The following is a 115,882-nucleotide window of genomic DNA, read 5'->3' on the forward strand; positions in this document are numbered from 1 at the left end:
TTGATATTATCAATCGAGATGTTACCAATACATGGCGGAGATATATGGTAGGGGAGCAATCTTGTGGGAGGCTGATTCGATCTCCCAATAAAATACGTGCACGCCAGTGATGGGAATTAAAAAGCAGTTGAAATGATGTTGTGAACTCAGCACATGTGTTCTTGATCTTTGGCACATGTTTATAATACGACCTTTGAAGTTTTAAGTTAGGTAACACTTGTTAAAAACCCTGAATAAGGCTTACATCACCAAGGAAAAGGTCGGGATGACATAGTTCAAAACATTTCATAGTCGCAAGCTTGGAGGTTGATAGCAAATCCAAATTCACTTTGGAGCAGAATGATGAAACAGAAATATTTTCCAAATAAAAGCCTATTTGAAACCAAAGCCATGTAAAAATTCATGTTACCGGTGGAAACAAGCTCATAAAACCCTCGAAGAACTTAGGCCAAATCTAGTTACTATGGCAAATACATATTGGAACGTATTGCTTTTGCAGACCCCTAGATCCCTACCCCACCAACTAATGCATTAGGAAACTAAGGCCCTGTTTCTTTTTTGGTAAGTTATTTATTTGGGTAATTGTAGTTATTTGGGTAAGTTTTTTTTTTGAGAAATACTTATTGGGATAAGTGCATTTATTCATGTTCTTTTATTTCTATTGTAAATAAGGCAATGACCATTTTATTCATAAAAATCTATTATTAAAAGAGACATTTTTGTCCCATTCAAATGTTGGCAACTTTCCTCTAAGAATGGAAAAGTTATTTACCCACCTAGAAAATGGGAGGAAAATGAGCATTCCTTGATCCCCACATAAATGTGAAAAAAGAATAAAGGATTCTTGATCAATAGGAACCGAAATCTCATTGATCAACTTCTCCCCTCTCAAAAGTTTCACATTTCATCAACCGGGATGGGAGCTGGAATCAACCCCTAGTGCACCAATTTTTTGAGCCCTCAGCATCAGCACACTCGCATATCGTTCAAATAACCACAACTGCTGACACAGGACAAGATACAGTGATCCGAAGTGCAGCACATCATCAGGCAATTACACAGTAAAAACGGCCTACCATTCCCTAATAAACTCCAATCCATCTTCATCTGAACCTCACCTCAATTGGAGTACTATTATGGAAACTTAAAATACCATACAGATGTGCAGGTTTTCTGTGGAAACTAGCATGGGATGGTGTTACGTTCCTACTCGAGTTAAGTATAGACAGTGGATGCAAAGAGATGAGCTCCAGTGTCCCTTTGCAACTCGACCGCAGAAACACCACAGCATCTATTCTTCACTTGTGCCTTCTCCAGGGGCCAGGGCGGTATGGTGTCGATCAGTTACAAGTAGTCGGGCTCAACCCAGAAAAAAGGTACAGGACAGTGTTAGTTTACATCAGATTCTCAAAACTTTTGAAAAACTGTGTTTTGTACATATCAACAGATCCTTAAATCAGCTGCGCATACTCTAGCATATTTACCCTGTAAAGGCAAAATATCCATCTACTATAACACACTCCACCAATCTCATGTACAGTTCGCTCTTTAACCATTATTGGAAGCTGCTTTTTTTGCCAAAAGGAAAAAAAAAAAAAAAAACCATTTCATACTGGTCTGTTGGGGTGTAGGGGCAGAGCCCTTATTAGGTTTTTTGGACTCAGTAATAATTTAGGGCACGTTTGGGTTGTGGGGGGGTTTGGAATTGAAATCGAAATGTCCAATTATTTGGTTGGGGTTGGGCGAAATTGGAATCCCATTCCCAATCTTGACGGAATGGCATTCTCCAACTTGAGGAAATAGTCATTCCCTCCCCCTCCCCTACAAATGAAATCTCATTCCAGTTTGTTTCAATTTTCATTCCAATTCCTATCTGAACCTAACAGATAAGGAATAGATCATTCCAATTTAAATTTCGGCAGATTTGAATTCTGATTCAAACCGTAAACTATAAATTAAATCAACATTTAGGCTTCATTTATTTATCAATAAATTATTTATCGGATAAATGCACTTAACCCAAAAATTCTCGTAATTGAGACTTGCTGATCTCGAAATCATTGATCACATGGGGAAGGATTATCCTTACGCACTCAAAACAAAAGAAAAGAAATAAAAAAACCCAGTGCTTTGGTTAATTTTCTGCTAACGTTGAAGCCAATCAAAGGCTCGGAACGGTTGAACTGATGGCAAACCCAGTTACCATCACGGGTCCTGGTTGAAAAACAGTGTAACCCGGTGAGCATTTCAGTTTTGGTCCGGACAATATCAATTCCATGATGGTGGAATGGTATATATAGATTTTTAATTATTTTATATATATTTTGTAATTTCTACATTAATTATCACGTACTTATACATCAAATAATGCCTAATTATTACGTGTTGGTTGATTTATGGTTTCTTTGTCAATGTGTATGATTTTGCTTTTTAAAAACAAAAATAATTAAGCAAAATTATATTATTTTTGTTGATGTGGCAGTTTTTTCTTTTCTAGATGTGAGTAGTTGTTTCAATTTTTTGGAGTATGAAAGAAGAAAACAATATATTTTAGGATAGTGAAGGCCTTTAATTTGAAATGTTCCAAGATATATCCAACTCTCTTGTCTTTCTTTCTTTTTTTCTCAAAATTTTCTATTTTTTAATAAATATTTTTTTGGTAATCTATTTGTTAATAAATTAAGAATGCATTTGCATCCAGTTAGAGACCTTACCAACTGAATTGATGTTTGCTCCTTTTTATAAAAAGAGGAAATAGTGCTATACTATTCAAGTTTGATATATGTTAAGGGCCTCAAGGCCACCTGACTACCTGAGAACAAAGTTAAAGAAAAAAAAAAAAAAAACAAAATTATAGGTGTGGCCTTGTCATTAATTTCGTGAATAGGACCATTTTCTCTTTTTTTTTAAGGCCACTTACAAGAACACCCCCTATAGTTTCACAGATTTATTTAAATCTATCCTATTGTTTGTATTTCACTAATAAATCTCTTATAGTTTGCAACCTATTTACTTAACCAACCTTTTATTAAGAATTATTATTTTTTTCATATGAAAATAGTAACATAATTACCTAAACTGAGTGGAAGATGTTCAAGGGTATGGCCTATAGTTGTTTATTCCAAAAGCATCCCTAAACCAAGTGGAATATGTTCAAGGGTATGGATCCAGGGTTGTTTATTCCAAAAGTACTCCTTACATTTTTTTGTATAGAAAACAAAATTGACCAAATAGAAAAAAAATAGAGTGGTTATCTATGTTTTATTAGGGGCAAAAATGAAATTTTTATTTTTATTTTTAGTTTCTTTTGATTAAATATATTTGAATGGATGTTAAGGTTAAAATTGTCATTCCCACTGTCATCTAATAGAAGGTCGATTAAGTAAATTGATTGCAAATTATAAGATAGGTTTTAGTAAATTCATGAAACTATAGGGAATGTTTTAGTAAATGACCCTTTTTTTTTTAAATCAGGAGCAAAATCTAGCCAGTTGGCAGTAAATATGTCAAATGACTTGCTGCAAAATCTATATCTTTACTATCTCGGAGGGCTGAGAACAATAGTTGTTTTTCAGAACTCAAATTGGGCCTCTAAGTAAGGATGATTGAATTTGAATTGTTTACAATTAGATCAAATATGGATCTACCACTGCCTGTTTGAATCGATTCAAACTGATTTAGATACTGACATGCTCAACATTTATACTATACTAGTGGAGTCCCATGCAATGCATGGAGAAATCTAAAAGATTGAATAATTTAATTTACTATTAATTAATTGATAAATTAATAATCAAAAGTTGTTGTTAATTAACTAAAGGTATTCAAATTTATTGTTAATATTTAAAACTTAATAATTGTATTTTTCATTTAATGTCGATTTACAGAAAATAATTATTGTTAATTTAATATGAATAAACATTTTTTAATAAATTTAATTTTATTAATTATTTGTAGTAATTTTAATAATTGTTATTATTTTCATTATTTTTAATTGAAATTTTGATTGACTAAATAAATAAAAATGATTACAAAAGCTAACATTTTTATTAATTTCACTAAAAATTAACAATTATATAGGAATGGCAACGAGGCGGGGCACCCCATCCCTATCTCCGCCCTGTAGTCAAGACACTCTACCCCATCCCCGCTACGTCCCTAGTGTTAGGCAAATTGAAGGCACCCACTCCTCATCCTCGTTAGGGATGGAGAATCCTCGAATTTCCCTGTCTCGTCCTAAGTGTTAGGCAAATTGAAGGCAAGGCACCCACTCCTCATCAAAGATGGGGAATTTTCAAAATTCTCCCACCCATCCCCTGGTATCGGATGGGTTTCAAGGCAAGACACCCACTCCTTGTCAACCCAATATTCAATTTGATGACAAAAATGATCAAAATGATATACTAAGTGTCAGTCCCATCGTAAATTTCTGAACGTACACTAAATTGTCTTTAATTTTCAAAAATGTAATTTTATGAAAATTTTGGAAAATTTATTACATTTGTGTAATTTTGAAAATTTATTTTTAAATTGTTATTAAATAATTTATTTTTAAATTGTTATTAAATAATTTATTTTCTTTTTAAATTGTTTGCTTACAAAGTTATACTAATTTATCTTATATTTTCTAATATAATTAAACTAATCAATAATTTCATTTTTCCAATATTATACTAATTTATCTTAATAATTTGTGTAATTATTTGTTCAAATTATAGTTTTCCCTTTCCCATACTCATTTATCTTTAATAGTTTTCAATAACTTACAATGAAAATTACATAAATTTTCAATAGTTTTCCAAAATCTATCAAATGTAATACATTTTCCTAAAATTTCCAAAATATTCCAATAATTTTCAATAATTATTTAATACATTTTAAATAACCTTTCAAAAATTTTATATCTTTTAATTTCCAAAATTTTATTTTGCGAAAATTAGTTTTATGAAAAATTTTGAAAAAATTATTACATTTTTGTAATTATAGAGATTTATTAAAAATTATTTTAAAATTTTATTAAATATTTATTTTTATTATGAGTTTACTAAAAAATTACACTAATTTATCTTTTATTTTCCTAAATTAATTAATTAATAATTTTATTTTCTAACATTATAATATTTTATTCCCCCACTTTCATTCAATTATTAATCATAATAATAGCAATAACTAAAATTTTATACTTTTTGATAACTGGTAAATATAATCTCAATTTTATAGAAATTAGTTAAAGAGTTTTCAATTTCTATAAATGTTGTTAATTAACATGAATATAACAGTATTTACTTGAAATATACTTAAAAATTCATGATGAGTTAATTAATAACAATATTTATTAATTTTTGCTAATTTACTAATTGTACTAATAAGAATATTTAATTTTTGGTGATTTACTAACCATATTTATTAATTTTTAGTAATAAAACTATTTAATACTCATTGAATATGGGTTGGATTAAATATTAACCATATTTAACTATTTATTAATTAATATGAATATTTTAAATGAGAGAGAGTAGATATTGATTGGGGGAGAGATTTTAGGAATTAATTGGGGAGTGGGGTGGGAAGGGGAGATGAGAGAATAAATTGATTGTGTGTGTGTGTGTGTGTGTGTTTAAAAGCCTAATTAGGCAAATTCAATCAAGCACTTAGGTAATCTAGTTAAAGTAAGAGAGAATAAAGGATTGATAAAACCGGTCATCCTCTTCAAAATCTGAATCATTGAAATTGGGGAGGTTGGATATTCCATGCCACTTTCAATCAAAATAAATACATCTTCTTATGAATGATATCATTAAGAAAAGTAGAGTTTGACCCACATCTTGGTCACAATAAATGGAATTCACTCCCATCCTTGTCCTTGTCTCCATCCCCAATCGAGTATCATTATCAATCCCTATCCTGGCAAGACAATCTCCAACCTTGACTCGATGGGGTCAGGGAAACAGGGTACTCAGCACTCGGTAGGGATAAGGAAAATTTCCATTCCTGTCCAAAATCCAATGATATTTTTAAAATATTCACAAGTCATATTCAATTCCTAAAATACCTTTAAATTCTCATAATCCTATTTTTAAATTACCCCCAAAATTAGATGTAATTTTAGGTTGTTGCCTCAAGACAAGAAAATTTTGGGGATTCCCCATCCCTAATATAGAGTGGATGCTTTGCCCCAAACCTGCCTTATCAACGGGAATGGGGCAAGGATAGGGTATTTTAGCTGTAGGGTGGAGATGGGGAGGGGGGCGCCCTACCCAGTTGGCAATCATACCTTAGATGACTATTAAAGATATTTAATAATCACTATTAATTATGAACAAAAATTATTACTATTAAAAATTAATTAATATAAATTATTAAGGAAATAACATTGAATAGAAATTATTGTTAATTGAAAGAATTAAATTAGATTAATGGGTAAACTACTTAAACCTCCCATATAATACGACCTCTACAAAACCTCCCTTGACATTTGGTGTAAAATTATTATAATGTCCATATAATTATCATGCCTCTCCTTGCTCCAAACCCCCTTCCTAATTTCTTTTTTTCTGGATTTTTTATTTTTTTAATTTCACATAATTATCCATCAAATCAAGGAAATAACATAGGCTTAACTATTTCTAACAACCATAAATAATGAGAGGTTTGCTTTTCTAATGTTTAGCCAAGTGTTACCACTTTCTCCTAAATTGTCTCTAATTCATATTTATCTCCTAAATTATCTCTTTTTTGTCTCTGAAATTATCTCTAATTTAGTAGAGAGATTCCCTCCTAAAACCATCGCTAATTCCTATTTATCCTCTCCCCCACTTTTCATCTACATTTATCTAAAAGAAAGTTTCAATTAAAAATTTTCAAAATTATTTAAATATTATAACGAAATTATATACTAAGTTTAAATATTTAGGGAAATTGTCCAAAACTCACCATGAGTTTTCAGCATTTCTCTAAAACTCACCACAACTTTTCAAAATGTCTAAAACTCACCATGTCACTAACTTGACGTTAAACAGACTAACGGGTGTTAATATATTACCATTTTTTATCTTAACTATAAAATATATACAAAATAAATTAATGGGTGTTAATATATTATCATTTTAATATTTAGACATGAAAAAAAAGGAAAAAGATTCAAAAATTATTTTCAAATTGCAGAAACTATAGAAATTGAAAAAAGAAATCAGAAAATAAAAATTGTAGAAAACACTAAAAATTATAGAAAAACACAGAAATTACAAATAAATAACAAAAAATACAGGAGTATCTATAGATTGTAGAAAATAGAAAATGTAAAAAAATAGAAATTATAAAAAAAAAACATTGGAAATTATAACAAAATACTAAAAATGCAAAAATAAACAAGAAAATTGAAAACTGAAAAGACCATTTTGACTCTAACTTGCCATTCAAGGGTAATTTGGTCATAAAAATTATTATTTATGCTGACATGGACATCTCTGTTAAGAAATATTAATGGTGCACTAATGGAAGCTGAGTTTTGGAGAGCAAAAACTTACTCACATGGTGAGTTTTAAACATTTTGAAAAGTTGTGGTGAGTTTAAGGTAAATGCTGAAAACTTGTGGTGAGTTTTATACAATTTCCCAAATATTTATTCAAAACACAAAAATTAATTATAATAGATTTAATAATATTCATATTATTAATAGTTCTATATTTTTTACAAAATTTACCATGAAATTATGTAGTAACAATATAAATTATAATTTCACGAATTATTCAATTTAAATGTTATTCAAATAATAAAAATTTAACATTAAAAAATAAAACATTATTCAAATATCTCAATTACTAAATATCTTAAATAAAAAACATTAAAACATCTAAATAATTATATAAAAAAATATTTTACAAATTATTTAAATATTTAAATAACGAAATATTTAGCATGACTAAATTTCAAATAGTTAAAATAACGAAATTATGTAATAAATTTAAAAAAAATATATTAAAAGTATAAAATAATCATAATATATTTCATAATATTCATATTAACAATAATTTAATGTTTTACAAAATTAATGATGAATTATGTAATAATAGTACTAATTATAATTTTATGGATTATTAAATTCAATATATAATTAATATTTTAAAATTTAAATAGCAATATTACTTAACTAACTAAATAATATTGTAAATAATTAATTTCACTTTTATCAATTAATGATTATAGAAAATAACTTTCAAAAAAAATATTTTTTAGTAATATTTTTACAATTATAGTGTATATTCATTATATATTTATATATAGTTAATATTTATTTTATTTTCAGTAATTACTCATTGCATTTTTTGATAAATATGTTTTCAGTAATTATTTATAAATCTAGTTTTGTTTTGTTATTTAGCAGTAAATTGTCAATAATTATTGGAGATTAAACAATTACTGTTTAACTTTTGAAATTTAATTTATCATATTTATTGTAATTTTGTTATAAATTTATTTTTAGTAATTATGTATCTTTTATTAATATTTATTAGAGAATAACATGTTTTTCGGGATTACACTATTTATTTACTAATTTAATATATTTTTAGTATTTATTGTAATTTTGTAATTATTGTATTTTTATTAGATATCTTTTGTATTTTCATTATAAATTTATTTTCAATAATTGTGTATTATTGCTATAAATTTTCAATAATTATTGGAGATTAAACTATTGTTATTTATTAGGAATTAGACTATTAATTTAACTGTTTAGTTCGGTTGCAACCTTTTTCACCAACCAAATTGACCTGGTTATCTCAGGAGTTTGTCGCCTGAAATCGATTAACCATTACTAAAAACATGCCAACTCTATTTGTATCAGTTTGGGTCTATTTTTGGTTTTCTTTGTTTGTTCAAAAGATTTACACTTAAAAATTAAATTTAAATTTAATAAATTATAGTGGTATTATTAAAAAAATAAATTAAAATTTTAAATTTATGATATAAAATATTTTAGACTAAGAAATATGAGAATTTTTCCACTTTTTGTATTAAAAAATTATATTTAAAATATAAAATAATAATATATATCTATGGTCAAGTCAGTTCAGTTTTGGTCGGTTTACAAATGGCCAAATCGAAACTGACTTAACTTGGTTGAATTGGAAAATTGCTAAATTAAAGCTGATCAGAAATATTAGAAAACCAATTGACTTGAGTCGAGTTCGATTGGACTGGTTATTAAAAATTTAAAATATAAGACAATTATATACTCTTATTTATTTCTATTGTTTAACTTTCGCTTAACAAAGTTTGTGCATCACACGGGTCCCCACTAGCTATATATTATATCTATACTATATTATAAAGCGATTAGGTCCCATGTTAGCAACCTCTCCTTCTCCCATTCCCCCTCTCTCTTCTCTCCTTAAACCTCTCTCCTTTCTCCCTTACCCCTTTTTGGCTCTCTCATTCACTCTCTTTCTTTCATCTTCTTCGTTTATTAAAAGTGGCTAAAAATTATATAACATAATATTGAACATTACCTAATAAATTTAAAATAAAGAAAATTTAAATAAAATGATTTAAATATTTTACATATCATTTAAACATTTAAATAACTAAATATTTTAAATAATGAAATATTTAACATAACTAAATTTTAAATAGTTAAACTAATGAAATTGTTTAATAAATTTAAAAAATTCCATACAAGTAGAAAAGTAATTAGAATAGATTTCATAATATTTGAAATAATAATATAATGAAATTATATAATAATAATATCCTAAATTATAATTTTATAGATTAGTAAATTCAATAAATAATTAATATTTTAAAAATATAAATAATGAAATTATTTAAATAACTAAATAATAGTGTAAATAACTAATTTTTAATTGTTTTAAATATAAAAATTAATAAATAAATCATATTTTCAATATTAATTAAAAAATAGATTAAATTTGGAAATAATGTAATAAATTTCAAAAAATAATATTTATCAATAATAATAATTTTAAAATATTTATCTCTATTTATTATATGTTTGTGTATACTAAAATTAACATTTAGTGTATTTTCAGTAATTATTTATTGTATTTGTGATAAATATATTTTTTAAAATTATGTATAAATCTATTTTTGTATTGTTATCTAACAAAGAATTTTCAATAATTATAGGAGATTAAAATATTATTATTTAACTTTTAAATTTAATTTATTGTACTTATTGGATTTATTATAATTTTTTATAATTTATTGATTAATATTTGTTAAAGATTAAACTATTATTGGATATTACACTATTTATTGACTAATTTAATATGCTTTTAGTTTTTATTGTATTTTATAATTATTGTATTCATTATACATTTATTAGTTATTTGTTGTATTTTTATTATAACTTTATTTTCTATAATTGTGTATTCGCTTGGTTTGGCACATTCTAAATCCGGCTTGGATAACATTTTAATTCCACCAGCTTAGGCTTGGGTTTTTCCGAATAAGCCCATCCCAAGATCAACCCAATAATATTTTATATAGTAAAAATATAATATATATTAGTAATACATAAAATATATATCATATAATATTAAAATTAATAGTGAAAATAATATATAGAATATTATAAAATATAAAATATATTATTAATAATGTATACTTAATATAATATAAAATATTTGTCTAGATCAGGCTTTGGCTTGGGCTCAAGATCTAGGCCTAATGGTCGGACCAGGCTTGGGCTCAGGCCTGGTCATTTTCTGTTTATAAAGAGAAAAAGCCTAACCTAGGCCTACTCATGTACAAGTCTACCCAAAATCGATGGACCATTAGTAAAACCTGCCAACTTGGGTTGTATCATTTTAGTTAATCGACTCAAAAGATTTAAATTTAAATTTTAAAATTTATAATAATATTATAAAAATAAATAAATAATCTAAATTCATAATATAAAATATTTTAGACTAAGAAATATGAGAATTTTCCCACTTCTCTATTGAAAACTATATTTAAAATATAAAATATATATATATTTATGGTCATGTTGGTTCAATTTTGGTCATTTACAAATGGCCAAACCAAAACCGACCCGACCTAGTTGGGTTGGGAAATTGCCAAACCGAAGCTGACCGAAAAATACTAGAAAACCGACCAACTCAAGTCAAGTTAGGTCGGATTGGTTGGTTTCATTAGTTTCATTAGTTTGATGAACCATCATAGCTGAAATTAATCATTGTTATTTTTATATAACAAAAAAATATTAAAAATAGTATAAAAATATAAATAATTATTAATTATTTAAAATTAAAATATAAAACAATTATATATTCTTATATATTTATATTATTTAAATTTCACTAAACAAAATCGGTACATCGCACCGATTTTGTTTAGTGATTAATACTTATTATATATGATTAATATTTATTACATGTGCGCATCAGACATGCTCTTATGCTAATAATTGAAACTTGGTTGGATCCCAGTTATGATCGATGGATCAGCATGCGGGCTCTAGTATGATGTGTCTGACAACATATGTATCATCCAAACAAACCTTTGGTAGTACTTTACGAGAGTCACCGTCGATAATGAATTTCGCAATATCAGTCTCACGGAAAAAGGCTTCCCTTGAATTTCAGGGGCAGAAAGACATTCAATCTTTTAGCTCTCCACCATTTGCGATACGATTGCACCATCGACATTTCATCTTGAGCCATTCTGAAGAAGGTTGAAGGGTTTCAACCAATGTTGTACTTGTACAGGTGTGTCTATCTCCCATGGACGCAAAGACAGCTGAAACCTGTTATATGTCATAAATTCACCGATCCCAAGTTACCTCGTCGGCAATCACCATCTATCTTGCTTGATTAAGAAGAAAATCAATCCATCGATCTATACCTCATAATGCCTCTGCAAATTAAAAATCTCCAAAGAAATGATATTTTGTTTATGGGCCGGGAATAGGTCACGAAATCCCAATCCACGTTGATCCAGTGGCGCAAGGAACCGATGGAGGAAGTGCTGCTTCCAATAAGCCTTTCAAATAGATGTGATGGCCTATATCAACACCATCGTTTCCACTATTTATGAAATGCAACAATACATATATCAACACACAGTCATTGAAAAATCCCAATAGCTGAAATTAATGTCAACTTGGATAATAAATTTCAATCCTTGTTTGTCATATGTCTATTTTAACAATGAATTCAAGCGACCAATTAATGCGGCAACATTTGATTTGTTGAAGCATGAATCATTAGACCACCACAGTACTGTTAGCTAATTATCTCCTACCTATTTGCCCCTCCAAGTAGGAGAGATATGATCTACTTTAATTTGGCAACCTCCAATCGATTTGCAATGATAATTTTAGTGATCACTTTATAAGAGATGTTAGTTAAGCTAGCTGTTTGGCTGAAAATCTTCAATACTTTCAACACCATTAATTCTTTTTGGAATTAACGCAACAAAAATATCATTCACTGCTTCAATAGAGCTCGGTCGGGTTCGACATGACTCCATGTACAAAAGTGGCTAATTCAGCACCAGCTTTGTCACTGGTAGACAGGGTTGAGACTTGGGAGACAACATCCGAACCTAAAGCTTTTAGGCTTGGCATATTGAGAATTACCTGCTTAATTTTGTCATAAGTAGGACAACTACACAGCCATATATATCACGCAACAAAGAATTATTCAAAATAATAACGTCGTTAGTTGTGGATTTAAACAATTCAATAAAGGAGTTCAGATTGGTGTCCCACACCATCGTTTTCAAAATCGGACCGGAAATAGAACTGTTTTTGCCATCGGTTCTCAGGTCAAATGGTTCAACCATCCAGTCCAACCCTGGGTTGAATGGTTTTAAGATCCACCTGGTCATCCGGTTTGATCCCATTTTAAAACCATATCCCACACAATGCATTCCACATGTAGTTTACATTCACATCTCAACATGCATTAGAAACATCTTCAATTCCCATCATACTTATTATCGGGAGATAGATGTTTTCAATACATGGTTGAAATGTGAAAATACACGCTCGATCTCCTTTTTAACCCAATATATTGCAATTCTTCTTGGTTTGGTGGTGATGGTGTGAAAATACCCAGTGTTTTTGAACCACCGTTGGCCCGGATGGTCGGACCATTCGGCCCAGAAACCTTTCAGGCAACCGGTTTCATTTTACCCAAAACCCGAAATCTGGTAAAAAATCATTGGAAAAGTCAATAAATTATTGACCCGGGTGGTTGAACTGTCGATTCGTTCAACGGTTTTTGACCATTTTCTTTTATTTTTTTAATTTTGCTGTCAGAAAGAACCATCTATTCGAATTGGACGATCGGACCGTTGACCCAAAAACCAGTGCCCAGAACGGTTCTGTTTCTGCATCGTTTTTCAAAACGTTGAAAAGTCTACATAAGCTTAAGCACATGAGACCCAGTAATTATGGAAAGTTCTTTCACATTTTCCCCAACTTTGTCACAACTGTGGGGGCGGTTTCCTTTTCTTTTCTAATTTTGTAAAGAAAGAGGGGCGAGGGCTTCTAGTAAGCAGTAGCAATAGCAAACCCACGAGCTGTAAGCAAGAAAAGGAGCCCAGTCTTGTTGGACCCCATTGGCCCATTCGTTTTCCTTGTCTTAAATCCCTTCAAAAGAGTTGGCCGGGCATACCCAATTCAAGCTGTTTCTATCAGGGGTATTGTATAGCATGGAATAGAAAATGGGTGGTATACACCATCTCTTAATAATGTAGTTGTTCTGTACCTTGGATAAAGATGCACGAATTAAACCACACCACATCTTTATATATATTCTATAAGGTTTGTTGCATTTTAATCTACACCTTGTGGTATGATTCTATCTATCTCAGTTGCAACATGGGTTTATACAAGATATGACACTAATGACAAATTGGGAATGTTTCTCTGAAAATCCAGCTAATTTTACAATAGCAAGTGCATAAACTCTTACCAGTGGTGACGATAGTTGTTGCAGTAGCAAATAACGAGGGTAGGGGTGCAAATGGATTGGACCATGATTCGTTCCAATCTGAGATCTGATCATATTTGGTCAAATTCAGATTACCCTATTTGGATAGTTAGATAACCACTAATTTCCATAAAATACTATATTTACCAAGAATTATCAAAAATTATTATATAATAGAAATCACCAGAAATTAGTAGAACTTAGGGAAAAATAACCACTAATTTCTATAAAATCTGATAAAATAGATGAAATTAGTATAACTTTCTAAAAATAATCATTAAATTCCAAAAATTAGTAGAATATAAGATGATAATTATTTCAAATTATCAGATAATATGAATTTAAATAATTTGTCAAAAATTGCATTTCGTTAATGCACGAGCAATCAAGCTATGGTCCACATGAGGTTAGTGTTGTGGGATAACCCAATTTATCTCTGATGGGACAGTTCCAAATATGAGCTACTATGAAAGAAAAAGAGAAGTATCTTCATTTCTGTTCCTCTTCTTTTGACGCATAGCACTCATTCAATACTTGCTAAATCTTACAAAATTCCTTTTCTGCAAACACAATTCCTTTTCTGATTATTAAGTAATTTTGTGTTGTATAAAAACCTTGCTTTCCAAAAGATGGTTTTTCTTGAATTATCAAAAAGCATTTTTGTTGTATTTGAATTTTCTGAAAAAGAGAAGCACAAATTCTTTCTTTTTTCCTGGTAGTGAGATTTTCAGACAGAAAAAGAAGGCATATATTACATGGTTAGTATTAGACGCAAATATAAATTTTGAACTTTGGCTGTGGGTAAAAAATCGAACCAAAAAGTGTTTCGAATGATTCTAATCTAAGGGCAAACACCTTTAAGCCCCAAGCACAAAGCCTAAGGACCTGTTTCAAAGACTGAAGCTTTGATCAATGAGAAGTGAGAATTGCTTTGTAGAAACTACTAAAAGATGTTTCAAGGGAAAGCTGCTTTTTTGGTTGAAGAACAATGAAATTGCGCATTTGGGTTTTTCATCAAACATTGCTTAGATTGTATGGGTGAGGCCGACTTAGGCTGTGTTTGTTATCAAGGAAAAGGTAGGGAAAAGTAGGGAAATGTAAGGAAACCTTTAGGCTCAGTTTGGAAGGAGTACAAATACAAATTTGTAGAGTACAAAACCTTGTATTTTGTATTATTTTGTATATATTTATATTATATACATTTGTATTTGTACTCCTTCCAAATTAAGCTTTACAAATCTTGTATAAGTTTCCCTATATTTTCCTTTCTTTTCCCACCTTTTCCTTTAAACCAAACATAGGCTTAGTGAAGCCTCAAAATGCCATGGAAAATTCCTCCCAAATGAGCATTAAAGTTGGGCTTGTGTGTTTTTGGACTTTGAAAGCATGAATCCTCCCAAAGGCAACCTAGGTTAAGATCAAACTGGTCAAATGAATTAATCCATAGTTAGTTTATAAATAAATATATAAAAAAATTAAAAAAAATGTATAAAAATTTATAACTTCTCTATTAAATACAATCTAGGAGTGTGAATAGTTGTTTGACCAGTGAAAAGGAGAGAGAGAGAGAGCGTCATCATATTTTAGAAGGCCCCTCAAAGAAAACAGCTGCCGTGCTGCTTTTCAAATTATTCGATTTATCACATTTGTAGAAGAGCTAACATGGCTGCCCATAAATTGACTAAATTCGCAACTATTTGAGTTAAAACTTGGTCTCAATTGCCTGATTTCCTCCGCAATACTATTATACAAGAGATATAAACGGAGTTTGTTGAAAAAAGCCTTGACCGGTTGTCCCTACTGCATGGATCGGCTACATGAATCAGGTTTTTCCATTCCATTTCGTTCAGCTCCATATCCCAGCGTTAAATTATGCGCAATTAAATCATTTCTTATTTATTTTACCAAATACAAAGCTGTTAATTACAAAATAATGATTATTGACGAACTTTGTTGTCAAACTTAGATTGTGTCATATGGTTGAACAGTTTCAACATGACAACAAACGTTACCTTTTTTACTATATAATGATACTTGCATTGGCCTTACAATTATATGTTTATTACAGGGGGATTAAAGTGTAGGGGCAGAGCAGGGTACGTAGTACTGAAGTCCATTGATCTTGACTTTAACCATGCAGAGATTTCAGTCATACATGTTTGATCACGTACCTGAGATTGCATCAGCACCCCACAAGGTATATGCCCCACGTGCATAGGAATATTTCTTATACTTATCATTAAAAAATATTTTTAATACACGGTTAAAATATACTGTGAGGCGCTGATATGAATTCTCTGTGCCTCTCCATTTTAGGAGGGACCTGCCTGAGTGACTATATCAGCTAGGTCATCAACAGATGGGCATCTATATTTGATCATCTCAAAAGTTCTGTCCATTTATTTTATTTTTGGGTTATACTAGTATGTTATGTTGGAGCACTGTTCATTCTATATGGTATAGAAACACCTTATAGCCCTTCATTTCATGGTAGTTAAAGTTTTAAAATGGGACCTGAGGTGGGGCCACAAAGTTGGATGTATGTCAATATAAAGGAGGGTTGTGTGGTTATAATTCATTCTAGTATCGTATAGAATAAACAGTGTTTCCACATAGTAGCATTTGCTCCACACTATTCGTCTTTCTGTCTCACTTGTGGTATACGTAATTTTAAGGTTATTTTGATCTAAATAACTTCAGACCTGCCTTAGAAAAATAACTTCAGAATATAATTTAGACTACTTATTATATTTTATTTATATACTTTTCATTAAATCAATTAGAGTGGTTGAATTGAATTGTCACATTATTATTTACCCATGACCCACTAACCTAAATGATTTAGTCTGGTCTGACCTTGATAACACTATATATATCTAGGGTTTCCAATGGGATTGTCCGCTTTGAAGAATTTCAATTATATTAGGTTCGGGTATTTTTTTTTCCGACTCCATGGGTCTGGACAACGAGACTCAATCTGTTCCTCACACTTAGCGCCTCAAAAGAGAGAGAGAGAGAGGGAGAGAGAGAGGCGTTATTTCGAAACGTTCCTCTTGATTCAAGAAAGCGTTAGTTCTAAATTTACTTCGGTCAAAAAGTTTGAAAAGTACTTCAATGCCCTCTATTTGTGAATTTCCATTTCAAATTGAATCTGCTCTATCAAACTGGTAGGGAGCTGCTCACCAAACACTCCCTGAATGTTTAGGTTTCATAGTGTTTAGCGTTCGGATTTTATCATTTTATGTGAAGGAACCAGGGATTATTTGTACGTAGCAGCCAGACATGTGGGTGTGGCCCTTAGAATGTTTTTGAGCAATTCATGGTTTGATCGTTCAGGCCCACGAGTAGTTGGTCAAATGAACGGGTTAATTTCTGCTTTTATGTAGATTTGAGATTAGGCCGAGCAGTACTACTTTTGAATGGGAGATGGGTTGAATGGTCCGACCATCTGGATTAATGATTGGTTCAAACCACGTCCAACTAGCAATTAAAATATTATTAAAAGAATTATAAATTATTATTTCATAAGCTGTTACTGCCTGTAATTTACCAACTATAGAGAGAATAAAGGTTTCCCATAAGGCAGAAAACTTATTACACGTAGCGAATGAGCAGCGGTGGTTTCTTAAGACGTTCAACTTTACAACGGTAACCTCATTACCAACTCTGTGTCTCTGTCTATATATATCAAACCAGCCAGGCTTCCTCTAGCTGTTACAGAACTTTGCGTAAGAGGGCATTCTAGAAGCTCCCTCTTCCCTCCCTCTCTCTCTCTCTCTCTCTCTATAATCTGAAATCCGTTTTTCTCCAGGTGGGTTTCTCTGGTTCTTCAGCGTTCTTCTCTGCAGAGCACAGAATGGAGCCCTGGAGATTTCTCCGGTTTTTGTTTCTAATGGTAGCCGTCTGTAATCTGTGTTTATCCCAAGCTCATGATTTCTATGTTGGTGGGAGATTTGGATGGGTGTTAAACCCTTCTGAGAAGTACAATGACTGGGCTGAAAGAAACAGGTTTCAAGTCAATGATACCCTTGGTAATCTCTCTCTCTCTCTCTCTACCAATTGTCTTCTTCATCTGTTCTTTGCTCTTTTTTCTGGGTAATGTGATTTGATTTATGGGCATTTTTTGTTTTGCAGTTTTTAGATACAAGAAGGGAGAGGACTCGGTGTTGGTTACAAGCCCAGAGCACTACTATTCCTGCAATACATCGGAACCGATTATGACTATGGTAGATGGGTTTTCCAAGTTCAAGTTTGACCGATCGGGCCCCTTCTACTTCATAAGTGGAAATCCCGGAAGTTGTGCCAAGGGTCAGAGGCTGATCATCGTTGTTTTGGCTGTGAGAAGCAACACCAACAGTACACCTCCTCCTCCTCCACCTCAGATTTCTCCTTCCATTCCATCTCCACCTCCCACAGCCTCTCCACCCAAAGCACCGTCGCCCGTGTCTCCTGCTCCTAGCTCCAAAACACCAGTTCCATCTCCTTCCCCAGCCAATTCACCCGTATCGCCTTCTCCTTCATTGTCTCCACCGGTGTCTCCACCGGTGTCGCCCACACCTCCTTCGTCTTCTACAACTTTCACACCCTCTCTGGTTTGGGTTTGGGTTGTTTCGCTGGTAGTGAATTTGGTTTTGGCTAGCTTTAATGTCTCCCTCTAGATTGATAAAAATGATCATAAACAAGTATTGATTTTTCGGAATAATTTTATCCGCATATTTCATTAGGAAGAGGGGGTGGCTTTATTTTGATTTTTTCACTGTGTTAAATAGTTCTTTGATGTAAGGTTTATTCAAATTGATATAAATATATTGGTTCATACATGTCCAAACCTCTTATCTGCTTCGATCAATTTTTGAGTCGTAATTCTCTCATTCTCTCTTAGAAGCAAATAGACGTGGCCTGAAAGAGAGAGAGAGAGAGAGAGAGAGAGATGGTCGGTCATCTGAATCTGACTTGTCTCAGATGACACTCGGATTGAAACGGATCAGACGTAAAAAGTATCATCTTGTGAATGAAGAGGACAAATACTGCTACGTTTTCTACTCGTTTTCATAGACGACCGACTTTCATTTGCAGACATGCAGAACTGCCCAACCATGAATATGCTTCGGTTTTAGATCCAATTGCTTTGTCCAGTTCTATAATAAAAAATAAATTATAAAGAAATGCCACGAGTATAGAATTTTGTTTACAAGAGCATGCAAAAGAATAAAAAATAAGTAGCACATCTACATCAATGTATTTATTGAGTCCGGAGCTCATGCCCACCAGAATTCTGCCCACCAGAATTCTGCCCACATTTATCGCAGCCATATATGGAGAACATCTTATATTTCATGTGCAGAATTCTGCCCACCAGAATTTTGAATAGGCGTGGGCAGAATTTTCGTGGGCAAAACATTGGGGGTGGTATTAAATAGTCCTCCAGGTGGATGTGGATCCCCACTATAATATTTCATGTGCAGCCCCCGCATTCAAAATTTGACAAAATCTGAACCGGCCTGGCAATTGGATCGAATCGAGTTAATTTTGGGTCGGGTCAGCAAAGGTTAAGACCTAACCTTAAATATCAGGTTACAGTTGGCCCACAGGTTAGATGGGTCAATGTTTCATAACCATCTGGTTCGAGAATATTGGTTTTGAAAAGAGGTGACTTGGCGACAACCCGTGACCCGACCCGACACAACATACCAGTGTTGTAAGACTCAAATTGGACCAGATGATAGGAACGGTGGTTTTTTAGGTCCGATCCGACTATAATCCAGTCCGAGTCCTACAACATTGTTATATACAATTGAATGGATCTTATATTGCTACTCTTGCCTGGTTGAGTGGAATCTTGTGGTCCGAAATGAAAACCAGGTGGTGCATTATTTTGGCTAGTAATTAAGGAATATAAGGATATCATCTTAATTATAACTGATTGAATTACGTACTGTAACTTTGTAATAAAAAGAAAAGCAATTGGCTTTGTTGTAGTGGGGCATCTAGTCCTTAGAAATGAATTCTATCTTTCATAAAAGTAGAAGAAGATGGATGGTACGTGTATTGATGGATATGCTCTGTCTATTATTAGTATAGGAAAAAGAAAGAATTAACAGTGACTACTCCTCCAAAGAATCTTTCTATAGCAGGCACTATGAAGACTTGTATGGATGAACTTGACATTGACAACGAATGAGCCCATCAGGTTTGACATAAGCATTAGGCATGATCATTTCTGTCCACGCCCGCATTACCTGGCCTGGCCCGGCTTACGCTTACATTAAACCCTACACATAATGCGGCCAAGTTTGATACTTGAAATCTTAGGCTTGGGCCCCAATTCACGGGTGGGTTCTCCACGTTCTGTGCTAATGGGCCCTGTGTACATTGTCATCAACCCATTGACTAGGCCTAACTTGCATGTCTTAAGATTTAAGAGTCCACTATGACCAAAAAGACATGATACCTTAAAAAAAGCTGGTAACCAATGAATTTGTATCATTACAGTGGTAAATGATGAGGGGTAATTTGGCCCGATCTAACAATAATAAGACACGTGGAAGCGACCTGCTGATTGGATGATGACTCGGCATTCTCTGTCATCTCAGTTCGGGTACTTCGGGCACCTCGGCCAAGACCGAGGTCCGAGAAGCTCGTGATGACCTAACCTATCGAGTTGACATGTAGCCAACTGTCTCTGACCTCTCTGAGATCACAATGCACGTCTACAAGCTCTATCCTTATCCCCCTCGGATTGGACAGACTCGATAAGCCTTATTAGCTAGCATGAAGTCCACCTCCTGGTGCAGAATGGATTCCTAGTAGCACGAGCCGGGGATCTCGGAGGTGTTTCGTATGACTTACAGTAGCTCACCTATATAAGGGCATCAACCCCAATGTCACAAAGTATGCATGATTACTTGCTCACTAACCTTCTAGAATACAATATTTTAGCTTGCAGTTTAGATTACTAAGGGCCCGTTTGGCAAGTCTTTTTGAGAAGATCTTCTCGTAGCTCTGATAGTCAATAGACACAGTGAGCTTTTGACATAAGATTTGAGCAACCCGAGTGTTTGGCAGATGCACGTCTTTTTGTGCATCATTTTCGGGTCTTTTCGCGTGAGGTTAAAACATGAAAGACGTGGAAAGCTTCATTTGGAGCTTCTCGAAATCAGCCCAAAATGGGCTTCGTGTGTCTTTTCGACGTCACATCTTTTGGTGGCTAGATCTTCTGCATGCCAAATGGGAATAGACCGATTTTTTGTCTTCCTGACTTGTAAACAGCTGAAAGACTGCGCAAAAAGATGTGCCAAATGATGCCTAACTTAAACATCAGAGCACCCACACCGGGTAAGCCACCCGGGTCTTTTGAGTATTCCTTTCTTGCAGCCGGCCAAGAAAGTGGATTGACATCCGAACTGCCCTCCAGCTAAGAGGATCCAGATCTCGCACTATCAGTTAGGTTTGACAAGCAAATTTGGATCTCCTATACATTTGGAATATCTCCCTATGAACGGTAAATGACAGCATGGAAGATGTTGCCCATGAATGGCAACATGAGGAGATGTTTTCAATGTACAGCTGTAGTGTGCTATGGATAATGTGGATAGGAGATTCTAATGATCATCTAATGATCATGAGGCTTCTCAACCCATCTTGGAAGGAATTTTGATTTCTTAGAGGGTATTTGATATCAATGCGTTTCACTGGCGTTGAGTTTCATAAGTTTTCTAGATTTATAAGTGTTTCAAGGCAATGCAAAAAATGTCAATTTGCCGATTCAAGAAACGCCTCTATTTGCGAATCTAGAAGCTCGTCATTGCAACAATTAATGTTGTTTTAGAAAAAAAAAAAAAAAAAAGAAAAAAGAAAAAAAACCGGCTTGCCAATGCCAAACGCATTTAAATACATTTATGTATGTATTCTTTTCTAATGTGGCAAACTTGCCAAACACCCACTTAGTTACATATATACTTGCACTCTGTGCTTCTATTTGCATGGAAATGCATTCATGGTTTAGCCCCCACTAGAGTTTCTCTTGCTATGATGTTTTTGGTGGGGATTATTGATAGTGTATGCCATTTCTATGAGCAATCAATCACGGTTCACGGAGACCATTTCTCACATCTTCTTCCTTTCTCCCATGTCAACAATGATACAGTTTGGTTTAGGAGCTCCGTTTCTCTTCACAGTTTAAGTGAGATTAAGAATTGGATGACTTGGTAGTGGTGGTGCATGGATAGCCATGGCAGGATAGTTTTGGCCTTCTCGTATTTCAGCTGCATAGACTCAGTTCATCGAGATAATAAGACTTTGTTTGGGAATGATGCAAATAAAGTGTGAATGTAAATATGCAGCGTATGTAAATTGGTTCATGTAAATGTAAAGTTGGGTTATGATGAAAGGAAATTTGGCCCGACCTCGTAACAGGGAGACACGTGGACGTGACTCGACGCAAGTGATAGCTCAGCATGATCAGTTCGCTACAAAGCGACCTCGGGTACCCTGATACCCTGAACTGAAGTTATCCCGAACTAAGTTCACTCCGGTATCAGATCGTGACTAGGATAACGATATCAAGTTCGCTATAGATCAAACCCGGACAGATGGACCACCTCGGAAAGAATCCACCTCGAAACAAGCCTACCTCAGTGCAAGATCACCTCAGTACTAAGGCACTTCGGCATTCAGAGCATGTTGGGCGCTCGCCACCAAGCGGCCCGACACTTCACAAGCAGCTCGCTACCTAGTCAGGTCGACCTTCACATGACAACCCTGAGGATCTCATCACCGTACCCCGCATCTTATGGGACCGTACTTTGTAACGGCTACATTAACTTATCCACTCCCCGATTCAGGCAGAGGTGGGCAACCTTACCGGTTGGTGGCATTATCCCCACCTAACACGGAAACGGATCCCCACACAGCAAGGATTCAAGAACCACTCCACCAAATGCGCGAGGACTCTAGTATATAAAGACATCACCCCCCACGGGCGAAAGGTATGCATAATCTTTGCCCTCTAGCTCTCTAACTCTCTGATATCATCTTCAAGCTCTCTACTACTAAGTGCTAACTTAGCCATCGGAGTGTCCCCGCCGGGTAAACCACCTGGGATCTCTGACTCCTTTCTTGCAGGAACCTCAGTTCTCGTCATTGCTGACAGCTAGATCGTCTCCAGTAGGGAGTAGCCGGATTACGCCACATCAAGTTAGTTTTGCATTGACAAATTTACTTTCTTACTAAATAGACTTCTAGTTGTAATGGATGTAAACATGAATCCCAATAAAATATATCTTTTTTAACAAAAGCCCACATTGAATGCAAATTTACTTCTTTTTTATCAATGTACATTTACATCTCATTTTGAATGTAAATATGTATTGAAAAATGTATTTTCTGTAATTTATCGATGCATAATTGTATTCTTGTCAAACACTAGCAAAACTGAATGAGAGTACATATTTACCCTGAGCTAGGGTTTATACTCCATTTGCATTGTTCCCAAATGGAACCTAAAGAACTCCATTACCACTGAATGTTCACTGCATTATATATTATATTAATATATAATAAAAAAACTAGATATATATATATATATATTATGTTTTAAATAATAAATAATATATTACGTATTATAAATAAATATATATATATATATATGTATATATAATGCATATTTATTAATTTATAATATATAGAAAATATAAAATATATAAAATATATATAAAGTATATAAAAATATATGTATAGCGGCTGATTTGATTAACTTTCAATTTTTTATATTGGCAACCGAAACCGAACTGATACCTTTGCTTTTTTTAAAATACTAAACCGATTGGTTTAATTAATCAAATTATCGGTTTGGTTTCGATTGAATTTTTGGTTTAATTCGATTTTTCTTGTTCACCCGAGTCTCCACGAGTCACTATGAGGGAGGTCCTAAGTTGGAAATGTCCTCCTCTGTGCTTTGTAAAAATGAAGTGAGCAGGCTGGTGCCTGGTATTATTGTAAGAGACGATGTTGAAAATTTCCTCTTTGCATGTACTGTACTCTCACCACTTTGCACACCGGAAACTGCTGAAGCCAAAGCTAAAGCGTATCTTGATGGCACAAAGGATGGTAAGAGATTTGGGTTTTTCACACATTCTTATTGAAGGTGATTAAATTCTTGAAACTTGATTGTGGACTGCAGAAGACTTAACAAATATATACATTACAAAACCTTGTATGTTGTATTTATTCATACTGCATGTACATATATATTTGTATTTGTTACAGTCTAATTAGGAGTCCTAGGCCAAATTTTCCTCGTCCTTCCCCTTCATTGTAAATCTTTTTGAGGTGAGGTTTGATGAATGGAATCAGCATTAGAGGGATTTAAAAAGATGGTATTCATCAAAATTCACCCAAAGAGGGGTGGGAGTTTGATTGATCAAAGTTCTGGTTTCATACCTTTCTCCATCTTATATATTGCACATATATTAAAATACGAAAAAGTATGGAGAGACCCAATGTCAAAAACCCCCACTCTATATACTTATGCCTGCCCGTGAATTGGCATCAATTCCGAGTTGGTTATCCACCCCAACTGTATTTTGGGCCTAAAAATTCTGACCCTGGGCTGAATCGTCATTCTCCCATTAAAATATATGTGCAATAAAATTTAGATAAAAGGGTTAAACATACCCTAAAATTTAAAAAATGAACTTAAAAATACCTAAAGTTTTAAAATGGACTTAAACATACCTTATAACTTTTTTACCCTTTATTAGTTAGGCCTTAGGTATATTAGCACTGAGTGCAAAATTTGACTCCCATTAACATATGCAAGTCCAAAACCAAACTACAGCAGATCAATATATCCAGATTGGCAAATAAATTACGGTGCTTGTTGAGTTAACCCTTCACAGATTTGGGAAAATTAAATAAATGGGGGATCTGAGATTTTGTGGGCCAAATCTTTTAGATTTGAAATGTTTCTTCAGGAGCATGGATTGAAGCAGCTCAATGCTGCTCTGCATCCATCTAAATTCGCATTTAAAAATCGACGTAAACTCAGATTTCTCTTTTCATGTTCATTTACCTGGAGAAGAGGCTTGGAACCAAAATAAATGAATAGAACATAAATGCTAACGGTAAGAGTTTTGTAGATTCCCATATAATGCCTTCACCACCAATTATCCTATTCGATCTCAGTACGCTTAAAGACGTGCATGGCCAACAAACCTCCTGAAATATCAAAAATTAAGAGTTTGAACTTCAATTACCATAAAGAGTCAAAAGGAACTACAGAGGTTCTACAAAATGCCGGGAATCTCACACAACTATAGTTTCAGGTTTTCAATATATACAAGTTTCATCTGTTAAGGGTAAAATAGGGTTTTAAAAATTTAAAATTAATTCACATGTTAGGTTTAAGCCCATTAGGTTACGGCATAAGGTATATTTAAGTCTATTATAAAATTTCAGAGTATGTTCAAGTAAATTTTTAAAACTTCGGGTATGTTTAAGTCTTTTACCCATAAAATTATTTATAAAATTTTAAATATAAACTTAAATTATTTAAAAAATAATTTCATTAACTTGTGTGGGCAAATCTAGATGCTCTGCGGACTGAACATATTCTATCAGACCTGGGGTGCAGACTGGGCCAGCCCCGGGAAGATCAAGGTGCTCCACATTAAATCAGGCCTGGGTCCGGCTTGGCTCAACCCATTATCATCCCTTATCCTATTTCTGGCAGAAGAAGCAAATGACATGGCCAATCAAAAGCATGTCCATGGTGTATAGCGTATGGGGACTTCTATGGATCAGTCATATCTTCAATCTACATGTCCAAATCAACACTGGACATTTGGCAATTAGGATTTATTAAGTCATCCAAGTTTTTTTTTTTCATGAGGGTGTGTGTTTTATAGTGTGGATGAGAAATTTGTGGGTGTGGACTGGTCCACACCATACCCTGTGACAGGGACCAATTCACATTACACCACAGTTCACAACTTCTCTAAACTATGCAAAAATTATGTGGACTGAACCGGTCTACACCCACAGTGGCGTTTTGTAGGCGTAGTGCGAATTCTATGTATCTCATATATATTTTATGAATGATCTACATACTTGATCATAAATGTCTAATTTTTGCATTTTATATGATAAATAGATAGAAAAAAAGCATCGATAAATTAATATTAACTAATAAACATTAATTCTAATAAAAAAAATAATAAAATAATTAAAAAATAAAAATATATTATATTAAATACTTAAAAAACTTATTTTATTGATAAAAATATTAAAAATTAATATTTAAATAAATCAAAAAAGAGTGGAGAAGGAGAACCACTAGGCTTATGTTAGAATTAACATTAAAAATTATTATTTTAAATTCTAAAAATTAAAAAGAAAGAAAAGTATGCAAAAAAGTTGTATTGTATTAAAATAAAGTGTGAAAATGTTGTGGACCGGTCACATCCATGAGATATATGTGTGGATGAGATTTTAGGCCGTGGACGGGGATGGTCCACGATATATTGTGGACTAGTCCCATCCATAGCCAATCCAATGCCGTGGCCATCCTATGGCATGGACTAGAACAAGCCATCCACTAGATGACCATAGTTCTGAGCACCTCCGAAATTGTTGAAACCACCTCTAAAGTTTGGTAATTGCAATTACCTTTTGAACTTTTTGACACAATTGCTGAAATTGTTGAAACCCCATCTATTAGAATTCTCTAACAAGAGGGCCAAGCACCAAAATGTCCAAAATATTCATACAATTACTTTTGACCAAAATGTTTATTTTCCAATATCTTTTCAAAATTGATTTATTTTCCAAAATTTCCCTTCATGTTAATCACTCAAAGGTAAAACTACAACTTTAAAATCTTTTTTTTTTTCATAAGGTTTGTGTTGTTTTTTTTTTTTATAGAAACCAACCCGAATATATAATAATGGCATGGGTATTTTGGACAGTTTTATGCCTCTTATTAGAAGATTTTAACAAATAAGGTCTACTTGTAACCATTTTAAAAAGTTTAGAGGAGGTGATTGCAGCAATGGTAAAAAACTTTAGGGGAGGTTTCAACAATTTACCCTTATTCATTTATTTATTTACATTTTTTATATTGATCAAACACTTTATGAATGGGGATGTTCAAATTAGAATGATAAACCAAAAACCGAACCGATAATCAAATAAGCTAGTTTGGTTCAGTTAATTCGGGTATCAATTTGGTTCAGTTTTTATTTTAATAAAAAAATTAGTTATCAGTTTCATTTCGATTTTGCTGAAGCTTTCAATTGATGACTAATATTAAATATATTAATATTTAATTGTGTATTAAATATTTAATTTTTTATTTAATACTTTACTAGCAGGGACCTTGCGATGCAAGGGATTTTTTAAGTGAAAGCTAAATAATAGAAACATACAATAGTATACAATTGTTTCATATTTTTATCTTTTTGAATAATTAATAATTATTTATATTTTGGGCTCGACTATGATATGGGAAAGATATGATATCTGAAATTTTTTTTGACCAATCAACTAATATCATAACGTGGTAGCCAATTAGGTGTTATTTATCAAAATTCATAGGTGGATTTTGATTGGTCAAAATTATTTTCATACCATATCTTTTCCATATCATAGATTTTTCCTTATATTTTATATACTATTTGAAGGGTTGAGAGATCCATCACATGGACGCCCAAAGATTGCGGTATAAGGGACGAATTTCAAAAATTTTTCTCTCCCTTCAACTGGGAATCACATTCCCTATTTAGAAAATCATATTTTCAAGGATAAATCTTGAACCTTAAACTGAACTAGATCTGAACCAAAAGGAATGAGAGAGAATGATACCTGATACGGAGAAGCAATATCTCCCAACGAAGGTGTTCACGCCCAAGGAAGGATCCAAAGACTGCTCCCACTAAAGATGGCGCAGTGCAGGATGGAGCAGAATCAGCAGTGTTCTTCCCCAAGAACTCTGTCCTTCGCAAGAAACAGCAGGATGGAACGTGAGCACAGCTTCCTTTTCAATCATTTCTCAAAGAATTGATGTCAAGATCCAATCTTGACTTCTCCCATAGCTGGAAATCGAACTGGCAAACAGGGCGGCAAGAGCAGGGAAGCGGCAAGAGAGTATTCGCAGGGTGCAGAATTCTCTCTTCTTGATTTCAGCACTAAAGAGGATTTGATGTGTTTCTTGGTCTCTCTCAAGGCTGCCGCCCCCTCCTTCCTTTTGTTAACTTGAAAAGATCAGCTCCTAATCCCATTAGGAGGTGCTTATCCAAATCATATTTGGATCAGCCTTCTCTTTTAATGATAAGGATAAACCCTTATCTTATCTGCAGATTAGATTAGCTTTATCCTAATCTTATTAGGAGGTTTCTAGATCTGAATCACATTAAGATCTGGACTCTCTGAGTGGATAGGATTAAGACCCTATCCTAACTGCTAATCCATCTCAGAATTCGCCCCTTTAAATAACTAAATTAATAGCCCAGTTCGAAATGGGCTTTAGGCCCATTAAGCTTATGTGCTCACTTAACCTTCCTAACTGCTGCCTAGTTGGGCTTCCTTGTATGGCGTGGGACCCAAGCATTGATCTACACATCATCCACATGGGTTCGGCCCAGCCTTTGTTACAAGGTCTGGTCGAATGCACTGTTAAAGACAATGCACCCCCTGAAACCCATCAAATGGGCTCTATGGGCCCAACACTTACCCTAAGTGGTCCCTGGGCCAAGCCACCTTGTAACACCCAGGGACTGTGGGCAAATGCAAGATTAGCCCATCAGGTATTATCCTCAATGGTCTTACACTTAACCTCTCAGCCCATAATGATCATACACTGCCCGACAAGAGAGGACCTCTCCCTCGGCTGCAAGGAACAATGTTGCACTCTCCACTTATATGGATCCCGGGAATTAAAACCCTTTTGCAAACATTTTAGAAACCATAATATATATACTTTTATATCTCATATAAAATATATTTTGCAAAATAAATTTCAACCGTTGAAATCGGCTACCGGTAGTCTTGGTTTCCAATAGTGAGAGTGCATCCCCGATCATTACCTTTGTCCGACAAAGGGGCTGATCCTGTCACTATGATCACCCACTCAGATGAATTCTCGAATTGTCCCAACATACCCAGGTTTTGACCCCCGCTAAGGATCTCATTGATTGGTACATCAAAGACAGCCCGATCCGACACCTAGTGCAGTATCATAATCGAGTCTAGGGGTCGGGTGTAACTTTCCAGTTTTACCCATCAATCTCCAAGGTCCAGGGCAATACTGGAAATCTGGTCCAGTTCAAAGATTCAATTAATCCCACACTGTATGTGCCTAGGGTCTCACCCCGGTAGCTGAGACAAGCCACCCCAACCGACTTGGTGGCACCACAGTGTCAGCCTTGTCAGGATAGGTCTCCCCAGACCGACCCACTAGCTGTGAACATTCAAAACTAACACAAGTCTCAATAAGTGTCCAGTTTAAGGGTAATACACAGAAACATACCAAGGGAACATGAATCAAATATGTACTTTTAATCATTTACAATAAACTCATAAAGTATATCAATTTTGATTGAAGCTAAGGGCATACAAAACTGTCTAACAGCTCCCACTTGCACTTAGGTCCAATCAGGTACTAGCCGGAGTCCCATGCTTTCCAAGTGTTTCTCAAACACTTTCTGTGTCAGTGGCTTAGTCAATGGGTCTACCACATTCTCCGCTGATGCTACCTCTTGCTATCATCCTCCCGTAGGTCCAGTGTTATCATACAACAATGGAATGGGTGATGTGCTGAATTCCAAATTCATGAATGAACACCTTCATTCATAGGGCAGCATCACTTACGGCAATGCGCTCGGCTTGAGTTGTGGACTATTAATTTGCAACTTAGGACCCCTGTTTGCTGACACTCAGGAAACAACACACGATCCTATCGTGAAAATATATCCAGATGTAGACTTTCTATCATCTGGGTCTGACTAGAAATCGGCATCTGTATACCCTTGGATCTGTAGTGAGCTACCGTCGAATACTAGACAAAACTCTTTTGTCCTTCGAAAGTACTTAAGTATGTTTTTCACAGCAGTCCAATGCTCCTGCCCTGGGTTGGCCTGAAATCTGCTTACTACACTCACTGCCTGAGCTATGTCAGGACGAGTGCACAGCATGGCATACATGATGCTCCCTACGGCAGAGGCATAGGGAACGTCTTTCATGCCATCAATCTCCTCAGAAGTCTTGGGAGACATCTTCTTGGAGAGAGTGACTCCGTGCCTGAAAGGAACATTTCCTTTCTTGGAGTTTTCCATGCTGTATCTTTTGACTATTTTGTTAATGTAGGCAGATTGGGATAATCCTATTATCCGCTTCGATTTATCTCTATAGAGTCGAAGACCCAGTATATAGGAGGCTTCTCCAAGATCTTTCATGGAGAATTACTGTGATAACCATACTTTCACCGTAGTTAACATACCTACATCATTCCCAATGAGTAGAATGTCATCTACATACAGAACCAAGAAGGTAACCTTATCTCCACTGTACTTCCTGTAGACACAGGGTTCATCCGGATTCTGCTCGAAGTCAAACGTTTTGATGGCAGAGTCAAAACGGATGTTCCAACTTCTAGAAACTTGCTTAAGTCCATAAATGGATCAATTAAGTTTACATACCATGTTTTCCTGACCTGCAGCAGTGAAGCCTTGCGGCTGCTGCATATAGATATCTTCAGTAAGATCTTCATTCAGGAATGTAGTTTTGACATCCATTTGCCAAATCTCATAATCATGGTATGCTGCTACAGCTAGCAGGATCCTAATGGATTTAAGCATGGCCACAGGCGAAAAGGTTTCCTCATAATCGATGCCCTCTTTCTGAGTGTACCCTTTTGCCACCAGACGAGCCTTGAAGGTCTCAACCTTACCATCGGGGCCCTTCTTCCTCTTGTAAATCCATTTGCAACCGATTGCTTTTACCCCGGAGGGCGGATCTACTAGAGTCCAGACTCCATTGGTCTCCATTGAGTCCATCTCTGCTCTCATGGCCTCCACCCACTCTTGGGAATCTATGTCCAACATAGCTTCCGTGTAAGTCACGGGATCCTCCTCACTAGTCAAGGTTTCCACCAGGTAACTATTCTGGTCATAACCATAACGGACTGGTGGCCTGGATACCCGAGTGGATCTTCTAGGTTGGTCACTACCTAGAACTTGTGGGACATCTCCCACTGCTCCTGAGCTCTCCTCATCAAGAACAACTTCCTGACGATGGGTGTCTAGGATATAGTCAGTTTCCAAGAATTGCGCATTACGACTGCAGAACACTTTCTGCTCACTTGGGTCATAGAATAGGTAACCTACATAGCCTTTTGGGTAGCCTACAAATAGGCAACGACTGGTCTTGGATTCCAACTTGTCTGCACTCGTTCTCTTAACGTGTGCTAGACAACCCCAAATCTTCAAGTGTCTGACACTTGGTTTCTTTCCGGTCCAAAGTTCATATGGAGTATTCGGAACCGATTTGGTTGGAACCCGATTCAGCACATAAATCGCAGTCTCTAATGCGCAACCCCAAAAGGATGTGGGTAACTCTGAGTGTATGAGAAGTGACTGGAACATGTCCAACAAGGTCCTATTCCTCCTCTCCGAAACACCGTTAAGTTGTGGTGTAACAGGAGGAGCTAATTGTGATACTATCCCATTGTACTTTAAGTAGTCCCTGAATTCGTCAGAGAGATACTCGCCACCTCGATCTGATCGAAGGGCCTTAATTTCTCTCCCTAACTGTTTCTCGACCTCTTGTCTAAATTCTTTGAACTTTTCAAAGGATTCAGACTTGTGTCTCATTAGGTACCCGTAACCGTATCGTGAAAAATCATCTGTGAAGGTGATGAAATACACGTGTTGATTTCGTGTCCTAACACTCAGGGGACCAGATACATCAGTATGTATTAGGTCAAGTGTGCCCGTACATCTTTCAGGCTTACCGTTAAATGGCCGTTTCGTCATCTTGCCTTGTAGGCAAGGCTCACAAGTGGGAAGATCTTCTACAGTTAGAAAATCCAAAGGACCATCCTTTACCAACCTTGTGATTCGGTCAACACCGATGTGGCCAAGTCGATAATGCCACAGACACGTGGGATTAACTGTATCACGAGCTCTCTTCTTAGGGATTTCAGCCAACGTAGTTTCGGTTATGTTAGTTTCTAGAGAATGATGTAGAACATAGAGACCGTTCTCCAATTCCCCGTATGCGATGGATCTATTGTTTCTTTTAACAGTAATCGTATTACTAAAGAAGACAGAATAACCATCTGCACACAGTTTTGAGACAGAAATCAAATTTCTCCTTAAATTTTGTACATAAAGACAGTCTTTCAGTACAATTATTCATTCTCTAAAAATTAATTCCATAGTTCCTATGGCCGCGGTTGCAACAGTTGCAGTAGTCCCCAAGAAGAGTGTGGCTTCTCCTTCACTCAGCCTTCTGCTTACCTTGAACCCCTGCAGTGAGTTACAAGCATGAGTCGAAGCCCCGGAGTCAATACACCAGGAAGCAGAAGCTACCGAGAAATTGGTTTCTATAACACAAGTTTCGAAGTTACCTTTCTTGGATTCCAGGTAGGCCCTTTTCCAGTGGCCGATCTTCTTGCAGAAGTGACAGGCATCCGATGCTTTGTCTTTCTTCTGCTTCTTGCTCTTAGTGGCTTTCTTCTGAGGCTTCTTTGCCTTCCTCTTTCTCTTGCCTGTCTTGCCAGCTTCAACAAGCATGGCTACAGGCTCATCCTTTCTAATCAGTTCCTCAGCTCTTTGCAACATATTGCTGAGCTCTTGTAAGTTGACATTCAGCTTGTTCATGTTATAGTTCATGATGAACGGATTAAAGGAATGAGGCAAAGAGTTAAGGATAGCATCTATCTAGGTAGCAAGGTCCAGCCCTGATCCAAGAGCCTCCAGTTCGTTGATGTATCCCATCATCCGAAGACAATGGTCGTGAACTTGTTGACCCTTGGACATTTGTGCGGTCATGAACTGTTTCAAGACCTTTTGTCGAGTAGAACGATTCTGCTCTTCATACATTGTCCTGAGACTATCCAATATGTCTTTAGCAAGTTCGATTTGATCGAACTACCTCTGTATCGGGTTGTCTAAAGAGGCAATGATGTAACACCGGGCAAGGGAGTTTTTCTCCTCCCATTCTTGATAGTCTCTCCTTCGGGCCTCAGAAGCCCTATCACCCGGACGCTCCGGGGCAGGATTCTTTGCCACTTTGTCCAGCTTTTCAGAAGCTAGGACCAGTATAAGGTTCTTGTACCAATCAGCATAGTTTGGGCCCTTCAACTTGTTGTCATCAAGTAGTTTTGCAAAAGATCTGTTTGCCATTTTCTGATAAAAGAGCAAACATCAGTCCACAACCTAATTTGATTCATGTTCATTTCATAGATATGGATTTTAATCTATGATCCATTTCTATTTATTCGTGTCTGAGATTTCCCTCCTCTCTCAGTGACGGAGACTATGTGTTGTCTCTGGAAATGTGGGAAATCACATAGGGTGCATGGAGCCAACTGTTACAGCTGCATAACCCCACCACCTTTCTGTGAAGGATCACATCCACTCATCATATGAGTTTTTCCATTGGCCTCTGTCAGACAAGGTTCAGAGCCGTTTTCAGGTAAACCTTTCTATCCAGTGAGTGCTTACCCATCATATTCGTGAACGCCAAGGTACCGTGAGAGATTTCCCATTTTTTGGTGAAGCCCCTCCCACATCGGTCTATGACGCCCCTATCATCTTATGAAACACTCAGACAAGCCCAACAGCAAATGGATAGCCCATTTTCTGGTGTGTTTCCTCATTACTGAAGGACCCATCCTCATGCTAATGATGGAAGGCTTTAGAGAGTTCATCATATGAATCTCCTTATCACATGCACTCATATTAGCTGGAGGGAACAAAATTACGCCCTAGTTTGATTTAGGTCAAACCAAAGTGGCTCCCACTGACTTTCATAAAGCCAGATTTCGGTGGGCCTTAAATTGGCTAGAATTCCGTACGCAACCTCTTGATGAGGTGTGGGGCCCACCACTGAGGGAAGTCATCCAATGACCAAAAGGGACACCATGGCAATGATGTGCATTCAGCCATGGTGTGCGCAAGAGCCACTGTCGAATGAGCATGGGCCAAGTACTTATGGCCCATGTACGCAGCACATCACACATCCATACATCACATGCAGGAATAAATTGATCCAATCAATTAATTATCTGTAAGGCCCATTGGAAGCCCGTTAAAATTCCATAATATTAACCATTAATATCATCTAGGTATATGGGCTGAATTAGGGTTACCCAGTTCGGCCCATATAGCTTTATCCTTTGAAATGGGCTTTTGCAGTTTTAACTATTTGAAACTGGGCCTTTACAGGCTGGGCCGAATTAACCATTTAATTAAATATCAATCCTTAGGCCCATTAGTGGGAAATTAGGGCTGACATTCAGCCTTGATTAAACCTTAGAATTGGTCCAAATAGTTTTGAACCAATCTTGGTTCGAATGGGTCTAGTGTTTGATTTTTAATTAAATCCTTAATTCAAGAAAATAATCTGAAATTAAATACTGATAAAAGGAAAAACAAGAATCAGTCAAATAGGGCTGTTCGCACAATCCTTCCTGCAAAACAGAGGTTAGATCACAGAATGCAGTTTCACAAACTGCAAATTGCAGATAACATTTCTCTTATCTGCGAAATCTCCTTCTCTACGCCGCCATCTTCGATCCAAAATAAAATAAATAGAAATCCTATTTCAATTAATAATTACATCAGATCAAATACCTATACATTGAGTCTAGAAAATAAAAAAAATTATTTACAGACCCAAAATAAGTCAAGAACTGCAAAATCGCAGATTCCCTGAGCAAACCAAGAATTCGATCTCCTCTTGTACGAACAGCCCATCAATCAAGAAAATTATAAAGAATAATTCTAAATAATAATCAGATTTATTTAAAATTAATTTCAGATTATTTGCCCAACTGTTTTGGGAACAAATTTCCCAAAACCAAATTTGCGCAAATTGGGTAGAACGCCTTCTCCCTAATTGCGCAGGTTCAGATCTGAAACAGAATGGTTCAAGATTTGAACATGTGGCTCTGATACCACTGAAGGGTTGAGAGATCCATCACATGGACGCCCAAAGATTGCGGAATAAGGGGCGAATTTCAACAATTTTTCTCTCCCTTCAACTGGGAATCACATTCCCCTATTTAGAAAATCATATTTTCAAGGATAAATCTTGAACCTTAAACTGAACCAGATCTGAACCAAAAGGAATGGGAGAGAATGATACCTGATACGGAAGAGCAATATCTCCCAACGAAGGTGTTCACGCCCAAGGAAGGATCCAAAGACTGCTCCCACTAAAGATGGCGCAGTGCAGGATGGAGCAGAATCAGTAGTGTTCTTCCCCAAGAACTCTGTCCTTCGCAAGAAACAACAGGATGGAACGTGAGCACAGCTTCCTTTTCAATCATTTCTCAAAGAATTGATGTCAAGATCCAATCTTGACTTCTCCCACAGCTGAAAATCGAACTGGCAAACAGGGCGGCAAGAGCAGGGAGGCGACAAGAGAGTATTCGCAGGGTGCAGAATTCTCTCTTCTTAATTTCAGCACTAAAGAGGATCTGATGTGTTTCTTGGTCTCTCTCAAGGCTGCCGCCCCCTCCTTCCTTTTGTTAACTTGAAAATATCAGCTCCTAATCCCATTAGGAGGTGCTTATCCAAATCATATTTGGATCAGCCTTCTCTTCTAGTGATAAGGATAAACCCTTATCTTATCTGCAGATTAGATTAGCTTTATCCTAATCTTATTAGGAGGTTTCTAGATCTGAATCACATTAAGATCTGGACTCTCTAAGTGGATAGGATTAAGACCCTATCCTAACTGCTAATCCATCTCAGAATTCGCCCCTTTAATTAACTAAATTAATAGCCCAGTTCGAAATGGGCTTTAGGCCCATTAAGCTTATGTGCTCACTTAACCTTTCTAACTGCTGCCCAGTTGGGCTTCCTTGTATGGCGTGGGATCCAAGCATTGATCTACACATCAGCCACATGTGTTCGGCCCAGCCTTGTCACGATAGGTCTCCCCAGACCGACCCACTGGCTGTGAACATTCAAAACTAACACGAGTCTCAATAAGTGTCCAGTTTAAGGGTAATACATAGAAACATACCAAGGGAACATGAATCAAATATGTACTTTTAATCATTTACAATAAACTCATAAAGTACATCAATTTTGATTGAATCTAAGGGCATACAAAACTGTCTAACACTATTTTTAATAAATTTTTTACAATACAAAACAACAATAATTAATTTTAGATAGAGTTGTTCATCAAATTAATGAAACCAACCAACCTGATTTGGTTAGTTTTCTAGTATTTTTAGTTGGCTTTAGTTCAAAAATTTTCTAATCCATCTAGGTTGGATTATCTTCGCTTTGGCCATTTGTAAATTGACCAAAATTGAACGACTTGACCATATATATATATATATATATATATATATATATATATATATATATATATATATATCTTATATATTTTTAATATGTTTTTAATATGGGAAAGTGGGAAAATTCCCATATTTCTCAGTCTAAAATATTCTATATTATAAAGTTAATTTTTTAATTTTTTAATGCCATTCTATTTTTTTAAATTTACATTTTTAGGTTTAAATCTTTTGAACTGATCGACCAAACCAAAAATCTACCCAAACCGATACAACCCTAGTTGGTCAGTTTTCACTAATAAGTCAGTTTTGGGTGACAAGCTCTCCAACCTAACCAAGCCAATTTGGTTGGCCAAACAACCTATAACTGAACCGAATCAACTCGTGAACACTTATAATTTTAGCTAAATTAATAGCCTAATTAATCTCTAATAAATAATAATAGTTTAATCTTCAACAATTATTGAAAATTTATAGCGAAAATACATAATTATTGAAAATATATTGATAATGAAAATACAATAATTACAAAAGTACAATAAATACTAAAAATATATTAAATTAGTCAATAAATAGTGTAATCTCAAATGATAGTTTAATCTCTAATAAATATTAATCAATAAATTATAACAAAAATACAATAAGTACAATAAATTAAATTTAAAAAGTTAAATAATAGTAATTTAAACTTGAATAATTATTGAAGATTTTTTGTTAAATAAAAAAACAAAAATAGATTTATAAAAAATTATTGAAAATATATTTATCACAAAAAACAATAAATGATTACTGAAAATGCACTAAATATTAATTTTAGTATATATAAATATATAATAAATATAGATTAATATTTTAAAATTATTATTAATAAATATTAATTTTTTGAAATTTAACTTCTAGAATTATTTTGATATAAGTGATATTAGTTATTTACAATATTATTTAGTTATTTAAATAATATCATTATATAAACTTTAAAATATTGATTATTTATTGAATTTCATTATACATAAAATTATAATTTATACTATTATTATATAATTTATTTATTAATTTTGTAAAATATTCAATTATTTTTTAATTAATATTATGTTATAATTATTTTTCTAGTTTTAGGAAATGTTTTAAATTTATTACATAATTTAATTATTTTAACCTAATATTAAATATTTTTGTCATTTAATTATCTAGATATTTTTAATATTTTCTTATTTAAGATATTTAGTTATTAAAAATTTAAATAATATTTTATTTTTTTAATGTTAAATTTTTATTATTTGAATAACATTTAAGTTGAATAGTCCAGAAATCCATAATTTATATTGTTAGTACATAATTTTGTGATGAATTTTATAAAAATATAAATGCTTAGTACTATGAAGAATGTGAAAATTATTATAATTAATTTTTGTATTTTTTACTAAATATTTTAAAGTTATTATATAATTTTGTGAAAATAATTAAATAATTTTTAAATTTAAACTTTCTTTAGATAAATATAGATGGAAAGTGGGAGAGAGGATAAATAGGAATTAGTGAGAATTTGGGAAAAAACTCTCAACAAAATTAGAGATAATTTAGGTGATAAATTGGAATTAGAGATAATTTAGGAGAAAGTGGGGGAGTGAATAAGTAGGAATTAGTGATAATTTAGGAGATAAACTCTACTAAATTAAAGATAATTTAGGAGATAAATAGGAATTAGAGATAGTTTAAGAGATAAATAGCAATTAGAGATAATTTAGGAGAAAGTGGGGGAGGTAGTTTAGGAGAAATTTTAGGAGAGAATATTATTTAGGTTATTGGGAATGTGTGGAGAGAGAGAGGAGGGAGATTTTAGATAATTTTTTATGGGGAAGGAGAGCCTCTCATTGATTGTTTAAAAAATGACATGGAATAAAAAAATTAAAATTTAAAAAAAGGAGAAATTTTTAGGCTACTTGTTAATTGTTTGTGAATGATGGCCAATTTGGAAATTCCCATGGGCATTGGGCTTTGGGCCTATTCTCACTCTTAATTAATAATAGTTAATTAATTAAAATTATTGGGCTTTGGGTCCATTCTAACTTTTAATTAATAACACTTATTAACTATTCATTAATCATTATTAATGAATGTTTACCATTTATGTGGAATCAAGGCCCAATCGAACCAAACTGAACTAAATTAGGTTAAGAAAACTTTAGTTTAGTTCTCAATTTTAACCGAACCAAGCCGAATTGACCAATTGTACACCCCTATGAGAAGACACCTATGGAAAATGGGGAATGATCAAATTTGAAATTTCTCTTTCTTTTCTCATAAAAAACAAAATCAAATATCACAATAGAATTTTAGATTTACAAACAAAAGGACCAACCATATCGATAAACCCAATTGATTTAGGCACATACGTGTTAGACAGTTCTGTATGCCCTTAGCTTCAATCCGATTTGATGTACTTTTGTTATTTAGTGGAACTAAATTAAAGTGCATGTTTTATTCATGTTGTTTGGTATAATTCTGTGTAAAACCCTAAAACTGGACACTTATAGAAACTTGTGCTAGTTTTAAATGTTCATAGCCATCGGATAAGTCTAGGGAGATTTATCCTGCCAAGGCTGTACTGATGTGCCACCAAGTGTTGGGATGGCTTGTTTCGGCCATCAGGGTAAGACCCAAGGCACATACAGTATGAGATTGCTTGAACCCTTGAACTAGACCAGATTTCCAGTATTGCCCTAGACCTTGGAGACAGATGGGCAAAACTGGAAAGTTACACCTGACCCCTGGACTCGATTATGACACATCACTAGGTGTTGGATCGGGCTGCCTTTGATATGTCAATCAGAGAGATCCTTAGTGGGGGTCAAACCAGGACATGTTGGGGCAATCTGAGAGTGATCATACTGACAGGATCAACCCCTTTGTCGGACAATGGTAATGATCGGGAATGCACTCTCTCTGATGGAAACCATATTATGTCAGCAGTTGATTTCAATCATCTTCAGCAGGAGCGGATCTTGGTTTCTTCTTTGGGCGTGAACACCAACTTTGGGAGATATTGTTTCTCCAGATCAGGTATAATCCTTCATGTTTCCTTTTGGTTTAGATCTGGTTTGATTATGGTTCAAGTAGAACCATTGAATATTGTATTCTAAATTTAGGGAATATGACTCCCAGTTGGAAGAAGGTAGGAAAATTTTTGAAATTCGCCCACCCATTCCGCACCCTTCATTGCGTCCATTAGATGGATCCTACCATTCTTTCAGTGGTATCAGAGCCACATGTTCAAATCTTGAACCAAAAGAAAATAAGATTTGGCCCTGCGCAGATGGACAGAAGATGTTCAGCCAAGATTTGCACATATTGCTTTCTTTTTTTTTTTTTTCAAGAAATGGTTTCTTGTTAAGGGCAATTGATCTGAAATTAATTTTTGTTAAATCCAAAATTTATTTAGAATTGTTCTTTATTTATTTTTGAATTAATAGACTGTTCGAACCTGGAGATCGCAATGCAGTTTTGGCGCAGATGGTCTGTGCACTCTTTTTCATTTATTTTATTCAATTCAGTCTGTAAATAATTCTTTTTTCTAGACTGGATGTATAGGATTTGATCAAGAATGTAATTATTTAATAGAAATAGGATTTCTGTTCGTTATTTTCTTGATTAAAGAAGAAGGAAAAAGATGGCGGCACTGGAGATTTGCAGATGGAGACATCGCTTCCTACGATTTTCAGTTTATGAAACTGTAACATTTGTGATTAACCTCTATTTTGCAGGTGGCGCAAATAGTCCATAGTTGATTTGTGTTTGTTTAAAATCAAGATTATTAATTTTAGATCTTTCATGAATTAATTCTTGAATTGAAAATCATTTTTGGACAATTTCGGACTAGATTGGATCAAAACTGTTTGGACCAAATCAGGGGTTCGAAAGGGGTTGTTTTTCAGTCCATATTTCTCACACTTGTTGTTCCAAATCTGATGTTCAATTATAGGGATTAATTCGGCCCACCTGTAAAGCCCAGTTTTAAAGGGTTAAAACTGCAAAAGCCCATTATTGTGAGAAAAGCTGTATGGGCCGAACTGCTAACTGCAATTCAGCCCATACACCTAGTAGACATTAATTGTTAATGCTTTGGGATTTTAAATGAGCTATTCGATGGGCTTTACAGCAGTTAATTGATTGGATCAATTCCTCCTTTACATGTGATGTTTGGACGTTTGATGTGCTACGACCATGGGGCCATAAGCACTTGGCCCATGTTGAATCATTAGTGGCTCTTGCGCACACCATGACTGAATGCACATCATTGCCATGGTGTCCCTTAAGGTCATTGGATGACCCCTCTTTGCTTGGTGGGCCCCACAACCCTGAAAAGGGATGCGTACGGAACCCCTAGCCGATTAAGGCCCACCGGAAATCTGACTTTATGATAGTTAGTGGGAGCCACTTTGGTTTGACCTAAATCAGAACTAGGGCGTAATTTTGTTCTTTCCAGCAAATATGAATGCATGTGATAGGGAGATCCATATGATGGACTCTCTAAAGGCCTTCCGTCATTAGCACAATGATGGGTCCATCAGTAATGATGAAACACACCATAAAATTGGGCTATCCATTTGCTGTTGGATCTGTTAGAGTGTTTCATAAGATGATAAGGGCATCATAGACCGATGTGGGAGGGGCTTCACTAGAAAATGGGAACTCTCTCACGGTACCTTGGCATAACCTGAATATGGTGGGTGTGCACTCACTGGACAGAAAGGTTTACCTGAAAATGGCTCTGAACCTTATTTGACAGAGGCCAAAGGGATACTCATTTGATGAGTGGATATGATCAGTCACAGAAAGGTGGTGGGGTTTTGCAGCTGAAACAGTTGGCTTCACGCACCCTATGTGATTTCCCACATTGCCAGAGACATTTCGTCGTCTCCGTCACTGAGAAATGAGGGAAATCTCAGAGATGAACAAATGGGAATGGAACATAGATTAAAAATCATATCTATGTAGGTAACATGAATCAAACTAAGGTTGTGGACTAACGTCTTTGCTGTTTTATCAGAAAATGGCAAACGGACAATTTGCAAAGCTTCTAGATGATAACAAGCTTAAGGGCCCAAACTATGCCGACTGGTACATAAATCTCATACTAGTCCTAACTTCGGAAAAGTTAGACAAGGTGGTGAAAAATCCTGCCCCGGAATGTCCAGGTGATAGGGCTTCTGAGGCCTGTAGGAGGGACTACCAAGATTGGGAGGATAAGAACTCCCTAGCCCGCTGCTTTGTCATTGCCTCATTAGACAACTCAATATAGAGGCAGTTCGATCATATCAAACTAGCCAAGGACATATTGGACAATCTAAGAACAATGTATGAAGAGCAGAACCGTTCTACTCGACAGAAGGTCCTGAAATTGTTCATGACCGCGCAGATGACCAAAGGGCAAAAAGTTCATGACCATTGTATTCAGATGATGAGATACATTAATGAACTCGAAGCTCTTGGATCCGGGCTAGATCTTGGCACGCAAGTGGATGCCATCCTGAATTCTTTGCCATCTTCCTTCAATGCATTCACAATGAACTACAATATGAATAAGCTGAATGTCAGTGTCTAGGAACTCAACAATATGTTGCAGAGGGCCAAGGATCTACTCAAGAAGGATGAGCCTGTGGTTATGTTTGCTGAAACTAACAAATCGGGCAAGAAAAAGAGAAAGGCAAAGAAGCTCCAAAAGAAAGCTGCCAAACCCAAGAAGTAGAAGAAGAACAAGGCATCTGATGCATGTCACTTCTACAAGCAGACCGGACACTGGAAGAGGAACTGTCCTACCTACCTGGAATCTAAGAAAGGTAACATCGAAACTTGTGTCATAGAAACTAATATGTTAGTTGCTTCTGTGTCCTAGTGTGTTGACTCGGGGGCTTCAACTCATGCGTGTAACTCACTACAGGGGTTCAAAGTTAGCAGAAGATTGAGTGAAGGCGAAGTGACACTATTTTTGGGAACGACTGCAAGTGTTGTAGCTGTGGCAATAGGAACCGTAGAATTAGTTTTTAGAGAAGGAGTCATTGTACTTAAAGATTGTCTTTATGTACAGAACTTGAGAAGAAATTTAATTTCTGCTTCTAAACTATGTGCTGATGGATATACTGTTTATTTTAGTAATATGATTACTGCTAAACGGAATAACAAATTCATCGCATGCGGGGAACTGGAGAACGGTCTCTATGTTCTACATCCTTCTCTAGAAACTAACCTGACCGAAACTACGTCGATCGAAAATCCCAAGAAAATGAATTGTGATACAGTAAATCCCACGTGCCTCTGGCATTACCGACATGGCCATGTCGGTGTTGACCGAATCACAAGGCTGGTAAAGGATGGTCTTTTGGATTTTCTAACCGTAGAAAATTTTTCCACTTGTGAGCCTTGCCTTCAAGGTAAGATGACTAAGTGGCCATTTGACCGTAAGCCTGAAAGATCTGGAGGCACACTTGACATGATACATACTGATGTATGTGGTCCCCTGAGTATTAGGACACGGAATCAACACGTGTATTTGATCACCTTTACAGATGATTTTTCACGATATGGTTACGTGTACCTAATGAGACACAAGTCTGAATCCTTTGAAAAGTTCAAAGAGTTCAGACAGGAAGTCGAGAAATAGTTAGAGAGAGAAGTTAAGGCCCTTCGATCAAACCGAGGTGGCAAGTATCTTTCTGACGAATTCAGGGACTACTTAAAGGACAATGGGGTAGTGTCACAACTAGCTCCTCCTGCTACACCTCAATTCAACTTTGTTTAAGAGAGGAGGAAAAGGACCTTGTTGGACATGTTCCAGTCACTTCTCGTACGCTCAGAATTACCCACATCCTTTTGGGGATATGCATTAGAGACTGCTATCTACGTGCTGAATCGGGTTCCAACCAAATCAGTTCCGAAAACTCCATATGAACTATGGACCGGAAGGAAGCCAAGTGTGAGACACTTGAAGATTTGGTGTTGTCCTGCACACGTTAAAAGAACAAGTGCGAACAAGTTGGAATCCAAAACCAACCGTTGCCTATTTATACCTACCCAAATGATTCAGTGGGTTATCTATTCTATGACCCAAGTGAGCAAAAAGTGTTCTATAGTCGAAATGCCCAGTTCTTAGAATCCGAATACATCCTGGACACTCACCGTCAAGAAATAGTTATTGATGAGGAGAGCTTAGGAGCAGTGGGAGATGTCCCACAAGTTCCAGGTAGTGACCAACCTAGAAGGTCCACCCGGGTATCCAGACCACCAGTCCGATATGGTTATGACCATGATAGTTACCTGGTGGAAGCCTTGACTAGTGAAGAGGATCCTGTGACTTACGCAGAAGCTATGTTAGACATAGGTTCCTAGAAGTGGGTGGAGGCCATGAGAGCTGAGATGGACTCGATGGAGACCAATGGAGTCTGGACTCTAGTAGATCCGCCCTCCGAGGTAAAAGCAATTGGTTGCAAATGGATCTACAAGAGGAAGAAGGGCCCCGATGGCAGGATTGAGACCTACAAAGCTTGCTTGGTGGCGAAAGGGTACACTCAGAAAGAAGGCATCGATTATGAGGAAACTTTTTCGCCCGTGGCCATGCTTAAATCCATTAGGATCCTGCTAGCTGTAGCAGCATACCATAACTACGAGATTTGGCAAATGGATGTCAAAATCGCGTTCCTGAATGAAGATCTTAGTGAAGATATCTACATGCAGCAGCCGCAAGGCCTCATTACTGCTGGTCAAGAACACATGGTATGTAAACTCAATAGATCCATATATGGACTTAAGAAGGCTTCTAGGAGTTGGAACATCCGTTTTGATTATATCGTCAAAACGTTTGACTTTGAGCAAAATCCGGATGAGCCCTGTGTTTACAGGAAATCCAGTGGGGATAAGATTATCCTTTTGGTATTGTACGTGGACGATATCCTACTCATTGGGAATGATGTAGGAATGTTGACTTCGGTCAAGGTATGGCTATCACAGCAGTTCTCCATGAAAGATTTTGGAGAAGCTTCTTACATACTGGGTATTCGACTCTATAGAGATAGATCGAAGCGGATAATTGGATTATCCCAGGTTGCTTACATTGACAAAATTGTCAAAAGGTACAGCATGGAAAACTCCAAGAAAGGAAATGTTCATTTCAGACATGGAGTCACTCTCTCCAAGAAGATGTCTCCTAAGACTTCTAAGGAGATTGAGGGCATGAAAGACCATCCCTATGCCTCAGCCGTAGGGAGCATCATGTATGCCATGCTGTGCACTCGCCCGGACATAGCTCAGGCGGTGAGTGTGGTAAGCAGATTCCAGGCCAACCCAGGCCAAGAGCATTGGACTGCTGTGAAGAACATACTTAAATACCTTCGAAGGACAAAAGAGTTTTGTCTGGTATTCGGCGGTGGTTCACTACAAGTTCTAGGGTATATCGATGCCGATTTCTAGTCAAATCCAGATGATAGAAAGTCTACATTTGGGTATGTTTTCATGATAGGATCATGTGTCGTTTGCTGGAAAAACGGCAAACAGGGGTCCACTACAGACTCCACAACCGAGGCCGAGTACATTGCCACAAGTGAAGCTGCCAAGGAAGCCGTGTGGATGAAGAAATTCATACACGAATTGGGAGTGATTCCGTCCAGCACATCACCCATCCTGTTGTTGTGTGACAACAATGGAGCGATCGCCCAGGCTAAAGAGCCTCGGGCTCACTCGAAGTCAAAGCACATCGAGAGGAAGTACCATGTATTGCGGGAGATCCATTGACTAAGCCCCTGACACAGAAGGTGTTTGAGAAACACGTAGAAAGTATGGGACTCCGGCTTGTACCAGATTGGACCTAAGTGCAAGTGGGAGCTGTTAGACAGTTCTGTATGCCCTTAGCTTCAATCCGACTTGATGTACTTTTGTTATTTAGTGGAAATAAATTAAAGTGCATGTTTGATTCATGTTGTTTGGTATAAATCTGTGTAAGACCCTAAAACTTGACACTTATAGAATTTGTGTTAGTTTTAAATTTTCACAACCATTGGATAAGTCTGGGGAGATTTATCCTACCAAGGCTGATACTGATGTGCCACCAAGTGTTAGGATGGCTTGTTTCGGCCATCAGGGTAAGACCCAAGGCACATACAATATGAGATTGCTTGAACCCTTGAACTGGACCAGATTTCAAGTATTGCCCTAGACCTTGGAGACAGATGGGCAAAACTGGAAAGTTACACCTGACCCCTGGACTCGATTATGACACACCACTAGGTGTCGGATCGGGCTGCCTTTGATATGTCAATCAGTGAGATCCTTAGTGGGGGTCAAAACCTGGACATGTTGGGGCAGTCTGAGAAATCATCTGAGTGAGTGATCATAGTGACAAGATCAGCCCCTTTGTCGAACAATGGTAATGATCGGGAATGCACTCTCTCTGATGGAAACCAAACTGCCGGCAATTGATTTCAATCGTTAGTATATATATATATATATATATATATATATATATATATATATATATATATATATATGTATATGTATGGTTTTAAAAGATTTGCAAAAGGTTTTAATTCCCGGGATCCATGTGAGCAGAGAGTGCGGCACTATTCCTTGCAGCCGAGGGAGATGTCTTCTCTTGTCGGGCAGTGCTTGATCATTAAGGGTTGAGAGGTTAAGTGTAAGACCATTTAGGATAATACCTGATGGGCTAATCTTGCATCTGCCCATAGTCCCTAGGTTTATAAGATGGCTTGGCCCAGGGACCACTTAATGTAAGTGTTGGGCCCATAGGGTCCATGTGATGGGCTCAAGGGGGTCACTGAGTTTTTCAGTGAATTCGGTTGGGCCTTGTAATAAAGGCTGAGCCGAACCTATGTGGCTGGTGTGTAGATCAATGCTTGGGTCCCATGCCATACAAAGAAGTCCAACTGGGCAGCAGATTGGAAACTAACTGAACACTGAACACTTGATGGTCCAAAAGCCCATTTTGAACTGGGCTGATATGATCACCTGTTCATGGGGCGAATATGAGATTAATGTTAGTAAAAGGATTGGGTCTTTAACCTTATCCACTCTAAGAGACCAAATTCAAATTAGATTTGAATCTGGTAAACTACTGATAAGATCAGGAGTCAGCTAACTTAATCTGCAGATAGGATTAAGATTATCCCCTATCCAAATACTGATTTGGATTGGGATAACTCCAAAAAATTAGGAGTTTTCTTAATCAAGAAGAAAGAGGAGAAACCCTAACAGAAATATCAGATTTCGAACTAGGGTTTGTATGCAAGAGATACCTCCTGCGAATTGAGATTTGATCTCTCACAGACTCTAGAGAGAAGAGACACAATTCAGCCCTCTTCGTCCCTGGATTTCTCCTCCTCCAGTAGCTGCCATTCCCTATTGCAAGATTGGATCTTTGCAGCAATAGGAAGCCAAGAAATCAGTTCTTGACAACAGTCTTGCAAGAAAGACCAAAAAGATTCGGTGTTCAAGGTTTCCAGAGGATTCTTGTGAAGAATCCAGTGTGTAGGACGCACCCTGTTGGTTTCGTTCAATCCACAGTTGTGTCATCTTCAGCAGGAGCGGATCTTGGTTCATTCTTTGGGCGTGAACACCAACTTTGGGAGACATTGTTTCTCCGGATCAGGTATAATTTTTCCTGTTTCCTTTTGGTTCAGATCTGGTTTGATTATGGTTCAAGTAGAATCATTGAATATTATATTCTAAATTTAGGGAATATGATTCCCAGTTGGAAGATGGTAGGAAAATTTTTGAAATTCACCCTCCGCACCCTTTATGGCGTCCATTAGATGGATCCTACCATTCTTTCAATACGGGGTGATGTGTATCATTGCACATGTATGTATTGTGCTTGTGACAGCCCATATTGGCCATATATCATAACCTCAGCATCTATTGGCTCATACATACATGTACAATTGTCTATTGGACTCCATTTGGAAAGAGTACAAATACAAATACATAGAGTGCAAAACCTTATATTTTATATGTATTTGTATTATACATATTTTCATTTATACTCTTTCCAATTTAAGACTAAACTTTGAACTTTGAACCTTCAAAGTTGCATTTGTTTTTGGTGAAAATATCAATGTAAAAGTCCACCACCATTTCATATTTGCTCGCAGCTGTTTTTGATGTAAATATGGATTTGTGTAAAATTTCACTCTTACTCCATATTTTTACAGTGTAAGGTTTAAATCGATGTAAATCTCCCCATTGGTTGAGTTCTCCATCAATAATTATAATACTGATGAACCATGAAGATGCAGAGGTGAGCGGCTGCTACTTGGGCGCTCCAAAACTGCACAAAAGCAGAAAAGAGCAGCTGCCACATAATATGGATTTGAGACACTGGTCCGCAGCAGCAAATCGCAACCCGCCACTTCTTAATCTGAATGGAGCTGGAGCAAAGAGGATCTTTTCCTTTCTCCCTAATGTGCTTTTTACACATGCAAGAAGCAGTTGGGAGTGACTCATTGTATAGCTTTTTATCTCGAACGTTAAATTCCCTATTATTAGGAACAAATAACAATCAAGTAACCAATTGAGATAAGTGCTCCTAAACAGTATAACTCATGCCCCATCAGATTTGAGACAAGTGTCTCATATTAACCAGGATCTATTCACTTGGTCATCTAGTTTAGACTGGTTCAAATGGATATCCATTAACCCAGTAAGAACTGAAACTAGGATCCAGAAAAATCCAATAATATTGTATCTTTATGCATAAAAAATTTTCCATTAAACAATCAAATAAATTTTTTGTATAGAAAATAAATAAAAAGATAATAATTTAAAAGAAAAAAGGTGAATGGTGTGTAAAAGTGTTACATACAGATTACAATGAAATAATCATTTTCCACCAACATGTAACTTATCACATGGTCATTAGATATTCCAACATGTTAAAGATCAAATGAGGCCCTATGGCCAATCTACCAATAAATACAATTTTATTGATATCCTTTTACATAGATTATCTCGTTTAAAAAAAGTTAGTCATTCACAAAATTTTAAACCTATCGGCATTGTACTTTTGGCTCAGTTCGGAATGAATATATAGAGCGCAAAACGATGTATTTATACTGACATATACTGAGCCGACTTTCAGAGGATCAGACAGACCCGATTCACCCGAACCAAAACGACCCAATAATGCAGTGTTTGAGTATGCATTATCGGGCCATGACCCGATAATCTCAGTTACAGTTAGAGACCCTATATAGGGAAAGTACGAATTTCGTCTCACAGAATGTCCTCGCACCCACCTAACAGCACTTGCAGTTGCAGCCGTGTATTAGAAACATTTCCCATGAATGAAAACATGGAGATGTTGACGATGTGCTGTAGGTGGTGGAAATCCGAACTCCTATAGCCTATAGGGTCTGTTTTGAGATTGATTCCATACGCTGACAATACTGGTGAAAAGTGAAAACTGAAAGCAAAGGAATTCTTGAATCGAAAAAAAGAAAGCAAGCGAAGGAATTCCATTTACAAGTCTTCCTTTGTTTTCTTTAACGAGCAAATAATAAAACCTCCCTTCCCTCCAACATTCATGCCAAATTTAGTGATTATTATTGTTTTTAGCTCTCATAGCTGAATGGGATACTGTGTTCTTCCATCTAAGGTATGTTTTTCATCATTTCGGAAGAATAACGAAGTGTTGCATTCATGTTTTCTCTCTTTCTCTCTCTCTCTCTTGTTTAACTGCTTAAGTAGTGGTTTTCTGTGTCTTACAAAAAGAAAAAAATAATAGTGGTTTTGTTGGAGAATTTGTTTTTCATGTTTTGTTTTACAGAAATGCTAGTACCTTCTGTCCAAATGCTGTTGTGGCTCCTTTTAAATTCCGCTGTTGTCTGGGAAAATTTTGCTTGGATTCATTTATGGGGAATTGGGAATAGGTGGATTGATGCTACTCTTGCAAGGAAAGGGGGATGGATAGATAGGAAATTATGAAAGGAAACAAGTTTTACTTAGAAATATGAATTAAACTGTTCTAAAAAATGAATATGAATATGTATGCTTATTGGAATTATTGTCGACAAGATGCAAATTAGACTGTGATATGAACCGCCGCATGTAATAGACCACTGTTGTAGAGAAATATAATGAGTACCTTTTAGCTCAACTCAATTGGCTTCACCTCTCAACCAAATCTGTTTCACTGACTTGGATGTTGTTGATCTGACAATCTGCAAATGGATTACATGAAGGAATTACTGGTGCTATGTGAAATTCTATGGTAGGCAGCTATAAACAGTGCGCTTTGATGTGAATATGCAGTTATCCTACAGCATGCTGAGGTGGATACAGTATTGTAATTTTGTTGAGCAGCAATACTAGGGCCAAGCCACTCAGGAATTCCAGCTGCCTCAAAGGTCAAAGCTACATTTGGTTCGAGGGAGTGGGATCATGATCAATGTTTTAAAAGGCGTGGGGGGCACCTCCTCCTCCCCCTTCCCCTCCTTCATCGTTTCTTCCTCCTCATCCCCCTTCTCTTAATGAGGTGTACGCCTTCTTATGTTCTAAACTACACCTCACGCCTCCAGGTAGTGGAACGCCTCATGTCATGCCTATGCGTTTTACAACATTGATCATGATGTAAGGCTGTATCTGGGTCATCATCTTTTTAATGCATGGATTGTATAACTTGTAGTTGTAATAAAGTTTTGTGCTGTCATGAGTTGGACTTTTGTTAATCCCTAATTGAATTTCTTAATTTTCTCTTATATTTAATTGTTATACAAATTTGTTCTGTTATAACTATTTATTGTTCATCTGCATTTGTTTCTCTGTAATCATTTTGAGATAGGGTGTGATACTTTTAGCAACACTGCATTACAATTAATAATTTTTCAGATATCAATAAAAAAACCTTGATCTTGATTGTATGTTATGAGTGGATACACTCTTCAAGGATTTCTAATGTTCTTACTTCTTAGAGAGGACAAGGTGTTTGCTTCCAAGCTGAGAATCTTGTTTCCATTAGTTCCTAAATAGGATAGTTATTTAACCGGCATGCCTCCCAAAATTGAGATTGTAGGAAGTATGCAAACTACAGAATCAGTATCTTGTTGTAGCTCTCTGTTTTCTTTGTGGTTGCATACCCTGTATGGGGATTTTTATAGAGAGATTGAATTCACTAGATTTTTCAAATTGGATTGAGGGAGCTTCTCTCTCATGACATACATGCATACATGCTCATGGAACTTAGTATACAATGAATTCCCCATTCACTGGATTTTTAAGATTGGATGGTTCAACCAGCCATCCTAAGTAAAAAATGTAGTCAGTTGATCATTGGAAACTCTCAGATTGCTAATGGGTTCCTAGATAAGCCAATTGTTTAGCTGATGAGACCCCCAAAAGTGGGATTGCAGAGAGTATCTACACTACAGGATCAGTATCCATTTATAGCTCTCTCTGTTTGTTGGATACTTTGTTTGGAGCTTCAGAGAGATATAATTCACTGGATTCCTCAGATTTGGTGGAGGGAGCATTCATTCCATTAATTACGTGCCTACAGACTCATGGAATTTAGCATTTAAATAGATTCCTGTCGTTTTTTAGATTGGATGGTTTCAACCAACAATCCTATATAAAAAATGCAGTTGGTTGATCATTGGAAACTCCTTGATCGCTTATTGTTTCCCTTTGTCTAGGACTTCTTAACCAATATTTTGTAATTTTCTCTAATAGTAGACAGGCAATATGGTCTTTTTCCAACAAAGAAAGGAATTTTATAACACAAATGTAGAAACATGAATGGTGATTGTTATGTGAAGTCACTCTCTATCTGTCTGTAGAGTTAGAGACATTGTATTTGGTGTAAAGTTTGAACCTGAAGTTTCTACATTAGATGTTGCATCCTCTAAAAGGAAAAATGGCATAAAAATGGTGTCAGAGCTAAAGAGTGGCATGTATTTGGCATATTAGAGGGCAAACCAGTAAAGGATAAATGGGGGCTTTGGTTTCAGGGTCGTGCTGTCAGCTGTGATATAGGATTGGCTACTCTGGTGCCAAATAATGTAGGACTGGCAGCTTTGGTACCAAATTGATGTAGGAGTGCAATCATCCAAGGGGAGTCTAGGGCATAAGGATAGGCTATGAATTATCTTATAACTAAAGGAAAAAGCATAGTGGAAAATAGAAATTTCAAAAACTAAGTGTAGGAGTGAAAATTATAAATGAAATTTGGTATGTAGATTTTGAATTAATAGTTGTAGAGGACAACCAATTTGGTAGGTTTTTGAGTACTTCTTGCAGGAAAGAATGAAAATTCCACTTTGTGAAGACCCAAAAATTCTGGAATCTAGGGCTATAGGTAGAACTTTGAGGTGAGATTTCTTCTAATGAAAGGTGATGAATATGTATGGAGGGTTGTCCCAATACAAGAGAAATTGGAGATGGTTTGACACTAAAGGACAAAAATTGATAGAATGAGAAAAATTTGGGTTTTATGTAAAATAAAGTAAAACTTACCCAGATCAGTTTTAGTCCTTTAGTGATGTTGAATGAGTGCCTTTAATAATGGACTTATGGGCTTTGGCTGTAAATGCTGCTTACAAAATTAAAGAGAAAATAGAGAGATAAAGAAGGGAGAAACCTAGAATCACATATGAAAAAAAAATGATTGAATTTCCATTCATCATCATTGTCGGAACCTTATCCTAACTATATGGAGTCAGCTACTTGAATCCTGTTTCACCATTCCATTTTGTTTATTGCTATATCCATTGTTAAATGATGAGTGCTTAGATCATTTCTTACTTCTTTGATCCATTTGACTTTTGGTCTGCCCCTAGCCTTCTAGCCCCTTAGGTGCTGTAGTGGTGGCCTTCTATTCATGTGAACAAACCATCTTAGTTTACTTTCTCTCATTTTATCACCTACTTGAGATACACCTAGGTTCCTTTGAATGACATCATTTTGGTCCCTCATTTGTAGTATTTCCACTCATCCATCTCAGCATATGAATTTCTTCCACACTCATTTTTTGGACATGTTTCTTCACACTCCTGAACTACTTAACCAATGACTATGAAACTTTAAACATACCTAAACTATGACTAGGTAAATCAAACTCTATGGTCACATCCCATAGATAACATGTAAACTTACCAAATTTTTTTATGATCTAAAAATACAAAATAAAAAGAAAAAAACATAAGAGCTTCAGAAAATTCCATTTATGAGCACTTGGATCCTGCATTATGTTGATAGTTGTATACACTTTGGATGAATATTAGACATCGTGATGACCATAAATTGGAGATATGCCTTGTTGTGCATTATATTAGATTAAACTAATAAGAAACAACCTCTGAAGAAATATTAGTGGCTTCATGTATTCATGATCTTTAGGTGCAGTTGAACTGCATAATTGGAAATCAACTATGGCTTTCTGGAGTGGTTGATATGTTCCATGGAAGTGCTCAAGAAATTCTCATTACAATTTAGAATTACCCATGAGGGGGAGGTACCATGGGGGGAGGAGAAGCCAATAAACATGGATGGGGGCCAACTATCCATGGAGATTCTGGGGCATGGGGGGACCATGGCTCCCCTGGGTCCCCCTAGCTCCACTCCTGATTTAAGTCTTGAGTTTGTGATGTAGGCTTTAAGATCCACAATTACCTTGGATGTACAACCATAAGTGGGAAGATGGAGATAACCAAAGATTATCTGTTTATTTCTTTTGGTGCAGAATTTAGTTGTATCTGGTAAGTAAAAAATGTAGGGATACAATGTTGTAAAGTTTCTTTATTGAAGTTGATGTTGTGCGATCCGACTGCTCCCTGCTGGAGGATGATCTGGCTTCCAGTCGGATAGCGAGCTAGGTAAATCTGCAAAATAAGAACAGAGAACCCGGGGTGGCTAGCCTGGCGAGGTCGCTCCGATGCGTAAGTTAGTAAGCTGTTTGCGAGCTGAAATATCTTTGAGAATGTAGAGAGCTAGAGAGCTAGAGAACAGAGAAATCACACATACCTTTTCTTTTTTTTTTCTTTCTCTCCCCTTGGGTCTTTGGGGTTGGTGCCTTTATATAGGCATTTTCTGGCGTGGGCTTCACTCACCGTATCCGAGATTTCCGAGAGGTCGCCTAAGTGGTCCGAGATTCCCGGAGGTAACCGTCATGCACGTTGACCACCCTCCGGATCGTTCGGTACGTTTGCCAACTTCCAAGGATCGTGGGAGTGTTGGGATATGCATGCCAAATTTGTCGGCGAGCACATCTCACAGGTTGCCATGTCGGCGCTTGTGCCAAGCCACCAGTTTGGTGCCTATGCCAAGCCGCCAGTTCGGTGCCTGTGCCAGGCCACCAGTTTGGTGCCTGTGCCAGGTTGCCAGGTCGGCGCCTGTGCCAGGTCGCCAGTTGGGACACCATCATCTTGGATAAGGCAAGTTGTTGCCTAAGTGGTTCCGGATGTCACCTAGTTGTTCTGAGATGCCATGTGTCACAATGTCGTTGGAGGGCCAAATCCGCCCTCATCAATTGCCCCCCACTCCCGAGCTGAAAGTAACTCGGCGAAGGGAGTAGATTGCTCCTTTTGGCCTGGAATGACTAATTTGATGAGCTTGTAAGCGTCGATCCAATTTGCTTCTCAGGTTGGAAGAGTCCAAGTGTTTGTAGCCTTGGGCTCTGGGAGCGACTCGCAGTCCACTCTCCTTACCCTTGATTTTTCCCATGCCGAAGAGGCGACTGGGTCTTATGTGGTGCCGCGATCTTTTATCAGCTCGGTACTTTAGCCCTTGAGCTCTAGGAGTGACTCACACTCCACTCTACTTACCCTTGATTTTGCCCATGCCGAAGAGGCGATTGGGTCTTATGTGGTGCCGAGGTCTTTTATTAGCTTGGTACTTTAGATTTATGATTGCGTTGCATCAGCCTCGTTAGTGACACCGGTCACCCACTCTTACAAAAAGCTACTGGGAGCTCGACCTACGGGGGCAACACTACTGACTTTAGTTCACCAGATTGCGCAGGAGCCCTCGAAAGCTCGACCGGCAAGGGTGTCCGTGTAGTCCGTTGGCTGCCAACTCCTGCGGGAGCCACGAAGAGATCATCTTCTAGAGGGTACCTTGCAAAGAGGACTGATGAAGCTTTATCCGAGTTGAAATAAAGTCGGTAGAGCTGTTGGCCGTCAACTTCCTGCTTAGTCCTTGAGTTCATAAAATATGGAAATTTGAAAGTGAGAGCTTTAGTTTCTAAAAGGTGAGAACTTAGATTTCTGGAAGAAGAGGACTTAGCCTTTTAGAAGATGAGAACTTAGCTTTTTGTAGCGTTTCCCATAGACGGCGCCAATTGTTGTTGCGCGATCTGACTGCTCCCTGCTGGAGGATGATCTGGCTTCCAGTCAAACAACGAGCTAGGTAAATCTGCAAAATAAGACCAAAGAACCCAGGGTGGCTAGCCTGGCGAGGTCACTCCGATGCTTAAGTTAGTAAGCTGTTTGCAAGCTGAAATATCTTTGAGAATGTAGAGAGCTAGAGAGCAGAGAAATCATGCGTACCTTTTCTTTTTCTCTCCCCTCGGGTCTTTGGGGTTGTCTAGCGTGGGCTTCACGCATCGTATCCGAGATTTCCGAGATGTCGCCTAAGTGGTCCAAGATTCCCGGAGGCAACCGCCATGCACGTTGACACCCTCCGGATCGTTCGGTACGTGGGCCAACTTCCAAGGATCGTGGGAGTGTTGGGATATGCATGCCAAATTTGTTGGCGAGCACGTCTCGCAGGTCGCCAGGTCGGCGCCTGTGCCAGGCCGCCAGTTCGGCGCCTATGCCAGGCCGCTAGTTCGGCGCCTGTGCCAAGCTACCGGCTGGGACACCATCATCTTGGCTAAGGAAAGTTGTTGCCTAAGTGGTTCCGGATGTCACCTAGTTGTTCTGAGATGCCATGTGTCACAATGTCATTGGAGGGCCAAATCTGCCATCATCAGAAGTAATTATAGAATTAATGCTCTGACTTCTTATTCTTTGAATTTGTAAACATGATATTGATTATCTTAAGTTTATTTTGTCATTCATAATAGATGGACATGATATTCTTATGTGACTTTGTTGATTCCATCTGGGTCGGCGCCTGTGCCAGGCCACTAGTTCGGCACCTATGCCAAGTCACCTGTTCGGCACCTGTGCCAGGCCGCCAGTTTGGCGCCTATGCCAGGCCGCCAGTTCGGCGCCTGTGCCAGGCCACCAGGTTGGTGCCTGTGCCAGGCTTCCAGCTGGGACACCATCATCTTGGCTAAGGAAAGTTGTTGCCTAAGTGGTTCCGGATGTCACTTAGTTGTTCCGAGATGCCATGTGTCACAATGTCATTGGAGGGCCAAATCCGCCCTCATCAGAAGTAGTTATAGAATTAATGCTCTGACTTCTTGTTCTTTGAATCTGTAAACATGATATTGATTCTCTTAAGTTTATTTTGTCATTCATAATAGATGGACTTGATATTCTTATGTGACTTTGTTGATTCCATCTGGGATCCCAAGCTGTTTTTGGATGAAGCTACAGAAATAGATAATCCATCAAAGATATTATTGGTGAGAGATGTTCATCAAGAAGACATCACTATGAATGCAGCAGGTAATGTGCTGCTATTGGCTTCTAATAATTGGTTACTGACTATTGTCTGAGTTATGATATATTATACTTGCTATATGTAGTTACATACCTTAGAGTTTGACATCTAAATTTTCTCATACTTGAATTTAAAGTTGTTGCTACCATTTGTTTGAACATTCACATGTTTAAGGAATAAAACATTGATATGATGTGTCGCATGCACTGGACCTTATTGCATTGATATACCATCATTCAGATTGATACCATTGTTATAACAGTTGAACAGATTTTTATTTTATTTTATTTTTTTTTTTTGGGGTGGGTGGGTGGGGGGGGGGGGTAAGACTGAAGATTAACGGTACCACTGTCCTTGCCTCGTGTTCACCTGTTACCCATTGAGAGAAACTTCTGCCCTCTTAAAGAAGATACTCTTCTTGATAAAGTCATAAACAATAAAGTGATGCTACCATCTAGACATTACCTTCACATGAGTCTGGGCTATGTCCCACCTACAAGATTTTTTTTCCCGTTTTTTGTTTTTTGTACCAAAAATCAGAAATATTGATGAGTTTACTTCTGTAGTTTCATTGTATTCATTTGGATGATCAGAAATATTTAAGATTCTACTGAGGTTGGTGCATGTCAACAAAGCATTAGTCAACTATCTGGAGGCTAATAAAGGACAGTCCAGGGCACGAGGCTCTCGCCAATGCGGGGTCTGGGGAGGGAAGATGTATGCAGCGTTACCCCTCCACATACAGAGAGGCTTGTTTCCAAGATTTGAACCCTGGTCATCCAGGTTGCAATGGAGCAACCGAACCATTGCGCCAAGGCCCATGACCCTACTGTTTTCCCCTAGCTCTTTTAAGGAAGAAAGAAAATTTTTATAAGAATCCGCTGGCAAAATTGATCATTCTGGGCTCTCTCTCTCTCTCTCTCTCTCTCTCTCTCTCCCTAGGACACTCTCTCAAGTAGGATGCATAAGTTATGGTTCATGCTTTTGTACATAAGACAAATGCTGAGATATGAACACCTGCATATTGATGAGACAACAATTTTGTATGGTTCTTTAATTGAAAGGTTAATTTTGAGGTAATCTATGCTGATTTATTACACCAAAAAAATATTATAATTTTCTAATCCCATAATTTTTAAGGGAGTCATACAACTGAAGCCTTGATTGAAAACATTGCTTTTAAGTTGGTTATTGGGTGAAAACAACAACACTTTTTGAACCATTTACTATAGATGATGTTGTAAGGGGCTGGCAACAGATTGAGACTTGTCCACTTCCTTGGGTGAAAACAATAACACTCTTTGAACCATTTACCATAGATGATGTTGTAAGGGGCTGGCGACAGATTGAGACTCATCCACTTCAAAGGCCTTAACAGTCAGCATTTCGTCACCTCCATGGCCAAACTGTATTAAACATGATTTTGATGGATGCAGCTTGGTCGACACCGGATTAGCTGGAGTGGGGGGTTTTCAGAAATCATGAAGGGGAAATATTAACAATTTATTCAGGTCTCATTGGTCAAGGTAATTCGGTCAAGGCAGAACTGGTGGCACTAGTTGAGGGTGACTCGCACAATCATTGGGTGGATGAAGAATAATAGTAAGGCCTATGGTGCTACAGGAACACCATACGAGAGGATATTTGTGCAAGGGAGCTAAGAGTTGCACTTGGGTGGATAATAAGATCAGCCAATGGTATGGCAGACACACTAGGAAGACAAGGGCCAATAGGGATCTAATGTTTTGGGAGCCAGTGACAGGGAACATCTTTTTTTTTTTTCTTTTGGTAAACCACTAATAGGGAACTTGAGAACTTTGATTCCTAACTGAAGGAAGTGGTATTGCAGGGTTTGGAGTTTAACTCCTCTATATAACCCTTGGGTGCTTTATTGTACATATCCATTATTCTATCCACAAGTTAATAATTTTTTTTTCAAGTTAACCATAAAAAATATTCTCTGCAGATAATTTGGTGGATCAGAACTTATCTGGACTCAACATAGCGGCAGAGACCATCCCTCTTTCAGCCAATAACTGAGTCTCCAGGAACTCATTTGAGTATACTACATCAGTAACTCAGACGCTAAAACAAGTATGTACTAGTTCATGCATATTCTGGGAGCTTGCATACAATACCTAGGTTCTTTCTAGTGAAAATGCTACTTTCATGGTTCATTAGATGGTTAAAATTGTTGTCCAACAATCATGCAAGATGTGGTATTTGCAAACCAAGATTAACCTATCATGGAGTGAGGATTATGTTCAGTACTCTGTGAAACCTGTGATTAAAAACAACGTGCTGAACCACCGCCAGTCACAGCACAGCGTAAACAGTGTTGAGTGTTTGTCTCCATTGTTCCGTGCAGCATGCTGTTATTGAATATGAACAAAATACCATGACGTCCCTCGGGATGGCAAAGGCCATATTCCAGTTTTCCATGTGCATTTCTTATACATTTCTTGGCAACAAGTTATTTGATCCACTCAATCTGCAAAAGGTTTATGCTTAGAGGTATTGCATTGCATCTAGATGCTTATAACAGAAAGTAATAGAGAATGTTTCATTGCCCCTGTTTAGTCCATGTTCAAACTTTAAAATGCCAAGAATGCCCTTATTCTTTTGCTTTTAGTTCCACTATTAGATAAAGGAGAAAGGTTCAATACCTCTTTCACCAGCTCTTAGACTTTTGATTTGCACCTTTAACCCTTGTCCCCCTTCCCCTTATTCTCCAATCTACCTATTTAAAGTTATATTGTCAAACCCAGCTCTCTATCTCTCTCACTCTAACAGATTTTCCATGTGGCCAGTATGTCTTAATTAAAAGTTATTAGAAATGTGCTAGTTGCAATTTTCTCATCCAGTTACAAATCTTTTGCTGTAGGATAGGAGTTTGTCCTTTTGCTCAAGTTTCCACTAATTTGAGGTTTAGAAGCTATCTGGATGGGAAATTGGCATCTCTCACAGAACCATAAGTTTAAAGAAGTTGGATCCCTTCTAGAAATTTGACAAATATGAATCTGTAATATTAAGGTGTTAACTTTGGTTGGAAATTATTTAACAAATCTGGAATTCTGGATAACAATACAATGGAGGTTGTTGAGGTTTTTGCATCTTAATTAAGCTTGATGTTCCACATGGCCATGTTTAAATATCACTGTCAATGGATGCACTCAAGGTAAAAAGATGAATTATATATTGTGATGTCCCCTCACAAGCGTAGTTCGAGAATGTTTGTACCCAGGACATATGTAAAATAACTGTTATTGTTAAGGGCTTAATGCATTCTGTTTCTGCTTTTTTACTTTATATGCTTTCAGATTTCATTTTTGCTTATATTGCTTATGAGGAATCCCACAAGCTAAGAAGTCATGATCAATACAATGGATGGAGTTCAGCATCATTTACATTATGGGTATGATATGTATTTCCTCCTTGCCTTTAGAGGGTGTTTGACTACAATCTGGAGTCATGGCTATCTGTTGGTTGGCTTACAACGGTGGGGTTGTCAAACACCAGAAACACACATAAAACACCAATGTACTAGTTCTTCATCACTTGATAAATCTGTGGTTGATAGAAAATAAACATGGGTTGTTAATAACAACCACCAAAGGGGGACAAGACTGAGGATGATATCAACTGTCTGATCCATCAATTTGATATAAATTGTTGATTCGATTTGATCAATTCATCTATTTGAGCTGCAACTATGATTCCACGCATTGGAAAGTATTTGGTCAGGTAAAAGTTATTTCTTATCTCTACTGAGTAGATATTTATAGTCATGAGTAATGATGCTGACCCAGATGATGGTGAATTGATGGAGCATGTCCAACCATTGCACATGCAAGCTTCCCAATTAATGACCGTCAACCGTTGCATGTCGTACCCAAACCATACCCACACAAAACAAAACAAAAGAGGCCCCCCAGCCCACGTTTCCTGGTCTTGCTGTTTTGGTCTCTCTTCTGGCTCTTACTCTTTCTTTCATCATCGCCACAAGACGTCAAGACGCCTTTACCTCCTCGTGATTCCATTGATTTGAGTTTTTCCAAAGTCTCCTTTGAGTCAAAAAAATACAGACTATGACTATAACTCAACAGAAAAAACAAGTAAACAACTGGGAGATCTGACAGAAATACCAGTCGATTTTGAGGAAACTTTTCCTTTTTATCTTTAAGAGCCATGAGCTTATATGGATCATAACTCGTTTTCTTTCACAGTTATTAGCAAATTTACCAGGTTTTCATCTTCAAATCTAGCATACCCAGGATGCAGAATTGTTGGGGTCCCTCGATTCAAAGGGCGCCCACGACGAGATCTACTAGACTAGATCATGTTATGCCAAACTGTGCCTTTCTTTGGGATGTCTGAGTCCAAGACAAATTGGTGAAAAAACCCAGACGAGAATTTGGCAGCAAAACGAATTCTGCAATTGGAAGCAGTGGATGGGAGCCTGTGCCTTTCTTTGGGATGTCTGAGTCCAAGACAAATTGGTGAAAAAAAACGAGATGAGAATTTGGCAGCAAAATGAATTCTGCAATTGTAAGCAGTGGATGGGAGCATGACCCACATGCAGATCATAACCCATTATTCGACGGAACCCACCTATAACTGATGCCGGACCCATCACCAGCTCTTCCGACCGTCGACTGTAATTTTCATAGCCTTTGTTCAGAGGAGGTGATAAATCAGATATTAGGTCCTGTTAGAGGGGATGTTAGAATTTAGAAATCTCAAATCTGTTAAGAGTAGAGCCCATCAACATAGATCCCCGACATACAGGATACATACACCAGACAGTGCAAATGTGAGTAATGAAGACTCCCAATCACCCCTATCCTTTGGCTTGGTCTTCCGATTTCTTGGCTATTTCTTTTCTGTTGTAGAGAGAAAAATGGTCAAGATTCCTTGCCTACCCATCCAATTGTGTTCTGACAGTTGGCACATTTACTTTCAATAACCCAGCAATCTCCACCCTCTCTCACAGATCTCTAGTGCTTGTAATAGAAATCATCATTTCTTCTTTTCTTCCTCTTCTTCTTCTTCTTTTCTTTTTTTTTTTTTTTTTTTTTGAATTGTTCATATGAATTTGAGTTGGTTCAACTATATATACATTAAAAATAGAACTCTCTTCCACCATCAACAACTGGAGTCCCAAAAAGATAGTTTTTCTTTTACTGAGAAACCAATTTGAGAATAACCACTGCAAATGAGGAATCTCCATTTACAGTATTGTTGGATCAATAAAGGATGGACAATTATTATTATTATTTTTTCTCATAAAAGTTTGATAGAAGAAGCATTCATGAAATATGAAGAGAGAGAGAGAGAGAGAGAGAGAGAGAGAGAGAGAGAGAGAGAGGGAGAGAGAGAGATAAAAAAGAGACAAACACAATTTTTTTCTCATGTTTATGGATCTCCCTGACAAGCAAGCGAAAGGAGAATGAGAAAAGTAGATTAGAAAAGAAAGCAGGGAAGAGAAGTTTGAGATCAAATTGTACAATTGGGACAAGACCTCTATTTTCCTCTGCAGAAAAATCATGACCCATTAATGCTCTCCTCACCAATTCCATTATAGGTTTTACAAAACTAAATCTTTTCAAGCAGAGGAACCTGAAACTTTCGGAGACGTAACCGGAAAGAGCGGCAAAAGTTGGGGCGTTGAGTCTCTCGGGGTCGTAATAGGCGATGGATGCAAATAAAATCCCTTCTCTGCAATCGCTTTCTCTTCTTCTGAAGAAGTGCTGATAGAATTACCAGCACAAGGAGTAGGAGACCTGTTAAATGGGTCTGGGATCAACGGCGTAACCGGGCTGAGGACAAGCGAAGGAAAATCAAGCATACTGGGTGACAAGATCTCTGGCTTCCGCGGCGAGAACCCAGAATTCTGGACCAAGCCAGGCATCAAAGGACTGATCTTGAGATTCTTGAGACTGTTCCTCCTCTCGTAAAGCTTAAACCCTTGTTTCTTGGGGCCGGTCTTGATGGGTGGTATGGCGCTCTTGGAGGAAGGATCGACGGTGGCCTTGGACGCTTGCTTGACTGTCTCCGATGACCCAGTGAGCATCTGGACTACTTGTTTGAAGGAAGAGGTGTCTGCTTGGATGAAGGTTGTTGGGTATGCATTGGTTTCAGATCTGGCTATGGGCTTTGGCGTCGAGGGGTGCTGAACTCCATTGCTGTTGCTGCTGCTACTGCTGCTACTATTGCTGCTATTGCTGTTTGGGGAGGTTAGGGCCGATGGGTTCTCTCGCTCTTGAGGTTTTGGAGAGTTTTCCATTGATGGGTTTTCTTCTTTCTCCTACACACTTTGGTGGATGGATAGACCTTTTGGTTTTGGGCAGAGAAGAAGAAAGGGAGGGAGAGAGATGTGTGAAGAACAAGGTTTGATGGGAGATGATGAGACTACTTTATTTTGTGTTCCCTCTCTCTCTTTCTCTCGTCACTTCTTCTTCCCTCCATCTCCTCTCTCTCTCTCTCTCTCTCCTTCGTTGCTTTGGTGATGAGAATGGTTTTTGTATTGATGTGGGAGGTTTTGATTGGGTGTTTGAGAAAATGCCCAACGGTTTCAAGGGAAAATACGATAAGACGCCATTGGCTGGTCTTGGAATTTGATTGGTGGGGCTGCTGTGTGTGGAAGTCGTCAAAGGCTTCAATATTTCCATTGACTTCAGAGCCCTGACGCTGACTCTTGTGTTGGGGGTTGCACCCCCTACTCGCCCAACCCCCTTTCTCTTTATTACGAGACCGGATCTGCTCCTCACAAGCGCTTCACACACGCATCCTATCATACATTGAAAATATCTTCCGTATTTATTTATTTTTATTTACGAAAAATGTTTCTAATGCACGGTGATGTACATGTGAGGCGCCCATTTGTGAGGATCAGATTCCGTTATATTTTCATAAAAAAAAACCCTTTATTTACATTGATCCCAACAGTTCATTTTTTATGACCTCCTAATTACCATTTTTTTTCCATCATCAAGGGTGGGTTAAGATTTTGCCAGATGGAGGGTTTTGATTGATGTCATGAGGAATTTCATCCTCAACTGTACACGTGGTGGACTCCCAAGGAATTTGATTTGACGGGTCAATTTGATATATCATGTTCCTTTGCCCAATCAGAAGATACAAGGAGTATAGGGTCCAGGAAGATGTGAACTCTTATCTCGTAAAGAGTACCCTAATTTTCACATGAGATATGAGATAGAGAGCTTTTTGGATTTGTGCTTAGATTTCAATAATGTTGTAAACTGAAATATTGGAAAATGGGGGAAAGAGAGAAGTGAATGGAAAGGAAAGAGAAGAGAAAGGGAGGGGTGAAGGTGAAGGGGATTAGGGGACCACATGTCCTATTCCAAATTACTACATGAAGAGGCCTCTTATCTACGGTCACAAAATCAAGGCCATTCTGGTGTGGAGTTTCTAACTAACTTCATGCATGCCAAATTAATGGTGTAACAAGATTAGTTCACACAATTTGATCAAGTCATGAGCAGAACAAATCGCCGCCGATGATCAGTTGATGGACAACGAATATCATTCATTATCTTCACCGTATGCAATACGTCACCTAAGAAACGGCCATTACCCAATGTTGGTCCCAGCCATCTGGAGTCCAAAAACTGCAAAATGTGCTTAGACTAATGAACTACATCAATTGTAATAAACAACATGAATTGGGTTCATGAGATTAATTAACAAATTCCAACTGGTCAATTGCCTTATAAAAAAAACTAAGGGGGATTAACAGGCTTGACTTTTGGATTAGTAAAATAAACACAAAACTTGCATCAAGAAATTTTTAGTTGGAATGTGGCATTTTGGTAGATAAGAACTGGGTGAATGGCATTCTGTAAACAATGTATGTATGTTGAGTAGGGAAACCTTGAAGGGTCCGCTTCAGTTGAAAATCTCACCGTCAGAGGCGGTCAATGATGTTTGGGTTGTTGTTTACATCACGGGACCGGCCACTAAAATCCAACTTGTAAGTTTTGACAACCCAGTCATCAAAAACATCTTAACTTCCTTCTCTGCATTTATTCTGAAAGTTGAGCAAAATCAAGTTACACAGTTTTTTAAGTTGATACAAGATTAGGGAGGAGGAATTGTCTTAGCCACATGATGATGTTGAGTCCTGATTAAGCCAAAAAGCCTACGATTTTTATGCATGATTGCTCAATTTTGGATGGTCAAGATTGGCAGGGGAGACTTTGGTAATTAATCGTGTTATTAGCTTTAAGGAAAAGGCATCCATAAGATAATAATGTATAAAGGATCCTGGTTGGTACATGTTTTGGTTGGATATGGGCATTTAAGTGAGAAAGGAAATAGGGGCTTGACTTTGTGTCCTTGGTTGCTTGTAGATGGGGTGAGGGAGACCCACAATTTTGTGTTCCTTTCTTCTTTTATTTCTAATAAAGTAATCAACAACTAAAGACTTGCAGTCTTTCAGTCTTGCAGTGGAGAGAGAGAAACTTTATTGGATCTCTACCAGCAGTCAGTGTCAAGTGGAGCCTCTTTTACACCCCATGAAAGTCTTGAGTCATAGCACTAGTCCATGATCAGTGAACTGTCAAAAGTGTATGTCAGGGATGCTTTCTTTGCATCTCAGTGCTTTATAAACAATCAACAACAACAACATCAAAAACTAAAGTTTCAGGATATCTAACTCAAGTTTCAGTTAAATTGCTTTTAAATCGCCTATCTCAACTCAGTTTTAACTCAATCACTCAGCTAAGTTTCAAATATCATTAGTTTTCTTTTCTTGGGGGAAGCTGATGAGAAAAGTCTCAATTGCAATCCCTTTCTAGGGAATTTCCCTCTGTTCTAAGTCTACTTCAAGGTTTAGAGTATTGATGTGTATTGGTTTTCAGGGTCATCAAAATACTGATTATGTTGCTATATTCTGTGGTTATTACCTTCAGGTTCAAAGCTTAACGCTTGAACATTTTTGCGTATCGTATGTATCGATACTTTGAACTATGGTCCAGTTCTCTTTCTGAAGATACCTTTCCATCCACATCTTCCATGATTTCTCCACATCACCCTCTTGTCATTCTCCAGTTGTAGGAAAAGTGTCAAGGATTCCATAAAAGGAAGCCCCACTGCATAAAAAATAATTTGTACTCGACTGATTTGTGTCTTAATACACAAGATTCTCTTAAAACTCTACAAAACTCTGAGAAAGGCCAACTTCGAGTTTTGACACATTCTATGTTGGTCAAGAACCATACAACTGGACCTACATGGACTTAGACACGGGAATTGGAATCTAACAGGGTGTCAGTTAATCAAATTTATTGAGCCAAACAATCTTGTACCCACATTTTGTGCATCCAGTGGACCCAGTGTAGGGTTATCTATGCTGTATTTCTAACCCTTTAAAGAGAATCCAACAGAATGAGCACTTAATATAATTAGGCTGATCTCTTGTCTTGAAAATCTTCTTGAGGGGCCTATAAATTGAATACTTGGATTGATTGATAAGAATGTCCAGAGCTCTCTGTCAAGGCTGGATGATGAAAAGTAGCTGATAGTAAAAAAAGACTATCTACAGCAAGCCCTGACTCTGTACCCTGTAAAAAAAACAGAACATGAAAAAGAGTAGCATATGTACTTAGATTATAAAAATGTGTGTATGTATATATGTTTGTATTACATAATTGTAATTTTAAAGGACCCATTAGAACACTCTTTAGTGAATAGCTTTATTCATTTGGGCATCTATCTTTAGCATATGCATGGTTCCAAGTAACGATACGTATCGGTTTTCAGGGTCACCAAAATTAGGACATGTGGCTATATTCATTGCTTAATACTCTTCATGGAGATGGCAGTGTTCAAAGCTTGACACCTGGAATATTTTTTTATCCACGAGTATTGTCCGGTTCAATCACACAATATGCAATTCTTGGGTATTGCACATATCAATACTTTGAACCATCAGCATATCCACTTGGAATATAAGAATATGTACATTTCTGTATTACAATTATGTAATTCCGAAGGGCACATTTCTAGACCCATTGAGACACTCTTTAGTGAACATCTCTCTTGTGTTTATTTAATCAGTCCAATTGCTTTTATATTCAATTGGGCATCTATTTTAGTGGCAAAGGCAAACTATTCATCTCCCATACTTGCTAACAAAAAGGCAGGCAACTGAACATTAACATGACACAAGATAAAGTTTTCTAAATTCCCATTTGTGAAGATGATTTTAATAGTGAGATATATAAATAAACTGTATCTAGATGAATCGTTTCATTTTAGCTGTTGATGACACTTGAGCCCACATGGCCTTTATCCAAAATGAAGTGGGTTTGGCTGTTTAGATAAAAACATTGAAATGAGTCATTATTTCAATCCTTGAAATGACTCCATGTCCAGCTTTTCTTAGCAACCAGAGATGACTCCGTTTCAAGTACTGAATTTCTGATCTCAAATGCAAAAGTAGTGAATTTCTAAGCCACCCATTTCACAGACCATCAGGATGATCATGATGATACTACAAGAATGGGAGAGTGGACAGAGACCTACAGTGCAGAATGAGCAAGAAGAATCCCAAGAGTGTTGTCCATGGCTGCAAACCCAGAAAAGGCCTGCCATGTATTGGCACGACTTTCCTTAAATTCCGATCTGAAATCATCCTGTTAAGAACATTGGTGTAATGGGGTTCTATTAAGTAAACTATATAATTTAGGAGAAACTGTATAAGCCTAAACGATCTAAAACCAAGCCCGTGAACAAATGAAGGTTCAATCTGGCAAAGTTGACAGTGAATTAGAGTATTTCATGTGTTTGATTTTGCTTTTGCAATCTGCAAAAGAGCCTCACAGATATTGAGTCAGTCTTTTCACAATTGCCTATGGATTCGCTTACCTACACTACAGCAGTAGCAGCAGCAGTAGCAACTTGTCATGGCCGAAACAATAAAAAGAGCCATTGCTTCAGTTAAAGGTAAATCTGCCCCAAGTTCGTTTTCTGGCAAACAAACAAACATGACTCTGCATTGATCCAACCGCATAGTCATGAGAACACGTACTAATCTCTTCAGTGCTAATGCACATTTCGTACTTGTTAGGGCTTTCTTATAAGTCATAATCTACGCCACATATCAACTACTCAACTGTACTTGGAATTGCAATTCTTGACTCTTGAATCTTGGAGCTGTCCCGCTGGCCAACCTGCACTTTCCACGCTTCTTCCCCGATCACCCCGGGTTTGGGTTGTGATTTTTCAACAAACACATCTTGACCTGACCAAGCACAACAAGACAACCCTTCCTAACTAAGAATGGCAACGGGAGGGTTCGGGGAAGGGATCATATTCTCTATCTCTAACCCCGATTTTCAAATTAATCCTTGTCCCTGACTCCAATTCCTACCAGGGATAAAAGTTATCCTCCATCCCCAAATCTCCAAAAATTGTTAGTTAACAGCATTTTCTAAAAGCTAATTTTACTTAAAATAAAAAAATAAAATATAAATAATTTTAAAATATATTTTGATACATAAATAAATAATATAATTAATATCATATATATATATATATATAATATGTATAGCCGGGGTCGGGGTGGGGCAGGGACTTCATTCCCCATCTCTGACCCCGACCCCAGTCAGGGATTCCTATTAATCCCCATACCCAGTCATACCCAGCGGGAATGGAGAAAATTGTCATCCCTATTACCCAACAATCAAGAAAAATAGATCCATGGTATTTGGAATCATGATATTTTAAGTCTCATTTGTTTGTACTTGATTTTTGTTTTTTTTTTTTTTTTCTGAATTGGGTTTTGAAAGGGTTATATTAATATGCCAAAACACTAAAGAGTTTATGCCATGGGAGAAACCTCAGCCTCTAAATTATGGACCCAATGGGACCCATCTCATGAAGTGGCACACATACCAATACAAGGAGGGTTCTGATCTATAGTCACAGTTCGTTCCTATGGCATAAAATCCGAGTGTTTTCCACATACTAGCATTGGCCGTGTTTTAAATACATGGGCACCACATAGCACACTTAAAGTGGAAATGCCCTTTTATTGGGAGAAACCAACTTTTTTTTGAAGCTTCTCCCATACCTCCATACACGTACCTCTGCAATGAGTAATATAAAGACTTGTGGCTGATTTTGCCCAACCAATTTTTGGAAGGTAAAGTCAAAACACCTACATCGTATCTCACTGGACTACTTTAAGGCCATGCTTGGTTTGAAGAAAAATTTGGAAAAGGAAAGAAAATGTAGTAAAACTTATATAAGATTTGTAAAAGTTTCTTTATAACTTTTTTCCTTCATTTCTCTATATTTTCCTTCAAACCAAACATAGTCTAAATGAAAATACAAGACAATGGTTCCAAACATCTGCCCAGGTTGATATTTCTCAACCCAATTAACAAACCAATTCGGCCTAAGCGAACCCGAACCCGAATTCAACTCCATCCAAAACCAGCCCAATCCTCCATACTGCCATGTTCAACCTCCCAAATGTACTTATTTCATTTTATTTACTTGGTTGGACTTGGTCCCGGGCATTGGGGAATGGGGACCATTTCCATGTAAAATTAATATAGTTCATGCATATAAATTGTTGACAAAAGAGTTGCACACACTCTAGCTGTCTATATCACTTAGTTTTATTTCCGTTGCTTCATTGCTTCACAATTTGTTAATTAATATCAATAAATAGTAAGGAGAAAGGAAGATCACACTTGATGTACCATAACCCTACATAAAGGAAAAGGAGGAACGTCATCAGAAGACATGAGAGGAATTGAGTAGTAGCCTTAATACATTATGGTGATCCATCTCAAAGGAAAGAGAGTAATCTACAAGGAGATTGTGGATACTATATGTTTCTAACATTCAATAAAGCCAAGAGCTGGAATTTTACATAAATTAATAGATTATGCTCCTATAGATTAGATCCAAATATGAAGATAAAAATTAGAATCTGTATTTCACGTGTGAAGCATCTCAAGTGTGATCAATTATTATTATTGCATGCAAAGGCAGTGACTTATTATATCTTCTTGAACTAATGAACTCAGACCCTTAAACAATAAATGTGCTACATTAGGTGCAGCGCAGCTCTCAGTCCAAAACCAAGATTTTGAATTTTAGGGATCTAATCCTTCTTTGGACCTCACTGTCATAAAGTTGTTGGGAGAAATGTGGCTCCTGTCTGCTTAAATAGAGCAATGGGCCGACAAGCATGAGAACGTGGGCTCGAGAATGTGAAAGGTTAGGTTCAAATCCAATCCACCCCTCCCAAGACCCCACAAAATTGAGTAATGGCCCTTCTTATGATTCATTTAGGGCTTTATGTATACGTAGGCCTAGATAAGGGCAAATACAGTATCAATTGAATCAACAAACTGCCCCATTGTTGGGTGCGCTTGAGTTTCTGAAACGAGACTTTTCCTTTGACCCCTTTACACTGAACTTGGTTCTGGGGGTCTGATATGTTTGTATTGAGTATATATGGGACCCCTCAAATAAAAGCAACTAGTGAGGGAGGCACGTGCTACAAACTTACGTGGCAAACCTCCGACTGTTTGCTTATGTTAAAGGGTAATTCTGAAAGCTGGAAAATGACATCAGACTCAGGAATCATGTCCAAACCAACCACCAAAGGTAAGGCCATTTTTCTGAACAACACAATACTGATAAACATAAACTTTAACACCAGTGAAGCATCAGCCTCATAAGCAGGAGAGGTTCCTGTCTATTCAACAAGTAACAATCTCTATCTCATGAAAACGTTACAAGTATCCTATTAATACAGTGCTAACAAAACTCTTTCTTTTAAACCCGGAAAAAAAAAAAAAAAAAAAAAAAAACTTATTAACAATCACACTGAGTGGGGACATGAACCATACCAGATTAAAAAATAAAACACTTAAAAGAGGCTTTTGATCAAAATAACCTCAGTTTGTGTTTATATAGGGACTGGATCCAGTAAGTACATTCACTAAGCACTTTATAGATATTCTGACAACTGTTAAAAGTTGTCTTTAATTTTTTTTTTTTTTTTTAAGGGTAAACTGGGAGTATATCAAGGGATAGGTGTCAAAAAAAAATTGACAGTACTCATTTAACGTGCTTACAATGACGTACCTACCTAATCTGGACTCATTAATATCCTATGCAGATGTCGGAACGATCAATTGCACTATTATTGCTATTACTAATATTATTCATGGTTTTAAAACCATTATAACCAGTCATTTATTCAGTACCGTTTACATCCATTTATCTGACCCGGATTTTCCTAAAATATTATTGAATTGATTAACAAACCGCTGACCTAGATGGTTGGATTATTAAATCTTTAATAATGTCACAAATTGATTCATTGGACTGAACGATCTAACCAGTATCCAAAAAACTGGTTCTGATTCTGGATCGGTTTTAATAAACTGATATTATTTTTCATATCTCCTATGTCCTATGTACAATGTGACCCAACGTAATTGGGCACTAATGTGACGTCTGTTGCTTAGAACAAGTCTTTGCCATGTCTCCAAGAGTTGTCACTTGATATGGATAAGACTTGGCTAGCCAGGTAGTAGTTCACAAAGTGGACAAATTATCCTATCGAGTGGGGCATTTGTATTCAATTCAGTAGGCTGATTGAACCTATGCAACTAGTGAGTAGTGGCACAAGGGATTATTTGAATGTTGAAGAGGGGTGATACTCACGGATAAGAATAGTTTCAGCCTTTCAGGTGTCAAGTTGTACATGGTCTTGTCCCTTTACTTAGGCATGCATATTGGAAACGAAATACCCACAGAAGTCCTTTCACTGAAGTCTTCAGAATTTTCACACAATTACTGGTCAGAATTTTATATGAACATCTAGGGGTGCCAATTGGATTGGATTTGGTCCAATCCGATCCAGTCCAATGTAAGTCCATTATAAATGATTAGGTCCAGTCCAATCCAATGAATATTTTGGACTAATTCGGACCGTCTAATTTGTTCAAATTCGTTTTGAGTTTAGATTGATTTCAACCTAAACCCGGTCTTATATCAATAGGCTAGATATTGACTTAATTCAACCCAATCCAATATAAATTTATTATGGACAGACTAGGTCCAATCCAATCTAATAAATATTTGGACCGGATTGATCCAATCTAATATATCTTGTTGGTCCGTCCAATCCATCCAAATTAATTTTGAATTGGACAGGGTCCAATCCAAAACCGGTCTATTAAGCATTGAACATGCATATCCATCTCTGAGAAGGGTACTAAGAATTAAACATGGCCACATGTCCTAAAGGACCTAAACCCTAGTATTTAGTGTTTTGGTGACCTTGAAAACCGACACCAAAGTATCAACACGCACATATAGAGCTATTGAAATAAGAGGGGATACTCATGGATAAAAATTGTTCCAAGTGTCAAGATTTGAAGTTTTGAACATGGCCATCTCTGGAAAGGGTATTAAACATTGAACGTGGGCACCTGTCCTAAATCCTAAAAGTATTACTTTCAGCCTTTTGGTCTTTGTTTCTATTCTTTGACATATTGGAAAAAAAATACCCACACATAGCCTGATTATTCTGTTTAGTACCATATCTATAACTAAAATTTAAAATTTATATTAAAATTAAATAAAAATTTATTCGATACAATGTTAGTAAATATTTTGATTTAATTTTTATAAATTGTATGAAAATAAGGCAAGTATCTGCATTATATAATATAAATAAAAGAAAACGTTAATCATATTCTCACATACGGGATTAGAGATCGACCATACTAATTAGGATCAATATTCGGTAATAACCTTTTCTTTCTAAAAAAATAAAAGAGATATCAATATGGAATATTGGGTAATGACCTTTTTCATATACAGTTCTTATTGTTTATGAAATTATATATAAATAAAATTCTTCGATTATTGGATTATAATATATCAATATATCATTCATGGAATAGTAAACCATATGCATTTAAGGATTTAAACAGCTAGTCAAAATAGACTAGTTTATGTGGGTCCAAAAAAAAAAGCAAAAGAGCATCATTCAATCACCCGCCAACTGTTCATATCCCTACACTTGTTCATTTGATGTGAAAACCATCTGTTTGACGAACTTGATCTTGTAATAAATCTTTGGGTCTACACCGGGACCCTGGATGAATTTGGGGTTCCAAAGAGAGAAACTTTAAATGAGGCACAGACTGCAAAGTGGCTAGTTGTTTAATTATTTATTGTTAATTTGATATTAGCTTTGAAAACTGGAAAATGACATTGCTCAGGAATCATGCACACGTCAACAACTGGGAAATTAATGGAAGCTTCAGATTAGTGGAAAATCCCTATTATGTGACATCTGATAAGTACCTAATCTAAGTGGACTACTCATTTGATTTCATTACTAGTTCTTCATTCATGGTAGATCATCTAATCTATATTATCTTTTTAATGGGATTCCTTAGGGCTGTTCGCAAATAAATTCAAACAGACTAAATCGACTAATTCGGCCCTATCCAATCTGAATTGGCCGATTTTTCTTTACTATCGGTCAGTTTTGGGTTGCAAAATGAATAAACCAATAATTCAGTTTGGTTTCGGTTTTTAAAAATATATATATTCTGAAAAAATGTCTGTTAAATATAGATATTTTAGTTTTAAATAATAAATATATATCTGAAAATATATATATCCTGACATATATCAGATATATATTTCCAGAAATTAGAAAATATATATTTCAATATATTTGAATATATGTTTTGGTTTTAAATACATATTTCCAGAAAAAATACTCTAAAATATTATATATAATATAAACACTTTGACTTCATGTGCATTGTGCAAGCTTGGAGTTGGTTGAAACCCAAACCGACTCAAACCGACCAGGTCGATTTACTTAATAGAGGGTCGGTTTTGGTTTGGTCTATAAGTAATCTGATCAGGTCAAATCGATTGAAAAAACACTACTAAACCAACCCAACCTAACCTGTGAACAACCCTAGAATTCCTTATCACCATTTACGATTAGGTAAACTTGCATTGTTTTGGGTTGATTAATATAAATTGGCATACAACTACAGTTGTTTATATTTGAAACATGCACACTTAGGTTGTGTTTAGTTTAAAGGGAAAAATAGGAAAAGGTAGGGAAACCTTTGCAAACTTTGCGTGGGCTTTCTTACCTTTTCCTTCAAACTAAACATAACCTAGTGTATGTGTTAGAAGTTGTTTGTAGAATGTTCCTAAGACGAAGATGTAAAGTCTAATCATTTACTCATTTTAGAGGAGAGTGATTCATCTGATGTGACAATACATATCTCTCACCAATTTGTATTGATCAAATTAAAATGTTTCAAGTAAAAACAACAATGCTTCCAAACACAACCTTAATAATTAAGTCATTACAAATGACTCATGTCATGTAACAATACATATCCCTCACCAATTTATATTGATGAATCTAAAACATTTCAAACTAGAAACAACAATGGTACCAAAATTTCGAACCCTAACATGATACAACATTACTGTAGCGTTTATAGACTGAAAAAAAAATGTCAAAGATAACTTATAGCTTTAAAAACGTCTGGTTCAAATAGTAAATATCCTTTGTTAGCATAATATAGATATAGGTACTGATTTTTGAGTTTGATAAGGACTCTTAACATGAGAAACGTTGGGCCAACCCTCCCCAGCTTTACCTGTTGAACAGAGTACTCGGGGAACTCACTTCATTCTGTGCCCTTTTATTTCAACCTACCAAACAGGTAACCAACGCTTGCCTACCACATGTCTTGTTTTGGGTGGTGGCAAACTCTACAACTACTACCCCGTTGTAGGCCATTTAATGATTAGCAAGTAAATTCCACAAACGCATGGGGTTGAATAGAAATTTAGTTAGATTTTGATCAGTAAAATTGGGTTTTGAAATCAGTTTGGGTCCAAACCAGGGTCCACTTTTAGGGTTTGTCTTCGGTTAGCCCTTAACCCGATCCTACTCATTTTATTTAAGAAAGTCAAGTGGAGTCAAGAGATATTTAAGATGAATTAAGGGATTTAAATGGGGGAGGAGAGATGTTCCAAACATTAACTATTGGGGAGACGGGGGCAGAGAAACATTTAAGAAATATCTTATTAAAGAGAGTAATGATGGAATTTATTAAAGGGAACTTAAAACCCAAGAGGGTTTTTATTGTGACTTTACATTTTTATAATTTAATTTAAAAATAGAAACCACAGGTGAAAAAAGCATCATAACTCATAAGGGGATTTTAAAAAGCCGGGCCAGCCCAGTAGTCTCTTTTGTCACAGGACATCAGTGGGCTCGGCCCAGTTAGTCTTTAGGGCATAGCGGGTTCAGCTTGGGCTTAGCTCTGAACCTTTCTATGTATATGGTCCAGTTTTGGGCCTGAGAAACTTGATTACTGAACTGCATAAGCAGAGCTCATCCAATTTGAGTGTCCAAACACTCAAACATTCATTTGGTAAAGCACTATAGCTAGTTTATACTACAGTATCTCATCTTTGAACTTAAAACTATTTGTTTAAAGCATCAGCTGGAAAACAAAAATGATTTGTTTAATCTTCTTAGTACATTAATCACTTATCTCACAGGCCCATCTCCTTGCTACAGGATCACCTTAATTGTTTTAATACTAAATTCCAAAGGCAGAATAAATGGTTGTTTTTCCTAATCATTTTTTTTTTATCAAATTGGTTTTCTCACAAGCTTCATTAGTAAAATTAGCGTTCAGTTGGAATTTCTGAATGTATAGTTCATTTTGCCTTCTATCTTGGAACAATAGATTTTTATCAACTAGATGTTTTAACTTGTCAAAATTCTGTCTTTGCAGATAATGCCCGTAATGATGCTGAGCATGCAATTCTGCTTTGTTAATCCTCTTTGCACACCCAAATGTTCTAAATTTTAATTCATCAATGATCAACCATATCAAATTATCAATTATATCAGTGAGTGAACAATGCGATCTCTAGAATTCGTATATTTCATAGGAAAATGATTGATCAATGACATGATACAAAATACAAAAATATTACATGAAACAATCTGATACAGGAAAATTTGAGAAAAAGAGAAGCGGAAGATGGAAAAAGGTATGTTTTTAATTACTTTGACATGGGTTCTGGTGCAGTTCAAATGTTCACTAGATGTGAAACCCTGGGATCACATGGAATGGTTCTAATCAAAGTGCTCGAGCTATATTTTTAAACTCATGCAAGCAAGACCGCAATATCTTCTGGCGCTTATGGAGGGACTGCCGCTCGTTCTGAAGGATGTCAATTGCACCAGGTGCCACAAACATGTCCATGAATTTCTCATCATTCACAGCGAACAAATCTAAACCAATAGCCACCACAAGCCTGTCTCGACTGTTTCACCATGATTAAAAAAAAAAAGAAAAAACAAAGCAATAAAAAAAATCACTAGATTTGTCAGAACAATCTATCATCATTAACCCCTTACCTATTATGAATACAATATAATAATTTAGGACTATAAGGAAAATTATGCATTGGAGTGCATGCAAGATTACAATTGGAACTGGATTCTGGTGTTTTACTTTTACATAGTGCAAATGAGTGAGCAGTTGCATATCAAGTGTGCACATGAACACGTTTATGCTTTCTCATGTTGTCTGATCATTAATTGTTTAATTTGTTTGCAAGAAAAGCTTACCAAGGAGTTAAAAATCCGGAGTTCAAAGTTGATGTGACACTTCGCTCAATGAGCACTTCGCGTATCCTTGCAAAATGCTGTGCAGCTGAAGAGCAAACATCTGAGTAAGCTGAGCCTGGTTTTGAACCAATATCGCCATTGCCAAATAGAAGCGTACTACCATTTTGGATTCGGTGATGATCCAAATTTCTGCTGTTGGCTATCGTCCTTGGGTACCTTTTCCTCCCTCCAACTTCAATGCCATTCCCAGGGTCTTTCTTCTTAGCCCCTGCATGAATTATATCACATGGCTGATCAGGGGATGGAGTCTCAGGTACAGTCATTTGGCTTTCACGGAGAACATCTCTGGCTTCTGCATTTTTCCCTGGTGTTGTTTGCTGCACGTTCTTTTCAGGAGGTATATTTTCCTGATCCCTTCCCAAAGCTTCATCTTGGAATGGTAGCCCACCATCAGAGAGGTCAAGACAAAATGGAGCCAGTGGAATTTGGTTGAATCTGCCAATTGAAATTGTGCCTAAGCCAGAACCTCCAAAGAAGTCATTTTCATGGCAAACCTGAGAATATGGGCTAGTTACTGAATCAAGGTGGTGGCGGACTAGTTGCTTGCATTGTTTTGCTAGATCCCTTATAAAGCGATTGTAAGAATGCCTCAAAGCAGCATGAAAACCAACATATCCATCTATATCTCCATTCTTCTTCCCATCTGCTCTCATGAAAGATGACCATCGACAGAATCAATTATTTGTCAGAAACAAATTATGATCTTAAAATAAAATATTGCAAAAAGGCATTTGTATGAGATATCACAGGACTGATAATAAGATTGCAGTAAACATTTTCTCACAGATCTTGTCACTAATATTTTTTCTAAATTCTAATAGAAGGAAATGTTGCAAAAATTATCTAATAAAATTTGAACATGGCATCAGAAATCACTGATGCAGTGATGCCTCAAATTTGAGCATTTTAATAAGAGGATGTAAGATTGTATAAGTTTCTTGGCACATACATTAAGGGAAAAACAGTACTAGCATTGATGACTGACTAATGCGGACGGAGTGCTGGTGATGCAAGAACAAAATGGTTGATACATTACTTATATGTTACCTGATAAAAGTTAAGGGTCACATACATTAACAAATATCCCTTTTTCTAAGATATAGTAAGCTTGAATTGTTATAGCCTGAAATACCACAGTGAAATAGAATATCTAGTTTACAGATAATTATGTTCTACTTGACTCCAGATCTGCTACAAACAAGGCATGTACAATGGGTTATGTAACCCAATCAAGAGTGAACATGCCAATGATCCATATAACTGGTACCTGTACAAATGACTAGCATGTTCACTCTTCATTGGGTTACATAGCTGCTGTACACATCTTGTTTGTAGCAGATCCTTCCCCATTCAAAGGAGAAATAATTTGTACCTTGATATTTTTAATGGAAGATTAGCAAGGCAAAGATTGGTTTCAGAAATGTCTAGCACTAGTAAAGATGGAAGAAATCAACTCTGAGATTAATTAGTGGAAAAGAATCATGCAATCTTGGAATTTAACCAAATTATTCTTCTCTTTAATCCATAATTCCATATCATACTTGCTCCCAATGATTATATATAACTGAAGGAACTTTCTACCAAATAACTGTAAGGAAAAACAATGAATCAGTAAGGTCTGTTCACCCACATAACAGTGAAGACAATTGAGAAGAAAGTGGTTAGCTATTCATGAAATAAACTGTAAATGTTGGATAACAAAGAATCAAAGCAATGAAATGATTCTAAGCTTTAATTGTCTCAGATAGATATAAATCACTAATGCAGAAGGTCAAATATAATAATTGTATACTGAGTGATTCTTGGTTGCATAGTTGAGTGGATACAGAACAGTACCATGGTTAGCAAATAAAAATGATATAGGTAAAACAGCTACGAATAATGAGAAGAACATGTGAGGTGTAAAGATTTAAGTAGCTTACAATCAGAGGAGTTATGACTGTGGTTACGTTCGATGGCAAGTTCAAAGAGGTTTCCCAAAACAAATGCAAGCCGATCACATGCAGTGTCCAGAAGTGGAGCAAGCCATGATTGAGCAGATGCACGTGCAATCTCTGCAGCTGCCTCTGATATTCCTCCACCCCCACCTCGCCTAGCATGGGAAAGTAGTATATTTGCAACCTGTGATACAAAAAGTAAAACTGTAGTCTTTAAAAATGAAAACCAAATTATTATAATTTTCAGTTCTGAAGGATAGTTAAATATAGAGAAGATTTTACCTTCTCCCTTGAGACTGGTGGGCATTCGATTGAATATGTAGCACAACGAAATTCATGCATTACCCTCTCAAAAGCGGCTCCTCCATAAAGCCTTAGGGTAGCATTGGGAGGCTTTATGTCTGTAGTAACCCCAGGCCAGCTCCCAACACCACTCTCTGATTGTTCCTCTTCTGTTGTTTTCCCCCATTGTTCTGGGGCAGGATCTGCTGCTCCATCAATCAATGCCCCCTTCAACCAATGAAAGAGAAGGCCCCATGTTTTACCAAGATAAATTCACCTCATGGAAATGCTCTTTAAAGACATAAAACAAATGATGATTGATAAGATTGTGAATCATATAACATACCATATGATTGCAAATAGAAGCCGCATGCAACATTGCAGATTTCCGAAGACAAGCAACATCAGATGTTGCTTGTATCTTAGAATCCATTCTGGCCAATTCAGCAGTGACTTCACTGCAGCGTTCTTCTAGCAAAGCAAGAGTTGCAGGTGCAGCTTCTTTATACCTCTTCTGAAGCTCAGACTCTAAGTACTCCTTCAGACAGCTAAAACCAATGTAAGGTTTGAACTTTTCCTCATCAAATCCTCCATTGACACCCTCCTGCAGGTGGTGGAGAACTTCTATGTCCACCTGAGATATTTGCCTGCGAAATTCCTCATTTGACACAGTACCCCTGTCCTTTGGCAAGGCCACAAAGAATGGATGAATGTTCTCCCCAAGGTAACCACTTGCACTTAGGTACCGATCCACTTCCCAACGGTCACTGAACTCCTGCATGGATTGATTTTCATAAAACATAATTAAACGTATTAGACCAATCTCTACTCCATATTAACCCAAATGTGATTCTACCAAAGGCAAAGGAGTTCTGTGATATCTCTATACCTTGAGTCTGTTATCAAACTTGGAGACAACAATAATCGTCCGTCTGAAGGTTGGATCAATTTCACGAATGCAATCCAACCAAAGCGATGAGCACCATTCAACACTACTTTGCTGAAGGAAGAGAAGAAGACGATGTGGAGGACTTGCTAACGACTTCACCATTGAAAGGATGTCATCAGGTGTATTCTCTGGTTCACCTTTCTTCGCCTGCAAATAAATTTATACTAGCCCACTAAGAATAAAAAATAATGGGAAATTCAAGTTGCAAAACATCCTCTAACATCCAGATTTTGAGGTAGAGTGACCTTAAGAACAAAGCCGGGAGTGTCAATTATGGTGAGATTAGGACAATGAGCATATTCTGCTCTCATAACAATTGGCTTTGAAGAAACTGCAGTTTTGGTCTTCTTCAGAAGTGCCTCAGTTCGGGACTTGATTAGATCTGCAATTGCAGATGCTGAAACAATAGGAGCTCCATATTCTTCAGAATCTTCATCCTGCATTCATTAGTCAAGGTTCAATTTTCTGGATGAGTAATGATGGAGAGTAACACAGTAACAACTTGAAACTTGAAGGATAAGTTTGAAGAAAATAAAACGAGTCTAGTAGGAGGAATTAATTATTAGGCTATGAATAAAGGGGCAATTTTCAATTAAACGGACCACTTATACATAGCAGAGTGAGAGACTCTAATAAGATGAGAAACAGAACAGTATCACTGATTTAAGAAATGAAGTGAAAATTAGATTAAACAAACCACCCAATCAAAAAATTTGAAGTGAAAATTGGATTAAACAAACCACCCAATCACTCATACATATCAGAGTGGTAAACTCTAACTAGATTATAGTAGCATAATACATAATTGCCAAGTACTGAAACCTATGATCCAGAAGTGCCCAAATCCTATCACATATTACAAACTATGTATATAGAAAGGAAGGATAGCCAACCTATTTTATGAATATCCTTTGAAAAGAAGCATTAAATAAATAACCAAAATTTGGGTTGGCATAAGATTCTTGATCGTGATTAGAAGAAAATCCATAATTCTACGATGGCATAAACATCCACCAAATGATGAATCAAAGAGAGGCTACAAGAAAATAGCTTAAATTCCAACATTGATAAGGTCGAGAACTCCAAATATTAGACTTCCAATTCCAAAATCAAACTTATCAGGGTTCATAAAAGATTAACCATCAAATGAAGCACTTGAAGCTGGAATTTCCTACCAACAAAACCATCAAATTCAGAAGTAATGCTTGAAAACAAAAATTGTAGCATCATCAATACAAAAGAAAAAGGGAAAAAAGATGAGAAAACGCAAATCATAAAGCGTAACACCAGTATGAACAAAATATTAGAGTATCAATGTTCGTGGCATCATTAACGCAAAATCAACATTTGCAAAATCCGAAGAAATTGAGAAGAGGACAATATCTAATAAATATAAAGAGAATGGAGCAACGAAACCCTAAAAACTTGAAATCAATTAAAATGAGATGGCAGAACCTGAAACCGGCAACGGGGCTCCAGTGCTGATGAATCGTGGACCATCTGAAGAATAAGAGGCCTACGGGTGCCCATTTCCACCTCCCGAACATTGAATCGAAATCCTAGGAGGGCTTCAAGAAGGGAGCTCTTGCCATCGGACTGACCTCCGAGAGCGACAATCTCTGGTATCGGAAGCTTCTCTCCGAAAGCAACCGCAGCTGCCTGCAAGCGATTATATGCTTCGAATCGAGACTTGAGTTCAGACGTAGGAGGATTCAACGAAGAATCCATGGAGCTCGGTTCTTGATGCATTCTGGAATTCGAGGAAGAGAAGGATTTCGGATTTGGGGTTCTGGTGGATGTGGTGACTGGTGAGGAAGGGGTTTGTGCTTCCTATTGAGAGTTTGAGACACGCAGTCACATTCACACTCACACACACGAAGAGAGAGAGAGAGAATTCAAATTCGAATTTGAGCAAGGAATCCGTTGGAGAATGGGAGCGGGAGGAAGGAATGAGAATATGAGATCAACGAGAAGGGCTGAGTGCTAAGGCCCATTTCATGTTTCCACGTAGGCTTCATACGTGGGCTGGGTTTTCAATCATAACTTTGGCCCATACATGATAAACTTCATCTGATCTGTTGGAAAAGTGAACGACTTCTCTTCGGCTGACTTGAAGCAGAAGCAAGGCTCTTAATGTGTTCCATTTTGGATCCGATCGAATCCAAAATAGAAAAGTAGAAAGGGCTCAGAGAAATTTTTGGTGGAAGGGGAACAAGGACAAGGACATGGGGCACAATATCTCATGGAGCAAAATTTGCCGACCAAAAAACTTGGGGGGTCTGGGAATAAGGAAACCCTGAAGCCAAGAACAAAGCTTTGTTCTCAAAGCAAAAGCAAATATGGAGACTGCTTTCTTGCAAAAACCAATTGTGGGCAGAACTGATCAAAGACAATAAATACCTGAGAAACAAAAGTCTGTTTGGGTGCAAAGTAAGCAATCAGATTCAACATGGTGGAAACCAATGATCAAATTAAGGGGGCGTTCTTTTTTCAGATTTTGAGAGGGGGAAGGTTGGTTAATGGAACTTTGGTTCCCATTGACCAAGAATCCCATGTTCTTTTTTCAGATTTATGTGGGGACCAGGGAAAGTTTATTTTCTTGGGTATAACTTACCCGAGTAAGTGGTACCCATCTATTAGGTGGGTAAATAACTTTTCCGCCTAGAGGGAAAGTTGCCAACACTTGAGTGGGACAAAAATGCCCTTTTTAATTATGGATTTTTATGGCTAAAATGGTCATTGCCTTATTTACATGAAAAATAAAAGAACATGGGTAAGTGCACTTACCCGGGTAAATATTCCTTGGAAAAACTTACCCAAGTAATTGCATTTACCAAGATAAGTAACTAACTAAAAAGCGAACGAGGCCTAAAAGTAAAATAGAGAGTTCATGCTACTGGAAAGTAAGTACAAGCCAACAAATTAATGCTATCCATGATCCGTGGGTTCCTTGGATTGCAGAAAATAAACCTGAAGGAAGGAGTAGGAGTGGCTCCAAGTCTAAAAGTTAGAAACTTGATTAAGGAAGATGGCAGCTGGGAAATGGAAAAACTAGAATGTCTCTTTGAGAAACCCTCTGTGAGGGATACTGTTAATATCCCCTTTGGTGCGTGCCTTGGAAAGGGATGATAGGCTCCTCTAGAAGCATACCTCGAAGAATATTTTCACCGTGAGCTTATAGACAGTTCAGTAGACCAGCTTGTGAACCTTCAAACTCACATGTAATTTGGAAAAAAAAATTTGGGAACTGAAAGTCCCCTATAGATGTCAAATCTTAATATGGAAATACTACTTAGGGATAGTAAAAGCAAAATTAGCATGCTGGGTGTGAAGGAAAGAAGGTGATACAAGTTGTACTTTCTATAACTCAGCCCTAGAATCACAAGAGCACCTCTTCTTTGAATGTAGTTTCTCTGAAGATGTTACGATCCATTTGTGCCATATTGGTAGTATGGGATGCTAATGTAAGGTATCCCACATCAGTAGTATGGGATGTTGTTGTGGGGTATATATGTGCTTGGGTTCCCTCCCTCTAACAACTAGCTTTTAGGGGTGAATGCTCCTAAGGCACATAACAAATGGTATCAAAGCCAATGGATCCCAGGGATTCAAGAAGGGCAGAGCTTGAAGTTCACCTTAGTTGTATTAAGAAGAACCAAGAGTGGATTTGGCCTTGTCTGGCAAAGATTGAAGACAAGCTCAACCAGATTTCACCTCTAAAGGGTGAAGCAACAATAGCCAAGACCGTCCCCAGGGAGTTACCAAAATGTGTTGAGACTTCAAATGTTATGATTCATTAGTCCCACATCGGTAGTATGGGATGCCATTGTGGGGTGTATATGTGTATGGGTTTCTTCCCTCTAACAGCTAGCTTTTAGGGGTGAGTTCTCCTAAACCACATAACAGATGGTATCAGAGCCTACACTATGCCTCCCAATTGCAATCGTGTGGCGCAGGTGATGACATCGGTATTGCAATGTTCTGCCGGGACTAGGGGGACTAGCACAAAACCAACCTGCGTGAGCGCTAGGATTGCGAAGCGTGGTGGAATATTACAATTCATTAGTCCCACATTAGTAGTATGGGATGTCATTGTGGGGTGTATATGTGTTTAGGTTCCCTCCCTCTAACAACTAGCTTTTAGGGGTGAGTTCTCCTAAGGCACATAACATCGAACCTAGCTTCGAACTCTCTAAACTCTATTGGCAAGGCAACAATGGTGATTCCTAAGGACAATAGAGGCATGATGTCGGAACACAACCGGTGAACCTCCACTCCTAAGGAAGAGTTGCAGGTTGTGCCAAGACCAGAAGCCTTTGTTTGGGAAACAATGGTTGTGGTTTAGAAGGGTAGTGTGAAGGCCACCGTACTCCCTATTGAGGTCAAACAACCTCTAAACCCTTATCCATCCTTCATCCCATCCATGGCTATCACTACTGCCCAACTCCTAATCACAATTTCCCTTCTTGAAGACAAAACACCCATCTGTCCAAACTCCATCAACTTTACCACATCACATTTGCTTTTCTCTCCATGTCACTCCCCTTTCTTACCACTTCCTACTTACACTACCATATTCTATGATTTCAACCTTCTTCTTAGGGTCGAATAGTCACCACTTCTAACACCAACAAAGAAGGTGCGACACTATTCTCTCCTATTTTTAGTGTCAATTGTCATATCTCTTCCATGCACAGCCCAAAACCCTCAAAATCAACACATGAAGGGAATTACAGCTGGAACACTACAAATCCTAGAAATGAAAACAAAAAGGTCAGAGAAGAACATGAACCAAATTGAAGAATCCAGTTTTGGTGCTTAGGTCTAAAGATGTTGATATACATTGGGGATTGGCTCTACTACTATGATGAATTTTTGCAACAAACTCACATTTTTATGAGGCGCATATGGGACTGAGGGGTGTTGTTCATCTTTCAATTCAAATATTTCAACCCCTAAATATCCAACTTTTGAAGTTGTTTGTGTTGACCCTAGGAAGAATTGCAGACTATGAGGGCAATGTTTCTAATTTCATCAAGGCTGGAGGTATTCGGAAGATACTATAGGGAGAGATAACTATTCAAGATTTTGTAGAAAACAACTTGAAGAAATTAGAGGGGAAGAATAGACTTGACTTTGAAACCTTGATACTAGTAGAGAGTGTGAGAACTTATAAAGCCATTTTGGAGCATTGGGAAGTCCTCTACTATAGGTTTCTCAATGCTAGCCTTGAGGACAAGGCTACTCCCAATGAGGTGGAGATGTTACATGTATTAACCAAACCACCCAGAAAAAAGGGCACCCTTGCATCGATCACATTTCTGATTCTCATGGTAGCTGGCATGGCCCATGCACCAATTACGACAAATGTAGTTATGGGAGTTGAGAAATAAATAAAGAATATAAAAGACTAAATAAATTATGAATGGTTCAATCGAAATGAAGAACCATTAGAACCCTGTATATTTATAGATGAAGAACAATTTGAGTACAATACATAGTTGGGGAGAGTCAGATAATAGTGAACTCTATCAGATAGAGTTTATCTTAGGTATGAACTCTATGTGATAGGATCTATCTAGTTAGTTGAGTTCTATCTTAATCGAGATAGAGATACATCTGTAGATGGAGATCTATCTGATGACATGTTAGCATCTAATGATGTGGCAATATGATTATCCTCAATACGCCCCTCAAGCGAATGGGCATTGAGAGCACATGCAGCTTGTACATAATAGAAGAAAATCGAGGGGAAGCCAACGACTTGGTGAAGATGTCAGCTAGCTTATGCAAGGACTGAACATGGTGAAGCTAGAGAGACTTCTTGAGAATGTGATCTCATAGGAAATGAAACTCAACTTTTGTATGACGAGTTCAAGCATGAAAGATGGGATGAGTAGCAAGATAATAGGCTCCAACATTATCATAGTAAAGTGATGGAGTAGATGGGAGTTGAATTCTAAGATCCTGGAAGAGAGACTGCAGCCAAATTATTTTGGTAGCAGTATTTGCAAGGGACCTGAACTCTACTTGTGTACTTGATCTAGCAATAGTCTACTACTTCTTAACACCCCAACTAACTAGATGAGAATGAAGATAAACATAGTAGCTGCTAGTGGACCAGTGGTCATCAAGGCTCCCCCAACCCAATCAGGATCAAAGAAAGCCATGAGACTGGTGGTGGATTGAGAGGAGAAGAATAAAGTGTGGTCTAGGGTATATTTCAGATACCGAAGAATACGCTTAACTGCCACTCAATGTTCATCTATGGGATTGTGTAAAAACTGACAAGCCATGTTGACTACAAGACTGATGTCAGGGCGAGTGAGAGTGAGGTATTGCAATCCTCCCATAATACTCTTGTAGAGAGATGGGTCAGAGAGAGGAGACTCATGAAGTCTAGAAAGTTTAGCACTAGTGGCCATAGGAGTAGAGAGGGGTTTCGCACCATCAAGACCAACACGGTGATGCAGATCAATAATATACCGGCACTGGTAGAGATAAAGTGTAGTGTGATCCCTGTGAGCTTCAATACCCAAAAAATAATGGAGGTCAGCAAGGTCCTTGAGGTGAAACATTCCACTTAGTTTGGAAATAACAGATTTTATAATATCTGAGAAAGTGCCAGTGAGTATAACATTATTCACATATAACAAGTAGATATGGTGAGCACTATGGGGATAAATAAAAAGAGAGGGATCACAGCTAGAGGTACGAAATCCCAATTCAACAAGCTTAGAGTTGAGGCGTGAGAACCAAGCTCGAGGAGCCTATCAAAGCCCTTAGAGGGCTTTGGACAACTTACATACATGATTGGGTCGATCTACATTCTCAAAACCTTTAGGTTGTTGCATATAAATGTTCTTAGTAACAAGACCATTGAGAAAGGCATTATCAAAGTCCAGTTGTTGAATAACCCACTGATGGAAAACCGCAAGAGAGAGGATAGTACGAATGGTGGCGAGTTTAACAACCGGGCTAAAAGTGTCAGAAAAAAACCACACCCAAGATTTGCATAAAACCATAAGCAACAAGATGAGCTTTATAGTGATCCATAGATCCATCGGGTTTTCGTTTGATCTTATATATCCATTTATAACCAACCACATTCATTGAAGAATGATACGGAACAAGATCAAAAGTCTTGTTCTGCACAAGAGCCTGAAACTCCTTTGGACATCGCCTCACACCAATGACGATGTTTAGAGGCTTAGGAATAAGAACTGGGTTCAGATTCCGTAGCAGCAGTAAAAGTAGTAAAGCAAAAGAGCAAAGGGGAAGAGGGTACCAAGTAGCTAGAGAAGTTTTAGAGCGCATGGATCTGGTAACCATAGTATGAGTGTGTTGAACTAGGGCAGGTGTAGGTTGTGTGGAGTCCAATAGATCCTGAATCAATCGAGTCCAAGGTCGGGTGCGGGGAAGTTCATCTAAAGCTGAATGAGGTCCAGTACTTTCAACAATATTATTGTTGGTATCCGATCTAGCTACATCAGTCCCAGAAGACGTTGAAGATGCGGACGAAGCTATAGAGACGGAATCTGGTTGCCAAGGTATACATACTAGAAGCAAATTGACGCTAGGAGAACTGGGTTCTAGAGCTGATGTTGGTGGTGGCAAACCAAGGAACATGTCTTCATCAAAAATAACATGACGAAAAATATAGAGCCAACCTAGCTTTATCATAGTAGCGATAACCCTTGTGAAGAGGAGATGCACCCCAAAATATATGCAGAGAAAGGATCTGTAATCCATTTTATGTCTATTGTATGCAGAAAAGGATAACATGCACAACCAAAGGTGCAAAGCAGAGAATAATTTGGTGTGTGCTGAAATAAATTTCATATGGTGACTTGCCTTGAAGAGTCTGATAAGGGATACGGTTAATTAAGAAAACCGCAGTTTCAACTACACCAGACCATAAATTTTGGGGAAGAGAGGCAGTGGCCAATAAGGTAAGGGTGGACTCTATCACATGGTGATGCTTCCTTTTAATTGTGCTATTCTGTTCATGAGTGTATGGGCAGGCGAGATGGTGTTCGATCCCTTGCAAGTCAAGATACCATGAAAGTCGGTAGTATTCCCCTCCCCAATCAGATTGGACATATTTAATTTTTTTTTTGTCAAATAAAAGTTCAACATGTCATTTAAATTAGAGAAAAATATCAAGTACATCAGATTTTCATCGCATAGGAAAAGTCCAAGAAAATTTAGAAAAGGCATCAACAAATAACATATAATATTTAAAACCACTATTGGACTAAACCAAGGCTGGCCCCATACATCTGAATAAATTAGTTCTAAAAGATGATTGTAAGACAACGACGAACCAGAGAGGGGAAGACGATGACTTTTCCTAACTGACAAGCATGACAAACTAAAAAATTAAATGAACCATCAACCATCATAGGGAAGACCAAACTGAGACAACACTTGCCGAACTGCTTTAATTGAAGCATGCCCAAGTCAATGATGCCAAACTCGAACTAATGCTCTTTTGCCAACAAATGCAATACTGCTGGAGGACGAAGAAATGGAAGCTAAAGTAGGAAACTAATAGAGTCCACCTTTACTGGGCCCGTGGAATAGAACTCTCCCCGTATGGTCCTTCAAGAGAAAATATGAAAGATGAAATTCAAAGACAACATTGTTATCTTTGATAAATTTGTTGATAGAAAGCAGATTCTTTGTAATGGAGGGAACATGATAAATATCATCAAGATAAAATTTATTGTCATTATGAGAAATAACAGAAGAACCAATATTTTTAATTTCCAAACCTACGTAATTACCAACTTTAACCTGGTCAGACCCTCCATAATCTGAATGAATATACAAATTGTCTAGATCATACGTGATATGGTGTGTTGATCTAGAACCCGGATACCAAGTTAGATCAAATTTTGATGAAGAATTAGTGTGAAAAGTAGTAGTCGGATCTGGAGTAGGTTGCCAATCAGGACCAAGATAGGAGACATCAAATCGACACCTGTATTTCCAAACACCATGGCTAGGGATGTTGCGTAATTGGCAGGCAATATTACCGCATTTGCGACCTCGTTCAGTATCGTCATTTTGGTTCCCACGGCTGCCCTACCTCTTCTATGCTGTGAATTATTGCGTAATTGCTTGGAGTGTTGTAAACTACTTTTATTGTGTGAAACAAACTTGGTAGAAGCTCCATTATTAGATTTAACAAAATGATTTTCCTTGAGCCAAGGCTCATGATTGAGTAATTGGCCAACAACACCAGCAATTCTTAGTTCATCAAAATTAGGTCTATTAGCAATAGTAGTAATAATGGACTCATATTTAGATCCGAGTCTGCTGAAAATATACATAACAAGATCTTGTCGAGAAACAGGTTTAGAGACAGCATAAAGGTTGTCAACAATACCTTTGGCCTTCTACATGTATTTAGAAATAGAAAGGGTGCCTCTCTTCATACTTTGTAGTTGTCTTTTCAATTTCAAAACTCTAGAGCAAGAGTGTGAAGCAAATGACTCCTCCAATACACTCCAAACTTCAGAGGATGAGGACATACCTACGACCTGGTCGAGTATACCCATAATAAGAGATGAAATGGTCCAACTGAGTACTAGTTGATCCAGTTGACACTAGTGGTTGAATGCTGGGTTGATAATCTTCCTCGATGGATCCTTAGGATCATCAATTTCTTCAAGAGGAGTAGGGATTTTCCCTTCCACTATACCCATGAGTTTGTGAGTACGGAGGATGGGAATAAGTTATGCATGCCACAAGAGGTAGTTGTTGCTATTCAACTTGATGGGGAGATAGTGGGAAACATTTGAAATTGATCCTAGCGTACTCAATAAATAAAGAATAGAAAAGACTAAATAAATTGTGAATGGTTCAGTTGAAATGAGGAACCATTCAAACCTTGTATATTTATAGATGAATAAGTACAGTTTGAGTACAACATATAGTTGGAGAGAGTAGATGGAGATCTATTTTATGACATGTCAGCATCTGATGATGTGCCGGTATGATTATCCTCAATAGTGGGGATCAATGATCACACTTGGAGACCATTAGGATGTTGATATCCAATGATCGGAAATATGATGATATGATTGTAATAATCTTCAATGATTTATGTTTCGACTAATTGATACGTGCTAATGAAATAAGGCATTCAACAATTTATCTAATTTCTTCTTCTTCTTTAGTGATCTAGTGATTGTTGAGCCCTCTTTGAGCGACACACTGGTTTGCTCGGGGGATTTATGTATCTCTACAATGGGTATGTAACAAATGGTATTAGAGCCTATACTATGCCTCTCAGTTGCAATCATGCGGCGCAGGTGGTGATGTTGGTATTGTAGTGTTCGGCCAGGACTAGGTGGACTAGTGCAAAGCTAGCCTACGTGGGTGCCGAGACTATAGAGCGTGGTGGAATGTTATAATCCATTTATCCCGTGTTGGTAGTATGGGATGCTAATGTGAGGTATCCCACATCGATAGTATGGGATGGTGTTGTGGGGTATATATGTGCTTGGGTTCCCTCCCTCTAGCAGCTAGCTTTTAGGGGTGAGTTCTCCTAAGGCACATAACACAAGAATAGTGTGGATGCAAGCCCAAGTGAGCTTAAGTCTGGATCTCTTTCAAGAATCAAACAACCCAAATTTGCTAGATTGGTGAAACTCACAAAACCAGGTCATAGGACCGACCAGAAAATTTTATAAAGGAAGGTTGGTGGCTCTCCTTAGAAGTATATGGGATGAAAGGAACTAAGTACTTGTCAAAAAGAAAAAACCAAAACCATTGGATGTGGATAGAAAAGCATATGAATATTTTTCTCTGGCCTCCCATAGCAAATGGACAAAATCACTCAAGCACAACAAGAACCAATTCAGATGGTTCTATAAAGAAGATAAGATGTTTGCTATGGTGGATGGATCTTGGCACCCAAGCACACATAAAGTAGGTAGCCAACTACAGGCATGTTAATTGTTTCTCCTATATATATATATATATATATTTCAGAAAGACAACATTGTGTGGAAAGCATCTCAATCGAAGTTGAATATTGGGCAATGATCGAAGGATTAAGAAGACTTCTTTTGTTAGGGGCTAAAAAGGCTATATTGTTCTTAGATGCCAAAACTGTTTTGGAGAAACTAAAAGGAACCCACTAAAAACCCCTTATATGAAAGAGAATGAAGGTAGGAGAGGGTTATTCATTTGAGAGCACAGTAAGAAATAAGATAATGTTATCCCCAATGTTTGTGAGAGAATTTTTGTAGGAGGAAGTAGGGGTGCTCATAGTACAATTAACTGAACCATGGGCCTTTTTTCCAAACTGAATCGATTTTTGGTTTTTGGAAAACTGAATTGAAACCAATTGGCTAACTTGTTCACTAGTTTGGTTCTTCGGCTTTTGTGGTTTTCTTGAATTTATAATATATACTAAAAATGTATGTAATATATATTATAAATATATATAATATATACATGATTTAGAGTATCAAAACAGCCTTGTGTATCGATAGAGGTGTATTGGTATCTTAAATCATGCATATTTTATTTTCTTTTTTTTTCAAACTTCAGTTTTATGTATATTTATATATATACTATTTATTAAAAAAATGGGTTCCTCAAAACACATGTAAATAGGTGTATCAAGTACCCAAAGATATGATACAATATGCTCGATATGAGGCATATCATATTGAAACCTTGAACCTTGAATATATATACCTATTAGTTTAGTTAACCTCCGGTTTTTCATATTGGTTAATTGGATTTTTTTGATTTGATTTCATCAATATAGTTCAATTTTTCAATTTTTTATGAGCACCCTTAGGAGGAAGGTGGTGTAAATTTCACATTAAATATTGGAATGCAAAATTTTGCACTACTAATGAGTGCAAATGAGACAAAATACAAAATTTGTATTAAGTAGGAGTGCAAATCATAGTTACAAACAAATAAATGCAAAACTTGTATTTAATTCAAATTTGCACGGCAAACAAATGGAGCCTTAGGCTCAGTTTGGAAAGAGTACAAATGCAAATATGTACAGTACAAATACATACAAAATAATACAAAATACAAGGTTTTGCACTCTACATATTTGTATTTATACTCTTTCCAAATGGAACCTTAAACTCAATTTGGGAAAAGTACAAATACAAATATGTTTAGTGCAAATACAAGTAGAAATAATATATTTGCAGTTGCCCTCAACAATCTGATAATTAGCAAAGCTTTTCCTGTTATTTAAATATTTACTATAACCTCCCCATTAGATGAAGTGACATTACTTTGCTCAGTTTTCGTTTATAGGATGATGAAATTAAGAGACAATAATACCACTTAGTCTTTAATTGAACAATTACAAATAGCTTTTATTTTTAGGTGACCAAAACATCCATCATGCATTTAGACCGACATTAACCAAGGGAGAAGAGGGCCACCGTTGCTGGAGAAGACAAGCTGGCAGACCCATGTCAAAATTGCCAAAAGAAATCCAAAATTCACAAAACCCTAAGCCATCTGCTACAAAAACTGTACAAGTTGTTTTTATGCACCGAATAAAAGGTCTGATAAGCTGACTTTTCAAATGTTCCAAGTACAACATGAGTATGGACTCTTAATTTTACAGATTCCCCTTGGTGGCTCATACCTACATACCTAATGAGCTAGTAACTTTTTTCTTCCAAAAATGATTTCACATTTGATATAAATGTTAATGGTTTTTACTCCTCTCTAAAATTCTACCTCTCTGTATTTAATTTAATTGGTGGAGCTATTAATAAACTATTTTCTTTCCAATTTCCTCTTTATCATGAAATTTAGTCTGATGCTTTCTTTTTTTTTCTTTCAAATAGCCATTTAAACTAAAAGCTTAGTTAAGGTCCCTAAAAAGGTTATTATTTTCTGACATGTCCCTTCATCGTAAAGATGAAATACTTAACCACTTGGTTAAATAAGGTCTTGTACCATTCAACCACGAAGTTTATGCTGTTAGGTGAGGTTTAACATTTGCTTTCAGAGCCACTAGTTCTGGTGAGTTGTTATCAATGATGGCTATCTTTGCTGATGATGGAACAGTTGGGCATATTAATTTAACTGTTACCTACCTCATATTTATTATATAGAATAATAGAAGTCGGTATGTTAAATATTTTCTAGCAGGTAACCAAGGAGGTAAAAAGAACATCAAATTAACAACAAAGCCTAGCAAGCAAATACATCATCAATGGAGTTGAAGCAAATATCTGTTGAAGGAGTATCAGAAGAATATGAGCCGGTAACCCCAACTGGGCAGTTTTTCAACAGTTCAGTTCTCTCTGTCTGCATTCTTGCTGCTTTGGAAAGCGAGATTCCAATCGATGATTCACCAACCATTACTCTGATTAAGAACATGTTCCTCCCCATAAACCCACGCTTCTCCTCCATCATGGTACTTTCTCTCTCTCTCTCTCTCTCTCTCTCTCAAAACCCATTTCTCATCTGTAACTCCACAATTCAAACATTAGACTGTTCTGTGTCCAGGTTAGAGACGATAATGGAGTAAAGCAATGGAAGAGGGTTGAAGTTAAACCTGAAGACCATGTGCGTATCCCTGCTTTCCCTGATGGGTTGTCGCCGGAGACTTACGACGGATACTTACAAGACTACTTGGAGAAGATAGCCATGGAACGACTTCCACAGACCCGGCCGCTGTGGGAGGTCCACTTGATGAAGTACCCAACAAGAAATGCAGCCGGGACTCTTGTGTTCAAGCTTCACCATGCACTGGGCGATGGTTTCTCACTCATGGGTGCATTGTTTTCTTGCCTGAAAAGGGCTGATAATCCTTCTCTTCCCTTAACTTTTCCTTCATCCCGATTCAAAAAGGGTAGCCAGAGCATTTTAAAGAAAGTACCCAGACTCTTCTCCATTTTCTTCAATACTATCTCAGATTTCAGTTGGAGCCTTCTAAAGAGCAGTTTGCTGGAAGATGATCGTACGACGATCAGGTCGGGGGAGATTGGGGTGGAGTTCCGGCCTGTCACTATATCTACTGTCACATTGTCCCTTGATCGCATCAGTCAAATCAAAACCAATATTGGAGGGGTAAGTGGGATATCATAGCTTGAGGTCTAATAAATTTTTTATTTTGATGAAATTTCAGGTTGCTTGCATGAAAATGATTCGATTCGCATCTGCGCCCCCACAGCCCATCCCAGCCGCATATTTTTGTTTGAATCTGGTTTAAAGGGGCCGATTTAAAGCCGATCTACCCTTGAATCACTCGCTGACCTGAAACACTCATGTAGGGACGTCGGGTAGGCTTTAATATAATACGTATTGTAACGAAATTTTGAACCTTATAATAACACTTATGGGAAGGAGATATTCCCGATGCATATTGTGGGGTGCCCGTGGGATAAGTTCTGTGAGGCGCAAATGCAAACTTGCATGAAAATATCCAAATTGTCACAAGGAAAATTAGTGAGCCTTGTACCACTCTCGATCTCTTACCCACATCCATACTCACCGCAAGATACTATCACCGGATGACGGATGCGTGATCCTAGGCATACATAGTGTGTTGTGATTAGGGTTGTGGGAAGAGTTTGTGAGTAGGAGATCTAAATTCTGACTTGCACTTCATATTCCACCTTTTAGTTAAATCGTTACAAAATTTCTACCGTCTAGGAATAGCAATGATGTAGAAAAGCCATGGGGCACCCCCTCTCCATCGCCGTTCCATAACCAAAGTGATTTGATTGACGGTGGAAGGGTAAGGATTAGGAATTCCCAACCTTTCCCCAGCTCTAACTAGGGGACTTCATATTGAGGACTGGCAATGGAGTGCAATTACCATGATAAGAGAGGCTACCAACACTGGCGCCAACAAAGGAGTCCCATCGACAATGGTTGATAGTGAAAATTGGAGGACTTTGTGGCAAGTTGAGAGCTCAAATGACGATTAAAGAAGGCTTTAGCCTTTAGGGAATTTAGAGGAAACAGGAACACCCTAAGTCGTCACCTTGTAGGTGTTTGGCATGGGAGTGCTTTACAAGTGATTAGTTTCACTTGTGCTTTTTATTTTTAGATACAAAAAATGGGATGCAGGCTGACTAGGTATTTAAAGTGATTTGATTTGATATTATAATATATTTATAATGATAATTGTGCTATCAGAAAATAATCAGTTTTTTCAAATTTTAATGTGCCATATCACTAAGGCGATTCAAGGAATATTCGACATTTCAAGAAACCCTTTATTTCCCCAAAATTCCAAAACTAATCATTATAAACACGTATTTTGGGAAACACTCTTACCAAATGCAATTTTCTTGCTAATTCTATTTATTTGCTGATGTGGCATACATGATACATCAATAGAAACGGAACAGTCATAAAACTCACCGGTGCCACACACTCATATACCCCAGGGTATTTTAGAACCTAAAATTTAAGCCAAGAGTATTTTAATAGTCTAGAATTATATATAGATTTCATACCTGCTTCGTCCAAAACCTAGATGATAAACATCCCATACCCAACCCATCCTCATTTAAGATTTAAATGAGGATGGCTTCCATGACTGACCAGAGGTGGCCCTTTTCTTTTTCATGGTTTCTATGACCGACCAGAGGTGCACGGTTTATTGTTCAATGCTAGGATGCAGGCTTGGCGTTGGGTCCATGCCATTAAAGCATTACATTTAATAATTTATAATATAAATTTTATATAATATATTATAATTATATATAAAATTTATTAATATATTGTGGGTTGAGCCAGACTGCAAACCCTCATCAGTTCTGCCAGTTCTTAGTAACACTAACTATATAAAATGTCGTTGCCAGTTGGCAGTGTTGTAACTTGTAAGACTTGGCAAGGACCGGATGGTTGAATTGATGACCCATAAAATCGTGATTAATGAATATTATGTCGGTCAGAGTTCGTTGTATATGGAACATTAACATGCTAAATCATAACTGATTGCACATGTTAATCTCACGAGTATAGAATACTGCCACGTTCACTTGTGATTCATTGGATGACCCTTCAGTTCAAGAGGGGCCTTTCTTGACCATACAAGATGAACCACTGGGCTACTAGTGTTAGTTATGAAGCTATAAATGGCACAAAGATTGATAGAGGTGGATTCAAGCTGAATCAAATTGAATATTACACAGTTTAGGAAAAAGTACCAGGCCTGAATTCAACAATGAGCTGAACTTTATATAAAAATAAATAAAAATTGTATATATAAAAAATTTAAAAATATTATATATAAATAAATGTATTATGGCCATATAGATAACTGATGGATTGATTTGACATGATACATTTTAAGTCGGGCTTAGACATGAATTTAAGCCCACGAGCTCGAGCTTATGCCCAAAACACTCAGGCTCGCGAGCTTGGTATTCTCGCCTAAAAATAACGATAAAGTATTGCCAATAGGGAAGTGGATGATTATAGTCGTAATAGCAGTAGCGCTGTAGTAGAATAGAATAAATGGGTAAAAGACCAAACCCACACTCGTACCCAAGGTGCAAACAACCATAGCCCATTATCCAAGTTGAATCACGAATGGACCATACGGTGGCATTTAAGCTGTCATGTGGTATTAAATGCGAGCCTAACCTAAAAGAAGACTAATGAGAAAGACCCTTCCATCTCTGAAGTGGTTACTGGTTGGCCTTTCTTTCAGAAAAAAAAGGTTGAAATTTATTTTGAAATAAATTCATATCTGGCCAAGTTTGGGTGGGTCCCGTGATCACGTTTTCTTTTTTTTTTCTAATTTTTAGAATTCTATTTCCAGCATTTTCTATGCTTCAGTTCCACTTAAATATGATACTCTAACAATGAATTTTGTTTTCATTTTTTAAGTTTGTGGGATAGTGTTAATCACTAAATATTAATCTCAAATCAAATAAAAAACTAAACCCAAATAGTAAATTAATTAGTTGAATCGAAATTATAAGTTAAAATTAATCCCATTTATTTTTGGATGCAAAATTTGCATAACTAATAAGTGTAAATCTTTGGGTTGATTGAATCTAATTGCATATCATCATCAGTAGAAGAGAAAAAAGGGAGACTTGGTTCTTCTGAACGTCTGATTCTCTTTCCATGTTTTTAACAGACAATAAATGATGTGATTAGTGGGATAGTATTCTATGGCACTAGGCTATACATGCATGCTTCAAGCCCAGGTTCTAGTAAGTTACAATCCACAGCGTTGGTGTTGCTCAACACCAGGATAATCAACAATTATCAGTCAATACAGGAGATGACCAAACCTGGTGCGAAGTCCCCTTGGGGGAACCAATTCGGCTTCTTACATGTATCAGTTCCTGAGTCCATTGATGCCGATACTGCAAATCCCCTCGACTTTGTCTTCAAAGCAAAGAAGACAATCAAGAGAAAGAGAAGTTCATTGGCTGTTTATCTCACTGGCAAACTACTAGAGATGATGAGGAAATTTAGAGGCCCTGAGGCAAGTATTTGTTCTTCCACAATTATTTAATGCACCTCAGATTCATCAATATCATCCAAGCCTTATCCTAACTATATGGGCGGGTCGATTATATCAATTGAGTTTCTCTATTTCGTTTGTTTGATGTTGTATCTATTGTTAAATTATGGACACTTAAATCATTTCTTACTAGTTACGTCTTAAATTCTTTGATTTTGGTATTACAGCTAACTGCTCGATATATCCATAATACACTGAAGAATTCAAGCATGACAGTCTCAAATTTGATTGGGCCGACTGAGAAGATGGCTTTGGCAGATCATCCATCTTGTGGCATGTACTTCATGGTGGTAGGAGTACCTCAGGTAATTCTCCAAACTTCAATTGGATGACTATGTCCCCCTCCCCTCCCCTTCTCCCTCCCTCCCTCTCTCTCTCTGTCTCTCTCTCAAATTATTTTGACAAGTAGAAGTTTGATGGCTTTGCAGAGTCTTACCATAACAGTAATGAGTTACATGGGAAAGCTAAGGGTAGCAGTTGGAGTAGAAAAAGGCTTCATAGATGGTCAAAAGTTCAATTTGTGCATAGAGAATGCTTTTGAGAGGATATACAAGGCTGCTGGTTGCGGTCCTTAGCACTTCAATTCAAGGAGAGCCTCATTCACTCAATAACCGAAGAAGCTTGGGTTTCAACTATATTATGAGATTTATATATATTTCCTTTTCCTTGAATGACTAAGGGATTGTTTGCAATAAATGTTTTTTTTTTTTTGCTAATATGGTAGTTGTATACAGTTTCTTCCTTGAGAAAGGCTTATTTGGGTACGTCTAGCCTCTCCTCTTCCCTTTGCTTTCAATCCCCTCAAAATTTTATGATTTCTTAATTGATCCCAGGACTCTGCTACAAACAGCTAGGGAACCTACCAACTGTGCCACCATCATCAGTTGATCACTCATAACTAAGTTCAGTTTCCTTCTTATTAGGAAACTGAATCTAATCATCCCCTTTTACAACATGGGCATCATTCAAAACCAGTCCATGCATGCACCCCTTCTAATAAATAAATAAATAAACATATAAAAACATAAAATTAAGGAATTCTGTAAATTGGATATGGATAGAGTTTGGATGATATCTTGCCATGCATTACTCTTTAAGGCTGTGTTTGGTTGTGGTGCATATCTGAATCAGATAGAAATTTTGAACCTAGTTCAGTTTTGGATCCATTTACTTGTAACTAGGATTTATATTACTAGCGGTGTAAATGTTGAATCTCAAAACTGATGAAGATTTTACACCCCCTTCCCCCTACCTACCTCAATTCTATCTCACATGGAGATCACATTACCTTACCTGATTTCCTACCTCATTCCCAAGCAAAAAACCCTTCTTTCTCTATTTTCTTGCATATAAGGCCAGACAACACTACTTTACTTCCTAATTTAGTTTTCACAAACAAATAAAACAATGTCAATTCTAAGCAAAAATTAAGCCAACATTTATAATCAACTTATTTGCACTCCCATGCAATTTAAATTAGTACAAATGAATGGGGTGTTATGTAGTGTGGATGAAAAATTGGTAGGTATGGACTAATCCACACCACACCCTATGATAGGAACTAATCTACACCACACCATAGTCCACAACTGTTCTAAATTTTGGACAGACAGATGTGGATTGGACTAGTCCAAATCACATTAAATGCTAGTCTAGATCAGGTAGGCAAACATGATGAACATGTTGAGTAAGCACTTAGAAAATATTTTGATGCCTATATCTTAAAATATCTCCAGCATACCCTTGAAAAAGATTGAAAACAATTTTTGATGCAATTATTAAAATATTTATTGTGTTCATTGAATTTACTTACATTAATTCTACTAGGTATGTATTTTGAATCATGCGCGTTTATTCACTAAATGTTTCTATTTAATTTGTTTGTAAAATAGATAAAATTAATAATTAACTCGTTTATTGACACTTAGGTGCCACTAGGCACCAAAAGGCAACATATCAGCAAAAAAGTGAATGAGAGAAATGCTGAAGTGGCACCTTCAGTGGGCTAGGTTTAGCTGAATGATTTGGGTGAAACCAATAATGAGATTCCACGCCATTAATAATCTGCACAACATGTCTACATCCTACATTTTAAAATGGAGGATCTTATGAGTGAAACTGTTCCTTGATTGAGAGTTATCGGCCGGCCACCTGCAAGGTGCAAAAAGACTTTGGTGTACAGCAACGGCATTAACCAAAGCACCACCTCATGGAGAAACTAGAAAGTCTTAAGGACATCCTGGCCAATTCATAGAAGAAATAGGGCGTGAATGTCTTTTCAGCTCTCTTTAGATGAACGGTTAGCGGGAAATCGAACGGTTGTCACTAACTCGCTCTCTCTATCCGTCTCTCGTTGTTTCCTCTCTGATTGCTCCATATAAGTTCTCTTCTGTTATTCTGGTGGTAAATTCAGGACGATGATGAAAGACATGGAGTGGTGATGATCGATTGATCCCCAATCCTCCTTTTGCTACGTTCTTTCTGAGCCCTGTTCTTTAATTATTTATATTTTTTTGAGTCCTTCAGTTGATAAACCCAGATTTTTTGCTTTTGCTGATTCCCGGATGATCTTGATCGCCAACAGTCTAAAACCAATCGATGGGGAATCAAGGAAGTTCGTATGGGAATAATTATAGTATTTCGAAATTTCAGACTTTTGGGTGAATCTATTTTATAAAATTTATTAACCCATTAACATTTTGTTTTTTTCTTTTTGTACATTTATTTTCTTATGCTTTGAAATTTAAGATTCGAGCGGCCGTGATTTATTTACCGAGGTTCGGTTGAAGAAGCCAGATCAACACACGTGTGGCCTTTAACAATACGGCCCAACAGGGGATTCGGTGTTGGGATCTGTCTTCTAAGCTTTCCCCTTGACGCCGGAAAAGAATATCGGCATTAGCATTGGGCATTAACAAAGGAATTGGGATCTACAGCCATCAAAACACATTTTTAAGGAACTAAATTGTATTTATTGGGACTTTTGGTGGAGAAAGCTTGGAAGCTAAGCTAAAGATCAATTTACTTGCACCAAGGGTGGCTCTTGGTATATTAGCTGATTCAGTCCAACATTAATGTGGAATCGATTTTGTAACACCAAATATAAAAAAATAAGGCTTTAAAAAACAAAATAATACATCAATTTTCTTAAAGCTGTGTGTGAATGGGCTTTGTACTGAATTATACCATGATTATATCACGTCTGAAATTTTTTGCTGAAGAAACCCTCAGTTTGGTTGGGTGTTTTTCAAAAAAGGGTCCAACTATGATATCGAAAACGATTTTCGATATCATTTCTAAAGCCTCCGCTACTGCCACGTATGCACTAGATACCGACTTTATTTAAGTAATCGGTAACTATTTTTTATATGTTAAAAGCATTCTTTTAACCTATCCGTTAGCTGATTCCTCTGTTACCCATTCTTATCTTCTTCCGATTCCCTCCTCTTCTGGTCGAACTTCTTCCTCTCTTATTCCTGTTGAAATTGTAAATCCACAATGCCTTCTTCTTCTATTAATTTTTAACATTTCTACAATCAAACATCAAACAGTTCTCTCCCTTCTCCCTTCTCATTTTTCTTCTACATCCCAATTGGCCAATTACCACTAACAGTCGATTCCATCTCCTTTTTCTTATCCTTTTTTTTCTTGAACACTAGGACTGTTCATGGGTTGGATTGGGTTAGTTTACTAGTATTTTTCAATCAATCCGACTTGATTGGTTTAGTTGTTTTGATTTAAATATATATATTTCCGAAATATATATTTTAGCTTTATATTTATATATTTATATATCGAAAATATACATATTATATATAATATTTCAGAACTGAGTTCAATTAAATTCAATTAATTATATACATATTATACATATGTATAACTGAACTGAGTCATGAGTTCAATTAAGCAAAAGCTACTCAGCCAAAGAAATGAATTAACTGAATTTTGTCATGAGTTGCCTTGTATTCAACTAAACAATTGTTGTTTTGTCAATATCTTAAGTGAAAAAGAAACCAATTTGTAATGGTTGTTACTTACTATGAAAAAGATAAGTTGGAAGATGGCACATGTTATCTTCCCCACTAGGAGTCACTAAGGAATGCACCACGAGAGAGAAGACATAAATAGTTCCAGTCCATTTGCTAACGTTTTGCTGCATGGGCATTGTCCTGTTTCAACACTCTAGTTAAGAACATCTTTCATTTATAAATACAAAACCAAAAGCACCCATATGGCCATATCCTTTTCTACATAGTTGTTGTCTGCATTAACTTTTACCTATCTAGCTTAAGGCTGAGGCCACAAAATAGGTTCCTTCAAAGGAGAATAAGTTTTCCATGAATCATTACATTTTGGTTGGAAGGCTTGTCATTGAGAGTTACACAGAGAGCCCATCATAGACTCACAAAGCATGGTAAGAATTTTCAGGGTGGAAGAAAGGTTTAGGTAAGGAACATGGTAAGTGATGTCGCACAATCTGGATGCTCCATCCTGTATTGAGATTCAGATTCTGACTAGATGTCAACTTGGCTAGCCTAGCTGTGAAGGTTGAGATGATATCTGAGTGCTAGAGCTGATGTGTGTTGCAAGGAATGGAAGATGAGAGTGTTCAGGCGTCTTTTACCCAAGGAGGTGATAAATCTGCATTTTGGTGCCTTGAGGGCATCAATTCAGGGGTATTTTTTACATTAGAATAGTCAAATTGTATAATTTTCCCAGTTAATTTCAATGTTGTAACCTCTGATGGTCCTTGTGCAAATTTTGTGAAGTCTAGCTGAGAGAGGGGGTGTTTTTGTGAAAAACAGAAAGCAAGAGGGTTCCTCCTATCTGCTAAACCTAGTTTGACGCCCCTTCTACTGTATTAGCATGCTCCCCACGCCTTAACAAACCCTATGGCGCCTTTTAACCAATTCTTTTCACTCTTAACAAACCCTAGCCACCCCTAGCTGCTAAATCCTCACTTTCCATCCATTCTAAGGCACTCTCTTTTTAGCATTCTAACCCTAGGAGCCACCTAAATTCTAATCCTCATCATTAAGCTCCCCACCATTAAATCTCAGCCATTCCCTTTATCTTATATCATAACCATTCAATGTAGGGCACCACCTATTCTTTTAATCTTAACCCTTCAACCCTAGATGTTCTAATCTACACCCACCATTTCTGGGCACCCAAATCTCAATCCTACATAATATTAGGTGCCTTTTCCTTTTATTTTCAGCCATAGGATCACCCCAAAAACCATCTTAGCCATCCATTAGAAACCCTAGGGCACCCATATTTTTGCTAAAACCCAGTTGCCGTCCCCTCTTTCTCTCTAATTCCAGTTATATCCACCCTTTTCTATAGAAAGGACCCCAAGGGCCTTGGAGAAGGGGTCAGTCAATTCACCCAATTAACAAGGCTAAGATTTCTTGAGGAGTTCAAGGGTTATAGAAGGGGAGGACGCCCAGTTCTTGTTAAGAGGGGTTCCTACAAGCTGTTCAACCATTCTACAACTATCACCACTAGATCTGATCAACCATTCTTTTCTTTTCTTTATTTTATTTTCTATTATTTATATTATTGCAATCTTTTAGATTTAATTCTTGTTCGTTTCTCTGTTTTGCAGATCTTAATTCATTCGGTTCAAGGCTAGGATGTCTCGAGGGGTTCAAGGGTTGTAGAAAGGACGGACGCCTGGTTCTTGTCAATAGGGGTTTCTGTAAGCTGTTGGGCCGATCTGCAACTACCGCCACCAGATCTAGATTCTTGATCATTTATTTATTTATTTCCTCTATTGATTCCCATAATTTGTTAAATTCTGATTTTTATTTATTGTCTTGTATAAATTAGAAACATTTAATTTCAACAATAATAGATTTTATTTTTGTATTTTCTACCATTTCCGATTGTATTCTCTTGTCCGGATCTAAGTATATATTAATTTTTTACTTGCTTCCCTATGGATACGACATGTTCTCACCCATTTAGTACGTTAGTAGTTGTTTGAGAAACGGTAAAAATTATAAATGTTTAAATTGGTGTTCTAGAGTGTTTAATGACGCGCTTCCAGACACACCAAGTTTTTGACACCATTGCCAGGCACACCAAGTTTTCGGTGCCATTGCCGGGGAAGCATGGAGAAAAAATTTTATTTACTTTTTTCGGATATGTTTCATTATTTTTTATTTTTTGTTTTATTACTTTATCCGTTATCTTAGTTTAATTCTTGCTTCTCTTTGATTCTACAGGATGGAATAACGAAAGGTGGGGTACCGAAGCGTTGTGGGACTACGAGACGAAAGAGAAGAGAAGAGAAATCGGATTGCGTTTCAGGTGTAGTCATTCCATTTTATTTTTTATTTTCTTATTTTTATTTTCAAACTCTTTTTTCTTATAGAATAGTTATTTTTGAATTTTTTGAATTATTTTTTTTTCTAGATCCGATTTTTTTGTATTATTTTGCTTCCATTTTGTTTCTAGATCTATTCTTCTTTCTTTATTATAATTTCTTGTTCAACATTTTATCTATTTCTTGCATAATTTTCTGTTTGATCATTTTACTTTTAGTTTAATTTTTAGATTAGCAATTAGTTTGTGGTAGTTTTTATTTTTGTTTAGCACAATTAATTGTTGTTTTACTTTCTATTTGAAATTATTATTTGTTGCTTTATTTAATTTCTTTTCTTTTAGTTGCTTTAATTGAATAATTAATTGTTAATTAGGAATTTGTTTAAATTTGTGAATTTGAGTTTAAATTTCAAATGTAAATTTAAATATAAATTTTAATTCGAATTTGAATTTGAATTTGAATTAAAAAATTAAAAAATAAAATATAAAATATAAAAAATATAAAAAAATTAATTAATATTTTAAAAGTTTTGCATTTGCATTCGAACATCTAGGATTTGATATGTTTTAGAGCATGCATCATATAGGATTATTTAATTGCTGAAATTATTTTGTTAGTTATGAATGTGCTAGGTTTCTTTTTATTTTAATTGCTTCCCTTGCTTAGTTTATTTTATTCTTTTATGTTATATTGTTGAATTGCATATTAGAAATACTTGTTCATGCATTGTAATTAGTTGCATTTGTTGTGTTTATTTTGCTTTTCCGTTAATCCATTTAAGGGCCCAAAAATCACCACCATTTACGTGCAGTTCACCCTAACCCTAATTTAAAATTTGGATAGCAAGATCCTTTAGGGAAGCCTCACACTTGGTTCAAAGGTATGCTGAATTTTAGGAAAGCTTATAATTATTTTCCATAACCGGTGGTTGGTGTCTAAGGAAAGAGGTTAAATGGCTAAGCCTAGGCGGGTTTTGTGGTTACTTAATTAGGTTCTTGTAAGAGCATGGGGAGCCTCCCACATCCCCACCTCTTACCTGGCTAATCAAAGGAAGTGGAGTAATTCCTAGTGAACCTAAAAGGATTCACATTGGTTGAACCACTAGTTTAGGAAACCCTAGGTCGTGTGGTTGGTTTATTTGCCTTTAAAAAAATAAAATAAAGAAAATAAAAAAATTTAAAAATTAAAATTCGAATTTTGACTTTAGGAATTTAAATTTTAAAATCTGAATTTGAATTTAAATTTTGAATTTAAAAAATCAAAATTGAGTTTAAATTTCAAGATCTAAATTTGAAATTAAAATTCAAAATTCAAAATTTAAATTTAAAAAAAAGAAGAAAAAGGGGTTAAAATAAAATGAATTCAATGGCCGGAGTTTGTGGAATGAGAAGTTACTTCCAACCTGAGCCACAAATTGATTGGAACCATGTGTCTTGACAATTTGACAAGATTAATGGTATAGTCCAAAGACTTGACGAAGTCCTTGCACATCATCAACAAAGTGGCCCATACCCAACCTTGTCATCCTATGCATCATGTTCCATCTATGCAAGCCCTGCCCATCATGTCAACCAAGTACATGTGTCCCATGGATTTTTCCAACCCAGTGCTAACCCATTCTCTAGTCCATATAACCCTGGGTGGGAAAATCAACCAAACTTCAGTTATAGGGCATGTCCAAGAAAACTCCTTGTTAGATATGCACTCTCAATGGTCTGAAGCCCAAACTCATTGGAAGTACAATGATTACCCTAGGACTCAAATAGCTCAACCATGTCAAACTTATACACAGTCCCAACAGAAATACCATTCATCTAACTCAATGGCCCAAAATTTTTAGAGGACATAAGCATAGAGTTCATTCCAGCAGGTGTACCCTAGGAACCAATCGGTTCAACCGTATCAGGCTTACCCACAACCTCCTCAAACCCATACCATCGATGACCAATTCATGAAGCTTCAATAGTTGATCATAAATTAACAGTTGTCCATCGATAGATTAGAAAGCTGAATAGGACAACTAGCTGAAGCCAAGAAGAGGAGAGGAGTAGGGCAATTACCAAGTCAACCGGTTGTGAGTCCTAGTAATCAACCATCGGGTTTTCTTCCACAACAAAGCTATTACAACCTTAAGGAGTGGGAGGATTTTAGAGAACCCATGTGAGAAAAAGAGAGTTAGTGAAAAGGAGCAAGAAGACCCTTAGTTGGGAGGAGAAGAAGAATGAAAGGAAACATTAGAAGAAGAGCCCATAGTGAACCTACCTGTAGTCACCTTTCCAACTACACTCATAGTCAGGCCAGTGTAAAAGAAGAAAGAGACCCACAACAAGGAGAGCAAGGAAGTCCATATTAACTTCCCTCTCCTCGACGCGATCCAACATGTCCCGACCTATGCCAAGTTTTTGAAAGAGCTGTGTACTCAAATGATGGAGCCACAATCGGCCCTACAAAAAATGATGCTATTGGCAGATGTTAGTGCATCTCTTCTAAATCAACTCCCCCAGAATGTGAAAGACCTCAGTGCTCCTCTCATAAGTTGTGGCATCACTAGAATCACCTTTGATCGGGCACTAGTGGATCTTAGGGCCAGTATAACTCCGCTTCCATCAATTTATGATAGGTTTAGGATTAGCGAGTTAAAATCAACCCCAGTAATTCTACAGTTCACTGATCGGTCAGTCAACACTCTTCAAAATGTTATTAAGGTCAGAGTAGAGGATTGTCACTTCCCATTGGATTTTATCCCAGACATGACCCCAATCGAGGAGCTGAACCATATCTCGATAATCTTAAGATGTCTGTTCCTAGCAACGACCATCAATTGTAAATCGGGAGAAATGAACACTTCATTAGGGGAGCAAAAAGTCCGATTAAACATTTGTAGTACCTCTAAGTATCCAAACCTAGGGGAAGATGAGTTCAAGGTAGATATAGTGGATAACATTTTAAATGAACTGTTTACCCCTTGGTTAGCCCAGTTTGAGGCCTATCTGTCGGAAGAAGAAAGTGAGTCAAAGAGTGTAGATGGACAAAGTACTTGAATGTCTTCGGTTGAAGACGTTAAACTTAGCGTTGGTTGGGAGGCAACCCAACGTAGTTTTTAGTGTTTTTTCTTTTAGGATTTGCTTTTCTTTTCTTGATTCAAAACCAGGTGGCATACCTTGAACCCCTCAAGAAAACCCTACTCGTTGTTCCCTTTGGCCCAAATCTTCTTTGCATCATTCTAGTCATGCCATTAGGGACAATGGCATTTAAGTTGGGGGGTGAGGACAAATAGAGAAAAATTGAAAAAAAAATGAAAAGCTAAGCCCTTAAATATGTAGAATTAAAATTTCACTAAAATTTTTAAAATTTTCCATTAAAAATGATTCCCAAACAGAAAAAGTTAAGGAAACTAATAAAAGAATATTAAATTCAATAGAAATTGGTAGCAAGTGATAGGAGTCAAAAATTGGTCTTGTTTGAATATTGTCGAAACTGTTTAGAAATTGAAAAACACTCCCAAGTTTGCCCCAATCAAGGTAGAAAGAGAAAGATTGGGAAATTAGACAAATTTCTTCAAATTGTTAAGAGACAGTGGACTACCCTGAATAGCGTTGCAAAAATAAAAAAGGGGATAAAAGGTCAATGGATACCCTTGACTTAGTAACTAGGTCTCTTCACCTAAGTCAAGTGTCAAGATTCGCATCAAATAGAAAAAAGGGAATGCCAAAGACACTTACCTAACACTTAGTAACAATGTCTCTTCACCTAAGGCAAGTGTCGAGATTCGTGTCAAACGGTGAAAGGTAACAATAAAAATCAGTTAAAGGGTAGAAATCCGTTGTCAAAAATAATAAGAATAATACTTGTCTGATTTAAAATCAATATCATTTTATCAAAAGACAGTTAGCAAATGGAAGGGTAAATAAGATTTTCAACATAAGACAGCTTTACCCCTAAAGCCCAATACCAATCTATATAGAGTTTGAGAATGTTGGAATCAGGATGCTTGATTAATTCTATTAGGGATGATCTTGAGATGGGAAAAATCTATATACTTAGTATGATTTTAACGCTACATTGCTAAGGGACTAGCAATGGTTAAGTTGGGGGTTTGATAACTTTGCATTTTGATGCCTTAAGGGCATTAATTCAGGGGTATATTCGACCCTAGAATAGCCAAATAGTGTCATTTTTTTAGTTAATTTCAATGTTGTGACCTTTGAGCGTCCCTGTGCAAATTCTGTGCAAAACTATAAAGTTTTCATGGATGAAATGCAAATTTTGGGAAGTTGGTGTGAAGTCCAGTTGAGAGAGGGGTGTTTTTGTGAAAAACTGAAAGTAGGAGGGTGCCTCTTAGCTACTAAACTTAGTTTGATGCCCCTCCTACTGTATTAGCATGCTCCCCATGCCTTAGCAAAACCCTAGAGTGCCTTTTAACCCATTCTTTTCACTCTTAACAAACCCTAGCCACACCTAAGTGCTAAATCCTCACATTCCATCCCTTATAATCTCCACCATTCATTCTAGGGCACTCTCTTTTAGCATTCTAACCCTAAGAGCCACATAACTTCTAATCCTCATCATTCAGCTCCCCACCATTAAATCTCAGCCATTCCCTCCATCGTATATCCTAGCCATTCAATATTGGGCACCACCTATTCTTTTAATCTTAACCCTTCAACCCTAGATGTTCTAATCTATACCCTCCATTTTTGGGCACCCAAATCTCAACCCTACATAATATTTGGTGCATTCTCCTTTTATTTTCAGCCATAGGATCACTCCAAAACCATCTTAGCCATCCATTAGAAACCCTACGGCACCCATATTTTTGCTAAAACCCAGCTGCTGCCCCCCTCTTTCTTTATAATTCTAGTTATATTCACCATTCTCTATAAAAAGGACCCTAGGGGCCCTAGAGAAGGGGTTGGTCAATTCACCTAGTTAACATGACTAAGGTTTCTTAAGGAGTTCAAGGGTTGTAGAAGGGGAGGACGCCCAATTCTAGTCAGGAGGGGTTCCTGCAAGCTGTTCAACCATTCTACAACTACCACCACTGGATCTGATCAACCATTCTTTTCTTTTCTTTATTTTCTTTTCTGTTATTTTTATTTTTGCAATCTTTTAGATTTAATTCTTGTTCATTTATCTGTTTTGCAGATCTGAATTCATTCAGTTCAAGACTAAGGTGTCTTGAGGGGTTTGAGGGTTGTAGAAAGGACAGATGCCTGATTCTTGTCAGGAGGGGTTTCTGCAAGCTGTTTGGCCGATCTGCAGCTACCACCATCGGATCCGGATTCTGGATCATTTTTTTATTTATTTCTTTTATTTCCTCTGTTGATTCTCATACTTTATTAAATTATGATTTTTATTTATTGTCTTGTTTAAATTCAAAACATTTAATTTCAGTAATAATAGATTTTATTTTCATATTTTTTACCATTCCCATTTGGATTCACTTGTCTATATCTAAGTATATATATTAATTTTTCACTTGCTTCCCTGTGGATACGATCTAAGTATATACTAATTTTTAAACTGGTGTTCTGGAGTGTTTAAGGACGTGCTTCCGGACACACCAGGAGGGCACTCCGATGCTTAAGTCAATAGGTGTTTGATAAGATCTTAGAAAGAGTGAGGGAGCTCTAGAAATTTAGTGTGCGTACCTTTATGGGTGGATTTGGATGCTTTATATAGGTCCCTGGACTTAGGAGGCTCAAGATAACAGTCTTGAGCTCTTTGTGGAGTTGTTTCCCTATTTTCAAGTGCATTAAGGTGCTAATTGAGATATCTTCATGCCAAGCCACGAGCAACACGACCCCATTTACACCTCTATCTACCCCAAGTTGAAGATAAATCACCAGACCACGGCCATTCATCGACCATAAAGCAAAAGACAGACTAAAGTGATAAAAAAAACCCTACTGCATAACCTGAAGACCGGACATGACAAGGCTAAGGGAAGGTGAGTTGAAGAACTATTGATCATTCTCTATGCGTACAGGACCACACCACTGACAACTACCAACTGGAGACCTTCAGCCTAGCATATGGGGCCGAAGCCATGATCCCTGTAGAAATAGGCTCCCCAATTCTCCGGGCTGAGTTTTACGATGACGATTAGAACAATGAGGACCTTCACACAGAGCTCGACTTAGTGGAAGAAGCACGCACCCGAGCATACCTCAGAATGGCAGTGCAATAGCACCGGATGGCTTAGTACTATGACTCCAAAGTCTGAAGAAGAAAGTTCAAGACAAGTGACTTCGTCCTTCGCAAAGTCATAGTACCCGCGCCAGGAGAAGGAAAGATCGGACCAAATTGGGAGGGACCATATAGAGTGAATAGAGTCCTCAGACCTAGTAGCTATAGGTTGGAAGACCTCATCGGGAAGTCCATACCAAGGACTTGGAACACTGAAAACTTGAGAATGTACTATTAGTAGTTCAGATCATACAACACACACACCTAGCTGAAATCTAATGGTTGAGAAGCCTCCTATGTACTAGGTCTTCGACTCTATAGAGATAGATCGAAGCGGATAATAGGATTATCCCAATCTGCTTACATTGACAAAATAGTCAAGAGATACAACATGGAGAACTCCATGAAGGGAAATGTTCCTTTCAAGCATGGAGTCACTCTCTCCAAGGGGATGTCTCCCAAGACTCCCGAGGAGATTGAGGGCATGAAGGACATTTCCTATGCCTTAGCCATAGGGAACATCATGTATGCCATATTGTGCACTCGTCCTGACATTGCTCAAGTAGTGAGTGTGGTAAGTAGATTCCAGGCCAACCCAGGGTAGGAGCACTGGACTGTTGTGAAAAACATACTTAAGTACCTTCGAAGGACAAAAGAGTTTTGTCTATTATTCGATGGTAGCTCACTACAGATCTAAGGGTATATGATGCCGACTTCCAATCAAATCCAGATGATAGAATGTCTATATCTAGTTATATCTTCACGATAGGATCGTGTGCCGTTTGCTGAAGGTCAACAAACAGGGGTCCTGAGTAGTAAGAATAACAATCCACAACCCAAGCCGAACACATTGCCGTAAGTGAGGCTGCCTTATGAATGAAGGTGTTCATTCTGGAATTTGGAATTTCGCACATCACCCACTCTATTGTTGTGTGACAACACTGGATCTATGGGAGATTGATGTTAAAAAGGTAGTATCAGTGGAGAATGTGGCAAACCCATGGACTAAGCCATTGGCATAGAAAGTGTGAGAGAAACACGTGGAAAGTTTGGGACTCCGGCTTGTACCAGATTGGACCTAAGTGCAAGTGAGAGCTGTTAGACAGTGTATGCCCTTAGCTCCAATCAGAATGATGTACCTTATGACATTCATTGTAAATGAATAAAGTACATATTTGATTCATGTTATTATGGTATGTTTCTGTGTAATACCCTTAAACTAGACACATATGAGACTCGTGTTAGTTTAGAATGTTCACAGCTGTTGGATAAGTCTAGGGAGATTTGTCCTGCCAAGACTGACTCTGATGTGCCGCCAAGTGTTGGGGTAGCCTGTCTCAGCTACCAGGGTGAGACCCGGGGTACATGCAGTGTAGGTTTACTTGAAACCCTGAACTGGACCAGAATTCCAGTATTGCCCTGGACCTTGGTGATTAGTGGGCAAGACTGGGCAAGACTGGAACGTTACACTTGACCCCTAGACTCGTTTATGATACTGCACTAGGTGACAGATTGGGCTGTCTTTGATATGCCAATCAGTGAGATCCTTAGAGGGGGTCAAAACCTGGGTATGCACTCTCTCTGATCGGGGATGCACTCTCTCTGATCCTTAGAGGGTGTTAGAATTCATTTGAGTGGGTGATCATAGTGACAGGATCAGCCACTTTGTCGGACAAAAGTAATGATCGAGGATGCACTCTCTCTAATGAAAACCAAAGCCGTCGACAGCTGATTTCAATCATTGAAATTTATTTTTTGCAAAATATATTTATATAAAGATATACATATATATATATATATATATGTACGGTTTCAAAATGTTTGCAAAAGGTTTTAATTCTTGGGATCCATGTGAGTAGAGAGTGCAACACTATTCCTTGTAGGCGAGGGAGAGATCCTCTCTTGTTGGGCAGTGTTTGATCATTATGGGTTGAGAGGTAAAGTGTAAGACCATCGAGGGTAATACTTGATGGACTAATCTTGCATCTGTCCACAATCCCTAGGTTTTTATAAGGTGGCTTGGCCCATGGACCACTTAGTGTAAGTGTTAGGCCCATTAAGAGCCCATGGTGATGAACTTAGGGGGTTCACTGTCCATAACAGTGTATTCGCCCAAGCCTTGTAACAAAGGCTGAGCTCAACCCATGTGGCTGATGTGTAGATCAATGTTTAAGTCCCACGCCATGCAAAGAAGCCTAACTAGGCAGCAGTTTGGAAGGCCACTGAGCACATAAGACTTATTGGGCCTAAAGCCCATTTTGAATTGGTTTAGTGAGACTAATTAAAGAGGGGTGGATTTGGGATTTAGATCAGTAGATAAGATAGGGTCTTACCCTATCCACTCAGAGAGTCTAGATCCAAATGGAGATTTGAATCTAGAAACCTCCTAATGAGATCAAGAGAGAGATGATCTAATATGTAGATAATATAAGGTCTTATCCTTATCACTTAAAGAAAGTCCATATTCAAATAAGGATTTGAATCGGGAAATTCCTAATGGGATTAGGAGCTGATTTCTTTAAGTCTATAAAAGGAGGAGGGGGTAAACCATTGTTTACTCCATCCCAGAGATCAAATCTCAGATCACACAAAGAAAAGACAACAACAGTGTGACTGCACCATCTTCTCCCCGCGTTCTCCTCCAGTTGCCGCCACTTACCAGTTCGATCTCCAGTTTTGTAGGAGCGATCAAGAATAGTTCTTGATACTAGTCTTTGGAGAAAGGCTGATCTGAAGTCGTGCTCACAGCCTCCATCAAATTATTGCTGAAGGATTCGATTCTTGGGAAGAACACTGCTGATTCTGCTCCACCCTACACTATGTCATCTCCAGTGGGAGCAATCTTTGGAGATTTCTTTGGGTGTGAACACCTTCATTGGAGGATACTATTTCTTCGTATCAGGTATCTCCCTCTCATCCCTTCAGGTTTCAGATTTGGTCCGATTTGTTTCAAGAATGAACCTTGAAAAATACAGTTTTTCTAAAACAGGAAATAAGATTCTCGGAAAGGAGAAATAAATTTTTGAAATTTTGCATAGCCACCTTGCATGGTTCAACTATCCATTTGATGGATCTCGATTTCCTTCATTATGTAATTCTGGATATAAGTTGGTTTAATCTGATCACATAAGGAATGAAAGTTAGTCATTTTATAGTGAATTGGGCCCTTCGAGTAACCTCTGCTAGTCTAGAAGAAACTGAGGCAAGAGCTGCTTTGAAACACCTATTACTAGTGAAATCCATGGCCATGGATTGGACATGAAACCATATCATCCTTTTAAGTGTAGAAAACTATGTCAATTCTCCTTTTAGTTGCCCACTCATACATAATCTCGTTTTTGTAATAAAGCAGTCCATGGGCTTGCTCATTATGCTTCTTTACATAACACTCAATGACCTCGTCTAATACTTCTAATTGTATAATGTTATGTTTGTGCCTTGAATTCTTTGTGGTGACCCTTTTCATGAATCCGTTTCGAATTAATTTGAGAAAAATCCGAAGGCAAAATTCCATAGTGGTTTGTGGTGGAAGCATAGATGGTATGGACTTGATTCATATTCATCTTATAGGTTTGAATTGAATACGAAGAATTATGCATTTCGGAAGTTTTCTCTCTTGTACAAGGAGTTTTAATCTTGTGAGAGAAGAGTATGACATTGGGTGTATTTGGGGCTTAGGGTTTTTCTATGAGTGTACAACTCTATACTTCTTCTCTATTACCAATTACATAGTGGATTTTTGTTCCTCCTTCGCCTGTGGACATAAGCTATAAGCCAAACCACTTAAATTTGTGTGTCTTAGTTGAATGGAATTTGCCTAGGGGTTTCAAAAAAGAAAAATATTTTTAATTAGTAAAGTTGGGTGGTGGTTCATATAAATAATTCTCAATTTCTTTTATTTATTAAATACAATATCAAGTTATTTTTAATTGATTTTATAAATATAATAATAATTTTATTATTTTTAATTTAATTTATTTATGAATGTCCAAATACAAATTTACAATCCCAATTCGATTCAAATACAATAAACAAATCAAATTTGGATCTAAGCTTGAATTCAATAAGATATTGCTCGAATTTCAAATCTATTAATTTTTTTTTCTTTTACTTGTTAATGGAAATGATGTTTGAAGAATCTCAACCGTGATTTTTTGATAGGCGAATATCAGCCATGATGGGGTCCGTAATATGCCAAGAGGCCCAAGACTCCATTTGCACCTACACCTTGCAGAATTAAATGGCACATGTATGATACAAAGTTGACAAAAGTTAGAATCTAGGGTTTTAATAGAAACCCATTAAATATATTTATTTGATCTAATTAATTATTAAGAATTTAATGTGTGCAATTAAGTTTTAGGGGCGATACCTCTGTGCACGCTTATTTCTGTTATGAAGATCATAAATTATCAACTAAGGGTTCTTCTTTCTTGAAACATGTTAATATTTTCTGTTTAAATATGAAAAACCTTCGTCTTTAGAACATCATAGGACTTCTTGGTTAATTTTCATTTAACAAAGCCCATTGTATTGTCAGTTTGTCACACAGGTGCCCGACTAAAATGTATGATAAATAAAAATTTAATTCATATATATAGAAGCTAGAATCTTGCGTTTCAATTAAAACCCATTAAATATATTTAATTAACCTGATTAACTATTAAGCATTTAACGTGCAATTAAGACTGAAAGATAGAAACTATTCAATAGTTCACGAGACACCCACATGTTCAAATACTCATTAACGTGCACTCTGATAGCCACTTCCTTTGCAGACTACAGAGAGAGAGAGAGAGAGAGAGAGAGAGAGAGAGAGAGAGAGAGAGAGAGAGAGAGAGAGAGAGACAACTTCTATTCTCAAACTTTCCATCACTCTCTCTGTAATCCTTCCATTGGTTTTAATCCTACATTCTCATATAGTTTTCTCGCAGGACACAGAAGATGGTGAAGGCAATCTGGTAGACAGCCCGTCAACTAATGCCCTCTCCAGAAATCCGTTTCTTGCCAGGACCAGAAAAGGTTCACACTGTGACATCTCTAGAAACAACATATGTAATGGGGTTCCGGTGAACAATGGGACTGGGCTTCTTCAATGCTGCAAAGCACGTTGCCGTGATGTTTTTGGCGACCAGAACAACTGTGGGAGGTGTGGGCACAAGTGTGGCTTTGGGGAGCTCTGCTGCCATGGGACCTGCACCAACATAGTCTACAACGACACTCACTGCGGCGAGTGCAATCGTATGTGCTTGCCGGGCATCAAATGTGAGTATGGAACTTGTGGGTATGCTTGATGTTTTCTGTAACAACTTTGAAGGTGGGAGTAGCTGAGTTTTGAGATGGAGGAGGAGATGATAAGTGATGATATATGTATCAATTAAGTTCAGTTTCTTTAGTAGTTTGGGATGTTATGGAAATTCTATTTCTACTATCAAAATCTTTTTCTCATTTTATCATAGGTGTAAGGCTATGTAAGGAGCAAGTTTGTTCTTCAATCAATATAAAAAGAAAAACACTGTTGATATAAAAAGTCAGTCATCATCATCATCATCATCTAAGCCTTGTCTCAATTATAAGGGTTGGTTACATGAATTCTATTTAGCCATTCCATTCTTTTAGTTCTATATTCAGGATGCTTAAATAATTTTTTATTACTTTCACCGAAGTCCTTTTCGCTCTTCTGGATTGATAGTATTTGATGTCAAGGGAACTTGGGTTTTGTTTTTTCCTTCCACTCTCTACCTGAAACTTTTTCAGTCTTCAATCTACCTAATGCATTCTGGTCTTGTATTGGCATCAATTACCAAATGGCTTTGAAGTGGGGCCGGATTTGTGGAAGAAAGTACTGAATAGCAACAAGTTCTTTCTTCTTCTGTTTTAACTCTTCAGTAAGTTCAAAACATTCATTGTTTAGACCGTCTGTACAACCATGCCTTTGGCATGGTTTTCAGAAGTAACAGAGAAAACAGTGTTGGTTGCTTGCTGTTGAAACAGATCTTGGGCCAAAGAGATGGAGAAGATTGCTTGAGATTGTGACATATCCATATCTGATTCTTTCAAGATAATTAATCACTCAAAGTTGAACCTTTTAATGAACTAACAGCCCATATTGAAGTATAATAAATTAAATTGTTATACTGTCCCCAGTTCCTTGAGTTCTTTAGTAATAACTTCTAAAACTACAAACGACTTCTATTTTCTTTTCTTTTTTTTTTTTAATTTTTAAAAGCTTTGACATTGTTCTGTATTAATGTTCAATTGTCTCAACTTCTCTGATCCCATTTCTATTATAAAATGAGCATTTGGGGGCACGAGACCGGCTATGAGGTTTGACTATGTAGTAAGTTTGCCACTGATTACTACAATACAAATCCCCTCTCGATTTTCGTTCTCTTGGGAAATTTTGAAATTTCTCCCTACTCTGTCCGTCTCATATCAGTGGTCCATAGCCAAGTGATGAGATATTGGTCAAAATAAATTATAAGGGAATGGAAGAGAATGAGATGGGTTAGGATGACAAAGGAAAGCTAGGTGCAAAGATTTCATGTGCTTTGGTTGCACAAGGGGAAACAGAGGAAACATTTGTCCAATAAGAAAGATGTGTTTTTCTTTTAATGTAGATGGTTTATGTCATATAAGCCTTCCCCTCTTTTTCCACTCTTTGATATCAAAATGGTTAGACCCCATTTCCCAAAAATTTGAAAACTAAAATCTCAGTTATAATCCAAGAGAAGAATATTCAAGAATATTATTTTCTATTCCTTCTCTTCCTGCAAACGAAAAGCAGCCTGAAGCAATCTTTTCTTGAACCATGTCCATG

The 115,882-nt window shown here is 37.0% G+C and overlaps 4 protein-coding genes and 1 long non-coding RNA gene across 25 annotated transcripts; 3 read left to right on the forward strand and 2 right to left on the reverse strand.

Moving 5' to 3' along the window:
* The first annotated feature begins 17,510 nt into the window (after window positions 1-17,510).
* LOC148877737 (early nodulin-like protein 4) lies at window positions 17,511-18,792 on the forward strand. Its single transcript, XM_088943167.1, has 3 exons — window positions 17,511-17,612; window positions 17,776-17,995; window positions 18,099-18,792. The coding sequence occupies exons 2-3, from the start codon at window positions 17,821-17,823 to the stop codon at window positions 18,620-18,622; spliced, it is 699 nt and encodes a 232-aa protein (XP_088799293.1). The 5' UTR covers window positions 17,511-17,612; window positions 17,776-17,820; the 3' UTR covers window positions 18,623-18,792.
* A 29,933-nt stretch (window positions 18,793-48,725) lies between these two features.
* On the forward strand, window positions 48,726-66,002 carry LOC148877738 (uncharacterized). 21 transcript variants are annotated; one of them, XR_016098874.1, is made up of 5 exons: window positions 48,726-49,150; window positions 49,807-50,072; window positions 55,958-56,102; window positions 58,064-58,191; window positions 58,982-59,406. It is a non-coding gene; the product is annotated as an uncharacterized LOC148877738 (long non-coding RNA). The 21 variants fall into 21 exon arrangements; XR_016098877.1 differs by lacking the exon at window positions 58,982-59,406 and adding an exon at window positions 65,884-66,002 and having other exon boundaries at window positions 48,773-49,150; XR_016098882.1 differs by lacking the exon at window positions 58,982-59,406 and adding an exon at window positions 59,418-59,787 and having other exon boundaries at window positions 48,773-49,150; window positions 49,807-50,124.
* On the reverse strand, window positions 61,479-63,024 carry LOC148877739 (VQ motif-containing protein). Its single transcript, XM_088943190.1, has one exon. It carries the CDS (start codon window positions 62,381-62,383, stop codon window positions 61,703-61,705), a length of 681 nt encoding a protein of 226 aa, XP_088799316.1. The 5' UTR covers window positions 62,384-63,024; the 3' UTR covers window positions 61,479-61,702.
* Window positions 66,003-75,080: 9,078 nt separating the features above from the next.
* DRP5A (Dynamin related protein 5A) lies at window positions 75,081-80,962 on the reverse strand. The gene is made up of 8 exons (XM_088943272.1): window positions 80,486-80,962; window positions 79,276-79,467; window positions 78,971-79,177; window positions 78,428-78,856; window positions 78,082-78,309; window positions 77,785-77,983; window positions 75,803-76,505; window positions 75,081-75,495 (listed from the first exon to the last, which is right to left on the reverse strand). Exons 1-8 carry the CDS (start codon window positions 80,777-80,779, stop codon window positions 75,309-75,311), a joined length of 2,439 nt encoding a protein of 812 aa, XP_088799398.1. The 5' UTR covers window positions 80,780-80,962; the 3' UTR covers window positions 75,081-75,308.
* An 11,185-nt stretch (window positions 80,963-92,147) lies between these two features.
* On the forward strand, window positions 92,148-97,303 carry LOC148877741 (wax ester synthase/diacylglycerol acyltransferase 4-like). Its single transcript, XM_088943282.1, has 5 exons — window positions 92,148-92,456; window positions 92,549-93,112; window positions 96,147-96,500; window positions 96,707-96,844; window positions 96,968-97,303. The coding sequence occupies exons 1-5, from the start codon at window positions 92,253-92,255 to the stop codon at window positions 97,112-97,114; spliced, it is 1,407 nt and encodes a 468-aa protein (XP_088799408.1). The 5' UTR covers window positions 92,148-92,252; the 3' UTR covers window positions 97,115-97,303.
* Window positions 97,304-115,882: the final 18,579 nt, after the last annotated feature.

The sequence above is a fragment of the Nelumbo lutea genome, chromosome 1, assembly GCF_056320005.1.
Source record: "Nelumbo lutea isolate HS-2025 chromosome 1, American lotus-T2T, whole genome shotgun sequence".
Lineage (NCBI taxonomy): Eukaryota > Viridiplantae > Streptophyta > Magnoliopsida > Proteales > Nelumbonaceae > Nelumbo > Nelumbo lutea.

Bases quoted from the DNA above. Each gene is read 5' to 3' on its own strand.
- DRP5A (XM_088943272.1), bottom strand. From the start codon at position 80,779: ATGCATCAAGAACCGAGCTCCATGGATTCTTCGTTGAATCCTCCTACG. The intron at 79,468-80,485 runs GTTCTGCCATCT...TAATGAATGCAG, and splicing joins AGCCCCGTTGCCGGTTTCAG to GATGAAGATTCTGAAGAATA. The intron at 79,178-79,275 runs GTCACTCTACCT...ATTTATTTGCAG, and splicing joins CTCCCGGCTTTGTTCTTAAG to GCGAAGAAAGGTGAACCAGA.
- LOC148877737 (XM_088943167.1), top strand. From the start codon at position 17,821: ATGGAGCCCTGGAGATTTCTCCGGTTTTTGTTTCTAATGGTAGCCGTC. The intron at 17,996-18,098 runs GTAATCTCTCTC...TTTGTTTTGCAG, and splicing joins TCAAGTCAATGATACCCTTG to TTTTTAGATACAAGAAGGGA.
- LOC148877741 (XM_088943282.1), top strand. From the start codon at position 92,253: ATGGAGTTGAAGCAAATATCTGTTGAAGGAGTATCAGAAGAATATGAG. The intron at 93,113-96,146 runs GTAAGTGGGATA...TGTTTTTAACAG, and splicing joins TCAAAACCAATATTGGAGGG to ACAATAAATGATGTGATTAG. The intron at 96,501-96,706 runs GCAAGTATTTGT...TTGGTATTACAG, and splicing joins GGAAATTTAGAGGCCCTGAG to CTAACTGCTCGATATATCCA.
- LOC148877739 (XM_088943190.1), bottom strand. From the start codon at position 62,383: ATGGAAAACTCTCCAAAACCTCAAGAGCGAGAGAACCCATCGGCCCTA.